The sequence below is a fragment of the Phaethon aethereus genome (assembly GCF_964289735.1).
Source record: "Phaethon aethereus genome assembly, chromosome: 4".
Taxonomy (NCBI): Eukaryota; Metazoa; Chordata; class Aves; order Phaethontiformes; family Phaethontidae; genus Phaethon; species Phaethon aethereus.
This window is the reverse complement of record NC_138578.1, coordinates 82,207,468-82,347,993: the sequence shown is the minus strand read 5'-3', so window position 1 is coordinate 82,347,993 and position 140,526 is coordinate 82,207,468. Positions and strand designations below refer to the sequence as shown.

The following is a 140,526-nucleotide window of genomic DNA, read 5'->3' as shown; positions in this document are numbered from 1 at the left end:
TTTGCAAGGTTAGACACAATGAAATTCCCTCCTCCCTCTCTTACCCAAAAAAGCCACATCCCAAGAGGTGTTCAACGCCGGATTTTAATCCATTCGAAACACATCAGGGTCGAACCTTTTTAATGAAAGAAGGAAAATAAACCCAAAGACAGAAAGCTATTCTGGAGGAGGGGAAGGGAAGGAAGCGACTCCCAAAATATCAAGGACAACCCTTCCTTTAACGCCAGCTGCAGCTGTGGGTTGGGTGTCTCTACACCTAGCAGGACAGGAGATGTGAGCACATCCTTCTGCACCTTTCTTTTGGTGGGAGACAGCTTCAGCGATCAAACTGCAGAGCTTTGGGCAGATTGGGATAGGACCATGAGGATCTGGGTGCTGGAGAGGTGACATCTCTTGGTGGGAAGGGTTGAGCAGCATAGGATGGGTTCCTGCAGGGAGAAGGTAGTTGGCTGGCACCAAATCTCACCAAGCAGTTTGCATCTGGCTTAAATACTATTAAACACAACATGGACCCCCTCCTCTACTCCATCTCCTGCAGCTACCATGTCTGACCAACAGGACCCCATGGCTGTATGGGCTCCCGGTGCCTCCTGGTGGCTTTCAGAGGCTCTGTTGTCCCTGGCTGTGATCCCAGCTGGATGGCCAGAGGCAGCTGGACAGACTCCTGGTCCCCACATCTCCAAAATAATTGGAGTTGTGTCTTCCCTGCCTTTCTGCTTTTTAGCTGGAACCATTAAATGAGGCTTTTTGAGAAGGGACCTTCAAGCCATTTCTGTGTGCGGTTAAAGTGCTGGCACTCAGGAAGAGCTGGGGGAGGACTGCGAGCTGGAAGAAAGGGTGGATTTCAAACCAGAGACAACTGATATCCAATCTGATGGGAACGGGCACACACAGGTTCCTGCTTTCTGCTGGGTGTCTTACTGCAGTGGAGGAGGGCACCCGCAGATATGGAAAACCCCACTGGTAGGGGTGAACCCCAAAAGGACAGTGGGACCCCCGCAAATCCGTAGAGAAGGAGGAGGGAGCGAGGGTGCTCAGCCCATCCTCCTTTCAAGCCCACCTCTGCTGGGATGCTGGCACATCTCCCCCGGTCCCTTTTAGTGCCCTCTCCCACCCCACCATCCCTGCATGCTTGTGAGGAGAGGACTGTCCCTCAGAGGATGACCAAGGATCACTCTGGAGACAAACACATGGTCTGTTTGGAGCAGTGCAGAGAAAGGTGGTCTCCCCGTAGCCCGTGACGTGTCTCAGGAATTTGCGGTCAGGGATGGCTGACTCAATGTGAGCAGGAAAAGTCTGGCTATTTTTAAGACCACTGACATTTGGGGGTGTTTAACCCCTTTCCCTCCTCTCACGGCCGGCACCTCAGCAGTGCCTTGCTTGTGGCGCAGCCACCTCAGACGGGGAGTGAGGTCAAAGGCATAGCTCAACAGCCATCATCACTGCAATGCTGACTTCAGCAACACTGGTTCTTCAGAGATAGTGCCAGCCTAGAAGCAGGCAAAAAAGTCCCTTCCCAAGGCAAACAGCTGCCAGCCTCACAGAGTGGTGCTTCCCAGGATGAGGAGGTGAAGGATGCAGGGTCAGGGTGACTGGGAAGAGAGGACAAAGGAGGCAGGATCGAGGTGACAGGGAAGAGGCTGTTAGGAGCCATGGGGACGAGGCAAGAAGCCGTGCACATATTTTTGCCCCAAGCTCTGCCCGTCTGCTTCTTCAAGTGCTCAGAGGTCTGTCTGCACCAGGGTGATTTCCCGACTAGGAATCCACTTGTATTAAGTTAAAAAGCTCCTCACCAAGTCATGGAGAACTTCTCCAGAGCTTGCACTCCTCCTGGGACTAGGGTCCACTTGGCATCACGGCATAGAGCAGCCGCGTTCGGGTGGCTGTGTTCCCCTCCGAAGCTCAGCGTAGCTGTGCCACCCTGCCCGGTGTCACTCCCAGGTTGGTGTGCTGGTGAGCCGCATTTCTTGGCATCCCCTCTCTGGAAGTCAACACAGCCCGCTGACTCCTCCGGTTTATCTACCTGCGTCACAAGGCTTGTCCAGCTTCCAGCTGGGCTCCGGGACAGCGCTGCCTCCGAGCCAAGCCACTCCTTGTGCTTGCTGCAGGGCAACCACGCTTCGGGTGGCCCATGATCCACCACCCGGTGTTGCACTTGTCCTTACCAGCAGATTCTGGTCTTTAGCTACTCCTCAGGGGCCAAACTGCCTTTCCCCAGGGATGCTCTTCCTTCCCACAGCATGCCCCAAATGGCAACCACCATCTTCCTCTCCCTACCATCCCACCCCGCTGCTGGAGGCGAGTTTCTTGCCCTGTCTTGCTCCCACATCTGCCCAGCCTGCGCTCTCCTTTCCAGAGCTACGTCCCCTCCTTGCTGTCCTGCTCACACCCAGCCCTGGCTGCCCTGGACTGAAACAAGGAGGAGAAGGTTTCTCCGAGTGAAATGTGTTTTCATGGAGACCGCAGGCAGGATGGTCCTACTGAAAAATTCACTCTGTATTTTCAGCGTGTAAGCAATTAAGCCAGGCAAGTGATGCAAATTTAGCTACCTTCATGCCAGGTAATCTATCCTCAGTTCAGAAAATTTCCTGGATTATTTTTCTTTGTCAAAATATTGAGGTGTTTTTAGGGTTTTTTTAGTATCATGCACACAAGACCCTCAGGATTATGGTCATTTGAGTTTTCCTAGATCTTTCTCTACCTGTTGCCTTCCTGGGACATGGCGGGGGCCCTGAGTGTTTTTGGGATGAACAACAGGGAAAATCAATACAAACAAGGCGCAAGGATAGATAGAAAAGGGTTAGTTTGACAGCCTGCTTTATATTCCCTCCATACATTCCCAAATTTGACTTTTGTGCATTTTGACTGGCTCATGATGGATTCTGTGCCCATGAACTTGTCGAATTTCCCCTTGAACCCAGGTAGCCACTGCGCATCAACTGCAACCCATGGCGAAGAGCTCCCCAGGCCAGCTACCACTGCATGAGAAAGGGGTTTCTTCCTTTTCTTCCTGATTTCTTCCTTTACCTGCCTCCTGATGGTTTTAGGCTAAGCGCTCCTCCTTTCCATGCTGAAAAGGAGACAGAGATCAATATCTGTAGGTCATTTGGCCGTGGGTGTAAACTGTCTGAAGCACTGTCTGTCCTGATTTTGGATGGAATACTTATTTTCTTCCTAGTCACTGGTATAGCGCCGTGTTTTGGATTTAGGATGGGAATAATGTTGATAACACACTGATGTTTTAGTTGTTGCTGAGCAGTGCTTACACTGAGTCAAGGACTTTTCAGCTTCTCACACTGCCCTGCCAGTGAGGAGGCTGGGGGTGCACAAGAAGCTGGCAGGGGACACAGCCAGGACAGCTGACCCAAACTGGCCAAAGGAGTATTGCATAGCACGTGATGTCATGCTGAACAATAAAACTGGAGGGAGTTGGCCGGGGAGCCATGGTTGCTGCGCAGGGACTGGCTGGGCACGGGTCAGCGGGTGGTGAGCAACGGCATTGTGCATCGCTTGTTTTGTATATTCTTTTATCAGTTATTATTATTTCCCCTTCCTTTTTTGTCCTTTTAAACGGTCTTTATCTCAACCCACAAGTTTTGCCTTTTTTTTCCAATTCTCTCCCCCATCCCACGGCGGGGGAGTGTGTGAACGGCTGTGTGGTGTTTGGCTGCCTGCTGGGTTCAACCAGAACACTGCCCCAAAGCCACCGACGCTCTCGTAAAGCCTTCTGGGGATGTCTGAGCAATTTGCTAGCACGGATTCATTTAAAAATCTACAGAGGGAAAACATTGAAAATACTTCTGGTATTTGCACAGGCAGATCCCGCGGCAGTCCCTGTCAGCAGCGCAGGTGAGACAAATGGCATGGGATTGCTCACAGCCCAGACAAATTAATAAGGATGCTGTGCCAGGATGAATCCTGCCCCAAATATATGAAGTGCAAGCTTGTAACATGTGCCAAGCTCCTCTGGAGCTTGTTTCACAAGTGCTTCCCATTCCGCATGCACGTCTGAGACATCCTGCCGCCCTGAGCTCAAGGTAGGGCTGAGAAAAATAGAGGAGTGGTAAGACGAGGTGGTCGTTCAGCCCCAGCCAGCTTTCTTCTCCCGCTGCACATCCTTGCCCCGTACCAACCTGGAGCACCGGGAGCCTTTCCCTGGCTTTAGCCCGTAGATGCTAGACTGATTCGAGTTGGATGGACAGCACAAAGCATGGTGGTGGGAGCGGGGGTGGAGGTGTGAGGTTTGGTCAACAAGGTCTTCTCCCCATTCAACAGGGGCTGGATGGATCCTAGACGGATCCCTGACCCGATCTAGGGTGTACTGGCTATTGGCTTACTGCAAGGTGGCCATGTCGAGCTGAGCAATGTATGCAAACCTGCTGGAACGAGGGAAAATGGATGCTCTGAAGGGTTGGTGCATGGTCCATGGTCAGTGAGGAGAGGAGAGAAAGGCTCTCAGCTACGTGGACACAGGCCAGGAACCGAAGGTCATCTCATCCACTTCTCCACATCTCCCTCCCAACCCCACAACCACAAGTCAAGCAAGCTCTTGCTGAAGTAATTTGTCATCTGTAAGGCTTGGACCAGGACAGAAAACAACCCTAAATGCACCAAATGCAGCCCAGGAAGAAATGCGACGCAGGGTTACGGTCGGGGTCTCTCTCAGTGAGGATGAAGAGGCCAGAGGGATGGATAGCTTTTAAGCACGGAGCTGGATGTCCCCACGCGTGGCAGGAGAGGTGTCTGGCTGTGACTTCTTGGAGCAGAGAGCAGCCAGGAGCGCAGCGTCCAACCTCATCCTTGGCCAGCTCCAGAGCCGGCACTGCTACGGGGTGATTTTCATCCCCACCTAGCACGTACCACAAGTCTGCTTAAAACCAGTACCTAGGAGCTTCTCCCTGGCCTCGCATTACTCTTTCAAGACTTCTGGTCATAACATAAAGGACACAACAGGATTGCAAAGGATACAGAGAAAGGGAATGGGTAGGAGTGGGGGTTTATGGAGAACCGCTATCTAGGCTAGAAATCTCCAGCCTGGGAAAGAAATGACTGAGAAGAAGGCCTGTACATAAAGACCTTCTTTAGACAGGTCTTTATATAGTTCTATAAAATCACCACCTTTAGGGGGAATAATTCTCAAATCACAATCTAGAGGTCATTTGCTCTTTGCATTCACTTCCAGGTAGCTTTGTCATTGGTGTGACCTTGGGAGAGGCTGGAGTCTGCTTCAAGGATGCACTTGCTCCAACAGTCCCGGTGCACCACAGGCTGAAGCTCCTCTTGCCTGCGAGCTCTGCCTGGCTCCCTAACACACTCCCCGCGCTGCTGAAGTGTGTCAGTGCCCAGCGCACGCTTGGCTTCACACATGGTGGGAACATCAGCTAGACAGAGGTTGAAGCTCTTTCCTAAAATGTGTATGAAGGTTGGGGACCAGGGGAGGGGGGAGCTGTGCATGGGACATGCACAATTACACACCTCGCTGCTCCAAGAGATGTGGATGGGATGAGGAGAGCAGATAAGCTGGACCTGAGCGCCTGCCTCTGGTGGATTTGCAGCTCTGGAGGAGATGCTCATTAGGTTTGGGCTACAGATGAGAGAGGGGAGCCATGCTATAAATGAAAACCCAGCGTTCAAGCTCCTTCCAAAGGACATGTATGGGTGTCAAGGGCATCACTGAGTTTGGAGAAGGCTTCTTGCTGCTTGGTATGGAGACAAGAGCAGAAGCAGAGGGGTTTGGGACTTGATCCTGGCCGTGAGGAGCTTTACAGTACCTGGCTGAGACCTCCCTACTTCAGCACAAGCCCAGAATAAATCTGGTGACCTCCTGGGTCCTCAGGGGCTGGTTCCTACTGATCTGGCAGTAACTGGTTATCAGCAACCAAAATGAGCCTGAGGTCCAAGAGGTTAAGGAAGAAAAACAGCTTTGTGTGTGGGACGGGAGTCCTTGGCCACACCTCCTCATCCTCTCTAGAGGCTGAACTGGGAATTGCTGCATCCCTTTGAAAACATCCAGGAGCTTGTTTTCTCCTCTGCAAATAATTTACAAAATCGCTTTCCCTTTCTCCCCGCTCCATGCTGTCCTTCTCCACCTTCCTCTCCTTTCCACTTGGAAACACGTACCCATTGCTTTGCGATTGGGGTATCAGTCCCCACCTTCTCCCCGTGACACTGATGCTGGGGGAAGAAGAATTCCTGAGGAAGAGGGCGTTTTTAATGGTCCCTCAGGAGTGCTGGAGTGGAAGCAGTGTCCTGAGAGCCCAATGCCACTCTCCTCTCAGCAGAAGTGGTCTTGGCAGTCCCCAGGTGGAGCATCTCAAGGACTGTTTGCTTAGCAGGTTATCTACATGCTTCATTTACCCCTGCCCTTGAAAAATCATTTGGAGCCTTTTCTCACGGTCATAACCAAAGGCTGCTTTGGCAGCAAGCGAAGAGAAAACCAAACACAAGCAGGGTTAGGGCAGGAGGGCAACGCGAGCAGGTTTTTCTCCCTGGAGGTGCTGGCACAAAACACAACACAACGCCACGTTACGGGGTACCCCAAACGCCATCAGTCCATAAGCTGCTTTGCAAAGCTCAGGTGAAAGCAACAGCAAAACAAAGGCATGAAAACCTGTAATGGGAGGGAAGAAAATCTTCCAGTAAGGACAGGGGCATTGCCCATCAGATTCTGACAGGTGATGGTCATCTTCTGGCTGGTAGGTGCAGTGGAGAGAGGCTTTGCATCGGTGATGGGGTGCTGTAGGGAAAGCACAAGAGGACACCAGGGCATTACAAGCAGGTTTTGGGCTGGAAACAGGCAGCAGAGACAGGGGTATCATGGATTTTTTGGGGGGGTGTCTGACTTGGGTCCTTATGGGTTTTCATTTCTTAGAAAAGTCATCTCTGATCACTAACACCAGAGGTCCTGCAGCCCCTGAGAGTGATTGTGAAGAGGAGCAAAATGGTTTTCCTTCTGGGCAGACCTCCCCTCACATCTGCTGGGTTGTTTATTTAGCCACCACAGGGTGACTTGCAGGGTTTCACTAGATCTGGCACGAATTACAGCTTCTGGCCCTAATTACAGCTCCTCTTCCTCTATCCTCCAGTTTTCTGTACCTTCTAGGTGAAAAAATGCAAACCAGAAAAACAGGGTGGATTTGTCACCCCTTTCTGTGAGTCCAGGATGGAGAGGACATTTTTCCACTTGAGGATGGTTAATCCAAGCTGCACACACACACTCACACCCAGAAACATTTTCTTATCAAGCCCTCAGGAAAGTCGGTGCTCGCTCCCATGCTCCTGGCTGTGCAGAGCCCCACTTTCCAGCAAAGCACCAGCTTGATAGGGTGTCCAAGGCACCACTTTTCTGAGGCTAGGAAGCCTTCCAGATGAGATGCCCTCAGGCAAAACAGACACGTGGTAAACATGGTATTAGTGGTGCATAGGATGGGGCAAGGGGGAGGCAAGGAAATGGTCCCCGTGCTTGACCAAGCGATGCTGGTCCATCAGAGCCCTAAAGGATGATATTGGGAAGACAACTGGGTTAGAGAAACACATCGTGTTGCTGGACGAGCCCCTTTGGGGAAGATTTGGCTGTATCTCCTCACTGTTGCATTTGCAGCAGATCTGCCGACACTTTCCAGTCCCCTCAGGCAAGGAGGAAACCAAAACTCTGCCTCATTTGTCCTCCATCCGTGCCCCAAGGCTTGCTGCTGTGTCCTTTGTGCTGCCAGACCCTGTGAAGAACAACTGCCCTCGGAGAGCAAAGTCTCGTCCCGTGGCCGTCTCCAGCTCCACGAGCAAGAGAGCACATGAAAAGGCCACCATCAAACCGAGTCATTTGCGACCTCTGCATCCATCTCAAAGCATTATTTTCCCTTTGCAGAGGATCTGGAGGGATGGAAGAAGTATTCAAAGCCCAAAGGTGGATCTGAAGTCCAAAGCTGGGCAAGCAAAGGCCAAAGGGTTTGTTTAATATGACAGAGCAGAGAGCCCAGAAAACCCACGAGAGCAACACCTCCCTGCAAACCAGGTCATTTATTTAGCAAGTGGAAAATGGCTTCCCAAGGTTTGCAGCACTGGGGTAGAAGTCAAAGAGCATTTGAAGGAGGAGGCAAAGCCAAGCCCCGGCTTTGCCCTTCCTGCCCTCCTGCCAGACCCCCACCAGCCTGGCAGGCACCGAGGGAGACCGTGAAAATATTTCACTCCTCACACACCACTTCAAAACCTCAGAGCCACCCTTTCCACGGGGACTCGGGTCAGCTGCCACACTAAACTCTAAATATTTTCCTAGCTGGCAAATACAAAAAAATCCGTATAACTGCGTCTAGCTCTATAGCCAATGTATACGAAGTGATAAAGCCCCTGGCACATATCTTGTGAGAGCTAATTGTAGGATTTGGAAGCTAACGTGACAATATTTTCTTTAGATGTGTGGTGCAGATGTAATTACTTCTCCGGAGGTGCCAGCCACAGATGACGCAAGATGCCCTTATGTAATAGGCTTTTATTATGCAGCTATGGAAATCTTCCCTCTCTGGCCCATCCCCACTTTCCCCTCAACTCCTTCTTTTTGTTTTTTACCCTAAACTCTCTATGGCTTATTGGGAATGTGATGGAGTGAGGTCAGTAGGCCAACTAGACAGTGAGCAGAAGGGCTGTTTTGTAGAAACCCCATTCCTGGGTTTCCCCATCCACCTTGTTAATGAAGGAGCAGAAGGAGTTAATGGCTTTGTATCTGCTGCTTTGGCTTCAGCAGGGCCGGGAAAAGGCCCCCGTTCACCTTTCCATCTTATGGACTGGAGAGGGTACACGTTGAAGCCAGGTGTTCCCCCAGCTCCAGCATCTACTATGGCTTGAACGTCGGTGAATGGTGGGCAGCCACCTGCTCCATCCAGCATGTCGTGGAGGAGCACCGGCGCAGAGAGCCCACTGCCTCCTCCGCACGAAGGGGCTGGGGGATGCTGAGGCCATGAGTGAAGCACAGAAGAAAGCCGGTTTGTCGTTGCAGAGATGAAAGCTTGGTGGGACACAAACGCCTCAGTTGCTCCAAAGGCTGCTCCAGGCTGCACGAAGATCTCCCAGGTAACCCAAAAAGCCACTTCTGCCAGGGCTAAATCACAGCGTGATCACAGGTCTCCAGCCAAAAATGCTTCCAAATCAGAGTGATTTTTGCCTGTGGATCCCTTCTGAGATTTTCAGGTTTGTTGCTGCAAATTCTCTCTGTCCCACTGCCTTTCTCCTGCAGCTAGACAGGCAACAGAGGTCAGAGACATGGGTGCCTCCAGGACATAGGCTTTCCTCAGCCACCAGTGCTGGTCAAAGGGGACACAATCCCCTGACATGACCAGTAAACCCTGCCTTGACTGCAAATATTCAGGAGAAAACGTTGATAGACATCCTGGAGGCATCACCCCATACCTGCAACACGTATTATGGCTGTGCACCCTTCTGCTCCTACCCTCTTCCAACCTTTTTGCCTGGCCAAACCTGGGTCCTTTCTTGCTGTGTTTTAGGACTAATACGTGATAGGGAGGTGTGAGTCCTAGCTCTGGGCCATCCTGCCACCAGCTGAGGTTGCAAAGCTGGGTCATGAAGACCTTTCCTTCTCATTTTCTCCACACAGCATCCAAGCCAGTGCATGGCTTGAGGAAGACAAGCCTGGAGATGAGGCAAGGCTGAATCCTTCGGTGGCCGGGAAGCAGACCCCAGGCAGAGTTTAGAGAGCAGAGACAAGGGGAACTGGGCACATGTGGTCTAATGAAAAGGAAGCAAGACAGTTGGGAGTTGAGACAAAACCACTGGTTCACCCAGTGATATCACCCAGTGATACCACTTCAGTTCATAAGTTTTAAATGAAGGTCTTGGCCAGCGTTGACGTGTTTCGAGCTCCTGTGAGAGAAGCGGGCTCGCTCCTCCCCCATGGAGGCTGTGTGGTTTGAAGAGTTGGTGAACAAAACCCCGCTCCACTCATTCCTCCTGTTAGCTGCAGGAAGGAAGGTGGTCATTTAATGTGCATTTCTTCAGTTACGATGAGCGGGCACAGGCCGGGAGTGCCATATGGTTACGACAAGCTTTTACAGAGCACCACATGTTCCCCCCATGCAGCTCAGACCTGACCTACATAGCATGGCCAAGCCACCACACCGCAGCATCGCAGCACACACGCCGGGCTTTCAGCACCCACAGCTGGGCACGCAGGAGCCTCCCTCGATTTATGGGAAGACCTGGGCGATGCACCAGGTTGGGCCTTGCCAGCGCTGCAGAGGTTTTGTTTGCCCTGGGAGGAGACAACTTATAGCAGCGGGGATGTCTTTGCCAGAATAGAAAACCATCTCTCCGGATGACATAAACCAGAGTCTTTTGGCTTGTTCGTGTTGCCTCAAGCTGAGCGGGCAGATGTTGTCGTGGATTGGAGATAGCAAGTGTCTCCCGTCACAGCAGCTGGCATCAACCCAGCTTTGCAGTGCCAGCCCAGCCTTGGGAACCCCCACCGGTCCCCTGCGGTGGCTTGGAGAGGGTTCTTTCCCATCCACACCTCTATGTGGGTATGAAGGGCCCTCACACAGGCTCAAATTATTCCACTTAATGAGCAGGAAGAAGCTCTCTCAGCATTTTAACTTCTAGACCAGTGCAATGGTGGGATCTCATCGCACAAGTACTGGTGCAGGTGAACCTCCAGGTACATAGAAGGCTTTTGCATCACGTAAGCAGCCAACAGTCTCCTCCAGTGTAAATAAATACTGGGTGTTCACGTGACATTTTTTTCGTGGGAGCTCAGCCACAGAGCTTGCCCAGGTTGTGCAGACTGCAATAGGGGTGATTATATCACCTTTCCTACCAGTAAGGATGAATTTTCTGGCATGGCATAGTCATACTCCTCTACCAGTAGCACACTGCCCTATGATCCCTGCAAGACACCCACAAAAAATCACACGAATCAGCATTTCTCCAGAAACATAGGAAAGCCCTTCGTTGTTTGACACCTATTGACTGTCACAGAAAGCAGTCCTTCCTCTGAAGACTGAGCTGGACATCTCTAATAACATATTGTGGGGAACAGCTTCAAGACCAAGGCTCATTTGGAGATATTGCAGGAGATCTGGCTTCAGCATGCAACCTGTTGAATGTCAAGCGCTTACAAGTACAGTCATTTCACAGCTGAGGTCTGAAGCTGGGTTTAAGTTGTTGTGAAGCTGGTTGGAAAGCTCAAGAGGTCTCCAGCCCAACACCACAGTTCGTGTGGGACTATCACCACCACTAGACCAGGTTGGCCTTGGCGCTGCTCAGCCAAGGCATGAAGACATCCCAGGATGGAGACGCCTCCAACTCACTCATGACCTGAAAGTATGCGCAATAGCCAGGAGACCCTCATTTAGGAGGTTTTTCTGCTCCTCAAGGCTTTGAAGATTATAGGAAAATAAGGAGTCTTCCATCTCTACCTCCGCCTTGCCGCGTGCCCGAGTGCATCGACGCTTTCTGCTGCCGTTCCCTAGAGGAAGTCTCAGGCCAGTGACTCTCCTTCAGATCCAACTGCAGCTGACATTTTGCTGCTTCTCTGATGAGTGCAGAAAACACTTAACCAGTTCTGCAGCTGCAGTCCAGGGACCTCAAAGAGTTTTAGGACCTTGAAATGAAATGGCTCCAAGAGGAGGGAAATCACCTTGCCAGGGGAGCTGCTCAGAGCATGTCAATTCTGAAAAAAAAAAAGGGGGGGAAAAAGAAAACAAAAGGATCTGGGGAACAAAGAGTTTGGTTTTTGGTAGAGTTTATTTTTCCTTTCCTGAAGAGGAAGAAGGCTTTGGGGGCTGAATGGAGGGGGGAAGGCAATGTTGTTCTTTTTTAAAAGTGAATTTTCTTTTCTTCAAGGGAAGGAGAGGGCACTGAAAAAAATTTCACTGAAAAAAAAAAACCAAAGAAAAAACCCCCACAACCCAGAACACTACCACAGAAATAATTCTCAAACATAGGAATTTTTCTGCAGAACAGAAGAACTCAACAGGAGCCTCCAGAGCCCCAGCTGACAACCGCCAGTCCAAGGGATCTGTTGAGTAGTGAAAGAGGATCTGCTTGGAAGCTACAGGTGCTTATTTTGTTGTGGCTCCATCCGAAAGCTGCAAACCCCCATAACTTTAACCTGCTCTGCACTGCTAAACACTTCGCAGCCTCAGGATTTGTGCTGGAGATCCACCTTCATGGAGCAGGCGTCGCAGTCATGAACAGCTTTGCCTGGTGGGGAAAGGGAGGTTTGGAGAGGGGCTGCTGCCCCGGTGTGAGCTGCTGGAGCTGGGAAAGTCAGAGCAGAACTTCTTCCCACCAAGGGAAGGGATGTGCATGAAATAGGGGTGCGAGTGGTACCCTCCCCGAGATGGGAGCCTCCGACGTCTGGGGTGCTGCCTGGGCGCTGCTGTGTTTCTCTTCGCTGTTTTGGGGCACAGACTGGCATTGCTGCCCTGGCCCCATGGGTGAAACCGGAGCGGGACGTGCTGCACTTTGCTGGATACAGGGCTGACCCCGAGCCATCTACCAGGGCTGAATGGGGAAAAATACATCCATAGTTTCTCACCTGAAAGGATTAAACTGGGATTCGGGAGCGATGGATGCTGTGCATGCCCTCAACATGAGCCACGCACAACAAGAGCCTTCCCCACTGTTCCACTGAGGGAGAAAGGGGGAAGGATGTAACCAACTTCCAGGGTCCTTTGAGGGACGTAGTTTTGGGTCTGGGTGGATGTTCAAAGCCTCCTCTCCCAGGCAGAAGGTGGCCAGTCCATCATGGCTGGGTAGGGAAAGTTTTTTAGGTGCGTAACCCTTAACCCCATAATACAAAGCTGGAGGTTGTCCTGTTTGAGTGTCTCTGTAGAGCAGTCGCTGTGTTTGAGTCGGAGTTCAGTCTTCAGCTCCCAGCTGGTTTCTGCTTCCCACCCGTTGTCTCCACACAGCCTGAGGCTCCAGACTTCCCTCAAATGGGTGAGATGGACCTCATGCTCTCAGGCAAACTTTCCAGGTCCCCTCCATCTGGACAGCCCCTTTCATGAGGCTCAAAGACCTGCTGTCAGAGATGCTCTGATGGATACGCCACTCCCCGACAGCTGCCCCCGGTCCCCATGAGATATGGGGTGCAGCTCCCCAGGCAGCCAAAGGTTTCTTGGAAAGATAATCTCTTGCAAGTTGTGTTGGTAATGATGATCCTGTCAAATGGCAGTTAAGAACCCATCATGAGACCCGTGGTTCTCCGGCCAGTCTGCCCCGGTGGGGAATGGGGACCACCACCTGGAAGCACCACAGGTGATCAGGTCTCGGTGCACAGTCTGACCATGGCTGCCCAAAAAGGGCAGCGCAGAGATGGATAAAACCCCCAAAAGAGATGAGACCAAGTCTTGGTGGTTCTGTCCCTCGGGGACAGGGAAGCACGATGGCCTGGGTGCAGCTGGCTGCGCAGGAGCACGTGTATGATGGCCTGCTGGCTGTGAACAGGGGGTCTCTGTTGGGTGTGAGAGGTGGTGAAGGGGCTTTGGTGGAGGTGAGCTTGGTGGGTAGAGAGGTTTATCTCTCAGCGACCAGAGACCTGGGTTAGAAATGGGAGCTCAGGGTTCAAAAGTTTATGACTTGCCTGAAAGTGCCAGGAGCACGGATTATCCCAGAGTTTCCATTCTCCAAAGCCTCCTCCATCATGATTTATTCATCTGTGGGAAGCGTTAAAACATAACACAACTCCCAAAGAGAGAATGAGCACAGCCTTAAAACCAGATGTAATGTCAGGAAACTGCTTGTCTCCTGCAAGATCTGCTGAGCCTGGGGGATGCTGCAGTTCCACTCCGTGTGGCCAAGGACTCCTTTGCTTGAGCAGCTTCACCAAATCCCAGTGGTGGGAAAGGTCCATGCCGTGATGAAGCTCTTGCATCAGCTCTGGTTGTTGCGAGAGCCGTCCCTGGGATAGAAAGGGCTTGTTATATGTGTGGCGATTTCCAAGGTGTGTGCCGTGCATTCTGCTGCTGGGAATCTCTTCTAGCAATGTATAAACTGGATTGTTTCTTGGAAGTCTTTGCTTCTGAAGTCAAAGCACAAAATTAAGAGCTTCAGTCTCCGCAGGGATCCATTTTGGTATAATCTATACCTTCCCCATGCACCCCAGCAGTGCATTTTGCTATAGTTTAAATGCACGCACAACCTATATTTGATTATTGTTAGCATTATTGCTATTTTACTGTTCTTGCTGCTGTTAGCCCGCCATTGACGATGCTATGTTTGCGAGGTTGCGACCGGCGACTCCTTTGATACACAAGACATCCTGCCAATAGAAAATTCACTTGAGCAAATAAGTCTAAATTAGCAGCAGCTTTGTGTAGCTTTATTTCCCTTGCTGCGCTCCCTTCACGACTGCAAATAATTGAATACAAGCACGGAGGCCAGCCAGCCTCCGATGGGAAGCCTGATTGCCCTCCCGCCGCAGCGCTGGCAGCCGGGGCGGGAGGAGAAGGAGCCGTGGACCCTCCTGCATCACCAAGGCTCTGCTCTGAAAGATGAGGGGGTTCGGATGGCAAGTACGTGATGGTAAAGGAGGGAAGGCAGGATCCAGGTCCAGCTTCTGGGGTGATGGGCATCACCCCATTTGTCCAAATGGGCTGAAACCGGCCAGAATATGCCAAAGTCAGGGGAGGATGGATGGAGCGTTTAATGCTTCCTTCCTCACCTGCAACACCCAGGGGAGAAAATGACTGCCCCTTCCCCTTTTCTCTGTGCTGAAACTTGTTGATGGGCTACAGCGGGGTCAAATCCCTCTATAACTTCATATTTTTCATTGTTTTTTCATACATGCACAGCTTTATCAGGGAGGCTGGGGTTGAGATGGGTCAGTGTTGGCATATAAAGAAAATGTGGCCTTTCTGGGTGTCAGACTCTTGAGTGCTTTGGGAGAGTTAGGATGCCAGTTAACCCAAACCACCTTGAAAACAAAAGCCGGGGCTGTTTCAAAGTTACTGGACTGGACTTGTGCTCTCTGCCCCTCTCTCGGTGGTGCACGGGCTCTTGGTTCAGTCTGGGAAGCATCCCCATCGGGATGGGAAAGTTCAGGAGACGGGTCCCATGCTGGGAAGACCCCAAAACAAGCATTTGAGCAAAACCAAGCCGTTTGATCCCAAAATCCCCATTTGAAAAAAGCCAGACTGTCAGACCCCAAATCCTCATATGAGCAGAAACAAGCCATCAGACCCCAAATCCCCATTTGCACAAAGAAAAGCCACCAGACCCCAAAATCCCTATTTGAGCAAAACCCAGACATTGGACCCCAAAATCCCTATTTATGCAAAAATCAAGCTGTTGGACCCCAAAATCCCCATTTGAAAAAAAAAAAAAAAAACCAAAAAAACCCCCCCCCAAAAAAAAACCACAGCTGTCAGACCCCCAAAAACCCATTTTTGCGAAGACAAGCCACCGGACTGCAAAATCCCATTTGCAAAAGAACAGGCAGCCAGACCCCAAATTACCCCTTTAAGCAAAAACAAGCTGTCAAATCCCAAAATCCCTATTTGTGCAAAAACATGCCACCGGACCCCAAATTACCCATGGGAGCAAAAACAAGCTTTCAGACCCCAAAATTCCCATTTGAGGAAAACCAAGCCACCAGACACCCCCAAATCCCCACTGGAGCAAAACCAAGCTGTCACACCCCAAAATCCCCATTTGGAAAAAAAAAAACAAACAAGCTGTTGGATCCCCAAATCCCCATTTGCACAAAAACAAGCCACCAGACCCCAACATCCCTACTTGTGCAAAAACAAGCCATCAGGCCCCCAAATCCCTGTTTGAGGGAACACAAGCCACTGGACCCCAAAATCCCCCGTTTGACCAAAAACAAGCCGTCTGACCCCAAAGGCCCCACTTGCAAACCAGCACGCGTGGAGATCACCAAAGCCCCGTTTGAGCCAAACCGAGCCGTCGGACCCCGAAGTCCCCGTGTGGGGACGCGGGGCTCCCGCTCCACCCCGACGGGAAGAAGGAGTTAAGAGGCGGCGGGCGCGGGCCGGCGGTGGCCAATCAGGCCGAGCAAAGTGCGTGGCTCGGCCCCAGCCCAGCAGCAGGTTGCTCCCCGCAGGTATTATTTCGGGGTTTTTCCCGGGGTACCAAGCAGGGAGGCGATGAACGTCGAGCCCCGCGGAGGACGCGGAGCTGGAGGATGCACCCCTGGTAAATCCCAGCGGGTGCTGGCTTTTGGCGCGGGGGGGGGGGGGGGTGTCTTTCCTTTCCTCTCCCTCCCTCTCTCACTGGGTGGCTTTGTTTGAGCCCAGAAAGGGGCCAGGCAGGGGAACGAAGGGGTTTCGGTGGATTAATGCGGGGCTGAGCTGGTGGGACCCGCTGCAGGTGCTTTTTCGGGGCGGGATGTACCCGCCGGGCGGTGTTTCCACTGGGGGTCGTAGCAGAGATGGGGTGCACGGAGGTGGGTTGCTCAGAGTGGGGAGAGCTGCTGTTTCCCCCCTACTATAAACTCACCCTGGACCCAGCGGGCGCCCACCAGCACCGGGACCTTGCACCCCAGTGGGTTTTGGGCCACCCCTCCGGTTAGCGACGCTAGCCCCGGCGGAGGGGACAAGCCTCCACGGGGACAAGCCGCCATGGGGGCTTGCTCCGGGCGCGGTGTCCGGGGAGGAGCAAGCACATCCCGGGCTGGCTCCGCGCCCTTGAAATTCCTCAGGGCGAGTTAATGATAAATCACTGCCTGGTCGGTGGCGTGGGCGGCGGGTGGCAGCCGGTGCTGGGTCCCCTCGTTGTCCTTCCTGCTGAGACGGAGGTTTGGGCAAGGTCTGGGGGCGGCAGAGCCGGGCAGGGGTCGTGGGGACGGCTGCTCGGCACCTCTCAGGGGGTGATAGCTCACCCCGAAGGGCAGGATTAGGCCTCCTCCTGGCAACACAAGGGCCCGGGCAGGGGTCTAAATCGTGCATGATGGGGGTCTGGTGCTGAGGGGGGTCCTCCTGCTCCCACCGCGAGGTGTTCAGGGCCAAGGAGGGGGTTTGTAGCAGGGGATTGCACTGGGATGCCCCGAGATTTGGGATCTGGGGTCAGACGAGGATGCTCAGGCAGGTGCTGGGGTGCCAGGCAAGGTACATAGCTCCCTGCTGGGGGGCTTCGAGGGGACAGCAGGCACCATGCCAGTGCTCTGCGATGGGCCACGAGCTTCCCCGTCCCCCCTGCCGTGATAATCTGCATCAGGCAACACCATGGGCTCAACCAGCAGCAGCTCATCTCCAGCCACCTTGCCGAGGAGGCGGCCCTTTAATAAGGGGAAACTGAGGCACGGAGTGCTGGGATGACTTCAAGGGGTCCAGCCTGTGGCGTGGAGCACCCCAGCCCCGCAGCCAGCACCGAGGCTGCTCCGTCAAACTTCCCTTTCCCTGTACCGAGTGAATTTCTTGTGCCACCAAAACAATTTTGATTTCTTTCCTTACTGGAGTAGTTCAAGATCGGTGCAGCCTGACAGGTGCTTGGCCTTTTATTCCACACCTTTGGCTGCTCTTCTGGATCCAGAAAACCCTGTGGATTAAACCTGGGAACACACCGAGATGAGCTGTTGTAGGACTGGACTTGGGACAGGCAGAGCAATTCGTTCCGGGTGAGCAATAGTATATGCTCAGATTAATGTATAGATTTTTTGCCCTCGATAAAGGGTTTCCAGGTGGCTGCCAGGCTCTCCAAGCCTTGCGCTTGCAGAGGGATGCTCTGGGGCAGTGGCGTTGTCCACAAGCGTGGACCCAGCACAAGCCTCTGGTGCTCTTCATCGTCCTCATCACCCATCACCCCCGGGGAGGAGCGTGGCTGCTGCGGCACAGCGCAGTGAACGCAGACAGGGACTCTCGTGTCACTGCGTGGGACAGAGGCACAGCCCAGCATATGCACAGGGAGGGGGGTGTCCATGCCAGGAGCATCCCTGGGGAGCCGGGGGAGAAGGAGGACAGGCAGGAGGGCACAGGGCCAAGGCCATGTGCTCCATGGTGGAGGTTTTGGCCGTGCTTTGCCGTGATTCCCCCTCCTGACCCTTCCTGGGGGATGGGGAGGGGTGGCAGTGGAGCGTGTCCCTTAGACACAGAGACCAGCCGAGGAGGAAAACTGATAGCAAGCCCGGAGGATTAGCTGGGGGAAGGTGGAGCGGGCTGCACTATTCTGGCTTTGTCGGGGACAAACAATGGGGCCTTTATTGAGGAAGGGAGGCGGCGAGTTGGCAGGCTGGCGGGGACAATCTGGTACGCAGAGTGTCCCTTGGCCAGCCGGGGGACAGGGCAGTGGGATGCGGGACGGGATGGTTTGGTACCCGGTGTCCCCCAGCCAGCTGTGCGGGCAGGGAACGGGGACATGGGATGGGACATGTTGGAACCCAGCATGTCCTTTGTCCAGCAACTGGGATGAGGAACGGGGACAGGGGACATGGGATGGGCCAGGCTGGTGATGGGACCCAGTTGGGTGATGGGAGACTCGTCCCACGGTGTCACTGTGAGCCCCACATACGCTGGCCACCTCAGGGCAGAGCCGACACGGATCTCCCCGCCACACGCACACGGGGTCTCGATCCACGGCCACCCCTCCCAAATCCTTCAGCAACAGCAATCGGGATGGGTGGTTCATGAGAGCGCATCCGGCTGGTTCTGGGGACCCTCACAGTGGAGAGTGAGGAGCATCCCGTGCTGGGGACATCCCGGACCAAGCGCTGCCACTCACTGCAGACCTCGGCAGAGGGACTCGGGATGGAGAAAGCCATCATCCCGCGGGCTCTCCCTCGGCGGCAGCGCAACGCCGGCTCTCCCGAAGAGCCGCCTGGGTCTCTTCATCTCTTCTCTTTTGTTTCAGGCTTATTATGTAAATAGCTGATGCGGCCCCCATAATGAGAAAGTAGTTTCCCAGAATACAAAAGGCTGTAATTATCTCATTAGCAGGCAGAAAGGAAGAGGAAATGTTTCTAAGCCTCTTGCTTTTATTTCCCACAGCAGCCCAGGAAAGCGCAGCCCCTGATACGGGGACGTCCCTGCCCCGAGTCCTGCCACCCCCAGCCCATGCTGCCACATTTGCAGGACAGAAAAGCGAAGCATGGTCCTCACCTCTCAGAAATAACCATGTACTGGGAGGGCTGACGGCTTTCAACTGGGCCCAGTTATTCTGAGGATGCTGTGGGTCCCTGTGCGGCCCCCCCAGTGCTCTCAGCTGCAGGGACAGGAGGTGTCACTGGAAAGAGGCGGGTCATAGAGGGTCAGTATGGTCCCCATCCTCCCAAACCAGGTGTTCCTTGGCTGGAGTCCCAAGCCGGGATCGTAGCACAGAGCTTCAGGACAGATTTCCGTGGCTGCACGCCTGCAACAGGATGGGATAGGGGATAGCCTTAGGACACATGGAGGCTGCTCCCGGGAGAAGGCATCTAGGATGGCTTTGGTGTTGCTCTGCTTTCTGAATTCATGCCTTCCTTGCTACTAGCTAAACACCCGACGCGCGGGGGCAGAGCTACATGGGTCCCCGCGAAGCACCCGGGGCTGCAGGCAGGAGCTGGTCCTTGCTGAGGTCCCCAAAGCCCCTTTCTGGTGGTTTGCTGCTGCCCAACCTCTCTGTTCCTCTACCCTCATCGTGGCCCTGTGGTCTTGGCCGAGACCTCAGCGAACTGGCTGGAAGCTGCGGACGCAGCAGCAAATTGCTCGCTGGTTTGGGCTGACTTTCCGCCAGATTTGTGAGCTGGATCAGGCCATGGAGAGAGCCGATGTGCAGCAGATCTGGATGGGATCCCTGCCATAGCAGGGACTCAGTGGAAAGCTGGTTGCAAGCCATGATTCCTGCAGTTCCCCAGGGGATGTTCCTGGCTCCAAGGGAAAAACTGCAGGGCTCTCTTAAACCACAGGGACTTGGGGAGAGAAAACAACTTTCCACCCATTTTTTGCATGCAAAGCCAGTGCCAGAGCTTAAGTATCATGTAGCTCCGAATCAACACCTCCCTGCAAGCCCTGGGCAGAGATGCAGGACAGCGAAGCAGCACTGACGTATCTCGCTGGAGAACACCTAACGCCCCAAGCAGGACTGCTGCGTTCACTACACGCCATCGCCCTGCTCATCGCAGCCAGGAGCCTCTCTCAGATCCTCCTTACACCCGAACGACGCGACTCCCCCAGCCTGGATGTGTCTTACAGCACAGATGTGCAGTGACTTGGTCCTTTTGCACTTCATGGTGCAAAAAGGACCCAGGCTCAAAGCACAGCTCAGCTGAGCCCCAGGAGATGCTGGGCAATGTCCTGCTGGAGTTCGGAGTCTGCCCTTGCACCAAGGGCTCGCCCATCCCTTTGCAGCCCAGCAGCAATCACAAAGCCTTTGCCCAGGTGGATGCAAGATGTGCAGACATGCAGCAACCCCATGGCCAAAGGCGTATCTGAAGGTGGCTACAAGAACTTTGCACTCCTTGACCCGCCAACCTGCCTCCCCAAATTTGCTTTTTGGCCCCAAATGGGAGGAAGAGCTCCCCATCGCAAAGCTCCCATTTCCTTCAGCAGGGAAAAATGGGAGAAGAGAGGTCTGTGTCCTAGGGAAGCAGTGGGAGTTGTTCATCTGACATCGTCCGGCTTTTGGTTGCGGAAAAGGCTTGTGATTGAAAAGCCCGAGATTTGCACATTTTTGCAGACAGGTTCAAGTGTTTTCGTGCCGTATTTCAGCGGTGGAGGAAAACCTGGCAGCCACAAGCCAGGATGTCGGAGGAGGGGAAAAGCAGTTGGAGGAGGTGCAGAAAAGAGCCACAAGAATTATTTGAGGGCTGGAAAAAATGCCTGTGAGAGATGGGAAAAGCTCCTTCTGTTCCCCTCTTCAGACTGAGGCAACTTGAGAAAGGCGTAGAAGAAAAGGAGGTGCCGACACCCTGGAGCCGGGTGGGAGAGGAGCGGTGGTGTCCATGCCTCTCAAATCAAACCTTGAGGAGGTGTTCTCAGCCAGGTTTGGGTCGTAAGGAGGTAACTTGTGACAGCCCATGACGCACAGGAGGCAGGGCAGTAGCTGAATGGTCTTTCTGGAGGATGGAGAGGCTGAGGGCTGTTTGCTCAGCCTGGAGGAGAAGAGGGATGTGACTGCAAGCTGCATCTGAAACTAACTGGTGGGAAGACTAAAACCTTCTTGGAGGTGCACGGTGGTGCAACTAAGGCAAGCAGCGCATTTTGCAGGGCAAGATGGGAGCACTGAGAAGCGAGGCAGGTCCGTCTGACCTTCTCCAGCACTGCAGCAGTCCTGCCCTGTGCCCATGTCCACGCTCTCCCGCCCAGGCAGGGAGCAGGAGGTGGGCTTCCATCCCACCATCACTGCTGGAGCTGCCTCATGGGAACACAGGGTGTCCACACCAACACAAGCAACAACCTTTGAGGTGCCAGTAGCTTTGCTGAGACCCAGACTCAAACGCCTTCCACAGATATATTGGCTCAGCCTGATTTGCAGGTCTTGGGTTTTAGTGGTGGTTTTTCTCCAAGGCTTGTTAATGCTTCTCTGGATGAAGGTGGTTTTGCTCCCTAGAGCTGTTTTCTCGCTGCTAACTCATACTGGCCTTCCCTTCCCCCTCCATATATCTTTCTTTAAAAAGCTGAAACAATCATAGCAAATTATTTCTCACCCCTTTTACACCGTTCTTTTAACCGTCTCCACCACCACAGGAGGTGATGACTTTTTTCCTCCAGCCATACCAGCTCACTGGCACCACCGCCAACAAACGGGAGAGCCACCAGAGCCCTAAACACAGCACAGGTGTAGGTCCTAACCCCCCCCGCAAAAAACCCCGTGTTTTCATTGTGTCGGTCATTGCACGCATATTAAAACAGACGCAAACAAACCGACTGAAGGTCACGGGCACACCTGTTACCGCAGTTGGTGGCGGGGGGGAATTTTTGACCTTCAGATGCCTTTGCTGCCCGTCCTGCCGTGACCACATGCCTGGGATGGGGCATGTGCCAAGGCATTGCCTTGCTTTGGGGCTGTTTGCTGGAGCTCGCTCTGCCCGAGACCAGTGATTGATTTCCTTCTCCCATGGCACGGTGCCTAGGTATGTCTCCCAAAGGCCTTTGTTACTAGAGTGTTAACAATTAACCTACTCAGGCAGAAACAGAGCCAGGCCTTCATAATCTAGGCTTAGTTAACCATTCAGCTGCTTATCTGAAAGCAATTTTTCTTCTGCCTAACTGGAAGGCATTCGCTAACTGATTTGGGTAAAGCGGGTGCGAAGACACAGGAGTTATTTTACGGGTTATTGTATTTACAATAGCATCTAGGAGTTCCCCGGAGCTGCAGGCGTGGTAGGAAACCTGGGTAAGACGCGGCCATGAAGAGTTCACCCACCACAGCTGGAGAAAAGGAAATTTCACCCCAGATTTTCTGTCAGGCATAAAAATATTGCTGTCTCCAAGGCAGGGCTGCTGGGGAAAAGGCCAAGGGGCCACCGCAGTTGGATGGGACGGGGAGGTCGTACAACATGGAGATGGTGGGGACCTCCACCGTTGCGTGAAGTCCTGGTGTCCCCAGCCTCCAGACGGGAGTCTGGCTGTACTGATGAGACACGACACCCTTCCTAGGTAAGGTGCTGGCATGGAGATGCCTACCAGGAAGGCTGCTTTGAACTGATCCAGGCAGACAAGGAAACCCTTTTCAGCTTTTATTAACAGCTGGGAAGTGGGAAACGAGCTCAGCATTTCTTCTGGAAGGGTTCTCTTCTCCTTTGTGTCTGCAGAAAGTCCGTTCGCTTTGGTTCCTGCCGTAACCAGGGGCTCTGGGAAACCGGGGCGAGAGCAGAGCTCGGCAAGGGCTGAGTGTCAGCTCTTGGAGGTGGTGGCTGCGGTGATGGAGGGACAGAGAGATGTCACCGGGGAGCGATTCGGGTAGAGCTGGTCCTCCTTGGGAGGAGGGATTGGACCCAGCGACTTTTTGAGAGCCTGGTGAGGGTGAAGAATGACGTGGTCCTGGTGCCTCCTCACCATTGCAGATGGGATGTAACATCTGGAAAGACAAAACATCTGGAAAGGGCAGTAGCTGGCAGGTTGCTTAAAACTCCTGCTTTGGTTTTGCGCCTGTCTGGAGCCTCTCCACACCACCACGGGGCAGGGGAAGCCACTTGTGTCCTGCTGCCATGGCTCAGGGGTCTCTTCCAAGTCCAGCTGTCCTCGGAGGTGTCTTCTCCTTCCTTCTAAAGGACGGACTTGGGAGTGAAATGCTGGTAAAGTCGAGCCGGTTCAGCTTCCCTCAGCCCCACTGTGTTCACAGACTGCTAGGCTCAGCATCCTTGTTTCCCTCATTGGGAATCACCCGTAAAACCAATTTTAGTTTGTGTTCCTGTGGGAGGAAGGTGGTCTTGCGATTTAAGGAGGAGAAATGTCCTGGCAAAGTTTTTAATCATGCATTCCTCTAAACCTGGAAGGAGAAAAAAAGATCCTCCGGCTCTACGATGGAGACTGGCAGTGTTGTTCCTTACCTCGCTGTGCTCAAAACTTGATTTCACAGTTCACCTGAGGAACGACCCGGGTAAAATCTGACTGGGAACTGGGGCTGACCAGAAGACACAAAAGCAAGAGCCGTTGTTCTCAAAAAAAATAGCCCTTTTTGGCAAACAAAGCTGTACTGTCAGGGATCTGTTGGCACTTCTGGAATCCCCTTAACAGCATATTTGCAATGCTTTTCCGTATGCTCCGTTTATCAGATCCCAGGTTTACAGTCAACATAAGCTAATAACCATTTTTTTCAGAATATTTTCTTGGATGATTCCCAGTTAAAAGGAAGAAAAAAGAAAACATAGAAAAAAGTCCATTTTCAGAGTCTGGCCCTGTGGTGCAGCTTTGATCCCACATCCCGAGAGGGCAGCTGAAGCCCTCCCTGCTTTTGGGTTGCTGGCACTGAGCGGGAACACCAGCTCAGCATCCCAGTGGGCTTGGGGCACGGCCCTAAGCAGAAGCATTCCTGGTGTGGAAACCACCACCTGGGAGCCAGGAGGTCCCCAAGGGCAGAGAAAGGCTGTGATACTCTGTCGGTGAAGACCAATGATGGAGATGCCACCAGGCTGAGCATACCCTCTGAAGTGTCCTGGAGGGCATTGCCATGTCTCTGCCCAGGCTGTGGCTCTCGCCGGGCTAAGGACACTTGCTTTCCCTGCTTGTTGTTGTGTTGGCTTTTTTTTTTTCTTTTTTTTTTTTTTTTATGCATAAAACTTTCCAGTGACCTCATCCTGCCCTCAGAAAATCAATGTAAATGTGCAAATGTCACTGTGGAATTTACCCAGCGAGGAAAAGCTAACCTGGATTTCTCCTCTGCTGGTCGAGCAGGACTGGGGAGGACTGCATGGAGGCAATGCAGCCGCTGCCTTTCCCTTGTCTAGAGCTGAGACCTTCCAGCACATCCCTCCTGTGGCAGCTGGTGTCCCATAAAAAAAAGACATGGCCTATAAAGATCCCAAAGTCACTGAAAGGCAGGTTATTCCTAAATTAGCAGAACAAAAAGTCTTCCCTTGACTAATAAAATCCAAAGGCACCATGGGTGGAATGTTGCTTCAGGCAGGCAGTCTCCATCCCTCCTCATCGCTCCATAGCTCAACCAAGTTTCCAGGTGCCCAGCAGGCACCTGATTAATCCCTGGGCATCGTGCACTCATGAACTGTCTATGGTGGGGGTTTTGTGGGTGTTTTTGTCTATGGTGTTTTTTCTTTGGAAAGTGCCTTCAGGGTGCAATGAGGTCATGAGCTTTTGAATCCTCCTCAGTGCGTTGGAGTGAGACGTGTCCAAATGTCGCACGCTGGATGCGTGACCAGACCTGGACACTCCTCTCTGCTGGTGAAGGTTTTGCTACTTACGACTGATAAACATTTACATGTTTTGATCGTAGTGAGTCCCCATGCCGCACCATGCGATGCTTGTGTGATATTCGTTTGCTGCTCGGCCTTTAGACCTCAACCAGTGTGTGACACGCTGGCACGTCTGTTGGGGGACGAGGGTGCAAGCTGCAGGAAGGTCATCAGCAGTGGCTACAAAACGTTCACCCAAAGCTCATTGCTTCGTATTGCTGGTGGTTCAGCAGGGCAAGTCCCTTGGGGACCCTCCCTGGGTGGGGTGATGTGCAAGGGGATGGAGAAGGTTACACCACCAGGCACGTCCTCCTCTGCCTCGCAACTGCCTTGTCCCCTGTCCATGATGGGGCACATCTGGCATGTCTCAGACCATGGAGACTCTTTCACACCTGAACAGGAGGTCAGCTGGGATGGCGGCTTTCAGCAGAGCACCTCCTTAACTCACTTTGTCCCTCTGTGACCACCTCCCTACCCTGCTCAGCCCCAGAGGAGCTCTCCCAGCTCGCTGTAGGTATCATCAGCTCTGTGTCCTCGCCCTTCAGCACAGCAGTTTGCCACGTCTGCGTGCCAGCCCCACGACACACGGGCCATATTTTGGACAGAGCAGCTTTCTATGAGAAGGTCAGGACACTGGCAAAAGGGAGGAGGCTACAGGCAGCACGCCTGGCAGAAGCCTCCGGAAACGCAAAGTGAAGTCGAGCAGCACAGACCCTGCTTTAAGCATTTTAATTATTCTTTTCCATGCCATTATTAGTGCAAATAGCAAGACGCCATGAGACACCATGTTGGAGCCGAGCTCTAGACCAAAGCCAGCTCTCCAGGGAAATAAACCCAGCTTTACCTGGGGAGGGCTGATTTAACATCCCTGCCCCAAGAAGAGGGAAAACCCCATTGCAATGGGGATTTTCTGCATCTCCCCTACCTGCTGGCCCTGCCTGAGCCCCCCCATCATTGAACCTCTCTCCGAAGGGCATCACTTTTGTTATCTCTCTTTTATCCAGGGGGAAGCCTGCACTTCCCACTGCCCCTAAATCCTGCTTTAGTCCCCATGTTGCCGGGATGGTTCATCCTGGGAAACCTGGAACTGAGGGCTCCTAGGACAAATAAAAACCAAACAGCCTTTCTGGCCCATGGGGACCAAGCCAAAGAACTCAGTAGGGTTGGGTGGACACCGGTCAGCTAAGGGTCTACAGCTGTCCACATTGCCACCAACCCTGCTCCTCCAGGCTTGGTTCAGCTGTGCCTAGTCTGAAGGTATCAGAGACGTCTGCCCAGATATGAGGCGGGAGTCCAGGGAGACCTGAATCGTTCTGGAGTGGCACTGGGAGGACACAAAGACCTCCCCAGGGGCCTGGACACTTGTGCATCAGTGACTGAATTGAGTTCTGAAAGTCTTTCCTTAAATACAGAGACCCCAGGATTCATTGCAATCACCCAAACTTCGCAATGCCTCTTCTCCCTTCGCTTAGGTAATGAGACACATAGCTGGTATGGGTTCAAATTCTCTGTTATTCAATGAGGCAACCAAAAAAAAATTGTCGTGGGTCTTTTTATTTCCTTAAATAAGATTTTACACCTTTGTGGGGCTGATTGTGTTACAGAGGATCGAGTTAACACCTCACTGGAGGGAAGGAGAATCGTGGGGAACACAGGCACTCTCTGCAAGATCTCCATCTTCTGCTCCAGCTCAGTTCAACATGGAGCAGCTTCCCCAACACTCCCATTTTATGGGTACACCCATCAGGGAAAACCCATGGGTTTCTGTAACTAAAGAAATTCTGTTGAGAGAAATAAATCCATGCTGGGTTTTTTTCCCTAATCCCAGTCCATGCTGCGGCATGACTGCAGAGGCTTTGTCACCCTCAGGGGTGTGGTGGGGCAGTGCAGACCAGATCAATTACGGCTGTGTCCAAGAGTGCAGAAACAGCTTGATTTTCAGCTGGGACTTTCAGAAGGGACTTTCAAAAGGCCTTTTAGGAAGTTATAAATTGTCCTCCTGTGAGACTTGTCATTCCACCAGTAGCTCTGGACCTTGACTGTCTCATCTGATAAATACCAATGCAACCACCACTATCGGGGAATTTCCCCAAAATACAGACACAAATAGGTCTGGTTGCCTATGAAGCCAGAGCTGAAATTGCAGGACTAGGGTTTGTGATGGTGATGGAGCTGAGGAAGAGCATCCAGACATGCGAGAACTGGTCCCAATGTCTTTGATCTGTCTTTAAAACTGTGATCTGCATGTTATCCACTTCCCATGGCTTAGTTTTGGCCAATCCAAGGCACAGCCTAGGTAAGAATAAAATGGAGTAGGGGAATAGAGTTTTAAAAGAAAATTTAGGATGATACCTGGACAAAAGCATCTTTTTTAAAGCACAAGTCCATGGGACAACAGTCCCGAGGAAGAGATGGAAAGTGTGTTGCTTAAGCCCTGTTGAATCATCCCTAAGGGATGCACTGGAGGGAGCAATAGTGTATGAGCCTACAGATGGACGAGGGCTGTAAACCTTCCATCCCCTTGGCCACAGAAACTTGTTCAAACCTAGGAAAAGTGACAGAAATAATTCAAGCTTGGGAACTGCAAATGGTCATGTCCAGCTGATGCTGTAGAGCCGTTCCCACTAAAACCCATGCAACCCCTTCCCCTGGGAGCACCCGAACCTGGGACTGAGAGGCTTAAGAGCAGCTCTTTTGCATAGCAGTGAGTGGGATTTGGGGGAACAGTGCACACTGCTCCTCCAAGGGGGTTGGGGATCACAGAGAGGAGGACAGCCCCATCGTCTGCTCCATACCATATACTGAGACATGACAGCTTCTGTCCTTACATCACCCAGCCCAGAAATTTGCTCATCTCTGCACGATGCTGATCGGCAAAGGGAATAGCAGACAAACAGCATCTCTTTAACAGTTCTTTCCTTTTCCTCCTTCGCCCAGTGCCACTGACCTGTGCCTCCACCTCACTTCTGCGCTGCCATGGCCACGCTAGAGACGCTGCCCATTCTTAGTGATCCAACCTACCCCAGCTCGGAGAACTTCCACAGTTTTGCTCCTCGGCCATCCCAACCCACCTCCCAGACCACCATGGGGAGCGTGGGCAGTGGAGTTGCCAACGACCAAGAATTCGCCATGAAGAGCGTGGGGACCCGGACACAGAGCAGCGGCCGGCAGATGGAGGGGTCTCGCAACGGGTACTCCACGCGGGAGATCTCCAACCGCTACTCGGGCGAGGAGAAGACATACAGGTCGGAGAAGGTCTCTAATTCCCTCTACATCAACGGTGACCTGCGCAAGGGTGAGAAGGTGAAGATGGACATCTGTGGGAACGTGACCACCAACAACGAGAAGAACATGCCGCCTCCTCCCCAATACCGAGAGCCCAGTAACCCACCAAAGATATTGCCAATCTCCGGCAAACTAGACCAGGTGAGAATCCCCACCTCCTGGAGCAGTGTGATCACCGTGGCACACCTCTAAAAACACAGACCAGGAAGCCTTGGGCAATGGTGCAATCCTGACAAATAGTTTAACTCTTACGATATAGATAGCATCATTTTTAGGTACAGATAATGTAATTCCTATTACTTCCAGGCAGTTGAGCAAAGGGGCATGTTAGCTCTTGAGGAACCCACAAGCATGATCACAAGCCTTCCACACCTAAGTTTCCAGCTCATTTAAGCCTGCATTTAAGTCACTGGCTATTCCAACTTACCCGATATGCTGTGCCTAGCTCCCCGATTGATGGGGAGGGAGCTAGAGCTGGCTCTCATTTTGGTAGGTCCAGCACCTGAGTGTCACTCTTATGCTTTGTGCCATTTATAGGCAATCTCCTCATTGCCACCAAGAGGTGCTGCTTGAAAGCAGCTATGAGCATCTGTTCAAAATCCCAGTGCCCCTTACGAGGGACAGACTGACAAGGCTTGAAAACTATCCCTGTAGGCATTACCACCCATCCATGCCCAGTCCTCATGGCTCATATAGGCTTCAGGGAGCAAGCATCTCCCAGGCCTGGAGGAGCAGAGCCCCAGCGCCAGCGACGTTTTATACAGCCTGCTGCTCTGCTCCAGCGACTCCCATAATTTGCGCCCTAGGGACGCTGCCTTGTGCGGCATTATTTCTGCAGCGTTTGGTGGCCTTGTCTCCCGGGTTGTTAATCCACTGGCCCCTGTAGTCCATCTCAGTCCCACATGCCAGGTGCCAGGTTTTTGGTCTCTGACCTTGCCTGCTCACCAGGGCTCGTTCTGTTTCTCCTGGAAGGCATTTTCAAAGCACCTTTGCTAACACAAAGAGGCTGCCACCGGGTTAATTTTCACCTGCAACCCAACCTGCAGCAGGGGAGGCTCAACCCCACTCTGAGGAAAGTTCTGTTTCTGTAGGTGCATTCACGGGGCAAGGAATGTGCAAGGTTTTCAAATCCTTTCCAAATCCTTCACAGCTGCAGTCCATTCTCCCCCCAGCATTGCTTACGGCCACAGGAAACACAAACGTTCAAATGAAGAGCAGCTTCAGCATGTTCCTTGCCCGGTGTCGCTGCCGGAGTCACAGCTCCCACCTATTCCTGTCTGAGCACAAGCAGGACATGATGTCCACACAGGGACTGCTGACAGGAGGGAAACGTGATGCTCCCGTGGCAAAACGGCTGCTAATCCAAAGGTTCAATTCAGTTTTCAGCAAATGGGAAATGCACCCTCAACGCTAGATGTCCTTCAAAATATAATCTGCCAAAATCAAGGAGTTGTTTTGATCAGGTCTGGTAGGCAGGTGGCAGCCCTCCTTCTTGCAAAGGGGACTAACAGGACCCAAGGAGTATTCTAGGGAAAAATCACGCAGATTTGGGGTGAGTCAAGATTTTTTTTTTTTCCAGTTGGGGCAAGAGAAGAGAAAGGGTTGCCCCACGAGTGACTACAGGTCCCTCATGTTAAATCCCAAATGGCCCAGGGTGTAATAAGGCTGAGAAACATGGAGCTAGCCCAAGACGTCCTAGCTCCATCAGCCCCAGCCTGTGCCGATGTATCTCTTTTGTGTGTTTTTACCAAGCTTCCTGCTATGTTTGATGCGTGGTCCTTTTTCCTTTTGCAGAGCAATGAGCCCTTAGTTAGACCCTCAGCCTTTAAACCAGTAGTTCCTAAAAACTTCCATTCCATGCAGAACCTCTGCCCGCCGCAGAGCAACGGGGTGACAGAGAACAGAAAGAGCTTGAACCATGCCAACAGCAATAGCCCGTCCGCACCCAAAAGTGGACTCGACAAGAGCAGCCTTAACAGGACTACAAACCAAGTGGGGGGCCTTTCGGATTCAGGCCGTAACTCGTTAACAAGCCTGCCCACGTACGGGACAGGCTACAGCCAGCACGTGGGTCCGATGAGCGCCTCCACGAGCCACATCAATCGCATCGGTACAACCTACGTGGACAAGAATATCGTGGGATACAACGGGATATCTACCTCAGACAGTGGGCGGTCTTCGAGCAAGAGCACCTCTTCGTTCAACAGACTGAACCATCTCAATGAAACGATGCCTTTCCACTCGCCTTCAACGGACGACATCATCCAAGACCTGGAAGATCGGCTGTGGGAGAAGGAGCAGGAGGTCCTCCAGATGCGAAGGAACTTGGACAAAAGTGAGGCAGCCATCTTCCAAGTGTTTGAGGAGAAGCAGAAGATCTGGGAGAGAGAAATGGAGGATCTGAGGCAAAACTATGCCAACAAATTGCAACAGGTCTCCAAAAAGGCGCAGCGGGCTCAGCAGGCCTTGCAGCTCCAAATCTTCAAGCTCCAGCAAGAGAAAAAAAAACTCCAAGATGATATGGGACAACTCCTCCAGCAACGAGAGGAGCTGGAGAAGAAATTTGTGGCTTTCAAGAAGGAACAGGCTGAGTTTCTCCCAAAGATTGAAGAGACCAAGTGGGAGGTAAGAGCCTTGTCATAACAGACGTTGAGTGAGGTTTTCACTGAGGGCTGTGATAGCCCAAAATACCCCCCTTTGTCATTTGGCCTAAGTGGACCCCACAGACAATGGCTATGGGTTGGTGGCCTCCAGTTAAGACGCGACACTTCAGGTACCTCTTCATTTCACTGAGCCCCAAACTTGGTGTTTTTAATTAAACTAAAATGAGCACCTTTTTTTTGTGCACGCTTCCTGTGCTTGTTAATGATTTGGCTTCACAGTCAGGTCACTCCACCGTATGACATCAGAATCCAGTTTCAGTGAATACAGGTCTTTCCATACGGGTACTTGTGCCTACCAAAATCGGGTTTAAGTCTATTTTAATTAAATTCTTCTAACATCTGTGTTTGGGCAAACCTTGAAACCACTTTTCAAATATTTGATTTTATTTTAATTTAAGATATAAAAGAAGTGAGCTAAGAATGATACTGGTAGCCAAGTCTACCTCATGCTTTCCATTGTAACACGCTGTTTTCAGTTGCTAATAAGTTTATCTCTCTTAAAAGGTTGAAAGGCAAATTTCTCTTTCCAGTTCTCCTTTTCAGCTTTACATATTTGTTCTACTGTTTCTATTTTTAGAACATTTTATCAAAGTCTGTTTGTATAGCCAGTGCTAACGGGTTTTCTTCCAGCTTGATCATGTGAAGAATTTTAATCCTTCCATGGACTGGCTAGAAACATCAAATTTAAGAGTGCAGAGGCAAAACGTAGTTCTAGAATCAAGAAAACCCTATTCTGCTAATCCTGATGGAAAGTCAATGAAGCTGGGATTAATTAGGCTCTGAAATGTGCTATTTGCAGATGTTCAGCAGAGCTTATTACAGGCTTGCCATAAAGTCTCTGCAAGTTACATCCCAGAACAAGCAGGCTGCATTGTCCCACATGATGCCTCCTTCGGCCAGCTGCTCTGCCCTGGTCTTTTGTGTCTTCCAACAAGTTAGGTCTGGAAAGTTCCCTGATTTTGCACCAGTAAAACTGCAGATGGGCTTTTGATTATCTGCTTCATTGCTATAGTTATGTCTGCAACAGCTAACCCAGTGATATCAATGTAAAGATGGGGACTCAGCTTGTGGATCAAGACACCTAAAATTTGTAGACACCTACACTTGCTGACTTGCTCTCCAGGTTCCATGGACTGTACTGCCTGGAACTCCACAGCACCCAAGTAGAGGCCAAAATTTAAGTGTTTTAATCTGTAAGTTGATTCTTATGCAAGCTGTTCTCCATGATTTATTTCTCTGCCTTTCGGGAAGAGCTAGCCCACGGAGAGCACTTTCAGTAAATTGTGTAGTTTTTTTAGCTAGGCAGTAACTACAGCTAAACCATCACGATATGGTTCTGCATCTGCTGCCAGACAAGTGCTGGTATGGATGTGGGCACTCACACAGTTAGGTCTGCATGGGGAACCAACTCAGCTGTCAGGTCCAGGAAAAGCTGCTACCAGTAGGAAGTGACTGGGTACGTCTCTTAGCTCTTCAGCCATTGCTTGTGAGCACTGGACTGTCCCGACAGATGAGCTTTAAGGTCTTGCTCAACATTATGCACCAGGCAAGTCCTCTATAGCAGAGAAAGGTGGAGGCCGCAATGAAGGCAGTGGAGACGAGAGTTTGTCTGAGGAGCATTGACCCAACTGGAGCAGAGCAGCAAGGGACCTTGCAGGCACCGCAAGAGGGAGGAAAGGCCAAGCATTTCACGTGCGACAAGAGACAGGAGCTTCAGGAGGATGGGACACCCTGGTCTGGAGGTGGCTACCAAGTCTATTTTTAATTATGCCTATCCTCTCTGATCACTGATGGTTCCTTGATGTTGCTCCCCAGCCCAGACTCCTGCCAGCACCGGTAGGGACTGTTTGTCTCTGCAGTCATCCACAGCAGACAGATCAGACCTGCCAGTGCAGAGCCCTGAAAACCACAGAGTTCATGGGAAAATGAGGGTTTGGTCATTTTTATGGTTCACTTCCAATACCCAGAACTATTCATGCAGCTGTCACCTTTGGTGGACTACGCAGGCACAGAGGAGTGTCATATGAAGTGGTGACACCTACGTAATGCAAATACGCACTGCAGAAAGGGTATTTCCACTGGGCTTGCGTACCCTTCCACATGGGTGAGACTTGAGCCGGTCAGGATGAGACCTGAAACTCCAGTGCATGGTAGTCCCATTTCAGCAAGGGGGGTTGCAGCTCTCTCCTTGACCTTTCGCAGAGGGGCTGTCACCCTTCTCTCCCCCATAAATGTGGGGACAACCTCTAGGTCTTTGGCATGGTCTGGGTCCTGGTGAAGGCTGGAACTCAGTCCTTGAGGAGCATCGCTGTCCGTCCCCTCTGTTACCTGAGCCTCCTGCCAACACGAGGCCACAGAGGTGTTTCATGGGCAGCGTGAGGGACAAGCAGCGGTGGCAGCTCCTCACTGCCTTCCTCCTGCTTCATGGGTGCTCTCCTCACAGGTGTGCCAGAAGGCAGGTGAGATCTCCCTGCTCAAGCAGCAGCTGAAGGACTCCCAAGCAGATGTCTCCCAGAAGCTGAACGAGATCGTGGGACTGAGGACACAGCTCAAGGAAGGTAAGAACTTCCTACGGGAGAAGGAGGAGCAGATCCTCACCCTGAAGGACTCCTACAGTTCCAAGAGTGTCAACCTGGAGATCTGTGAGAGTGAGCTGCAGCGGAAGATGAGCGAAGTCCAGGTGCTGAGGGAAAAACTGAACCACTGTGAGCTGGAGGTCTCTGGCCTGAAGCGGACACTTGCCAGCATGGGACCTCCAGGGCCTTTTGGTGGGGACCTTGGTGAGAAGCTGCGGGACCCACTGGCCTGCGAGAGCGATGAAGCCAAGATGCAGCGGCAGAGCGAGGACAGCGTCAACACACTGCGGAGGGAGGTGGAGCGGCTCCAGACGGAGCTCAAGCTGGAGCGGCAGCAGCGGGAGCAGCAGGTAATGGACTTCGAGGAGGAGCGGCGCACATGGCAAGAAGAGAAGGAGAAAGTCATCAAGTACCAGAAGCAGCTACAGCTGAACTATGTGGAGATGTACCAGAAGAACCAGCTCCTGGAGCACAAGGTGAACGAGATGAACACAAAGGCCACCAGCCCCCCGCACACTGAGGAGAAAAAACCATGGACTCCCTCCAGACTCGAGCGAATAGAGTCCACCGAGATCTGAGGTGGGACCAAGACAATACAACATAATTTTTTTATTGCTGTGCATGTACTACCTACTCAAGCCAGTGATCTTCCGAAGGATAATACGCTACCGTAGGAGCGGTGTGAGTCTGCTCGCACCAAGCTCCATCACCCTTACTCTATACTTCTGTGCTCTGTAGGTAAAATAACTGTGGATGTTCGTTGTTTTTCTATCGATAATGCGACATCTCTTTTGGGTTTTTTCCTAGTACAGCTGGTGAGGGTCAATTGGCTCTTTTGTATTCTGCCGTGACTGTTACTTTGCTAGAGGCTGCCATCCCCTCTCCTACAATTCACCCCTCTTTGGTTGGTTGTTTTGGAGGGTTGTATTTGGTTTCTTTGGTTTTCCAAGCAGTTATGTGCAGCAAAACAGTTCAAAGTGGCAGGTTTTTTTTTCAGGGCATTTTTAGCCACATTGGCTAATGGAGCAAAGCTCTTGGGATCATGAGAAAACTCACTGTTCTGCATCAAGTATCCTGTCTAGACGGTGGTCTTCGTGAAGTCAGTGGGAGGTTGGCCACTGATTTCAGTGAAACCAGACATATCTCTACCAGATGACTCCCTCTTGCCAGCCCACAGCTACCATGGTTGCAAGAGGTTAGGACATCCTTGAGGAGCAGGATGAGCCTGTCCTGGTAATGTAAGCCAACAAGGAATGATCGCCCAGCAGGAGCCTCTTCGGAGGCTCAGGAGAGCTTGACATATGGTGCGTTTTCATTTCCTTGTGGTTTCCTTCTGCAGTTCCACTTCCCTCCCGGGTTGTGACCAATCCTGGGAGCAGAAATACCCTCCCACCTCTGCCTTGGTCCCCCTATACTTACCATATATTCAAGCTGGCTACATCAAAAAAAACCCCCTTGGAAATCCAAGCTAGTTTCCTTCCCAAGATCCCTCATACTTCCCAAAGTCAACAGAACGAAGGTTTGGGGAAGCCTCCAAACCTGGGGGATGTTTATGCAAACTGAAGCTTTAGCAATTTGCCTCTACAGGGGGCAATTGTGCTACCCCATTCCCAAATGAGTGATGCTTCAGCGCACTCTCTCGGTCCGCGGTCTACTTAAAAAATGGCACCTGAGCCTCACTCAGGAGTTGCAGTGAGCACGTATCAGCGCTGCCGCTCGATTGCAACGGGGCGACCGTTAGCCTTCAGCTGAGCCATTTCAAACAGCACCCACAGCGATCCCACGTGGCATCACATACTCCAGCGCAGAGGTAACGCAGGCCTAGCTTAAGAAAACACTAACTCTGAGCATGAAAGCCGTCACAAGAAGGGAAAATGCTTAAGATCACGCAAGTGCTTATGCCCTGGCAAAATAATAACCAAATCCATTAACCAACCGGTGTGCAGTCACTGAGAATGGTACAGGCATGAAAACCCAGCAGCTTTAAAAGGAGGGCAAGGTGGGTCTGGCTCTCCCTTTCGCACTTTTTTACCATGACCCACAGAAAAGAGTAAAAAATATTGCAAAATGGAGTTTGCACTGACTGGACAGTGGCCTAAGGACCGATGCAAAGTGGGAATTTCGGCTCTTTGCCCTGGGGAACAGCTAGAACAAAACTAGAATTAGCACTGGGACATCTGGGGATGTCTGTGTGAGGTGACTCCAGGGAGAGTTTGGCTAGATCACGTTCCATCTGCGTAGCAAGGAAGAACCTCAGGGTGTTGAGGGGCTGAAGACCTTCCAAACAAAAGCCGTGAAGCTACTCATTTTCCATGTCCCCTTCCGCGAAAGCTCCCCTCTCCCCATCACCAGGTCTGACCTTCAAGTTGGCATCAAACATTGTTGTGGTGAGCTCCAGACTGAGCAAAGAGGCTGAGCAGGAGAGAGGAGACTCCAGTTAGTCCCACCAATGTCCAGCCAACAGACAGTATTACTGGGCAGAAACTGTTGGTGGCTGGCAGCGATCCCTGGAGCTGTACAAAATGGAGATGTATGATGAGACCAGGGGCATTTCAAGACCCCAGTTGAGGGCACCTGGCTTTTCTCACTGCTTCTTCCTGTGCCTTTGTAGATGGAGGAAGACACAACCCATCAGTCTGGAAACACCAGGGCAGCTCAGCCTAAGCCCCTCTCCCAGGACCAGACACAGAAAGGGGGACTAGGTCAGGTCTGACCCCTCAAGGGTGTGGAGATGAGTCTCATTATGAATCCTGCAGATGCTCCAGCACTCCTGGACATCAGCCTGTGCACTCCACCAAGGAAGGAGTGCAGCTGCCTGCCGATGCCACCCAGCAGCAGACTTTACCATGCCAAGGGAGACACCCACAGGTGCTGCGCAAACTTACTCTTGGCCAGGCAAATCCTAGAGCTTCCTCCATTTCTGGGGCTTTTGAGACAGAGTCAAACATCCCACAATGTCAGGGTTGGAGATCTGGTGTCTTGTGTCATCTTGGCTTTCTGTGCCTCTCTTTCCACGTCAGAGAAACCCATGCTGTCTTCCTTCCCAAAGCAGTTGTGAGGCATCTGTGTTTGTGAAAGGCTTTGCAGTCCTTGGGCAAAAGGGCAAAGCACAGAGAAACTGCAAGAGACTTAGTCTCAGACAGTCGTATGGTGTTTTTGAGGCCACCACATGAAAAGCAAACGCAACAGCAAATGCCCTCATCACACGATGTGTCCAATAACCTGGAGGGTCATTTCCACCTTTGCTCCTTCTGGCACCACTGACATTGAGGTTGGTTTCCCACTAACTGTTGCAGAAACCAGCGTTTCAGTCAGTGGCTCAAGAACACCCAGAGTGACTGAGTTTCAAGGATCTGCTGTTGAGAAGACGTACACCGCAATTCCCCACTGCGTTAACACTCAAGAGGAATGGACACCGGCATCACACCGTGGGACACCTTCTCACCAAAGCTCCTTGCTAATCCACAGGGAGGAGAAGCAGGGGCTTGTATGGCCTCGCCACGTACCTGGATCCAGTCAGCAGCAATCAGCCAAGCCCTCCAGCATGACAGCTTTGCTCCGTCATCTTTCTCCTAGACCTTTTTTGCAGTGGTGCCAGGAATGAGTGTATCTTGATGGACCCAGTGAAACCTGGAGGCATACGAGTTTGTCTGACTGCTGGAGGATGCTGGACTGCCCAGGGACTCAATGGCCTCACGGTGCATCCATCAGGGACTGTAGAGCTCCTTGGGATGGAGCAGGAGTGGCAAGGAGAGATTTTTCACCTTGGAGGAGGAAAGTTACACTCCCTTCATCTTCTTCACTGCATCACTTCGATCTAGAATTTTGATCCAGATCTAAGCAACCTTGATTGTGGCTACTCCCTGGATGGCAGAGACACTTATGGACACCCATTCAGATGCTGTGCTGCTGGTGGTGGTTCTCCCTCTCTTGGCATTCACAGTATCCCCCAAGCACTCAGCTGTCCTGCAGAAACCACCTCCCTATGCTATGGTGACATAAAATACAGATGGTTTTGGCAAGTGCCCCAGCCAAACTGCCATGAAGTTTGGCTGAACTCCCCACAACTGGAAGTGCTGCCCCCCATCACGTCCTCTCCCATGTGCTAGCACTGTGTGGCCACATGCTGGTAACCAGCTTCTCTTGGAGATGACTGCCCTTTGCTCAGCACAGATGGAACAAACTGATGGTGGGACACCTGTGTTCCTGTTGTTTGTGCTCAGATCTGGCCCCGATGGGAGCTCACCTAGCTCCTTCCAGACCTTAACACTTTTATCCGCTGATTGGATGAAGTCTCCCATCACAAGCTTGGTCTGTGTTGAAGCCCTGGGATCTTAGCCTTGGAGAAAGAAAGCCAAGGGATGGTAGACTGGCGTCTTGATGACATATCCTGGGAACAGCCAGGGAGGCCGACATCTTGTCTCTTGGAAGCTCAGGCAGGGCTGATAAAATGCTTCTGTTCCATGAAACTCAGTTTAGAGTTTGGGCTTGATTATAACCCAGTTGTCTCCTCCACTTTTGCTCTGCCAGTTCTGGAGGTGATGGGATTCAGTGTGACATAATGGCTCATGTGTAATTCCCCAAGTACTGCCCTCAAATCTTGCATATGGTTGGAGTCTCTACTGAAACAAGAACTCACCTCTAACTTGCCTTTGGCCAACAGGAAAAGCTGTGGTCATGAGGGTCTCAGGTCAATCTGGAGACACTGGAGGTGCTCTAGGATACCTGATACATGGGGCTGGCCAATATGATCCAAGACTTCTGGGAGAGCCAGGCCACTGTGGGAAGACCTGGAGCATCTCTAGTGGCACATCACCCCACGTGGAGGCAACTGAGTCATGCTCCAGATATATCCACTTGGCTGTTACATGAGCAAACACAGGGCACTGATCAGCTCCAGCAGTTTCCATCCATGAAGATTTCACCTAAGCAGGCTATCCTGGTGCCAGGGAAGGTCTAAGCAGCCCCTCTTACCACTTGCTGTGAGTGGGGCTGCTTTGCTGCACCACCATTTCGAGGTTGGTTGCCGTCACTGTACGATGACGGCCCAGCTGGGCTAGCTCCCCATGCACAGCCAGCACTCCTGTCTCACCCTGGGTGCGAACACCGTAACCATCGCGCGTTGCTGGGCTTCACACAGTCCCACCTGGCTTCTGCCACAGTCTCGTGGCAGCCAGCTGCACCGTCCCTGCTGTCGCTGGCATCGTGCCGGAGGGAGATCACCTCCGGGTTTCCGCGCTCAAGATAGGAACCGAGTTGTTGCTCTTGTGCTGCTACGCTATACGGAGACAAGTGTACTTGGATGTAAATAACAGCCCGGCTCTGTATATACAATGATTAAATGAAGAGACGAGAAAGCTCTGTGGCTTCTATATTGGTGAGCGGGATCGACAGTAGCAGCTGATGCTGCATTCGAGCGCTCAGCGCTACGTGGAGGGTGCTCAGCACCCCCTGAGCTTCTGCTGGCTGCAGTGGAAACGGGGGAGGCTCAGCACCTCCTGGGACAGCAATCCGCTTGGGACTGGCTCCGGCAGAGCAGCCTGGTGTCACTCCGTCCTGCTTCAATGCTTGCTGTCATCCTGAGCCAGGATTTGCAACTGTCCCCTGGTTAAGGCTGAAGTCCCTTCTGCCCATCCTCATGTCCCCCCCCAAAATCCCTTGCGGACCATGGCTCCCAGCAGTGTCCCCCTTGATCCCTGCTGCCCATGAGCTCTGCCCATGGAAAGGACCAACCCACCCCTCTCCTGCCCCTCACAGTGGCACTTTATAGCTTGCTCAAGACAGTGAGCTGACACGCAACATGACCAAAGATCTCTGGAGGGTGTTGGACTGCATGCCTGGAGCTGCCTCCCAGTTTTCCTGGGGAAGGATGAGGCTGGTGTGGGCTGGGAAGGAGGAACGAGAGTTGGCAGGGGACAGGAGAGGGCTTGGATTTCCCTGTGTCCCAGCTGAGAACGTCTGCAGGGCCATGAGGGGCCTTTCTTGTCCTAGATAGGAGAGGGTAGAAAGGAGTTCCTGGGTGAGCTGACTGTCCCCAGTTGGTTACACCAGTATCCTCCATGGCCATGCTAACTAGCTCCACGCATTGCCCAGGGAGAGTGTGGACCAGGGGCTTTTCCCAGGAGGCAGAACGGATGGGTGCAACTCCCCTTTTTTCTTGGGGAAAAGAGAGGAAGCATGCCAAGCCATGACACTTGACTTCAGGGCCACAGGTCTCCTCTACTTTAGCAGCACACATTGCTACAGGGTCCATCCAAGGGGTTGTTCTGGCTCAGTGTGAATTGGACAGGAAAATGTGTATCCTGAGAGCTGGTGGTCCTGCTGGCTGCCCCCTTGTTGTCCACCTCACCCCAGAGTGTCCTCAGCACCCTCCTTACCAGGGAACCATCTTCTGAGGTGAAGGCACCATGGTCCTTCCTTCTCCTGCTTGGGGTGCTGATGGCATCTCTGCCTACCTCAGCTCCATGAAGGCTCCTGGTCCTGCTCCCAGCCTTGGCACATAGAGTGTGGGCCACTGAGAGACCTGTGCTCCTCTACCCACAGTGCTTCTGTGGATGAGTTCTCGGGTGGGTCTAGGCCTCGAGCACATGCCTCTTCACTGTCCCTCTGCTCCATGCCCATGCTAAGCCTTCTCTGTCCTGTTCCTACCAAGACCATGAAATCCTGATGATGTGCAGCGACAGCTCTTACTTCTGTCCTGGATGAGAGCAGGTCCAACTTGCCATGTTTCTAACCCAACCCTTCACCCTAAGCCTTGAAGGCCACTTTATGGAGTTACTTTTCATCAAGACCCCTTGCTAAAGATTTGCTCATCACGTTGCCTGTGCCCTGCTACCCCTCTGCCCCAGCTCTCCAGACTCTCCTGCCTCCTTTTAGATCATAACCGTCCCTGTTGTCCCAGGAGCTGTCAGTGCCTCTCCCAGTACTCTCCCAGTTAAGTCTGAACAAACTAGAGCTGAAGCCCAAAGACCCCACTGAGAGTGGCATGTCCTGACCCTGCCCTCAGAGCTTTCTAGACTACTGATCCTCAGCTCTTCTTTCCATCACTCCCACGTCAGCTAGATCAGTCCTGCTTTACCTCCAAGGGCAATCTTGCTTCTTGCTGAAGGACATCCCCATGGCTTGCAATCACTTGACATCACTGCATGGGGTTTCACACCACTGCAACACCACACCCAGCCAGCTCTGGGGCTTCCCCGGTCCTTCCATTCTCTGGAAAAACAGAGGCGTGAGGGGTGTATGAGTGCTCGTGGTCTGTAGGGGCATGCAGCATCCATGCCACCTGGTCCCCAGTGTATCGAAGGACTTGGATCACATCTAGCTGTTTGCGGATGTTGGCTTCCCAATAGGATGTTCCATGCTGGCAGTGCAGCTGCCAGCAACACCAGAAATGAGCCTCTACATTTCCAGGATAAGTCTCCTCTCTGGTTCTCCCAGTGAAGGGGATTGTATTAGATCTGGAGCCTGGGACAACCTCTGACGCACAGGGTTGTGCTTTCACAGTTCTTTTATAGATCCATTTTCTCAGACAGAAAGTCTCTGCTTTCTGTCACAAAGCAATAGGTTTTTCTAGAGAGATTTAAACAGGACTATTCCCAACTCTGATACCTGCAGGCAAGCCAATGTTCCCTTGAATACCTTCATAGCTCCAGCCCTGGGCTCTCCTCCTTCAAAAAGGGATATGAGGTCCAGTCTGGCTCCAAATAATTGCCAACGGTTTGAGCTTGGCGGTCCCCATTACCCAGAGAGCCCAACGCTGCCCAGATCTAGCAGGCCACCAGTCTGGGTCCCCAGGAGGTGTGGTCCAGCCCCCTCTGGTGCCTATCCCATGACTGTTACTGGGTCCCTGCAGCAGGTCTTCTCCATTAGGTCATCCACATGGGAGCCACTGGATCCCCTGGGGTGTCTGATCTCACAGAGTCACGTTCGGTGACAACCAGACACCAGTGGGATACCATGGCGCTGGCTCTGCCATTCCTGAGAGCCAGGCTGTCCTAGGAGCCCTCTTGGAGGAGAAGGTCCCCTTTCCCTCACGGGTGGCATGTGGGTTGCCTTCCAGTGGTCGAAGGGAGCAAAATGTATGCGGGCAGAGCTCCACCACCGGTGCAAAACTGCTCCATCACCGGTGAAAACAAATGCTGCACAACCGGCCAATGTGTCTATGCAGTCCCTTTCCACGCAGCGGCGTCCCCGCAGAGCCCAGCCCAGGGCTGGAGCTCCTCCAAGGTGTCTTCGTTTGCACTCACTCGGACCTGGTAAACGCTGTGAGCCGAGAGGAATCCCTCTTGGTCTTTGCCTCGCACCGGGCAGTACGCTTGTGAGGGTTTCCTCATCCTAAATCGATGCACGTTGCTTAGTTGCCTGTCTTCTCCGTCTGTTCTCCAGCAGATCAATAGATATCCCCCCCAAAAAACAAGCTCCCCGATGGGAGAACGTCAGGTTGGGCCAGCCGGCGCCCCCGAGCAAGCCTGCTGTCTGATCTCACCAGCAATAAAAGCCCCACGGAGGAGCGGCCAGAGCTCTCGCTGCCGCTCCGCCACCGGGTGAGCCGCAGGCTGTGTCTGTGTGTAGGACCTCTGCATTAGACCCTTCGTCCAACATTTCGGACTTACCCAGCTGCAAACTCAATCCCAGCCTTGTGTTTTCTTTCCTCTTGTTCGTTTCTTGACGCCTTGGTCTCTCTCTGCTCTTACTGTGAATTCAAACCAGAAGTGTTCTGAACTCGACTCCGTTACTGTTTTGTTTCTGCGTTGACTGTTGCTGGTTCTCTGAACTGCGTTTAATAGGACTTTGCAAAAAAAAAAAAAAATTAAAAATTATAAATATATATATATACACTTAAAAAATAAAATATTTAAAAAAGAACTCCATAAAGTTGAGTGTCTCTCCTGTCCACTGGTCACTTCCAAACACCGTTGTCTTGACTTTGCCTCTGGTCAGTGTATTTAAAGACAAGAGGTTGAAAAAGAAAGAGATAAAACACAGCATTCTGGGATTTTTGTACAGCAAAGGTGTATCCGTTTCAGAAATTCTTGTTAAAATTATACCGCACTTCCCAATCTACCGCTAGTCTGTTGTATGTTTCCACTGGGTTATCAAGATGTGAAGAGCTACTGCCTTTGCGATTTTCTACAGTGAATATATATATCTGTACAGAGGTATGTATATATATAAATATATATGAAGATCTATATGTATACGTATCTCTCATTCTCCTCTCTCTACCTAACTGTGAAGGATTTTTATTGGGCAAAATAAAATGGAGAAAGGCCCCGTTTTAAAAACCCGACTGTGTGGCTTGTCTGGTTGTGTTGTGGGTGGGAGAAGTGGCAAGAGCCACATGCGATTTCGGGAGGGACCCGCAGCCAGGCTGGGGAACTGCAGGGAGATGGCCCTACGAGGGACGACTGCAGCTCAGACACACCGGCACCCTCCAGTCAGGCGATTCCTCATGCTCCCGTCCTGGATGATGGAGAGCAGCCTGGCACGGTGAAGTGGGAGGGGAGAGGTGGAGGTTTCCGGGAGCAGAGCCAGACATTGCGCATGTCCATGTCCGGATGGGATGTTCCCCAGTCCTGCTTTCCAGGGACACAAGGGCTGCTCTGGCTCTTCAAGCGCTTGAGAAGAAGCACCACAAGGCCACTGTGGTGGCCGCAGAGCTGGACAAGAGTTTTGTGTTTGAGGTCTCACCCCAGTCCGTAGCTTAGATCCCCATGATGTGTCTGGAGCCACTGGGGATGTCCCAGGGCTAACTGAGAAAGACACAGGCTGTACATCGGTCCCATAGCCATGGCATCTCCCAGCCCCATGCAGCTGTCCCAAGATCTCCAAACATTCATGTAGGTGACTGAATTGCTCCCAAGCCCCCCCAACACTGGCTCCCAAGCCAGGCTCAAACCTGAAGGATTTCCAAGTGAGGACACACTGGGGAAGAGAAGACCCAGGTGGAGATGCCAGGCATGCTCCTGCAGCCAGCCGTAGTGGTGGGAACCCAGCACGAGCTAATCCACCTTCCTTCCCGTGCCAAGACCTTGCTCAGAGCGGCCACATGTCCCATTGCAGCATCTTTCTGGGGTTTCCCCAGCTCTGGGGCTCGAAGGCTGCCACCCCCCAAAGAAACCTCCACCGTGCTGAGGCCGTGAGGCTGGGAAGGGAGACGGTTTGAGGGAGTGGCTGTCCGGGCTACAGGGAACGGGGCAGGGAGGTGTAGGATATCCATCGATGGGCATGCCAGCACGGGGTTGGAGAACAGGGCTGCTTCGCTGGCACGAGCCCTTCACGCGGCTGAAGGAGTGGGAAACACAAGCAGTCGAAACACATCAAATTCGTGTTGGATGCCCAGATGGTTGGGGTAGGGAGGCAGATGTTGCCAGGGAGGTGGTTTTGGAGGCTGACCCCCAGCTGAGGTCTGCTTTGCCTTCCCTTGTAACCAGGGAGTTAACATGATTAACATTATTATTTTATTTATTATATATAATTTTAATATTTACAAGTTAACATTCCCTCACAATCATGAGTTGACAAAAACCCCTGCCAATTTCTAGGTTTTTATTCAAATTAATCCCACCCCAGCTGCTTTGTCAGTGTCACATTAAAGCAACAACCAAATCAACATTATTTTTCTAAAAACCCCAACAAATCCAGCACTTTTCCCAGCACCACCTTTGCTAGAGAGGTCTGCTTTCCTCCCATGACAAAGCTCATGTCTCCCAGGGCAAGGCAAACTTGTCCAGGATGCGACGCCTTCTCTCAGATGACGTTTAAGGCCCAAGGTGCCATCAGCAACACAAGGCTTTTGTTGCAGCTCAATGCAACCAGCATGGCTCTCCTCCAACTCCATTTGGAACTCCTAAAGACGTCATTTCCTCAGTTGCCAGAGGATAAAAGGCTGATGTGATGGAAGAGTTGAAAAAGAAATTAACCTAGTAGGAAGATTAAGAAAGGATGCTAAGTGCTAAGTAAGTCTATGTGCCAAGCCTTGCTTAATGCATTTCCATGCTCAAGGCCTTATTTAATTACAGCTTGCCAATGCTTAAAACTTGTAGTGGACTGGAGAGGTGCCTGGGCACACCAGAGCTGTGAGTATCTGAAATATTCCAAAGCTGTCTAGCCACAGCCATGGCCAGCTGGCTCTCGGTAGCCCTGCTTGAGCAGGGGTTTGGACCACATGACCTCTGGAGGCCCCTTCCGACCACAACCACCCCAGTTCTGTCGGTAAGGCTGTGATGAAGAGTGTCTGACGAGACATGCGCCTCCACCACACTCAATTCATCTCCCCAATCCAGACCGGTGCAGAGCAGCCTCTGAGAAGCCACGTTCTGGCCACCAGCCAGGATCCTGTCATTGCCCCCTGCATCCCAGGGCCTGCTCTGCCCCACAGCCCACAACCAGCTCCTTGTGAGGTAAAGCCACCCCAGCACTCCCAGCAGGCCGACGGGGAGACGCGCCCAGCCAGGCCACTGCTGGTGGGGCCCAGGGGTTGGTCCCTGGGTGGAGGGTCCTGCAGGCTGCTGCCCAGCTCCCCGGGGCAGCCATGAGCCTCACGGCGGCTCCCTGGGGCCCGCTCCGGGCCTGCAAACACCGCGGCTCTGGTCGGCTCGCAGGTGAGCGCGCCCCGGAGCGGCATCGACCGGCCGAAGGGCCCCCGGTGGGGCCGGCAGCCACCGCAGCGAACCGACATGGCGGTCCCCCAGGGGCAGTCACGTGAGTCCCATGTCACATGACCCCGCGTCACGTGGAGCCGGGCCGCGCCGCGCGCTGCTGGCGCCACCTGCTGGCCCCACGCCGCTCCTGCCACCGCCACCCTCCGGGCCCCGCTCGGCTCCCGTACGGCCGGAAGTACGTCACCATCAGGTGGCCGGAAGCAGCGGTAGGAGACGGGGGTGGCCGGGCGGCGGGGCTGGCGGGCGGCAGGGCCAGAGCCGGCGGCGGGCGCCGGGCCCCGGTGAGTGTGAGCGGGCAGCGCGGGCCGCCACGTCCTCTTCCCCCATTCCTCCCCCCTTCCCCGTCCCGCCCCCTCAGCAGCACCGCCCCCTCAGCGGGGGGGGGGGGGGGGAGGCGGCACACGCGCATGCGCGCCCCCCCCCCCCGTCCGGGGGTGGCAGCGGTGGGGGCTGCGCTGCCCCACGTGCCTGTATGTGTGTGTGTGTGTATATATATATATTTATATAAAATATATATATGGCTAGGTAGGGCCGTGTGGGTAGCAGGGCTCGGGTTTCCAGCGGCGGCGGCCGCCCGCCGGGGGCCGGGCCTGGCGGCCGCTCTGCCCCAGGGAGAGCCGAGCCCTTCATGGCGCCTGCTGCCTTCTGCTGCCGGCGGGGACTTAAAAGGGAAGGGAAAAAGCGCAAACAAACAAAAAAGTGACGGTTTTGCACTCTGACGTCATATTCTTGTGGCGGAAAAAAAAAGATCCTTTCCTGTTATTTTTCTCTACAGCCCAGGCACAGATGTTAACTGTGGGCTCTTGGCCAAAACGAGCTGGTTTACCCCCAACATTTCACTGCTTGGGTGCGAAGTTGCTCACACGTACTGAGGAGATGCCGTCTCTGCCCCTTTGCTGGCAGTGGTGCTGGGTAGGGGGAAGCACAGGACGGTGTCCTGCAGGGGTGGGTGGGCTCCTAGTGTGCGTCCTGTGAGGGTTTTCCAATGTTAGTGGAAGGCCCTTGGTGTGTTTCAGAGGGACCGAAAGCACAGGCAGCATTTCAGAGCGCACCTATATCCCCTTCCGCAGAGCTGATACTCCGAGGCAGGTGGCATCCCTCCAGGAATGTTGTTTTCCCCGGTGTTCAGCTAACGCTCAGCTGCGCCTTTGCGCTCTTGGCCGAGAGCTCAGCTGTGAGTGTGACACAGACACATACATAAAGTTGTTTCCATCCCAAAGGACCTCCACAAAGTGCATTCACAGCCTGCAGGGCCCAGCTCCAAAACTGTCTTTTTGGAGTCACTGGAAGTGACATTTTTGGAGAGGCTTGCGCAGAGGTGGGAAGGAGTTTGGCTGTATATGAACAAGAAAAGAAGTGCAGTGGGAGGAGGAAGGAAGGATGATTAATTGGGATAAGAGGAAGAGAGGAAAATCAAGCAGAGGTGTAGGTTGACTTGGAAGTGAAATGCTGCAGAAACTTAAAAGATCACAAACATTGAGGCTGGGGGTGGGTGAAAGTCATGGGCAAAAGGCCACTTGGACCCAGCACGTTTCTTTTCAAGGTGCTTGAAGTATCTCGACCCAGCCTGGCCTTGCTCCCCTGCACATGGTCTTCTCATTTTTTGCTGGATTTGGAGCAAAACTGATACTGCATAGCTTCCCAAATGCGTCACAGCTTAATGCTAAACTGCGTGGATGGTATTCTTAGCAGCACGCAACATTTGCCTTTGGAGCCTTCAGTGTGCGAACACTGTGACTTCGATTCTCTGTCTTTGAAGTGGGGTTGTCATTGCTGAGGGGATGTTTCTGTTGACAGCAGAGTGCTGGTTTTCATAGGTAGTATCACCTTGCGACAGCACATAGAGCTTGTTCCAAATAAATGGCATGCCTCTCAGTAGTGCTTGCCCATCTCTCAAAAATAGAAAACATGCAAAATAGAGTCAGACAAGAATCTCTCGGAAAGCCTAGGTCAGGTAAACCTCCTCTTGTCTGAGATCATTTTTGCAGCTTGAACCTGCCCCCCCTGCCCCAGGACAAGTTGTGTGAGGTGCCAGTAGAGGAGATGATGCCAGAGGGGATGGGGTCTCCTTCCCCCGGCGACGGTGCAGATCTGAGCCTTGCCCGCTTCCCAGCTGCCTGTCTCCAGCCACACAAAGACGGCATCGCATCACTTGTGGCTGGTTCAGGCTGGAGATAGCAGCCAGTAGAGCCAGCAATGATATTTTCATCAAATGTTTCTATGTGCTAAATGGAAGAGCTTGAAAATCCAGCTCCTGCTTTTCTGCTGCTGACGGCTTTGTGAGGTCTGGTCTGTCCAGGTTCTGAGAGGGCTTTTCTCTTTCCCCGCTCACCAGACGGTCAGTGATAGGGAAGGGGTAGAGTCTCTCCTGCCTGGCATGATTTGACTTCTCTTGTGGGAAGGGGACATGTATAGTCTTGCGGCTGCCTGGCTGGCAGGGAGTCTCAGAGCTGTAAGGGTCAGCAGTGCCCGGGCTCTGCCTGGAGTCTCTGGGGCATCTGCTTCTGACCTGCACCAAGGAGCTGCCCCGGGGTGTGCCTTGAGATACAAATACAGTGCCTGGCAAGCTTAGCGGCTAATGAGTGTCTCTCAGTATTTATCAGCCATTTACTAGTCATCTTAAGAATGCATTGGCATCTTTCTTGTACCCTCCTCCTTGCGTGGCTGTCTCCAGAAATCTTCATTTCAGCTTGCCTTCCCTCATTTTTTCCCACAGAGCCCCCTGTTCTCCACCCAGGTTGCTTTTTTCACCTCTCCTGCTGGGGTAGCTGAGAGGGTTACTGCTCCAGCACCTTCTTCTCATCCGCCAGCTGGCGGTTTCTGCCCCCAAGCTCTGCCCATGGAGCAGAGGATGCGAGATCTCCTCAACTGCCTCAGTGTCAATTGGGACGTTTGATGCCAGAGAGCTGAATTGAGCCACTTGACTTTGCACTGGAGCAGGTTGGGAGCACTCCCATGCCAACTCTGTGCTGAGATCCTGTCCTTGGGCAGAAGCCGAGCCCCATCAAGGCAGAGGTAAAGCTACCTGGTGAGAGAACGGGCTGCAGAGATCAGCAGGCTGCTTGTGCCTGTGCCAGATCAGAGGTGTCTTGCCTTGCCTCCCTGCTCCTGTTACTGCTTTTGCTGCTGTGGGAAGGTTCAGGGCACACAAGAGACAGCCGAGGCTGCTGCAGGGAGCCATCCCCCAACTGTTTGTGATCCCCCATCCCACTGCAGCTCTCTCCTACCCAGAGAGCCCAAACCCAGAGGGTTCACCCCACCTCTTCTTCCCCCAAGGTATCCATTTTGCTGCTGCAAAGCTGAGTTTGCCTGCACTGATTCAACATTTTGATCTAGCCCTAATCGGGAAGCAGCATGTATAAGCAGAGCTCAGAGGGATGCCCGTAAAGGATTTATTTCCCCCATGTGAGGAGCACAGAAGCTAATACATATCGCTGTTGCAGTGCCTCTGCCAGGCTTTGACTTGCCTGATTACTCACTGTGGTAGTGAGAGCACAAGGGATTTTAAAGAAGCTGAAAACGCCTGGCCTAATGCATCTTTGGGGTGGGCCACATGTGGTGGGATAAGGGTGTGTTGCATAGAGCGCTGGCTTGGTGCTTTTTTTTAATCAGCATCTGAATCATGGTAAACAGGCCTGTTTGGCAGCTTGTGCAGGCTGGCAGCACACGGCTTGACTCCTCACAAATTCCTCATCCTTGCCCTCTGTGCCGTAGCTGGTTTGGGCAGGAGTTAGAAAGGCACCAGGCATTTTTAAGCGTTCTGCACCCTAAAACCGTAGGAAGCTCTCCCAAGTCTGAAGCATAAAGCTCTGTTCTCTCTGGTTCTTGATTCTGGATGTAGCATCTCAAAATGATTTGTGTTACTTCTCCCATGCTCTTCCCCACCTTTGTTCTGGGGTCACATTTCTCCTTTCAATTAATCTTTACCTTCAGGTTATGGGCCAGCTTTCACTCTGTGGACTGGTTTTGCGAAGACTTTGCTCACAGCCTCTGCATACTGTCTCCAGGTGCAAAGAGCAGTGCGGCACCCTTGATATTTTGACAACTTCTTGGGTGGTGGTTGGTGTTTCAGGCTCTGGTGACCTAAGTAGCAGAATGTTCTGTTTGAATACATGAAGTCTCTTGAAGCTACAGCTCTACTGCAAAAATATGTTTTCATTGTTTAGAATGAAAGAAAAACAGTTTGGGTCTCCTAAAAATGACAAAGCGATGACTTTTTTTCTTAACTCCCATAGCCTCTGCCAGGTTACGTGTAGCTGCTGAGTAGCAGGTCATACCCGACCGCATGTACCCCGACTTGGCGTCTGTCAGGTCACCTGGGTGCTTGTCTTGAGCTGCCTTTGCATGAGGCAACGTTCAATAGTGGCTGCCTTACGGCTTTCCAGGGAAATGCCCCCCCTGGCTAGGGGAAACAGTGGCGTCACCTCACTTTCGGTAGCATAAAGGATAGATTAAAACATGCTTCGTGTTAGGTGGAGGCCACTCATTCTTCGTCTGCCCTTTTTTCAGTACCTGGAAGCAATTCTGACCCCAGTAAATTGTGATCCATGGCTACAGTGCTAATATGCCGAAGATTTCCAAGACTGAGCAGGGGGACTACATTTTCGACTACAGCTGAGTGCAATGCTGAGAGTGGAAGCAGCAAAAGTAAGCAGAAAAAGGAAGGGAACTCGGACACAGCCACCACCAGAACCGAATCTGCGGCTAGGATCCAGTTGCTGAATCCACTGGGCTACAGAGTATTGTATAATCCATCTGCCTACGCCAAAAGTGGAGCTGCCTCCCAGCAGCACTCTGCTAGGAACAGCAGCCAGACTCTCGGTGACACTTTCACGAGCCCTGGTACCGCACGGGTTCAGCATACATTTGGTGCTGCCACTTCTCAAGCTTTGCCACCCCTCAGAAATGCCCTGCCAAAGCACAAGGCCAAACCGCTCCTCGAGCAGTCCATCTTGGCATGTCTCTCTGCGGCACAAACCAGGGAGGAGGCACAAAAGGAGAAAAGGGAGATGCATGACTCCAAGGAGGACCCTCGTGTGTTTCAGAAGGGGAGGCCTGAATACACATCTCTCAGCTATGACAAGTCTGAGCTGATAAAGACCCTCCCTTTAGAAGAAGGTGACTTGATTTTACACAGTGTGGCCATATGCAAGGGCAGGCAGAGCCCAGGAACTATCACAGATCATTTTCGCAATCTGAGTTGTTTGCCAGCGGAGCAACACGCAGCGTTGTTGTCCAAACCCAGGTTTAATACGCTGTGTCGCTGTGCTATCGAAAACATTGGGTTGTTCAGTACTTCAGATCTCATCGATATATTAAAAGCTTGCATTCGTTTGGTTGTTCCACCCACCCACCCTCTGCTGAATGCGTGCGAGAACGAATTCTGCCGGCGGGTGTGGGACATGAACCTGGACCAGCTGCTGCTGGTGGCTGACTGCTGGCGCTGTCTGGAGCGCAGCGTGCCTTCCTACCTGAGCATTTTGTTCAGCTATGCCAACATGCACTGGAAAGACGTCACTTTGCCCCAGTTTGTTCAGTTTGTTTATATTGTAGGTGAAGGCCGGAGGTCACCTGTGGACTTGGCACAGAAGGTGGAGAGCATGATTTTGAAGTACTTTGACTCCTTCACCTTGGAGGAGGTGGGTGCTATCTGCTTAGGGCTCTTCAAATCCCTCAGTGGTATCTCTGACCACGTCATGAGAAAAATTGCAGACAGAGTCTCCCTGCAGATGGAAGACATGAGCACCTACGCTTTGGTGAATGTGCTTAAAATGCTTCGCTACTCTCGCGTGGACCACTTACCCATCTTGAAGGAACTTGGGAAGATTATTCCCGCTCGGATTCCTACAATAAACATCCAGGGTATCATGCACATCACTCTTACCTGTTCATCTTTACACTACTTTGACGAAGGCATTATGGCTGCTGTAGCCATGTCTTTGCCTTCTAAGGTGACTTACTGCCGAAGCAAAGATGCTGCCAAGTTCTTGTGGTCGTTTGGATGCCTGGACTATGAACCTCCAAATGAAGAAGAGTTTTACTCCAGCCTGATAGAGCAGATGCATAGAAAACTCCATGAATTTAGGAAGTTTCCAGAGCATCTCCTTACTGCTTTGCTTGGCCTGGCATTTGTCAAACGCTTCCCAGAGGAACTGATAGACTATGCTTTAAGGGATGAGTTTGTACAGAAAACAAGAGGTAGTAAGTACGAGCTCAAAAAGGACCTGTTCACCCTCAGCAAGAGTGTTGAAATTGAGTGCCCAAGCTACCAAGGCAGCCGCCTTCCACCTCAGCTTTATGAAGAGATTACCGAGATGGTTTTGAATTTTGCAGAGCAGGAAATCTATGTCAGGCCTGAAATTGTGGAAGCTGCGTCTCTTCTCGAGAGCATGTTAGGTGGCCCCGAGTATGTGAAAAAACACATGATCCTGCCTCACACAAGATCGAGTGATCTGGAGGTTCATTTGGCCATGGATGGACATCCCATCCCTTTCAATTTAAAAGACCCTATTGCAGCTAAGAAACTAAAAGACATTGGAGTTAGACTAACAGATGACTTAATGACTCAGCTTATAACAGGGAGATCTAACAGCCAGTCTCCTGTGGAAGTGGAAAATGAAGCAAGGACTCCTGGTCAGGAAGGAGGGGAAGAAGCACGAACACCCTGCGCTGGGGACTGTGCTGCACTTTCAGGTGGAGCTCTTACCACGGATGCCGGACTGCAAGTTGAGCCTAAATTGAGGCGCTCTCTTGAAGTCCCCCCCTCTCTTGCTTTGAATCAGCCTCCTTGGGAGGTGAAACTGGCTATTCAGGTGTCCAACCGAAACCACTACTGCTACTGCTCCAAGCGGCTTCTGGGGCTGCACTGCTTGAAACGGCGGCAGCTGCGGCAGCTGGGTTACGTGGTGGTTGAGCTTCCCTTCTGGGAATGGTTCCCTCTGCTCAAACGGACACGTTCGGAGAAACTCAGCTACCTCCACTACAAAGTGTTCGACCCAGCGCTGCTTAGCAGGGATGGCTAGTCTGGTGTACTGCTTGCTCAGAGGCTGACACAGCCTCCCAGGTGCATCTCTCTGATTACTGATTAAAATGGTCTCTGAGTCTTGGTTAAGTTTTTGATAGGTGCTCTGTGTGCTCAGGCTGCCTTGCTATGTTAGCCAATTCTGCTCTGCTGACAGTCATATGTCCTGCGCACTCCTTTTGTACATAGATACTCAAATGCTTCCATGACAAATAAAAACTACTATCCTATTTGCTTTTCTCCGTGATTACTTTTTTTCTCTGCCCTAAATGAAAGTGGATGGATTTGGTGACTCTGTGAGAGCCGAACAGTGATATTTGGGAGAGAATTGGGATGATTTTTAGCCATGAAGTTGACCTGGGTGCCAGGAACACACATAGGTATTTCCTTAGTGTTTCTGTCACCATTGAGCTGGCGCTGGTGGGCACGCTGGGTTTCTCCTTTAGGAGCTGTGCATGAGCAGGACAGAGTGTGGAACCTGAGTGGTGAGGTGGAAGCTGGGGCTGAGAGTTGGGCTGCTCTGACCCTGAGACATTCATTTCACGCTCAGCTCTTGACAATGCCTGGCAGAGAGGATTTGCATCCTGTTCACCCTGTTGCTATGTCTGCCGCCAAATGGGGTCAACAAATCCGCCTTGAGATGATTCCCCTGCCTGGGTGACAATGAGTCCTGTGCAAACTAGAGCGCAGACTCTAGCTGTGTGGAGCATCTGCCCTGGAGGCAGCTGGTTTCACCCTTCATCACATGGTTCATCATGTTATTTCCTTGCTCAGGATGGGGCCCGGTGTCCAGGTTCTGCACGCTATTGTGAGGACAGAGTTGCCAGCTTCTTCCTGAGCTTTCAGGTGGCGTTTGAGAGGAGGGACATTTCCTGAGGTGCACAGGGCCGGCTGTGCATCTGACCAGAGCTGTAGGGATTATTTCACGTGGAGCAGCAGGGGAAACTCCCATTCCCACCGCAAAGGCAGCCAAGCTGTTCTGGCTGCTTTGCAGTGCGGCATGTCAAGGCATACTGAGGTGGAGGATGGGGAAGAGAGGTGGCTGTAAGCAGGTTGCTGTCCCAAGATAGATCTTGTATATTAGCTCATTTTGGCTGCCTGGTTTAAAAGATCTGGGCTGGGTTTTTTCCTCTCCCTCAAATACTAGGCATTATGGAGCACCTTAGTTCAATGACCACTGTCCACGCTCCTTACTGCAGCAGCTCTCTAGTCTTACATAGGACCAGGAAGGCACTTGGTGACTAGCTCCAAAACGCCTGGTTTTAAATGACTTGTCCCAGACCACAGAGGATCTTGCTGGCGTAGAAAAGGACATAGTGCAGTCCTTCAGGTCTGTGTTTCACCACCTCAGTAGAAAGATCTTCGTTCACCTTAGGGAAGGCACACACCCAAGAGAGATGGGACAGTTGTGTGACATCCTGGTGGCACTTTGTAGTCTTCAAGTCCTTCATGATCTTCGAGTCATTTGTTTTGCCAAGTAATGACTTCAGTAATGCAGTTTTCTGCGTGTTGTATTTTTAAAGTGTTCATAAATTCAGAACCTCCATGTTCACAACTGCCTGGGTTGCCACTAGCACAGGAGACCTCCACACAAGTTTGGGGCATAATGACACCAGTGGCTGTGGGAAGCCACATCTGCTGCCCCATCCCATTCTTTTTTCAGAGCTTCTGCATTTCCCCAGCTCTTGCTTCAGCCCAGGCTCTTTGCCAGATGTCCTGGACTCACTGTCCCCATCTGATCCTGGCTGCTCCTCTGATCTGTTCCTCTCACCTGCTTTTGCCTGTCCCTGCTGATTCTTGTTCCCAGCCTGCTTCTCTGGCCTCAGCCAGCCCCTTGACCTTCCTATCACCATGTGTCCAGCCAGTTCTCGCTTTCCTTCATTACACGGAAGCTTGCTTAGTCCTAATCTCATTCCATTTAATTTTTATTTAATCTGTCTCTTCATCCCCGCTGTTTGTCTTCTGAGTTGCGTTTTCATGGAAGAGTAAAAAAAAAAAATATATCCGTGGCTAAAAGCAACTCAGTGACCAAGTTTTGCCGTGAAGCAAGAGTGTAGCAGAGCTTTTCAGAAGAAGGGAGACTTGGTCATGCAGAATAATGCATTTTGTTACTGAGATGCTGAATCTGGAAAAATTAGCCTGAGTTGTTTCAGTCTGTCAGGGTCACAAACAGGTAGGAGAGAATCCTATAAACTCTACCTATATATACATACATGGCTCCCCGTGCTGAAGAACAGGGAGCGAATGAATTGAAAGTCAGGATGTTTAGTGAGAGAATAAATTATAATTAACCAGAGCTGACTGGCATAGATTATTAAGAGTGTGGTAGAACAGGATGAAGATTTAGGACACAACATCAGTAACAGCCTTCAGCTTGGAAGAAGACATGAGTCTGTCCTGAGGAATAGCTTGCACCCATCCATAGTTTTCCTGGCATGAGACAGCACTGCAAAGAGGAGGTTGCATGACTGCAAGATCAGTTCCAGTTGCATGACTGCAAGGAGAGTTTGGCATTCACCACAGGCAGGATCTTAGTAGACAGTGGCTCACAAGAAGTGAGTTCATGAAGTGATGAGTTTGCAGGGATGCAGAGGTGAAGGTGTCTCTCCTTGACCACCTTCATTTGGGGGAGGTTTCACGGTGATATTCCAAATGTTAATTCACCTGTCTGGTCAGGCTGGAAGGGATATAGAGAAGTCTTCAGCCCAGGAAAAGGAGAAGTGAGGAGAAATAGGAGAGAGGACAAATCTTGAGTCATTCCAAGAAAGGGAGCAAAAAGAGTTGATTTGCCATTTTTCATAATACCAGCACTAAGAGGGACAAGCTGATTTACCAGGCAGCAGGTTCAAAATGAACCAAAAGCTGTGGCTTTGTCACACAACCTGTAGTTAAACGGGCAATCTTACTCCCACAAGATGAGGGTGCCAAAAGTCAGACCAGTTCAAAAGCGTGTTTGAACAATTCCTCACTGGCAGCCCTGTACTGGAAGCCTCTCAGGCTTAGAAAGTAATATTGGAGGAGCGTTTGTTTGTGCTTGCCCCATTCCTGTGTGCCCTCTTGAGGAGCAGGAATTGCTTCTGACAGCTGTCAGACCAAGTATCTGGCCCACTACAGCTCTTCTTAGGTTCACACCTGCTTCGGTCAAGCGTTGGCATTGCAACCGTCAAGCTCTGCTTTCTGTAAGGCTTGGCTTCTGTTGTGTTGATTCTTATACGTGGGGTTTGTCCCTCGGATACCACATTTCTCATTTCAGCCTCTTGCGCTCGATGGCGCGCAGACCGGGCTGCACCCGCACGCTTAGCAGGCAGGCAGAGCGAGCTTGTTAACGCTCTGCATTTCAGCGCCTGGCTCGACGTGCCCCCAGAAGGCCAATTTCAATTTGGCTGAACTAACAGCTTCAGTTGAAAATCATTAAAGTTCTGCTTGTTCTTGAAGGAAGCAGTGGGTTCCTGATTTGCAAGGTTGCCCAAGGTGATGACATGTTAAAACTAAGGTTAACGTAAGGTTAAAACTCTTACCTCGCAGATAATTTCATTCTTAAAAGGGATCTGATATAACCAATTTGAGTCACTTTTTTTTCAATGGAAAAGGTGGTGAGTTCACTTGAGTTTTCTTTAATGAACATTGTCAGAAGAATCAGCCAGGTCAGCGGTCAGAACAGCAATAATCTCCCTTAGGGCTATTAAATGCCCTCTGCTCCCCTGGAGCTACTAAATACCGATTATTAATATTTGTGTTTAATCTTAGCGTATATCTGAGGCTCCCGGAGCCCTCGAGAAACATTTCTCTTTGCGGCAGCGCTGTGTTAGTGCTGGCTGGTGTTACCCTCGTCCCGGGAGGCCCCGTCCGAGCTTGTCATGTCGAGCATTGTCCAAGAGCACAGGCAGGTCCTGCTTCAAACTGCTGAAGGCAGCAGATAGACGTGGTGTGCCAGGGGAACCGGCAGCGGAGGCAAAACGGGCAGTTCAAGGCCACACAGTGGGAATGGACGCCGGCTCTTTCTGCCTCACAGCGGTGAGGGGCTTGCGATGCTGAACGCACTGGTCAGAGCCCAGGGCACCCCGAGTCCTCCAGGTCCGACTGAGGCTGCTGAGAGCTCACACCGATGCCTTTGACAGCCTCCTGTGATATTCTGATGCTTTACTGTATCTGCAAAACCTCCTGCATCTTTGATAAACTTTCAGATCTAATTGCTAGTCTATCCATAGGTAAGACATTTTTAATTAAAGTAGCCATTTTCTCTGTGGTGTTTCTCCAGGGGGTCACTAATTAATATTAACGCCATTTTTATCTTGATCCTGTCTCTCCACCACAGTCATTTGGGTTTATATTGGCTTCACCTCCGGGATTCAGATCTGAGCTGCATTTTAGGAACTCCTCAGCTTGTAATTCATACAGGCTTCAAAACACGAGATCCTTTCAATGTTCACTGATGTTCACTTTCTTTATTTTGCTGTCTTGTTTTTTTTTAAAGCTGAATCTGATGCTCAGAAAGTGAGGTCTCTCCAACTGCCAAGATGGTAATAAACGTCTGTCTCCCACAGTTCAAGCCAAGAATTCACTGCAACAAGGTAAAATAATAATGTGTGGCATTTTAGGGAGCTGGTGGGCTAGAGGGGGTAGCTGGAAGTGGCATGCTAGACTGGTTGGGGCTGGGGAGTGCTTGTTTGCTGCTCATCTGTGATAATTAGCAGTGTTTCTGGAAGGCTCATTTTTGGCTGGCCATGCCAGGCTTTCCTGAGAAAACAAAGCAAAGGCAACTCACAGCAAACTCCCATCATTTTGTGTGGTCTGGCTGGTTCAGGGGGGGATTTTAACATGGGAGGCTGTGTATGTCCACTGGCAAGAGCAGCGTTGCGGACAGATGCAGTCCCAACCTAGGTAAGGTGTCGGCTCTTTAGTCTGCAGAGCTGAGAGCATTTTTGTCAATTAAAATAATTTTCTGGTGATGTGGGAGGGTTGTGATCTGGGTGGTTTTGCTCACAGCTTTCTCTTCCAAGCTCACCAGTCTCCTGTCATTCCAAGCAAAGAGGTTTAGTGTTGGGAATCTGGGCTTCTGGATCACTTTCCTGTTTTGTGCTTCGGTCTTGAGAGAGTCACTGGTGTGTGAGAACTAAGAGAACCCGTGTCTGGGTGCTTGGGATCTGCAGCTCATGTGAAGATAAAGTGGCTCAGTACTTTGAAAAATCAGTATTGAGAGATTTACCATAAGTTACTCTTCAAAATTTGGTTTGTCCTGTTTATGCCAGCTAGTGTTAGAACACTGTATAGCCTCCTGTGGCTGCTCTGATGTGGCACACACTAATTCTTGGAGGGAAAAAGCCCTAATTTTGCAGGATCTCATAGCAAGACAATGTTATGTGCTTACAGGTACTTGTGCTTTGACTTGGGATACCTTTTTCCCTGCAATATTACAGCTTTCCCTTTGTCCACTATGCAGCTCCTGACAAGGTTTGCTGAAGTTACATTTTCACTCAGCATCATCAGAATCCTTTAGTTACTAATTGGTTTTTAATTCAAGGCCGTTTTTTAATGGTAGGTCTCCCCACCAACTCCTAGCCTTGGATTTGTAATTACTGTGCTGTAAAAACAGCAGTACCAAGTGTAACTATCCCTCCGGGTGGTGTGTTGAGAAACCCAGCCGTGCTACTGAGGTTTGGTGTGATTGTTGTAATTAGGAGGGTGTAGAGTGACCATATTAAGCAGGTGGAATAAATAGATATTCCTTGCTGTTATTTGTTCATTTAGCAAGTGTTGCAAACTTTTTAGGCTGTAGCTGGGTGATTCGGAGTATGTTTCCACGTGGCAGGGCAGGCTGACATAAAGTTTCACCGCTGTTGAAAGAGAGGAGACTCCCATCTCCCCCACGCACACGTGCTCTGCTCCCAGCCACACTCTCCCACTTGATTTAGTTTCCCGACCCAGCCAAAGCCGCAAACTGTCCATAATTTCCCGCTTTTTTAGCAGTTAAATCAGCTTTGCAAATGGCTGGGCAGGTAACAGAGGGTGCAGAGAAGAGTGGATAGGACCATGTGGCTGGAGGAGGGTGGGGGTGGGTCTGCTCAGCCCTAACATCAAGGATCTCCTGTGTTGTCTCAGCTGCACGTGAAACCACAGCCTTGGTTCCTAGTTGATGTCATCTTGAGAATCCACATAAGTGCTTGTGAAACTAGTTTCCTTTCCTTTTCTTGCTTCAAATTAAATCCAGTTTTCTCTTGAAACGCAGATTTCTGCTGATGGTTACGAAGTGGAGAATCTGATCTCCGAAGACCTTGCCAGGAGAAATCGTGGTTTCCGCAGCGAATACTTTATCAAACCTCCGGTCCACGTCACAATCTCTTTTCCCTTCAACATTGAGATCTGTAGGATTAATATCGACATCTCATCCGGGGGGTACCAAACCTTCTCCGGGCTCGAAGTTTACACCTCTACCTCATGCAATAAAACCTCTTGGCAGAGCCCTGAGGGTCAGTTCTCAGGTCTGGCCGGTCAGCCTGTGTCAGACAAAGACACTTTCACACTGGTGGGAAAAGCAGTCTTAAAAAATCAAAGCAAAGTGACATTCGGCCACAGAGGCTTCAAGCCGAGGCCTCCCTTCCATCAGATGGAAAATGTCTTCTCCTACCCTGGCTCCGTATCTCAAGACCTCTGGAACAAAGGGCCCGCCTCGCTGAGCAACGTGTCGCACTTAAAAATCTGCATCACCCATGTAGCCGGAGGCGGCCTGCCTTGCGTTAAGAGGCTGGAGGTGTGGGGACAACCTGCCAAATCGTGCCCGCAGGAGGTGATTGAGGGTGTCTTTCAGGTGGCCTCCCAGTTCTTTGCCCAGGAGGTCAGCAGCCTCAAGCCAGAGCTCTGGACACCAATGGAGAGCGACTGCGTGCCCTTCAGCGCCAACGACAGCGAGCAGCAGACCCTCCGCAAGCTGGTGGACATCGTCCAAGACATCCCCGAAGAATTCCTGGACCCCATCACTCTGGAGATCATGACCTTCCCCATGCTCCTGCCCTCCGGGAAGGTGATTGACCAGACCACCCTGGAAAAATGCAACCGGAGTGAGGCATCTTGGGGCAGGGTACCCAGCGATCCTTTCACTGGGGTGGCCTTCAGCCAGCACTCGCAGCCCCTACCTCACCCGACCCTCAAGGCCAGGATAGACCACTTCCTCTTACAGCACAGCATCCCTGGCACCAACCTGCTCGGGAGGGCTCACGCCTCGGAAATGCTTGTACCTTCTTCCATAACAATGTCTTCTCTGAAAAGGAAAATGGACTGTATGGATCAGAGCTCCGTGCAGCCACCCTATTTTTCTTCTACAAACTTTCTTGTCACGTCTACCTCAGAGAACAGTGCTAAAAAAATGAAAACTGACAGTGACTCACATTTGATCCAAATGGACTGTTCGACAGGTATCGTGGCTCCCTAAGTCACTTGTGTTCCTTGAGTGTCTTGACAGCCCGGGGCCAGGTTTTCAAGTCAGGAGCCTCCAGTACAGATTTCCATCCAGCTTCTAGAAAGCTTTAAGGCCGTTGTATTTTGCTGTTGATAGATGTTGTGGAAGTCAGGTCGTCGTCTCATTCACCTCCCCTCTCATCAGCACAACCTGCCATCCCTGGATGGTGTTTGGTTCCATTCTGTTTCACTTTTTCCCATCTCTAGGCACGTTGTTCTCGTTACCTGTGCAGCCTGTTTCACAGCCCTTTTCTTTGCTCAGGTTGCCGCGGTTCCCTTTTAGTTTGTGTTTCCTTTCTCCTCCTTGCTTTCAAGCCACTGTCCCTGAGGAGACAACATCTTTCTCACAGTGTGCTGGTTTGAAGTTTCTATATCGTGGGCAATTTATTACCCCAGACATCCAATATATTCTTTCAGAAGCAGGAAAATATGCAACAGCAGGAAAAGAAACAGCTGGTGGTGCAGTGGTGATGGCACAGGGAGTCCTGGCTGGTGTAGATCTTCTCATGAGGAGTGAGATGGGGAGGAAGGTGGGAATGGGGCACTAATCCTGCTCCTGGATTTCTCTAGCCAGGCACTGCCAGCCTGGGCTCTTGGCGCAGCCGGTTCCCTGCACACTCAGCGTTGCTGCACAGATTGTGTCCCCGGGACAGACTGGCTCCTTACCTTCTCACGGGGCTGCTCTTGCTGTGGCAGAGGCTGAGCTTGGGGAGCGTGTCGCTGCACGACCTCCGGTCCACGCTAATCTTAGTGCGGCAGGGCTTGGAACAAACGGCAGCGGGAGAATGGCAGGCAGTGCTGCCTTTGGAGCAGGGAGGAGGGGAGAGCAGATGACAGCACAGACTGGGAGAGACTTGCCTAAAGTTTGCAGCGAGTTAAAGCAAAAAAACCAGGTAGAGACATTAGAAAGGGATGTGACTTGTGTTTAAAAGGGAAGGAAATGGGCACTGGTTTCCTTTTATCCTTGTTTTTCTCAGTGATCTGGTAGTGGCACTGCTGGGCATAAGCTCCAGGAGGCAGAAAAACAGTCCAGACCTGCAGCCCTGAGATAATTCCCTGAAAAGCTGAGTGCTTTCACCCACCTCGGTCCCCCGCCATGCCACAGCTTCTCACCAGGCAGCGTTGTGGCAGCGCGGTCAGACCTTTGGATCCACCGAGCGCTGGGCACGGGAGTGTAGGATACTCTTTGTCGGTCCAGCAGCATTCAAGTGCTGGGGCGGGCTGGACTGGTGAGGAGGTGACAGTCTTTAGAAAGCAAAGGTGATCTATGCTTTAAATACCAAGGAGTTTCATGGTTCTCTCCCCAAAATCTGTTTGCTCTTTGTGGTTTATTCTCTGATGACTAGTACCTTCAGCTTCCAGTCCGCAGTGAAGAGCTTGGCTCACAGGCAATTGCTCCTCTTGACTTTCTCCTCTTAGATCTTTCGCCCGAATCCACATCTATTTTGCCACGTTTGCTTTCTTCTGTGTTGGCATGGGGATTCCTGAAACGTATTGGAGTTGCTCTCAGTGCATTTGTTACATGGATATAACTGTACTTCATACAGCAACACTTATGTTTTCTGTCGTTAAACTGACTTGCTGCCTTAGGTAACAATCCCACTGGAGCAGGAGGGTCTTAAGGAACTTAAGCTGGGAGGAAGGAGAGAGACGTCTTTAGCAATCTCCTCTTTAGATGAGCTTGAAGAGAGCAGCAGTGTCTGTGAGGCCGTCTGTTGCAAGCGGGCTGGTCTGAGTAGGAGGGTATAAATACGTGGTGCACGGGTGTCTTCTGGTCATGTAAGGGCTGTCTCTCTAGGCAGGTAAGTTGAGTTTTCATGTGTTTTCTCAAAACCAGTGGTCTGTAACACATGAAAATATGGCCCAGAGCTTTTGATTGCCTGCTGGTACCCGTCTCTCCCATCGGCTTTATCACAAAATGGCTCAAAAATGTTTTGAGGAAGAAGCGTAGGTGGTCCTTTGATTTTAAACAAATTCTTTAAAGACTTGGTTGAAAATAATTCATGTTTGGTGGTATCAGGAAGAGTAGGAAGATGTCAGAAATGCACATTTCTGCTCTGATCTCTCAGCCTAGAGCTCATTCCATGTTTTAGGAGGAATCATGAGTTATTTGTGTTGCAGAGGCGTGTAACAGCTCCCGCTGGGGATGTGCCCCGATCTCGCAGGAGCAGGGGCTGCGCCGGGGGGTCCTGGGGCTCCCGGGGGAGCTGTGCCCATACATAAATAAAAGCACAGTGCTCGGCCCAGGGAGCTTCAGTATTTCATCAGCCTTGATTGCTGTAGCAAATGTGCAGCACTAATTCAAAGATCTTCCTTTGGGAGATGCATTTAACAGAATTAGTGATGCAGACACCATTCTCTTGATGCACAGTCTTAATTAACACCTTCGGTACTGCACAGGACAAAACGCTGCTATACACTGCAGAGAAGTGTCCAACCCTGTACCTTTGGCTTTATCCCTTCCCTCAGAACCGGGACAGAGCCGGGGGGGAAGAGTCCCTCAGATTTTGTTAGTGGCTTAAATATTCCCAGCTGGCTGCACGAAGCAAGCCTGAGAGCACTGGGCTGGGAGCAGGCTGAGGGAGCTGCCTGGGTTTCGGAGGGAAATGGGTTTCTGGATCATTTGGCATTTTGGCCTTGTTCAGACCTGCAGATATAAGCCAACACCTTGAATGTTCGCTGACATGGCATGTCATGAATGTCTGACAGTAATCCGTAGGACTTCTCATCTTTAGGACCCAAGGGAGATGAGGCACTACATCCCCATCCTGGCACCATGGTGGGGAAAAGAGACCTCTCAAGAAAGCAGGTGGCAGAGCTCCTAAAATCCCAAGTGTTGTCCCAAAGGTTCAGAGGCAAAGCAGCATTTCTGTCACGCATTGACAGCTTGCTTTTTCCCGGCATCCACTTCTCGAGCTTGTGCTTCTCTTTGCAGATCTGGTCTCTCACGAACAAAAACTGTCGGAGAGTTTGGACACTGCCTTGAACTCGGCGCTCAGCTCAATGCCCTCCTTTACGGCCAAGCTGATGAAAAGCCAGCAGCAGGCGCAGAGCGAGGGAGGCTGCAGCAGTTCGTGGAGTGCAGGCACCGTCCTCGGTAAGCAACAGGTTCACCTTCGGGAGCAAGAGAGGAGACCAGACCTGGGACCGGGTTAACAGGGAGGGTTCTGCTGCTGCTCAGCGTCTTTCTATGCCTCTTCAGACCCAAAAATACTATGTATTCAATATAAAAATATTACGTGGTCTCCCAGCAAGCTTTACTTAACAATCCCTAACTAAACTACTGCTTTTGTTTCTCAGCAGTTTTAATGGTTTGTTCTCCCAGTGAGGCAGGTTAGACCTTGTTGACCCCCAGAAAGTGAGGTAGGTTGTCCATGTCTGCAGTCAGAGCAGGCTTCAGCATGAGTCCTGCGGTTCGCCCGGGTTGTTGGCTGTCACTTGCCCGCGCTGCCCAAGGACGATCCTGGATGCGCTGCGCTGAGCCGTGGTGCTCAGCCCAGCCTGCGCCAGGTTAGTTCAGAGGGAGAGCTCGCCCCGCGTCGAGGCTTTGGCTGTTCCCAGAGCTCTGCGATCTGGGCCGAGTGGTTTAAACATTGCCCGTTAGCTGCACAGAGCAAGCTGGGGAGTTGCCGCGTGGTTGGGGAATGAGTCTGTTGAGTCCTCACAGTTTTCATTGCACCTGCTGGTTAGAGATGCTAATCCAGCTGTGTATGCATACCCAAAATTATTTCTTTGGGATGCAGGGAAGCATTGAACCTTCACCTGTCCCTCCGCAAGCCGATGCCCCAACTGCTGGCTTGTCTTTCCTTGAGCAAGGATCTGCCTGCTCGTGGCAGAGAAGAGGGTTCAGAGGGACCAGGTGACCCAGAGAAAGGGATGGGGCTGTGCAGCTCCCAGTGGCTGTCTCTCTCTCTGAATAGCTTTTGCTGTTTTGCAGTGACATTAAGCTATTAAGCTTTTTCCTGTCCCCTTTAAAATTGCTGCTGTTTAAGAGCTGACTGAGTAGCCCTTGATAAGGCAGCATGTGACAGGAATGCCAAAAAGCATTGATACCTAAAGCCTTTCACTGGGGAATCGGTGTTTTTAATTCATTGGAAAAGTGGAAAGGAGGCTGATTTAGTCTCAGTAAAAGTGAAAAGCCCTTTTACAGTCATCTGTCCTCAATTAAAAGCCTGATGGTGCAAATGCTGACGTGACCCAGCCCCTTCTGAGCACAACCTGCCCCAGAAGCTAGACCTTTCCTTATGGTAGTGATAGAGGAAACGGGCCACGGCCCCGAGCCATGAGCTGTGCTGTGTGCCCACAGAAAGCAGGGTGCCCGGCTTGTAGGCAAGATTGGGCACCTAAGGGGTGGCACAGCGTGGATTTGTCACTCCCCCGTGACTGAGCCGCTTCTCCCATCACCTTTGCAGAGCATGGCAGGAGCAGCCAGACCCAAGGATGTGCTTCCTGCAGCAAAACCTTCTCCTCTTACTTCAAAACGGAGCCTGTTTACCAGCTTCCCTGCGGCCACCTCATGTGTCGCCCGTGCTTGGCCGAGAAGCAGAAGTCTCTCTCCTCGATACTGTGCGGGAGTTGTAAAAGGTCGGCTGCCACGCACGACGTCCGGAGGGTTCACTTCTGAGTCCTCGGCTGCCAGAGCCCGCCGGGAGGACGCAAACACGGAGCCGCTGCTGTTCCCTGTGTCCGTATTGATCTGTAGGAGGACGAAGGCTTTCGGAGAGCTTGCCAGAGGAGCACCCGTAATGGCGGAGAAGACTTGGTCTTCTTGTGCTTACAGAGTAGTGGGGGGTGGGGGGTTAGAGCATCGCGCCAGAGCAAAGCGATCTGACGATAATAAAAGCCATAGCTTCTTTAACAAGGAATATGTATTTATACGGAACTGATGTCCACCTGTTGCACCCGCCCTCTTACCACCATCCCAGTGGCTCAGTGGTTTAGCATAGGTGCCTTTTGGACCATGAGTTTAGCTTCCCTGTGAGTTAAAACCATTTACATATTTGACGAGCAGCCATTCGGTCATGGACCAGGCAGAGTCCTCGTGATTGACACCACGCAAGCTACCTGACTTCTCCCCTTCCCCGCCTCACTCCCCTCCTGCCGGCGGTGCCCTCGCTGCGCTGCAGGAGCATGTCGTTCATCCTGGAGTCCAGCGAGCCACGAAAAGAGGCCGTGGTTGATGCGTGAGTAACCGGCAGCGATCTCGTCCTGCTTGTACGAACTCCTGTAGAAAAGCCATCGCATTACACCAAACGTCACTCTCGGTTTATGTCGTGTGACTGGACCAGCTCCCGTCTGGCTGATAGACATTTAAGCCTTAATAAAATTATGGTTAAAATCAGGTTCTCTGACTCGTAATTGGTCTCATTGTGCGTCTTAAATGATTTCGTGGCGTGAATCTCTTTGCAGACTACTGAATAAATGGGCTGGAAGAAGCTAAGTCAGTCAACATAAAAGGATCTGCAGACCCGTGGCTTTTGGGGGGTTGTCACAGTAGCTGCGTGGACCAGCACAGGGTTGAGATGTGGATACCTAAGCCCGTGGAGGTCTGGTCTTCAAAGAGCTGTTCGAAAAAAAGCCTGAAGGAAGATCACTCAGCCATGTTCCGGCCTGGATGTATTGAGGGCGAGGTGACAGCAGAGGGTTTTGTCACCTGCATAACCCCCTGCTGTTGCCACTTAATTGGTAGTTTCTCTCTGCGGAGCAGACATTCCTCACTGGTGTTCCGCGCCAGATTCTCCGGGGTAACGAGCCTCCAGCTGACTCAACTCACCTTTGCATCTCATACCTTTATTCTCTTAAAAGGCACCTACTTGTGGAGTGACCCGTAATGTTCGTGGCTGGCTGGTCACGGGAAATAGCAGTCTCGTCGAGCGACTGAAGGCACCGAACTGATCCTGCTCTTTGTGTCCGTGGGACTTCATAATCCATCTCCATTTGTAGCAAAAATAGGGAAGGGTCCCATCTTTAAATAATAAACGTTTAGAAAATAGGCCCAAAAAATCCTAAAACTCCCACGATTCAGAGGCAGCAAAAATCCTCTTAATGCTGTAGTGGTGTTGTGTTTACAGTGAACCATCCTGGCATGATTCAGCTCTCACACCTCCTCCGCCCCACATCTCTGGGGAGCGATCGCTGCTGCAGGAGCTCCCCGTCCGCACAGCCATCTCGTTCTTCCCTGGCGCTAACGAAGCCCGGTCGCCTCCAATGAAGCCCAAAGCTGCCGGTTCAGCCAAGCGTCAGTCAATCCTGCCCAAAAGTCACTTGCGATACCCCGCCGGGGCAGCGGCTGGGGCCGGGAGCCAGCTCGCTGGGGGTGAAGGCGAGCTGGCTCTCGAGGGTCCGTCCTTCTCCAGGGAGCGAGCACGGAGCCTGACGGAGCAGAGGTCGGAAGGGATGGGGTGCAGGAGGCCAGGTGCTCAGAGGAGAGCTCGGCCCCACGTTACATCAGGTGTCTCACGGCCTTCATCCACCCAATCGCTCTTCCTCCTTAACCCTGTGGGACCCTTTGGCAAAAAGTTTCAACCCCCACGTCCCCTCTTGCTGATACAGGGAGGGAGAAGGGACGACGTCCCCTCTGCGCCCACCTCTCACTGCTTAGGGAGGGACCACGTACCCCCAGCTGGGTGCGAGTCCTCCTGGTGGCTCCCCTTGCAAAGGAGCGGGGCACCAAAACCTCTGTGGGCAGCAGAGACCCTCTCTGCACCCCAAGAAGATGGGCTTGGTGGTGGGCGACACGTAGCCAGGGCTTTCTATGGGGTTTTCTGCCAGGACCCGCAGCGATTCCCCTTAAGCTCCCACGCAGAATGGGCCGATGCCACCTGCAAATTGACTTCCCGGCACTGAGCCCGTCTCCTCTTGGAGAGGTGGGGAACAGCCTGTGATCGAAGGCCTGAGCAATTTCCTCCAACGCTTTCCTTCCAATGCTTTTAAGAGGACAAATCCATCCCTTGGCGGTCAGTGACCTCCCGGCGTGACGCCTGCGTCCCAGCGGGATGGATTTGGACGGGCGAGCGATAAAGGCAGCGCCCCGGCAAATCTTGACATTGGCTGCTCTTCCTTCTTTAAACGAGCATCAAAGCTTTTTTCCATCATGTCTTGGACGCAGAGGAGCGTCTTCAGCCACGAAAAGGGAAAAGAAGGTGCTGTGCTCAGCCAGGAGGTACAGGATCCCCCCCTCCCCATCAGCCTCCAGCCATTAACCCCCCGTCAGCCGCGGGTTTGCGGCGACCCGGCTGAAAGGCTGGTGACAGGCTGGGGGAGAAGCGGTCGCCGCTAAATGCGGTGAAGACAGGCCCATTTGAGGAGCATTAGCTCAGCCGGGCGGGAGATGGGAGCGCTCCTTTGCCAGCCTGACCTGCTTCCTACCGCCAACGTGCCTTCACGAGCAGCGTGTTCAAAGGAAGTTGCTCCTTCTCTGTTGTGAGCCGCATCCCCCTCCAGCAAAGGCAGAAAAAGGCACAAATTGATGAAAATCCAGTTTTCCTCGAATTTATTCTGATTAAACTGTGTTGCTCTGACCTCTGCGTCGGGCAGCACGGGCTGCGGCGGAGCACCGTGACCTCCGTCCTCTCTCCTGCCTCCGGAGGGGCTCTTAAAAACCTCGGTGGAGGCTTCAAAGCTAACGAAGCTCCAGCCATTAATGAAGGATGGGGGTGGAATAGACTTGCGGTTTGCCCTGACCGTGTGCGAGGCTGTGATCACTCAAGGGTTGGAAGACGATCATCACTTCTGTGCATCAATGACGCTTCAGAGCCGCGGGGGTAGCCGGAGGGTGTCCTACGTGCGAAGCAGTGCAGGAGTCGCCGGACGCCCCGTTTCCCACCATCCCGGTTATTCCCCGAAGTGAAAAGCGATTGGGAAGGGCACAAGCGGCGAAGCTCCGCGGCTGAGCCTCTCCGGCAGCCCCCAGCCCCTCGGCTGATGTCTGGGAAGAGCTGGGGCCATGTTACGGCTGGGCAGGAGGGCTGGGGGTGGACGTGAGGATGCTGCTCACCCCGTGGCAGGCCTTTGGGGCTTTCCTTCGCCAGCCGAGGCAAGCTGGGTTATAGATAGCAGGCAGCTAACGCCGACGATTAATGCCGCGGCGCCCGCCTCGCCCGCCTCGCATGTCGTTAGGAGATCAGCGCTAACGAAGGGGGCTCCTCTGGGGCCCCGGGGAAGAGCCTGGGGGAGAGCAGGGACGTGGCAGAGCAAATCCGGCGTCGGGGACGCAGAGAGGGGACCCCAGGGGTGATGTCGGGGGATTTGGGGCACGGCTTCGAGTAGTCCCAAGGCATCAAGCAGGAGGTGGGTGCGGGTTGGGGGCTCCAGCATCACCCCGGGGCCGCGGCCGGGTGCCGGCCGGGTACCAGTGAGCATCACGGCCCGGCAAGATGCTCCCGGCTGACTCTGCCCATGAATCCCCATCATGCTGAGATCACTTCCCCCACGACTCACCCCAGGTGACCCCAATATTTTCATCCCCCAAGCCCCCTTTTTCTGTTTTCTACACATATTTTGCCTCCCCCTGCCTCCTCCTTCCCACCTCATCCTCCCCTTGATTCCCATAAGTGATTCTGTGTTGCGGCTGTGGAGCCTCTGCAACTTGGAAAAACATTTTATTAACCTTCCTTGACTTTAAAGAGCATAATTACATTTTAATCTCATATTCCCACGTTATCATTCCAGACACAGAGTCATTTGAATGCAGATCGTTCCCGGCTAATGTAATTTTACGATACAGTAATGAAGAGACGGAGCAGGAGCGTGTAACACCCAATTTAGAGCTGACATTTGGGTTTCTTTTAAAGAAAAGTTTTCCCAGCCGAGGGCTTTTGCGTCCTCCTCGGTCCTGCAACGCAAGTGGGTTTCAGCTCCCACTGCGAAGGGATGGGTTTGGATGGCGAAACGTGGCCGCTGCTAATGAACTTGGTCATTAAAGCTGCCCACGGCTGCCCCACATGGGTGATTCAGCGTCTCTGGTGGGGGGCACGGGGAAAATTTGGGAACTCGCTGCTTCTCAGGGACACCTGAGTCAGGGGCTGCAGTTACCTTCACCACTCTTGGGGTGGGCAATCACCCTCACTTTACCCATCCAAAAGCCCAGGACCCCCCCAGAAACCAGGACCGTCACCCCCCAGGTTGATGCATCCCTCCAAAATCACAGGGCAGGAGATGGGAGCAGGCTGGGACCCCCAGCACCATGAGCATCGCCCCGAAAGAGATGCCTGCCCTTACCCCTGCGTGCCTCAGTTTCCCCCGACGGGATCCCGCCCTCCAGCACCGCCCGCTCTGCTTTTCAAAGCGTTTGATGTGGCCGGGGCAGGCAGCAGCTGGACCACGGCTGCCCCGCGGGATGCTGGAGCGGAGCGGCAGCACCTTCCCCACCCAGGGTACCACCGGCCCCCTCGCTGCGACAGGGGCTGAGCCAGCCTGGGCCGCTGATCCGGCGGAAAAGGGATGTGAACGGGGGTGAGAAAGCGAGGGATGCTGACGGGGGTGGGGAAGAGCCACGCTCCAGCCACCCCAAGGGGTCCCCAGGCTGATCTGTGTGGTTCTCTGCCTCAATTCCCCATCCTCAATGAAGACTCAGTTCAGGGTGGGCTGAAGGGTAGAAAATCGACCCACCCCTGCGTTGCCCACCGCCATCCCTCCCAGCACCCCCAGACGAGCCCCTTCTAATTGCCCCAATGCTTTGGGGGTGGTGGCGGGTGCTCGTTAGGTGCCCGATTCCCCTCTCCATACTAATTTCACGTTGCTGAGGTCACCCTCGGCATTGCTGGAAAGGGGATCTGGGACCGGCAGGAATATTCATGGCTGGCTGGTGCAGGGAGGGATTTTTGCTGCCGTTTGCCCCGTACCGATGTTTCTGACAGCCCATCAGTGACACGAGCGTGCCGGGCCTCAGCGCAGGTGGGACGCACTGGTTGCCAACAGGAGGGTCGATGCCAGCCCCGAAGCTGCGGGTTTTCTTTTCCTCTCTCCCTCTGCCGTTGGTCTCTCTGCCGCCTTGTTTCTCGCAGAAGAAGAGGCGGGTGAGCCGTGGGTGGCCATGACCCCCCTGTGGGCCCGGGGTGGGGCAGGGTCCTGCCCTACGCCCCGGCTCGGTGCTCCGGTGCTGCAGCTGAGCCCCTGGGTTTCGCTGCTGCTTTGCACAGCCCGGAGTCCTCCCACAGCCCGGACCCCATCGTTCTCCTCCAGCATCCCCTTCCAGACCAGCATCCTCCAAACCAGCACCCCTCCCCGAACCGGCACCCCTCCCCGAACCGGCACCTTCTGAAGGAGCACCCCTCCCCAAAACCTGCTCCCCCCCATCCAGCACCCCTCCCCAGGAGGTGGCCATCCCTGGGGGGGCCCGTGCCCCTCGGAGTAGCCACGGCTCGGGGCGGGGGGGGATTCGCCAGCCCGGAGCGCTGCCGCTTGCGCTCCTGCGCTGAATCACCTCAATTACAGAACCCGTTTGGATGCGATTTGGGAAAAAAAAAAAGAAGGAGGGGGGGAATAAATAAACCAACAAAAAAACCAACCCATCCCTCTTCTTCTTCCTCCTCCTCCTCCTCCTCCCCTGGGAAGGGGAGACAGCAGCATAAATAGCGGCTGGCACAGCTCGGGGCCAGACGCACAGCGAGCGGCCGGCTTCCCCTGGCACGTGTGGCACGGCTGCAGGCACCCTCCACCATGGCAGAGCCTTCGCTGCCCCTCTCCTTCCTCTGCCTCCTCGCCTTGTCCTCTGCCTGCTACATCCAGAACTGCCCCCGGGGCGGCAAGCGGGCCCTGGCCGACACAGCCCTCCGACAGGTACGGGATGGGGATTTGGGGGTCAGGATGGGGCTTCTGGGGGGACATCGTGGCTCCATGGGGTGCAGAGGCTCCCCGTCACCTGCGGGCACCCTTGGTTGTGCCACGCTGCCCTGAGCAGCGCACTGCACCCCATTTTTTGGGAGGGCTGGGGGACATGCCCAAGGCCATGCAGTGGGGTGGTGGTGGAGGAACGAGCAACCCCCGATATGCTGTTGTCACCTCAGGGAGGGGATGGGGCTCAGCCACAGACCAGCCTCCTCGGGGGGGCACAGGGCACCCCCACAGAGCAGAGACGGGAGGGGTTTGGGGGGCAGCAGGGAGCCCCCAAAGCGGGACTGGCACCGCGGCACAAGGCCACGCTGCTGCAGATGGGGACATGACAGGTCACCCCATGCCGGTGTGGCACCCCGAGGGCTGACAAAGTAGGTTTGGGGGTGCAAGCAGGGCATACCCCGCTTTTTTTGGGGGTACAAGAGACTCAGGTGGCTCCTTCCCCCAGTGCATGCCCTGCGGCCCCGGGAACAGAGGCAACTGCTTCGGCCCCGGCATCTGCTGCGGCGCCGAGCTGGGCTGTTACCTGGGCACGGCGGAGACGCGGCGCTGCGCCGAGGAAGACTACCTGCCTTCGCCCTGCCAGGCCGGCGGGCAGCCCTGCGGCTCCGGTGGCCGCTGCGCCGCGCCCGGCATCTGCTGCACCGCCGGTAATATGGGGGCGTTTGGGGTGGGCGGGATGGGGGCCGGGGGAGCAGAGTTTGGGGTGTCTTGGGACCATGGGGGTGGGTGGCAATGGCATGGGTCAGTCCGCCAGTTTGTTAGACCTCACCTTCCAAAGGGGAAACGGAGGCGCAGAGCAGCAGAAGTGCTGTCCCCGTTTTGGGATAATTTTGGGATAGTCACATTCAGACTAGACGTAAGGAAGACGTTTTTCACGAGGAGGGTGGTGAACCCCTGGCCCAGGTTGCCCAAAGGGGTGCGAGATGCCCCATCCCTGGAAACATCCCAGGTCAGGCTGGACGGGGCTCTGAGCAACCTGCTCGAGTTGAAGATGTCCCTGCTCATGGCAGGGGTTGGACTGGGTGGCCTTTAGAGGTCCCTTCCCACTCAAACCATGCCGTGATTTTATGGGATTGGGCTTGGAGCTCCTTCTCGAGCCACCTCCAGGAGATGTTTCCCGGCTAGGCACACGCAACCACCCCGATGTGCTGGGAAGAGCCCAGACAGCCCCGCTCCCGGGCGAACGGGAGGGACAAAGCTGCCACCAACCTCTTCCCCACCTGAAAATAAAACACTCGTGGTGCTAAATAACCCACCCCATCCTGACGTTTTGCTTTCTGTTGAAGAAACCTGTGCGATGGATGCTGGCTGCCTGGACGAGGGCAGCGACGGGGCTCAGGAGGCAGCAGAGAAGAACCTGACAGTGCTGGACGGTTCGGCTGGAGACCTGCTGCTCAAGCTGATGCACTTGGCAAACCGGCAGCAGCAGCAGCAGGGCAAGCACCCCCTCCTCTGAGGTGGGGCGCCGGGTGTCCCCCCCACCATTGCCGATCCCCCCACCCCAGTCTTGTAAATACGAGACCCAATAAAAGTCCTCATGCACTGTGGTGGCTTCGTCCGGGGTGCTGGGGACGGGTCATGGGGGCCCTGGGGGACCCCTCTGGGGCAGGTGGGGTGCAGGGTTTGGAGGTTGCTGGGTCTTTATTTCCCCCCTCCCCAAAATCCCCGTCCAGCTCCCTGCTGTTCGGCTCCCATCCACAGCAGTTTTGCTGGGCTGGGTGCAGGATTTGGCCCCGTCCTTGCGGTGCTGAGGGAAGGAAGCCCAGGCAGAGCTGGCCTTCGGGAGCTGGCCATCGAGTCCTACCCCAGGAGCCACGGCAGCACCCATGGGCGCTGAGCCTCCCAGTACCCCCAGCCCCTGGAGATTGGGGCATCATGCCCCAGGAGGTGCCACCATCTTGACCAGGACCCCTCTTCAGGGCAGATTTGGGGCCTCATTGCCTTCAGTAACCAGCACAACAGGCAGCTTCAAGCCACATCTACTAAAATGATAAAAAGTACAGAAAACCACCAAAAAACCCCCAAGAGCGGAAAGGTTTGGGTTCCCAGCTTCATACAACCCCCTGGGGCTGGTCTCATCTTTCCCCACCATCGCTCGCCAAATTGGTCCCCTCCAGACACCGGTGGGCAGGATCAGCCCCCTGAGTTGTTCCACCATCACCCCCCAAATCTGAGGTACCGATACCCCAACCCTCTTCCCTACCCCCTCCCCAGGTCTCTCACCCTGGCAGGGTCCCTGCTCCGGGCTGGGCTCTGGCCGCGGCACGGGGGACACCTCGTCCTTTATAATGTCCCCCAGGGAGGTGGCACCTCGGGGGAGGTGGAGCTCCTCCACGCCAGCGGGACCCATCCTGCCCACGTCAGCTCCCCGCACCTCAAAGGGGGTGCAGGATTAACCCAGTGCCTGGTCGCCGCAACGAGCATCTTATCCCAGCCCTGGGGAGGTGGGGGACCCAAAATCACCGGGAAAGTGGCAGTGCAGATGGGTGACCCCGAGCTGGATGCCCATGGGATGTCCCAGGGCCTGGGACACCCCAGCCTGTCCCAGGACGTGAACCACAACGATGCTCCAGGCTGACGGGAGCCTCGGCATCAGGGTGTCAAGGTCCCCAAAAAGCACCAGGAGCTGGTAACTGGGGTTTCATTTCCACACTTGTCTCCCCAAGACACATCCCAACCCTGCCCATGGGGGTCCGGGCACACCCAGACCGGCCATAGGGGCTCCTGGGGGGCTGGTTTGGGAGATGGCAGCCAGGGCTGAGCCACTCGGACACCCCACAGCAGATGCTGAGCCCCATTTCCAACCCATTAAGATGGACCCCGGTGCCTGGCTTGTCCCTGGGGACCAGGACTCACCGGCTGCCTGACCCCGGGCGGGTGACGAGGACCCGGCCGCCCCCGCCGCCGCCATGCTAAGTGGCAGATTTCGAAGCGAGCCGTAGGGGACGATGCGAGGTCACGGCTCTCGGGCGCCGGGCTGCCTAATTCCCAATTAAGCAAGCGCAGGGAGGGACTGGCATAATGGTTTCGATAGATGTTAAGATTTGTCCGCAGCAGAGGAATTTATTCAAGGCGGGAGCTCTTAATTGCGGTAACGAAGGCGAGGGGTCGGGGTGAGCAGGACCCTGCGTGACTGCATCAGCCTTCAGCCCCATCCTCGGTGCCGTTTTGCCGGGGGGTCCTTTGCCTGCTGATGACATGGTCCAGTGCATCACCTTCAAGCCCCGCGTGCAGCCCCAGGGCAGAAGCAATGGGGAAATTTGGGTTTTCGGGCCTTTGCCGATGAGGTTTGGAGTTTTCAGGCTGCCTCAGTGCCGGGAGGTGAAAGCAGGAGGGGATGGGCTCGGTGTCACCGCCATCCCAGAGCGGGACAAGCCCGGCGTTGAGCTTCTCCAAAAGGCCAAGCAGAGATGGGTGGAAAGGACCAACGCCGCATTTCCCACCCCAGGGGCTCCCGGAGAAGGATACGGGTTTGCTTTTCCCCCCACTAGAAGGGATGCGAGGCCAAGGGAAGCACAACATCCCTCTCACCCCACTCCTGGTGGATGCATCCCACCGGGCTATGGCGACGCCGTCCTTCATCCCTGCGCAAGCCAGAGGGGTCCCCAACGGGCCACAGGGTGACAAGACACAGCTCAGCAGCCCTGAGAGGTTGGCAGAGAAGGGACCTGAGCCCCAAACAGCATCCGCAGCCTCCACACGTTCCCCCCGCTGCGGTGGGAGTCATCACCAAGGAGAAAACCAACACCTTGGCCTTGACCTCACGTCCTCGACCTCCGGCTATTAGCAGAGCCCTTCGGTGTGGAAAGCAATGCCTTGTGGTTTTTAAGGGAAACGGGTGACGCCGGTGCCAGCATGTGTAACTAGGAGCTGGCCCTATATATACACGACTGCTCGCCGGGTTGAGAAGCCAAAAAGCTTCCCCACCCTGCAGCCATGCCCTGCAAGGTGCTCGCCATCTGCCTTCTGGGGCTTCTGGCTCTCTCTTCCGCTTGCTACATCCAGAACTGCCCCATCGGGGGCAAACGCGCTGTCCTGGACATGGACATCAGGAAGGTATGTCCCAGGGGGCCAGGAGACTTCCTAACCCCCTCCTTTCCTTCTCCCAACCCTCCCCGGGGCTGCTGCGGGGAAGATGCTGGCAGGAGGGAGGAAAGGACTGGGGGAAAGGCTCAACAGGACCCCAGATGCTTTCCCTACTGACTGTCCCCCGCTTTTCTTCCCCCCCTTCCCTGAGCAGTGCATGCCCTGCGGTCCCAGGAACAGGGGCCGCTGCTTCGGTCCCAACATCTGCTGTGGAGAAGAGCTGGGTTGTTACATGGGCACCTCCGAAACCCTGCGGTGCCAGGAAGAAAACTTCTTGCCGACACCCTGTGAGTCAGGACACAAACCCTGCGGCGGCGGCAGTGGAGGGAGCTGTGCGGCCCCCGGCATCTGCTGCAGCAGCGGTGAGGGCAGCACTGGCGCCCGTGTCCCCTCCAGGACCCTCAGCACAGGGGTCCCTGCACATGAGAGGTTACTGTGTAGAAGGGGGAGAGGGGATGTTACCCAAAGGATCATCTTTGTCCTGTCCATCTGCCCATCCATCTCCCCAGCAGCCAGGGCAGACTTGATCCCAACCCCAGGGAAGGCAACAAGCCTGGAGATTTCGGGGAAGGAGGAAAAGCAGACGGCAACCAAATTTACAGGGCTGAGCAAGCGGAAGGAGCCCCGTGGTGCACAGCAGCCGTGCACAGCAGCCCATACCCCACCCTGCTGTCATTATGGTTTTCCAAAAATCCCAGCCTCCTCCCCAAGTCAGCCACTAGCAGGGATCCTGCTACAAATCCTGGGGAGTGAAGCAAACGTGATCTTGACTGGCGTTATAAAAACGGGCACCTGGGGGGTCTCTGAGGGATGGTTCCTGCATGCTGGTTCACATGCTCTCCCCTTTCTCTCCCCGCGCAGACGGCTGCATGCTTGACTCATCCTGCGACCAAGAAATGCCGTTTGCATAGACCACCCAGGAGAGAAGAACCTGCAGGATCCCTCATCTATAGAGCTGTCCCAGCCCCGCATCAGGCCAAGGTCCGTGACTCAGATTTAAGTGATGATCTTAATTAGAAAATAAAGCTTGTACAGAAAAAAAAAAGTCTGGTTTTCGTGTGCTTGTCCGGTTTAGGTGGAGACTGAGGGGGCTGGCTAGAGAGAAAAAGCCATTTTTAGGAAAGTGTAGATAAAAAGCACCCTAAAATTTAGGGTCAATTCCTGCAGTTGGTGTCTTGTCCGAGCAAGGAGGGTGGAGGGACCTGCAGTCAGTCTGCCCGGGCTCCGGCTGAACCGCAGCAAACTCCAGGCTGGTGTTGGGCAGCCCAAAACCAGCGGGGGAGTGCAGCTCGGTCTGCAAGGCCACACAGAGTAATCACAGTATTACCTACAACTTAAGGCCCAGTAAGTTGATGAGTAAGATAAGGCTGAAGGGAGGGGGGGAAAGAGAAAAGGAGACACAGAAAAGCCAGTGTCATTTAGACGTCCTCTGCACAATTTTCTCATTTAGCCACATCAACAGATGTGCAAAGGAGGGTTTAAAGGATGAGCAGGAACGACAGGTCCTTCCACCGCAGCAGAAACCAGAGAAACAATTAATCCTTCCCCCAACAACAAAAAAACACGGAGTCAGTGTTTCCTACAAAGCCATTTTGACCTCATTTTCTTTCAAAAAGCATCTAGAGGGGTCGACGCGCCAACAGTTCCAGGGCTATAACGGGGGGCTCAGAGCCAGGATTGGCCTCGGGACCGTTCCTGCTCTTCCCCACACACACTTTGTGCAAAAGCGGGAGGCGGAATCGCAGAGAGTCAGAGCGACAGGCGCACGAACACCAGCAGCTTCTCCACCCCCTCACAGGGCCCAGACAGATGCCGTGCTGCTTGTCCCAAGCCCAAATTTCTCCCTCCCCCTCCTTCCCGTAGGCGTTAACCCTTCAGAAGAACCACAGCCAGGCCCGCAGGCTTTCTCCCACAATTCTGCGGTCAATTTATAGGTTAAAAGGAAGAAACCTGCTCGCAAGCAGAGCCTCTAGACAGAAGGCAGGCCGGGGCCACTAAGACAACACCGTCCGTTTGACGATCCGCCCATCCTTGTCAATGGCAAAGTTGTAGTTGCGAGGGTTGTCCAGGCACTCCTCGATCCGCGCGTCCAGGTTCTCAGGGGTGATGAACGTTTTGGCTTCCTCCTGAAGGAAGGACAAGTACCGGCTCTTAACACACATTAACAGAGGAGTTGCACCAAGGGCAGTGCAGGAGCTGCTGTGCCACAGAGCTCGTGGATCTCTGAGAGACCCCGAGGCGCCACCAGCATCGCCAGGACCTCAGCAGGAGCCCGCTCCAGAACGAGGAAACCTTTATTCTCTCCCTCAGGATTATTCCACTCTGTTTTCAGAGCTCTCACTCAACCTCTATCCCATCCACACGCTGTCAACACTCCTGGAAGGTGCTAACACTTGTGTTGTCACCTACCGACACAAAAATCTCTGGAAAATAAGCCTACAGCTTCCACATCACTCCCACAGCTGCCACCAAATCCTTCACAGGGACTGCTGGCAGCAATCTCCCCAGCAGGCACCAGCTGCTCTCACCTGCAGCTGGAGAACCTCCTTCTCCTTCTCCTTCAGGAAAGCCTCCATTATTCTGGCCTGGTTCTCCACAGCTTGTAACTTCTTCCTCTTCTGTTCTTCCTCTTCTTTCCTAATTCTTTCCTCCCTGCCATAAGGAAAGGAAAAAAAAACAAGGTGCTGCTGGACGCTCACGCCCTGCAAGGACGGCACTTTGGTGAGACACGCTAATTCCTTGGGGTGCAGAGCCACCAAGTTTGAGCGCAGCCAGAACAAAGGGAAGGACTAAGGCAGCTGTGCCAGGGAAGAGAGCCCATGCTGTCCCCAGCGTGGGGACGAAGAGAATTCCCTTCCTCCTCTGCAAGAAAAATTAATGTAAAATCTTAATGCAAAAGCTTCCAAACAGAGTTACACGTGTGGAGACGACTTGACACCCAGTGGGGTCTGGCTCCGTCTGGGAGCACGCGATTCTTCTGGCAGGACCCGGATGGGGAAGCCGGTGTGCTTTGTGATGGGCTAAGGGACAGCCCATGGGGACGGGACAGACTGGCTTTTCTCTTTAACCTTCTCCTGCTTTTGGGACTCAGCAGATGCCGAATGACACACACACTCAAAATCAACACAATGACCCATTCAATGGGTTGAATTTAGTTCCGCATGAGCAAAAGTCAAAGCCGTGAAAGGAAGCGGCCTCCCAGCTTCGCGCTGGCCAGCCTGACCTGCGCTCCCGCTGCCGGGCGTTCTCCGCCTCGTTCCAGGCCATCAGGCGCTGGTGCTCCTCCGCCAGCTTCGCCGAGTCCTCCTGGGATTGCCGTACCTCCCGCTTCCTCTGCAGCACCTCAGCCCGGAACTCAGCTCTGAAGGGGAGGGGAGGCCACTCAGCTCCTGCCCAGGCCTGAGCGCCTGGGGGTTCTCCCAAACCTCCCTCATAGCAGAGCCTGCCCCACTATACCGATGCTCCCCTGCCCCACAGCGGTCCCAGCCCCACCACCCTGGCCCTTCCCTACCCCACACTAACCAGGGGTCTAGCCACCTCTGCTCCAAAGTGAGTCCAGACCCCCCAACTCTCCCCTGCCCCACAGCCCCATAACCAGCCCTCTCCCCCACAGCAGCCTCATAAACCCACACCCAGCCCTACAACCAGTCTCCCAACCCAATTCAGCACAAAGCCCAACCCTCCCTCTGCCCCACAGAGCTCCATAGCTCTATATCCAACACCATGCCCCGTAACCAGCCCACTGCTCCACAGCCCCACACCCAGCCCCACAGCAGCCCAATACTCAGCGCCACAGCCAGCCCAACCCTCCCCTGCCCCACAGCAGCCCCACAGCCCATTACAGAGCCCCGTGACTCACAGCAGCCCCATGCCCGGCCTGGTAACCCTCTCTCAGCCCACCCCACTCCACAACCGCCGCGCTCGCCCCACAGCGAGCCCCAGCCGGCGAGCGGGTACCGCAGGGCGCCGAGGATCAGACGGTGCTGCCGGTACCGCTCGAGGACCACCAGCAGCTCCTCGGGGTCGACGGGCGGCGGCACCTTCAGCCGCGACGCCTTGGACTTAGCGGGGGGATCGTGCCGCGTCTTGCGGCCCCGCACCGGGAGCAGCCGCGGCCCCCAGGTGGGCCCGGGGCCCGGGCGGGCGGCGGGCCCGAGCGCGGCCCCCAACGCCAGCGCCGGGCGGCAGCGCGCCAGCGCCGGCAGCATGGCGGCGCGGCCCGCGGGACCGGACGTGACGTATCGGAAGCGCTCGCCCGGCCGCCCGCGAGGCACCATGGGACAGGGAGCGCGGGAGCGGGGCCTGGCGGGAAATGTAGTGCGGGGCACGGCACCCCACGGGGCACGGCACCGCCTCACGGGACGTGGCACTGCCCCATGGGACACGACACCGCCCCGTGCGACTTGGCACCCCACGGGACGTGGCGCTGCCCTGCGAGACACAGCCCTCTCCGTGGAACACAGCACCCCACGCACGCGGCCCCACAGGACACAGCCCCACGAGACGCAGACCCCCAGAGGAAACACACCTCCCCGCACGGGACACAGCCGCCCATGAAACACAGCACCCCATGGCACAAAGCCCTCCTCCCCGGGACACAGTCCTGTGGAACATGGCACCTTCCCGGGACGCAGCACCCCACGGGACGCGGCACCCCACGAGATACGACCCCTTCTCATCGGACACCCCCCGCCCGGGACACAGCCGCCCACGGGCTACAGCCCTCCCCCGCGGGACACAGCCCCACGGCACACAGCCCCACCTCTGGGCACACAGACAGCCTCCCCGGCGGGACACAGACCCCACGGACACTTGCATCCCCCATGGGACACGCCAACCCCCAGAACACATCCACGCGGGACACCCTCCACGAGACCCCCCCCGGCAGCCACCACCACTCAGGACAGGATCTGTCCCGATGCCCTTTATTGCCCGTGGGTATGTCCGTCGGTCTCGGGTGGGGTCGGTGGCTGCCGCTCACCGGCGGCGCGGCGCAGCCCCCTGCAGGAGCGGGGCTGGGGTCGGTGGGGGCCGGGACTGGTCCCCCACGGGACCCCCCACGTCCCCGTCCCCACTCACCAGCCGCGGCTCCTCCCGCCATGGGGCCGACAGCTGCTGGGAGGGACACGAGTGGGGGCGGCAGCGCCAGAGCGGGGCCGGGACCTGCGGGAGAGCAGCCGCCGTGGGGAGCGGGGGGGATAAACCGCGGGGGGGAGGTCCGGGGAGGGTCATTGGGGCGGGGTAGAAGGGGGGGGGTGCAGGGTGGGGACACGCGTGGCGGGGAATAATCGCGAGGGGATATTTTGGGGAAGTGTAAAAAACGGGGCGGGGGGCATGAATCCGGGGGCGTGACTGGGGGCGGGAGATGACGGCGGGGGGGGTAAGCGGGGTGGGGGTAATTTCGGGTGGGGTAATCCGGGGGGGATGTCACCCTGAGGGGAGATAATCCGAGGGGGGTGTCATCACGCTGGGGGGTCACCCCGGGGGGTCGTGGGGCCCTACCTGCAGGGCCGGGGGGGGCCCGAGGTCCCGCTTGCCCCCCGGGTACCAGCCGTGGGACCAGTGCTGGCCCGGGCAGTGGGGCACGGCAGCCAACAGCAGCAGCAGCAGCAGCAGCAGGAGGGACCCACGCGGTGCCATGGCCGGCGTGGGGGGCTGCAGGGGGCAGGGAGGCTCCCTGTCTCACCGGCACCCACCCCAGCGGGCACCCCCGAGGGGGCTGCTGGGGGTTGGGGGGTGGAGGTGTTGGAGGGATGAATGCCCATGGGTGCTGGTTTGGGGCCGGCAGAGACAGAGACCTCGGGGTGCTCCTTGGGGTGGGTTTGGGGGTGGGGTTGTGGTGGATATGAGCACCCATGGGTGCTCGCTGGAGTGGGTTTGGGGACAGGGATGCCGAGGGGCTGAGCACCCATGGGTGCTGCTGGGGTCCAGCAAGGACACACACCCCAGGGTGCCATTAGGGTCTGATTCAGGGTGAGCAGGGTCCCCCACCCCAGGGTCCCCGCGTGGCGCCAGCACCCACCTACCCCCCCAGCACCCCGCCACCGGGGCAGCCTCACCTGGCCGGGTGGGTGACGGTGGTCGGTGGCCGGTGGCTGGCTGGAGTGGTGGCCAGTGGCTGGCTGGAGCAGTGGCCGGGCCGGGCTGGGCACCGCTATTTGTAGGGCTGGGTGATGGTGACGTCGGCCCCGCCGCCGCTCCCACGGGGGACCGTGACCTTGCCGATGGCGTCGGCCTCCCTGTGCCAGCGCCTGTCGCCTCCTTCCCCCCAAATCCCCTTGGCACTGTGGGACAGCGCCCTGGAACCCTTTTTTTTTGAGGGGGGGGTGTCCCACCCTGCTCACCCCACACAGGCTTATTTCTGACGTGCTGGGAAGGGGCCGGATCCAGCCCAGAGGGTCCCCAGCCCCGTGGCCAGCATTGCCACAGGAGCTGCTTTGCAGCCCCCCGGGGTTGCTCAAATCCTCCGTGCCTCAGTTTCCCCACCCAGCCCCAACCCCAATGTCACCAGTTTTTCCCCCATTTCAGGTTCATCGCCCCCGCAGCCCAGAGCCCCCGGCTTGGAGGGATGCGACAGAGCTCGGGAAGGGGATTTAGGCAGGATCCAGCCCTGGATTATGTCCGGCAGCTGATCGTGTCTTTGTTGTTTGCGGATGGATTTGGCGGCAGGATGGGGCCACGGCAGACGCCGCGGAGAAAGGTCGGGGCAGCTCCCCACATCCCGAAATTCTGCCAATTCCGGGAAAGAAGGCAAAAAAAAGGGGGGGGAAAAACCTCATTAGTATCACTGGGGGAGCACCGACCCATCCCAGGAGAGGTCCTCGTTTCTTTTGGGGTGAGGACATTTATTTCTGAGTGTGACTCACAGCTTTTGGCCAAAAGCCACCCAAAATTCAGGAGTTACGGGCTGTTAACGGGAGCAATGATGTTGGGGTTCCTGAGGGGCGAGGTGGTTTTTGGGGGTGGGGGATTTGTGCTGCTGGGGGTCCCCTAGCCTGGGCACGAGAAGCTACGCTGGAAAACTCAGATACCCTGAGTATTGTGGTTTTTCCATGATTTCCCAGGTTTTGACCCCAGGTCCCCCCAGTCATCCCTTGGCTGGGCAGCGCCATCGCCGTCCCAGGGTGCCCAGCCAAATCCTGGGGGGTGAAAGCTCCACTCCGAACCCGGCTCTCCCAGTGCCTGCGGTGCGGGATGGAGCTCCAGCAGTAAACCAGGGCACGGTCGCCCCAACTGCAGGAGGAAGAAGGAGGGCATTTCATCAGATACCTCTTTATAACAAAAAAACCACATTAAAATCAACCATATTAACCTTTTCTTTTTTTTAATACAGAAGTGCTGCACCCCTGGGTCCTCGTCTTGACCCTCTGGACTCCTCACGTGCCCTGGCGCATCACCAGCAGTAGGATTTCCTTACACTCTTCTTCTTCTGGGAGGGGAACGATAAAAAACAGCATTTTTTTTTTTGCCTCCTGCTCTGATAACCCCACTTCATCTCCACGATGGAGCCTCCATTGGAAAAAAAGAAAAGGAAAACCTCCTAAGCTTATCTGGAGGGCGGCAAGGGCATCCCCCAGGCTGGAGAAGGGTCTCCCTCAGCTTTAAAAACTTGCGAATGCTTTAGCAGCGACCGTCTGGAGACCTTCTCAGGGTTTTAAGATGCAAGAGGGTAGGCTGAGATTGGATGTAAGGAAGAAATTCTTTACTGTGAGGGTGGTGAAACCCTGGCCCGGGTTGCCCGGAGAGGTGGTAGATGCCCCATCCCTGGAAACATCCCAGGTCAGTTTGGACAGGGCTCTGAGCAACCTGCTCTGGTTGGAGATGTCCCTGCTCACTGCAGGGGGTTGGACTAGATGGCCTTTGGAGGTCTCTTCCCACCCAAACCATTCTGTGATTCTATGATCTCTTGAGATGTGAGAAGTAATGTGACATCTCCATCATCCAGGGATGGAGGTCCCCTGGGCCAAGGAGGGAAGCAAAAACCAGCAGCACGTTGTCCATTGGAGACGGTTCCAAAATTTCTCTTTCGCTGCTGTTGTAGACCAAGAAGAGGGAAGGTTCTGGATGGCGCTTGGGAAGAGACATGACGGGTGAGACCACGGAGCTCGGGCCATGCGTGGAGCTGCGTTCTCCTCCAGCTGGAGCCCCCAGGTCCCAGACAGCAGCAGCCCTCGCTGCCGGGAGCCCGCGGGTAACGTCCCTCCTGGAAGGGACCAGCGGGGATGGCAGGGCCACGGCCAGCACCCTCGGCTCAGGGCCGCAGGGGTCCCGCCCCGCCCCTGGTCCCTGCCGCAGGTCTGAAATCCGGCACCAAGCACACGGACGTTTCCTTCAGGGAGCAAAAACCCTTTTGGTTTTCTGGGGTTTGGGGTTTTTTTGGGTTGAAATCCCAACGGTCGCCGCTATGGTCATCACGGTTTCCAAACCAGCAGCACGTGGTGGCCTGACCCTGAAGGAGGAAACTTTTTTGCTTTTGATAGAAAAATTAGGATATTTATATATATACACACACACAGAATAAACTTTTTTTTTTCTCCTTTTGTTTTTTTTAAAGAGCTGACCAGCAGAAAAATGTGAAACCATTTCCCTGCAGGTTCGGAAAAGTTTGTGCTTGTGGGGTTGTGGTTGGATTTTTTTTTTTTTCAGATGAGATGCAGGATATCTTTTTCTTCTTTTTTTTTTTTAAAAAAGGCTTTACTCCCTCAAGAAAAAAAAAAAAAAAGATTTACAAACAAAATAACAGCCTGTATCAACTCTCCAGAAGAGAGATGGTGTGACAATATTAATCCAAACATCACGCTATTTAATTCCCCAATAAAACATTGGAAAAAAAGGAGCCAACAGTATCTGCACTAACACTTTGCTACATATAAAATCTCCAGCTAATATGAAGCTTATGGTACCAACCTCTAAAACAGTTAAGATATATACACATATTTTTTGGGGGGGTATATTAACAAACAGAATATTACAAAATATTAAAGAAGGCAACTCTTCTGTCATTTGTTTCAGGGCGTGGATTATTTTTTTTTTCTTCACTTGAAGTTGGCATAGTCTGAGAAGGCGTCGATATATTCCTGCACCACCTTGTAGCAGAATTCGTACTGTTCCTGCAGGGTTCGAGGAGAGCACAGCATTAGACCAAGAAAATTCACACCCAAGACCTAATTTGATGCCTCGTGGTCTGCGGCAAGCTGGGACCAAGCATGGTCAGGTGTCCTCAGCCCAGACCGATGGCAGGAGCTGGATTCCCACCCGTGAGCAGGTCCCACCTCCCTTGCGCCCCCAAAAACCGGGCTGCCCACCCTCCTAGCTGGGTTGCCATCAGTGAACGACACGCTGCATGCCCAAGCCCGTGCCGCAGCCGCTCCAGGCCGTTTCCAGGCTCCTGGAGCCCACAGATACGCAGGCTGTGGCTGAGGATGTCTCCAAGGAGGCTCCAACAGCTTGTGCCAGCACTCAAAAGGGGCTCGATGCCTTCAGCCAGCCAAGCTCCACTCTTCCAGATGTCCTAGCAAGAGGAAGGGGAGATACCTCCTGACCCACCTCCATCCTTACGCTTTCACGGAGAGAGAAAACCTTCAACCGAGGAGTTTTTGCCCAACATCGAGTCCACAGCCCAGTCTCGCTGAGGTCTGGGGTGGCAGGAGGAGCGTGGGGTGTGCTCAGCTGCGCTTACCAGTGTCTGCACCATATGCGGCCTCTGTAGTCTTAAACTCTTCACTGTCTGAAAGACGTCGAGAATCCCTTCTGCCTTCACCCTTTCCAGGACAGTGCTCAGCGCGCAGAAGGTGCCTGTTCTTCCTGCTCCGGCACTGGCAAAGAGAAACCAGAAGGTAAAGAAAACCATCTGTCCTGACCGTGTTGGCTTTGCTCAGGAGACAATCTGCAGGGGAACCACCAGAGAACTGGAGGAGCCAAGGGCCCTGCCCCAGCCTCTCCAGTTTAGCTAGGACATGCTCCACAAGCCTGAAGCCTCCTTGCTTAGCTGAGCAGGAAAACCTCGTACCACGTCTGCCTGGCCTGCTCCTGCACAGCCCAAGGGACCTTTGATCGTCTCCCAAGCTCCTTGTAGAGCAGGTCCCCTTGGATGTGTGGCCAACCCCTGATCCACCCGGGCTTTACCTGCAGTGCACAGTGATCGGGTGGTTGCCAGACTGCTGCTGCTGCTTCTGCACAGCCGCGATGATGTTGATCATTCCCTTCCCATCCCCGGGGATCCCAACTTCTGGCCAGCCGTGGAAATGAAACTGCCGAATCTGTCGGCTCTTGTTTTCCTGGTGGAAGAGCACAGCTCGAGGTCAGTAAGTTGGTGGGAGACCCGTACCAAGACACCCACCAGCTCAGGGCTTTGGGAAAACCACCCGCTTAGGAAAGGTGTCTGCTTGTGGAGGGGAGGCGTTCCCGTGGCAGGGGAGCAGGAGGGAGGCTGCGTGGTGTGCACGGGGAGACAAGGGATGTTTGGGATGATGGGGAGACGATGGAGCTGAGGATGCCAGAGGGAAGAAGGTTCAGCACTTGCAAGAGGAATGGCAAAGCACCATAAACATCAGCGTGGGTTAATGACAGCCAAGCCCAAGAGCACCCCAAAGTCCCCGCAGGGAGGAAGCCAGACTCTTACCCTGGTGTTCGTTACCAGCAGGTCCCGCACTGTATAGCTCTCGCACTCCTCCTCTTTTTTCAGCTCCACAGTGATGTCTCCATAGGACACGGAGCCGTCAGATGGCCAGTACTGGGCACACTTCTCCTGAGGAAGCATTACAGGAGGAGACAGGGTGAACACCCCATATTTTTCCCATGGGCTTGAATAGAAGAAGCCTTCTCCTGCGGCTGGAAGCTGCCTAAAACCGGGTGGGATCCCACGGGCTTGCTTCGGAGAGGAGCTGCCTGCTGCACCCACGGGTGCTTTGAGAACTGAGGGTCCAGAGTTGGTTTATCGAACATCTTCCTACCCTGGGTCTACAAACAACTGGATTCTTTGCATTCGAAGTAGAGGCTGAAATATATTTCCTGCCAGAGAAGGAGTGAAATAGCACCCAACGCGGGTGGCGCTGGCAGTGGCAGGCCCATTGGGAGATTTTTAAGGGGTCACACTGATTTATTTTGCTGGTGCCTAAATGCAGCTATCCCCGAGGACTTACCTGGCCTCTCTCCTCCAGCTCTGTTAGCATCACTATGGAGCAGGATTTCCACTCCCAGATCATCCTCCAGAAATCCTCTATCGTGTGCTGCAGCGGTCCTTGGCTGGCGATATAGGAGTCCTTCTGGCGATAACCCTGCAGATTGAAAACAGGGATAGTGGTGAATGGGCAGAGCCTGGATGCTGGGAGCAGCAGGAAGAAGTCTCTTGGACACAGTCGGGTTACTAGGGTCAGTTAAATTTTGGGAGCATCATGCCTGCCTGTGTGAATGAGAATAGCCTGGGCAGAGAAACCCGCTCTGACGGTGGGCTACGTCCCCACGCGCGGGCATTGCCACACGGCTGCTGAGCAACTCAGGTGCCATCAGCCAGCACTTTATCGTGGTAAGACCTTTGTTTTTAAAGAAATGCAGCTGGAGGAGGATCATATCCCCTACACACGCACACCCCTATCCACTTGCTGAAGAAAGATTTGGGTTTCCAGCACTCCTAAGTGATGTTGCAAAGTCTGAGTGCTAGAGCAGAGCCTTGCCTAAGCTCCAAGTACTTCAGATATGATTTTTACTGAGGATTTTTGGAAGAAGTAAGCAAAACTTGATGCAACTAGATGATCTTTAAGGTCCTTTCCAATCCAAACCATTCTATGATCTATGAAAACCAGTAAGTAAGTCTGGGTAACTGGCTCTTCCACAACCACAAAGTGCTTCCGTTTCCAAAAACCTCCGACGTTCCTCTGTGCCCTTGCTGCAGACTGTGACTAAAGAGGCTTCGTCATTTGGAGCTCGTCATTTAAGCAAAGTTCAGCGGAGGCAGGAAATTGAACCCTCAACAGAAATTGCTTACGTGACATTTAAGCTTTCTAATCTCGATGCAGAACAAGGCGGCTGCTCCGGGCTGCGTTGTGTCGGATGCTCACGCAGCCAGAGCAACCGGCGGGGACCCAGCAAAGATTTCAGGGAGCAATTAATTTTGGATGCTATAACTGGGAATAAGCTGATTTTACTGGTTCAACCAATGGCAGTAATTGCCCTTAGAGAAAAAAAAAAACCCACCTGCCATTAGGAGATGAAAATAGAAATTGGGCTAGAAAAGAGCAGGGCTCTGTCACTTAGCCAGCGCTGGCATCACCGCATGAAGATAAATACTCATACGAGATGTCCCCCTGAAGTCAACAGGATTACTCAGGAGAAAAGGATGTGCAATCACTTACCTCCTCCTTGGAGTGAGGAAAGCACTTAACCTCTCTGCCTCGCCTCCTCCCGTCACCCAGACAGGTATAATGGGATTGACCTGTTTTTTCTCAAGGGTTTTGGGATCCGTGTATTGCTCCATTACCTAATCTAGTGGATGTTTTCTGACCAAATGAACAGTGCCGTGTAGCAATCATTTCCACAGCTACGGGCATCTGCTTCTCCAAAGCCATCACCAGAGCCTGGAGTTGCAGAAGCGAGACCAGGATTTAGAGGCTCAGCTCAAGCTCCGGCTTTCCTCTCCCACCGTCTGTGGGTCACAAGGAAACTGTATATACAGAGGGGTTTCTTGGAGAAAGAAACTAGCACCATCTGGTGACACAAAGCAAAATCAAGTGGAAAGAGCCTCACAAAAACCAGAGAAGAAGTGTTTTGGGACAAATCCTTTCCATAGGAAGCAGTGTGAGGTAAAGAGTTTCCACTGGGAGAAAATGGAAAGAAGATTAAAGGAGACTCACGTCAATGAAGGAAGCATTTACGTAGTCTGTGTTCTCTTCACCTCTCTTCACTGGAATGATGACTCGGTTGAACTCATCTGAAAAAGAAGCAAAATGATCTGAGTTTTGGGGAACACCTTCAAAGCATGACTCCTTGATAACCATGCATGGCCTTTAGCTGGGAAGTCACCAAGCCCTAGGTGAGAGGACAGAGGTATGGGAAGGGGAGTCCTGCATTTATGGCACCCAGCTAGGACAAGGAGACTCAGTTCTGCCTTCTGCCATGCCCTGGTTTGGGGAAGGAGAAAGGGATGCTGAGGACTCCAGGAACAGACCTGCCCAAAACAAGGCTTTCTTCCGTCGAGGCAGAAAGCCTTGGCAGCATAAACCTGCTGAGAAAAAGGTCATGGCAGGGACAGGGCAGGATGAAAGCAAGAAAGCCCTGGGGGCCATGTAGTATTGGGCCATGAAAAATCACCTTGACTCTTGAGCCATGCCTGCTTGAGCAGGGGCTTGGACCAGATGATTTCCAGACGTCCCTTCCAACCTCAGGCAGTCTGTGACTCCACTACTGTGGGCACAAATGCCTCTGTCTTGACAGCTCCTGAGCACTCACAGAATCACAGAGTGGTTCAGGTTGGAAGGGGCCTTTGGAGGTCATTTGGTCCAACCTTCTGCTCCAGCAGGGCCACCTACAGCTGGTTGCCCAGGACCATGTCCGGGCAGCTTCTGAATATGTCCAGGAATGGAGACTCCACAACCTCCCTGGGCAACCTGTGCCACTGCTCAGTTACCCTCACAGTCAAAAAGTGTTTCCTGACATTCTGAGGGACCCTCCTGGCCTTCAGTTTGTGCCCATTGCCTCTGGTCCTGTCACCAGGCACCACTGGAAAGAGCCTCCATCCTCTTTGCACCCTCCCGTCAGGTATTTATAGACATTGACGAGGACTCTCTGAGCCTCCTCTTCTCCAGGCTGAACAGTCCCAGCTCACTCAGCCTTTCCTCACAGCAGAGATGCTCCCAGTCCCTTCACTGGGCTCTCTCCAGTATCTCCATGTCTCTCTTGTACTGGGGAGCCCAGCACTGGACACAGTGCTCCAGGCGTGGCCTCCCCAGCTCTGAGTAGAGGGGAAGGATCACCTCCCTTGACCTGCTGGCAACGCTTTGTCTATTGTGGTCCAGGACACCACTGTCCCTCGCTGTGGCAGGGGCATGTTACTGTCTCATGGTCAACTTGGTGCCCACCAGGACCCCCAGGTCCTTCTCTGCCAAGCTGCTTTCCAGCTGGGTGGCCCCCAGCACATACTGGTGCTGAGGTTGCTCCTCCCCAGAGGCAGGACTTTGCACTTCTTGTTGCACATCCTCAGGTTCCTGTTGTCCCATTTCTCCAGCCTGACTCCTGTCTGTACAATCACCCAAATGGTCCCCACACCCACCAGGCGTGCTTGCCCCAGGCATACAAAGAAGCCTTACATGGAATTATCTGAAGCACCCTGTTCTTCTTCATGTTTGCCGGCAAGTTGCCTGTTCTCATCTTGTCATTCTGAATTTTGATTGAAGTGAGCTTCTGCAGAGGAAGTAATGAAAGCAGGGACAGCTTTCAGAGCCACTCCGTGCCAGGCAAGCTCATGGTGGTCCCCGCAGCCCAGCACCATCCGAGTGGATCCACCAGGACAAGAACCACACTCACCTTGAACTCCTCTTCCAGCCCATTGCTGCTGGTCCCTGGCACTTTGTTGTAGATCTTCTGAAGGTGGATCTCTAACGAGGTCACCTCCAGCTCTGTGTCACCGTAGAGATAGTGCTCCAGAAGTGCTTGATATATAAACACATACTGCATCTGCAAGGGTTGCAGGGAGGAGCCATCAGCCTCCGCTCCACACTCAGTGAGCGCATCCCCGTGCCTGCGCACACACTGGCTGCAAACCCACCGCCCCACTGCCCACCCATGCTTCCTGGGCTCATGGCACCCTTCCGAAACCCCAGAAAAGTGGGTAACAACCTTCCTGCCACTGTACGGGACCGGGACCTTATTTGCTACATGACACAAAGCTGACACAACACAAAACTTTCTCCAAGTCTGGAGAAGAGGAGGCTGAGGGGAAACCTCATCGCTCTCTACAGCTACCTGAAAGGGGGTTGTGGTGAGGTGGGGGTTGGTCTCCTCTCCCAAGTAACCAGCGATAGGACGAGAGGAAATGGCCTCAAATTGTGCCAGGGGAGGTTTAGACTGGATATTAGGAAAAATTTGTTCACCGAAAAGGTTGTCAAGCACTGGAACAGGCTGCCCAGGGGAAGTGGTGGGGTATATGTCCTTTAAATATCATCCCTGGAGGTATTTAAAAGATGTGTAGATGTGCTGCTTAGGGACATGGTGTAGTGGTGGACTTGGCAGTGCTGGGTTAACAGAATCACAGAATCATTAAGGTTGGAAAAGACCTTTAAGATCATCAAGTCCAACCGTTAACCCAACACCACCATGCCCACTAAACCATGTCCTGAAGTGCCACATCCACACATTTTTTGAACACTTCCAGTGATGGTGACTCCACCACCTCCCTGGGCAGCCTGTTCCAATGCTTGACCATTCTCCTGGTGAAGAAATTTCTCCTAATAGCCAGTCTAAACCTCCCCTGGTGCAACTTGAGGCCATTTCCTCTCATCCTATCACTAGTTACTTGGGAGAGGAGACGAACCCCCGCCTCACCACAGTCCCCTTCGGGTAGTTGTAGACAGCAATAAGGTCTCCCCTCAGCCTCCTCAGTCTCCAGACTGAACAATTCCAGTTCCCTCAGCCGCTCCTCATAAGACTTGTGCTCCAGACCCCTCACCAGCTTCGTTGCCCTTCTCTGGACACGCTCCAGCACCTCAATGTCCTTCTTGTCGTGAGGAGCTGGTGAGGGGTCTGGAGCACAAGTCTGATGAGGGATGGCTGAGGGAGCTGGGGGTGTTCAGTCTGGAGAAGAGGAGGCGGAGGGGAGACCTTCTTGCTCTCTACAACTACCTGAAAGGGGGTTGTGGTGACGAGGGTGTTGGTCTCTTCTCTCAACTAACTAGTGATAGAACAAGAGGAAACGGCCTCAAGTTGCGCCAGGCGAGGTTTAGATTGGATATTAGGAAAAATTTCTTTACCAAGAGGGTGGTCAGGCATTGGAACAGGCTGCCCAGGGAGGTGGTGGAGTCGCCATCTCTGGAAGTGTTCAAAAAACGTGTGGGTGTGGCGCTTCAGGACATGGTTTAGGGGACATGGTGGCACTGGATTAATGGTTGGACTTGATGATCTTGAAGGTCCTTTCCAACCTTAGTGATTCTGTGATTCTGTGATCTTCAACTCAATCAGGTTGCTCAGGGCCCCGACCAACCTGGCCTGGGATGTTGCCAGGGATGGGGCATCTACCATCTCTCTGGACAACCTGGGCCAGGGTATCACCACCCTCATTGGGAAACATTTCTTCCTTACATCTAGTCTGAATCTGCCCTCTTTTAGTTTAAAACCATCACCCCTTGTCCTGTTGCAACAGGCCCTGCTAAAAAGTCTGTCCCCATCTTTCTCATCAGCCCCTCTCAGCCCTGGCAGCTGCAGGAAGGTCTCCCTGGAGCCTTCTCTGCTCCAGGCTGAGCCCCCCCAGCTCTCCCAGCCTGTCCTCCCAGCAGAGCTGTTCCAGCCCTCGGAGCATTTTTGTGGCTCCTCTGGACCTGCTCCAAGAGGCCCACGTCTTTATTGTGCTAGGGGTTCCAGATCTATGGTTCCATGAAGGGGATTAAAAAGAGCAGGACCCAGCGAAAGGCTCACTTGGTGCAGCATCCTTCCAAAATGAGGGATGATACTCAACCCTCACGTAGGCTTTGCTGCCGGCTGGGACCTACTGCATGATGGAAATCTAACTCCAGCGAGCAAAAGCCAAAAGGAACTGCAGCAGCTCACTTACATCTGTCTGTACCATCTGGCAGCGCTGAGCCCGGATCCGGCTCACGAAGCCGTAAACATCCACCTTCCTCTCTGCGTGCATCATGTCCAGCATGGCATCGATGACGATAAAAGTGCCCGTGCGTCCTACCCCGGCGCTGAAAGAGCAGAGGGGACAAGTGGTCAGTGCAGCAGTGTTGGCATTGGGGTCCCTGGCAGAGCAGTTGGGAGCGAGCCAGACGCTTCCCAGCAGCGAGCAAATAGCAACATCTATTTTGCAGCTGAGAGAGGTCCTCAGCCTGGTGTTCAGTGTCACCTGGGTTTTGCAGAGACGCACACAGCATCTCCAGCAACTGCCATGACAGGAGTGCATGAAGGCACAGAGCAGGGTGAGCCAAAGCAAAGCCTAAGCCAGCTATGGCTTCCAGAGTCCTTACGGGCTGCCTGTTCCTACCAGCTGCCTGCTGCTCCTTCCAGCCAACCTCCATCACATGAAGGTGACCCCAGGGGAAGCCTGGTTTCTGTGCTGGTAACTCAACCATTATGGAGAAGAAGAAAGAGAAGGCCAGCAGATGCTATGGAAAGACAAAGCTCTTTTGTCAGCTCCTTCCCTTACTGAAACGTGGACAGCTTCCCGTGGCTCCCCCAGGCTTGCTGCTGTGCCTGAAACCACTCCACGTGAGGTCAAACACCATGGTGCCTGCTCCCAGGCATGCCGTCAGCTGAGTACTGCCTTCCCGCAACAAGGGATCTTGCCCTCTCATGTCCAGGGCAGTGGAGAGCCAAGGGGGATGCCACTGATGCCCAGTGTTAAGCTTGGCTCACCCGGCATCCAGCTAACCCAAACGAAGACCACTCAACATGAGTTGTAACACCATCACATCGCTGATTCCAAGAAGTTCCTTCAATTCAGATGCATTTTTTTGAATGTCCTCATGTGGAACATTCCCATTTAACATGGGAAACTTAAATAAAAGTAATAAAAAAAGCCTGACTGAAAAAAAAATCCTTTTAGTATTAAATAGGAGACACTTTCCAAGTGATCCAGGAGAGGCAGAGGTCAGCCATGACCAGGACGTACCTGCAGTGCACAACTATTGCTCCTGCGTATTGGGGATTACACGTCTTCACCTTCTTCAGAAACTTCAGCATCCCGATGGGGGTGAAGGGGACCCCGAAGTCAGGCCAGCTGGTGAAGTGGAACTGAGTCACTAGGCGCTGAGGCTTCTTGTTCGTGACGTCGCCGACCTGAAGGGGAAAAGCGTATGCAGGTTAATGATAAATACTCAGATTTCCCTTCTTTCCCCAAAAGCAAGGGCAGAAAGGGAGCTACAGCCCCAAGATTGAGCTGAGGGGCTTAAGAAGCAGTAGCATCCATAAGCTGAAAGGGCACAGACTCAGGCTCCGGCGCCAAATTAGTCTCTAAAAGCATGACAATTTCATCACCCAGCATCACATCCCGCATCCTAGGGGTGAGAGATGCCAGCCTGGCCTCGGCTGTGGCTCCAACCTGGCAGAAGCTACCGTATTTCAGTCCCAGTGGGCTCAAACAGAAGCTGCTGCTCCATCCTTTCCCACACCTCTGCCCACAGCATCCTCAGTTGAAGGCAGGGGAGGAAATCACCCACATCCAGGCCACTGGAGTGAAGGGTGAGGCTCAGGAGAACCCTGCTCAGGGTCCAGACAGTTTTTCAACTGCCAGCTCTTCCTTGCCTGCCTCTGAGAGCAGCAGGAAAACAAGCAGAGTGACTAAAGCATCCAGAGCCTGCTTGGAGGATGAGAAAACGTAGCTACAGATGGGAAAGCTATCAAAACCAATGCATACGGCGCTAGATTTTGTCTCGGCTCATGGGATAAATGTGATTATTTGCAGGCATTAAGTATCTGTGGGTGACAGCAGGAACCAATACCGGTAACAGCAAGTACTGGAGTATTACAGGACTGAATTTCAGCCTTGGCATCCATCAGCTTCCCTGCTCCCAGTACAGCCGTGCTGGTACCTGCTGGGAACGGGCTCCCAGGTGTTTAATTAAAAATGGATGCCAGGGTCATTTCATCCCAACTCTGCTCTCACAGTGCCTCGGAGGACTCAAAGAGCATGCCAGTGCCTGTTGGATGCCCAGCACGGAGAGGGGAGGGATGGGATGGGAGATGCGAGCCCCAGCACCTGCTGGATGCAGAACTTCCGCACGGTGTAATCCACCAGGACAGTCACGTCTTCCACGGACACTCGGATGTTCCCGTACGTCCAGCAGCCCTGATCCGGCCAGTACTGAGCACACTTACACTGTGGGGAGACAAAACGGGCACAGGTGAGCTCTGGTCCCTCCCTCGCAAGCCTGGGACTGGCGGCAAGACGTGCCCATGGGCATGAGATGTGCCAGATTCAGATGAAGTTGGGTTAGATACCAGCCCATCAAGCCTTCTGGCACCCACCTCCTTCCTCTCTTTCAGGTTGGTCACCATGACAATTGTCGCGGTGTTTTGCTCCCAAATCATCCTCCAAAAATCATTCACGGTTTCTTCCTTTGGTCCTATGGGGAAGGTAAAAAGAAATGTTGCTTTGGGATCAACCCCTCAAGTGTTGGGACTGAAACCCATCATGTGAAGTCACACATCGTGGATGATGCAACACATGTTTTGCCAACAGATGTCAGTACAGGAGATGCTTTAGTGTCTGGGCACGTTGTCTAACCCAAGGAACAATCTTGTTACAAACTAGCTGGGCTTTTTGGATATGTTTTATGATCAGGAATTCCATTTTTAGCCCAAGAAGGGGAAATCAGACAAACGGAGCATGGAAACTACTTGCCCAAAGTCACCGAAGGGAAATTGTGGCCACCTCAAACAGTCCACAGAAGTCCTACCCTGGAGACTTGGGATTTAACCAAAGGATCCCATTTCAATGTGGCACAAGAATAGTTACCTGCTGCCCACCAGACAAGGAGCTAACTCAACCTAGACCTCCCTTGCCAAGCCTGAGGCTAAAGGCGAGCCAAGAGAATATCAGAGCCAAAGCTCTACCCCAGCCTGGTAGCACTGACGGACCTGATCCAGCCTTCTTTCTCCGGCAAGAGCCAGGCAAACTGACAGGAGATGCCCTAAACCACTTGCAAGCCAAGAGTGGAAATGCGAAACAGCTCCCACAGCAGGTAATCCCCTTTTGCTGACAGCAACCCCTCTGCGAGTGAGCATCTTGGTTTTAGGGACGTGTTTGGACCAGTCCAAGGAAAGCAAGCGAGTCAGAGGGCTATGGACGGTGACACACTCGTGTGGGCAATTGAGCTTGGGAAGATTCATGATGCTTGTAGTTCTCAGTAGCTAAATAGTCCTGTCTACCTTCTGAAGACCACAGTGAAATTTCTCTCCAAGGGCACAAGCCTATGTTATTGTCTGCTGAGGTTTAAAAAGGAGCAGAAATTAAACCAGGTCAACATGGTGCTCCCCGTAACTACAGATTTGGGGAATTTAATTAAGCAGCTCACTGGCAATATTTCCAGATATCATGACCACCTGCAGCTGTGGGCCAGGATGGAAGGACAAGGCTCAGGGCAGAAACACTTTGACATCCTCCAGCAATCAGTATTGCACAGGTAAAGCTTCTCTTCCTCCCTCAACACATCCAGCACTGATCTTTGATCAGGAAAGCCATTTTGGGAACAAACTGTGGAGCAGCCAAGCCTCCTTTTGACCAGGGGAGCTCTGCAAGGCGCTGTGCTGTGGTTAGACTGGCACAGCTCTGCAGAGCAGAAGGACCCCAGCCCGACTGCCACCAGACAGAGCTAGAGGAATAACAGAGCATTTACCTTGTGCAGCAATGAACTTGTTTTTCTCTTGGTACCCCTGCAGAGAAAAGGAGAAAAAGAAGACAAATGAAAGACCTGTAGCTTTCTAACACAAGAGTCATGAAGTGCAGCTACATCGTTAATAAACAGAGACATCACCCCTCTCCGAGGGGAGAAACAGCTCCGACAGCAGGGCAGAAATGATGGAAAAGGCCTGTGCAAAAGGCCCTTGCCCCACAGCAACACACCCCACGCTCACATAATGCAAGAACGACCCCACTTGTTGGCACAAAGCACTAACAAAGTGGTATCCAACAGCCCTTCTGCTGGGATCAGACCCTGCATCCAGACCGTTACGTGAAAATCAGCATTAATTTTTGGGAGATGGGGCTGTTGAACTCACGGGGATTGATTCTGTGTATTTCCTAATAGATATTTATTTATGGGTGAAGAAAGGAGAAAGCTCTTTTAGGTCTTGTTTTTCTTCATAAGCCTCCATCTCTCTCAAAGTCTACTTCCTCACATTACCCTTTGAACTTATTTGAGCTATATGGTGATAACCATATAGGACCCATCTCCTCCTAGGAGCAGAGGAGGGCAATGCTGCTTCTATTTTAGCTGGGTTCCTCAATTTCTTTTTCATCCCCTTCCCATGTCCAGCCTTGCAAGCTGGGAAGTACCGATGATTAACCAGCCACACCATTCATCAGCCATTAATCAGCAATTCCCAATTCCTAGAGGTAATGGTTCCCAAACCCCTTCCAAACCAGCTGGCTCGCCCTTGCAGCACCCTGAGGAGTGCAAGTGGTTCTCATTATTTCAGAAGTGGGGAAAGAGAGGTGAGAAGAGATGGGACTATGGCAAAGCAGCTGAGCAAGGGCAGAGCTACCGCTAGAATTTGAGTTCCAGCTCTCAGCCTCTTCCTCCAGCCATGCTTGTCTGGGCTCAAGGTGCGGAGCAAAGCATGGTGAGCTCTACCACGGCCACACAAAGGTTACGAGATCAAAACCCAGTATAATTTATTGCTTCAGAGGAGCTGGGGAGATGTTAACGCAGGAGATAGTCTCTTAACCACCCTCTCCCAGGCACAAGTCACACCCCATAAAGGCCCCACGCTCCTGGTAGGACCAGGCACTGCCGGCTGGGGTGTCACTGGTGGGGATTTGCCCTTCAAATCACAAAACTCACATTAATGAAGGAGGCATTGATGTAGTCGGAGTCAGGAACTCCCTCGACAGGAGTCAGGTGAACCCTGGAATGATCATCTGGAGGAAAATTAAAACTCTGCATTAAAAACAAACCCCTCCACATAGCTGAAATCTGGCAGAGCGAGAAAGCCGGGCGCTGGAGCGGAGCCTGGGCTTCCTGGCTCCCCTGCACACACAAACGCCTTTATGCCCCCTAATTCTTCTTGCTTAAGCCTGGAGAGGTGCTAGACCTCACCCAAGGAAGCTTTTCTTCTGAAGAGCGTGCACATTTGAGGAAGCCCCCGAGCTAGCCCACCACCCCACGCCACTTGGCAAGAGCTGGCCATTTCGGCATTTCCCAGCCGTTTCACTTTCCACAGTCCTCCTGGCCGCTGACAGATCCTCCTCATAGGTATCTAAAGCTAAAGCGGATGCAGCCACGCTTCTGGGAGGTGAAATGACCTCGACCATGTCCTTGCCCATCCCAAAAACAGGAACAGGGAGCCCCGACAGCAGCGCTGGCCATGCCCCGCCCAAGCAGCTCTGATACCTACAGGGCAAAATGTTCACGTATCTGTTCTTCTCCTTGTTCTCCTCCTTGGAAGCAGCTTCGCACGTGGCCTGTATGGGACACGCTGGGAGAGCCTGCGATGGCAGAAAAGGGTGTTTTCCATGATGTTCTTATTTATCAGCAGTAACCACAACACAACTGGTGTGTCGGCGCACGCCGCACCCGAGCATCCTGTCCCTTCGGACATGTTCCCACCACCCACACCCCTCACCTCCACCCCAGCACCAGCTCCTCCTCCACACAGAAGTCAGGGTGACCATTTAAACAGCCTGGGCCAGACCAGAGAGTGCAAATCCCTTCTGAAAAGTGGTATCTGGAATCTCAGGACACATGAACACGAGGTGGCAGCAAAGGCTCCGACACCAAACCCACCAGCCCAGCGATCAAGGAGCTCATTTCTGCTCAGGGAGGCTCCTGCTGATATTTCCTCTGTTAATAGTGATGCTAATGGTGACCTGATTAAAGCCCCCATGGCCCGAGCACACCCAGTGATGGGAAGGAGCACCCATACAGGGACTATTCTTCATCCAGCAGCGCCGGGGACCTTTGGGTTGGGGGGTGCTGGGGTCACAGGTGATCCCGTCGTGGTCACAGCAGCCGGGTTTCATGCCTGAGCAGAGGAGGTGCTTCCCCAGCACTGCTATTCCACATCCTCTTTGAACAGTGAAGAGGATGAGAACATACTGGAGGTATTCACCATTCCTTCCTCCAGACGTGTTTCGGCAACGGAAGTCTCCAGGGCAATCGAGTATTTATAACCCGAAAGATCCCCCTCCCTGGGTATTCATTGCGCCTACTTAGTTTCATTGCAGCACGGCCAGGAAGGGTATCAAGTTGTGCAACAGCTGGAGAAAGTTGAGTAGCTTTTTATTTATCTTCTCATCATCCTCATATTGCCATATCGTGCCTGGGACCCAAGGCTTAATGTATTTGCAGTGTGGACAACCAGATCAATAGTGGGTTTTCTTTCGTTAATTAGGCTGACAGAGAGTCCGGGTAGTCCAGCAGCTCCTACGTTACATGCTGGGATACTCCAGCCAGTTATTTAACGTCGTCCCCTACCTCATCACTGCAATGCCTATTTTTGTATTGCCAAGGTGAAACAGGTTTATCGTCACCAGAAGATGCAGAGCTCAGCAACATCAGGAAGAGGTTGTAGTCATCTCAGAAGAGATGCTCTGGCATCGTGGGATAAGCACAATACCAGAATTATTACTCACTGCTGAAGGTCAACTGCTATCCTATAAACTGCCATCATTCTGTTTCAGGGTTAACAGCTAATCAGCTAACAGTTAACAGGGTATTTTCTATTTCTCTGTCAGAGCTCTTGTTTTGGCTGTTTGTGGGTTTAAGACAATGACACGGCACACCATCATTCCCTCCGTGAAGCTCCCAGATAAGCTCTTCTGAAGCACGGCATCCAGTACCGGCCCCTTTATTAACTCAGCTACCCCCGGGTTGATGTGCTGTCCCCAGGCTGGGTACCATGGCACACTACGGCTCCTCTCTGATGCACCAGCCATTTTGCCGCCGCTCTACGAAGTGCGACCAGATTTTTTCCTGCTGTGCGTCGTTAGCCTAACTCCGAAAGCAGCCTGCAGGATTTAAGGGCAAGAAGCAAAGGCACTCACGTTGAACTCCTCCCGAAAGAGCTTGTTGTCATCTGCCATCCGGCGGTTGATCTCCTCTTCCAGCTTATCGACGGGCAGAGGCGGGTATTTACGGTTGGTGCTGGGGGACCGGGCGAGCAGCGGCATGCTCTGAGGCTCTGCAACGACACCCATGCATCAGAGGTGCCCACCCAGCCGCTCCCCATGCCCATCACTCGTCCATGCCTGCGTGGCCACAGGGACCTCACATGCCCTGGGCTGTCCACTTTTAGGGCCACCTCGTATCCTCACTGTCCCGTATTTTCACAGAATCATGGAATGGTTTAGGTTGGAAGAGGCCTTAAAGATCATCTAGTTCCAACCTCCCTTCCCTGGGCAGGGACCTCTTCCACTAGATCTGGTTCCTCAACGCCCTGTCCAACCTGGCCTTGAGCACTTCCTGGCCTTTTGTTCTTCCTATGGACAGTGCACAAAATTTTGGCGTTGCTACAGTAACACAAAACTCTTCCAGCACCCTGTGGTTGAGCACTATGCTGTCGTAGAGGCAGGATAGGAAAATGAGAACCATGTCTAACAACCCCACGCAACGCTACAGGCTTGGGGAGGAGCGGCTGGAGAGCTGCCCGGCGGAAAGGGACCTGGGGGTGCTGGTTGACAGCCGGCTGAACATGAGCCAGCAGTGTGCCCGGGTGGCCAAGAAGGCCAACAGTGTCCTGGCCTGTATCAGCACTAGTGTGGCCAGCAGGAGCAGGGCAGGGATCGTGCCCCTGTGCTGGGCACTGGTGAGGCTGCACCTTGAATCCTGTGTTCAGTGTTGGGCCCCTCACTACAAGAAGGACGTTGAGGTGCTGGAGCGTGTCCAGAGAAGGGCAATGGAGCTGGGGAGGGGTCTGGAGCACAAGTCTGATGAGGAGCGGCTGAGGGAGCTGAGGGTGTTCAGTCTGGAGAAGAGGAGGCTGAGGGGAGCCCTCATCGCTCTCTACAACTACTTGAAAGGGGGTTGTGGTGAGGTGCGTGTCAGTCTCTTCTCCCAAGTAACTAGTGATAGGAGGAGAGGAAATGGCCTCAAGTTGCACCGGGGAGGTTTACATTGGATATTAGGAAAAATTTCTTCACTAAAAGCATTGTCAAGCCTTGGAACAGGCTGCCCAGGGCAGTGGTGGAGTCACCATCCCTGGAGGTGGTTAAAAGATATGTAGATGTGGCACTTAGGGACATGGTGTAGTGGTGAACTTGGCAGTGCTGGGTTAATGGTTGGACTCGATCATCTTAAAGGTCTAAGGGTCTTTTCCAACCTGAATGATTCTGTGATTCTGTGTCATCAATATTGAGGGATGAAGACCCCCTCGCTTTGAATTCAGCCTTTACTCTCACTCACATGGAGGTTTTGGCACCATCACTGTGACATAACTCCCAGGTGGACACAGCAAAGGTAGCTGTTACTTGTGGTTCCTCAGCGAAGCCATGAAAGCCATGCAAGGGTTATACCAACACAACCAACAGTTTATGAAGTTCACAGCTTTGCTTATAGCAATGTAAAACTTGGGTAGGGAAGGTCTTAGCTGCCAATGTAAAAAAAAAGGTGCTGATTTTAAGTTAGCGCTTGCTCCGAAGGTGTTTGGTTTATGTGGAGAGAGCTCAGAAAAAGGATCTGAACCGAGTATAAGAGGTGCTGGTGCCTCTTCAGCTGTTACTTCAGTGCCTACATACGGACAGAGATGTCCAACTTCAGATCCTTAATGGGCAGCTCTGGCTCAAAGCCAGAAAATGAGACAAGCTCATGGACAGAAGAGTTTACACGTTACAGCAGGCTTGCACAAGACTTTAAAATTGTATCTATGCATCTTTTAGACATCTAAAAAAGTTTTTATGAAGAAAAAACAATGTATTCCCTGCTTTCTCTCAGAAACGTTAGTTCAGTGCCTACAGTTGCATGAAGATTTGCACAAGAGTTTTAATCAGCCATCATTCTAACTTGAAAGGGTAGAAGGATATTTAATTATTCCCCAAAGATGTGTATTTTCAAAAAAGGTGCTTATTTCAGTCAAAGACTTATTGTGAAAATTGAAGAGGAATGTGAGTAGTTCAGTGTTGGAAGTGATTGCACATTCTAATATTAACCACTTGAGGGCAAACATTTTGTCGCTGGAATGAAAGTTGGGAAATAAATTTTCATTCTATAAGAGCTTGCCAAAATCATGAAAAACAGAGAACGTTTAGAACAAGAAACAAATAAAAACATTGATGAAAAAATACTTTTCCACAAAAATATGAGGTGGGAGAACAAAGCTGTGGCATCCAGCCCACCAAGCCCTCAGGCACCGTCATTGCACTGCGCTCAGACTTCTACAGTACTGCATCCACAGGCTTTCCTGGACTTTTACAGAGGTTTATGTTCTGACGTATCATATTTATATTATTCTGGCGCATTTGTATTTATTCTGGTGTATAAAAGAGGCCACTGGGTATGACGTTGACCACAGGCCCAACAAGTTGCATGTGTCTTACTGCTGTAGTGGAAGGGGAAAGGCACTGCCTGGTCAGCAGACCAACCCGGGCAGTTCTGCGCTGCCCAGAGAGCTGCCCTGGAGGGCACAAACTAAACCTGCTTTTGCCACTTCAAGGGTGTTATGACATTTTTGGAATTTTTACGATTTTTAGAAGAATTGATGGTTATTTCACTAGCTAACTTTGGCTGGTTCCAAGCGGTGGAAAAAAACAACCCTGAAATATTCCACTGTTACTCCGAAGAACGTTTGCATTGACCCGTTTTGATCTGAACAGAGCTTACTGCTTCTGTGAGATGCATTTTTGCTCCCCGTGTCGCACCGATGCGGGCCTCACCTGCATCATCCGTCCGGCCATTGGACAAGCGAAAGGAGTTGGAGTGACTCCCTGCTTGCTTGTATTTCTTGAACCTACCGAAGACAAAGGAATGGAGAACATCAGTAGATACCCACCAAAAAGCCCAGGTTACCTTCTGGATGAGAGGTGCAGCCACAAAGGGCTTTCCTCACTTTCTTATGGCTTGATGAACTAGCTGGTGGGTCCAAGAGGTTATAGGACCTCTAAAATCCTGCCTATGGGCATAACTTCTAACTGACCATGTCTGGAAAGGCAGCAGACCAGAGCCAGGTGAAAGCCAGAAGGAGAAGCTTTAAGGCTGCTTTTTATGGAGGACACACCAAGGAGTTCCTGCTCCACCGGCTGATTCACCAAAGCACATAAACCCCAGGGTGATCCGTCCTGCAGCAAAGCCCTTCTCCATGTGCTTTTAACTTGAAGCAGATGCTTACGCTCCGTTTGCCTGAAGTTAAGGGTTTTGCTGAATCACTGGGCAGGCGGCAGCAGACAGAAACCCTTTTTTTAAGGGCTGCAAGCCAGGTGAGGAGGACTCAAACTGCTGCTGCCGAACTCCCGAGGCAAAACTCTCATCAGGTTCACTGCTGCGTGGACAGGCCCGGAGCCAAGAGACCAAGGGAATTTTTCCACCACTAAGGAAATAGCTTTTTCTTTTTTCTTTTTTTCTTATTTATTTAATTACCAAAATATTGAGTAAATAAAAATGCAGGTGATTAAACACCCTCTTCTAACGGAGCAGATATGCACTGAGGAGCTGGGAATGCTACATTCTGAGCAGCTCAGATGCTTGGATTTTTAAAAAATGGATCTAAGAAGGCTTCGCTATGCCATAGTTCCAGCTACAGCATCACCTAACGCTCCTAACAAGCTCCAGTCGTATGCCACCTGGCAGCGGAAGATGCACAGGCACGACGTACGGCTTTGGTACCCAAGGCACAGCTTGGCTCTGCCTGTTGGATCATGTTCGGTATCAACGTGGGAATCAAGGAATAACACACCCCGTTACACACGCAAAGGAGTTCTGGCTCAGGGTTCGGCTTCCCTGGATTACTCAATCTGAGACCCTTAGCCTTGCAAGGAAACCTCACCCGCAGTGACAGAGCTTTTTAACTGCACTGATAGGACTTCAGTTTAATCTATCCTACTAAATAGGACATTTTCAGTAGCAGAATAGGCATTACCCACAGGAGGATCAGCTTTATAGAGACAGGAATAAGCATCACTTACTAGATAACCCAAATCATCATTTTCATTCTCCTTACATGTTTCTTTTTAAACCACTGGCTGTGTCAGCCTTTAGCTTAGGAAACAGCACAAAAGGCTTATTCCTGTTCATTCAGTAATGAATTTCTGTCAAATAAGGGAAGTCACCATTAAAGTACTTCTTACCTTAACATGTACAGCACAATAATAATAAATACTATGACTAGAAGGGAAGACAGGGCCACCATCACAGCTATAATTGGAGTCTCATCTGCAATAGAAAAAGAAAGATGCGGTTATCAACAGCTGTCAAAAAACATCCAGCGCCACCATTTAACGCGGCAGAGCTCTACAATTCTCCTTGCATCATCATCATCATCATCATCATCATAATAATCATCATCATCATCATCATCACCATCATCATCATCATCATGATGATGATGATGTATTGAGTAAGGTTACGTTTGTCCAGTCTGACAGTGAAGACAGATACACAAGCTGAGCGAGCACCAGGTATCTGAGATAGATTAAAACCTGTAACCACTATTCAAAGCACCTCAGTCTTCTCTAAGAGTTATGAAATTGTGACCTTGGAGATGAAAATAACGATTGAGAAAGTTGTGAGTGGGCTATTTTAGGGGTTTCTTCTGCACAACGTGCCCATGGTGGCCCACCAGTAGAAGTTTGCTCTATCACCTGGGGACCTGCAAAGTCTTCTGCCTGAAGAAGTTTCTGAACAGGTCCATGAGTTTGGTACAGTATGATAAGGAACCTTATATTAAAACAGGTGAAAACTGTGGCCTTTGTAAGATCCCACAGATAACTCCCATTTGTAAGATTGTCACAATTTTGCTTCTGGTTCCTTGTCAAATAGGACAAGAGGGCAATGCTTCACGCTTCACCTGAACACCTTTAGGCTGAGGTTTGCTGGAGAGACTCAGGGCTACTGGGCTACTTATCATCTGCCTGGCTCATCGCAAAGAGGTGGCTCCTGCTGGGATTTCTTTCCTCCCTGGAAATACTGAGTTTAGAGAGGAGGGTTAGACAACCCATCGTGCATGCTCTGCACCGCAAAGCCACCAAGTATGAACTAATTTGGCTTGCTTCGTTGTTTGCTCCCTCACAGACACTTCTCAAGGGCAGGCACCGCACAATTCCCTTGCAAACACACTTAGATTAGGCACATCTGAAACATTCCCATCCTCTGGGACCCACAACAGATTTTTTTAAAAAATAAGCTATTTGTAACTTGGCCTGGAGGTCAGTGAAACAGTGGTCGGCGCAAGCAAATTACCCAGATGGGCTTGGAAGCCAAGCGGCGCTAACCAGATAGGAAAGTGGCCCTGAAGGGCATTTTTTCAGATAAATGTGGATGCCAGCGACGCCGGCTGGGGCCATTTTCATCTTCCATCAGCTCGCTCAATCTGTATGGGCCACCGCACTGTGGCTACATGCCTTGGCCCCGCGAGACTGCAGGGCATGACCCCCCTTTCCACCTTCTGTGCATCCATTTCCCTGCTCGGGCAGATTCCTGCTCCATGTCTCAGCAATCTGAGCCAGCAGATTTTCTTAGGTGGGATTTATTTTGTCCATCTTTGACTGCTGAGCTACCAAGGTGTTATATTTCTGCATTTGTCCCTCTGTGGTTGTGAGGTCTAGAAATGTTATTCCAACCAAAGGATAGGAGTTTTGTGTAATGATTTGAAGGCAATGACCTGGTATGGCAAATAAAAACACGAAATCCTCCCAGCCTTGCATGTCTCTCTTCTTTCCATCTACCGTCCTCGTGTGTCAGCGTCTCCCCCAGCCCAGCAGCAAGAAGCCATGGAATTTATTGGGAGGCATTTCTACCCCCTGCACGCTTGGTAGCTGCTTGAGCCTTAGCATTACCCACGACGAGGCTTTCCAAATGCAAGCCCAGGAAGGCAAAGCAACCACGGAGCCTCTTAGCCCAACCACAGCCAGCCCCTGCCTCTCCTCTAACGTGCTTCTCGTTGAGACCTCCAGCTGTAACCACCGCCGCCCTCCCGGCTGCAGGAGAGGAAGGTGAGCTGCTTCGCCAAAGCCCGCGGCGCTATGCCCCCACTACGCATCGTTGGGCCGTTTCTCCTGCGTTGGACGGAGCTAAGCCCAGCCTAACCGGTGCTGAGCCAGGCAGGGGCCGCTGCGGCGGCGCTGGTTGGCAGGAGACCTGATTTACGGGCAGGGGTTTCGGCGGGGGTGCCTCTGGCAGCAGGATGCAGGGAGCCCAGGGGGTTGTTTGGGGTTTTTTTTTTTGCAGCCGTTCTTTTGACACATCTGGCTGGATGAGTTAGAGCTTTTCCACGGCGGCGGCTAACCGCCAGCGTGCTGCCCGGCCCACCCAGCGAAGCCCAGGCAGGAAACAAGCTGGAGGGTCCCCAGCCAGTCCCTCCTTCCCCACCCAGCCACGGTGAGCGGTGCCACCCCCCTCCCAGCTCCCGTCCCGCTCGGGCCTCGGCACTGGGGCTTTCACGCTTGCAGTTCGCCTGCAGAGGGGACAGGGACTTCAACCCTCCGCTGCCACAGACTTGTGGTGCTGGAGCACCCACCTTGGTCCAGAGCCCGGAAGGCATCGGGATGCTTAATTCTTGTCCTAGCACCTCTGAGGAGGCAGCAAATCATCTTCCCATGCTTGAGATCATGTCTCCAACTGTAGGCACAGGTGCTATATAGCAGTCTATAGGCTGTCCCCTATACATCACACAGACCTGCGTGCAGGCACCTGGCAGAGAGGCACAGGGCTGAGCAGCCCTCCTTGCTCATTGCTGTCAATGCCCACCCTCAAAACATGAGTCAAATCGAGCAGACAAGAAACCGTGGGATTACAAGCAAACAAAATGGGGGTAACAGAAACGGAATCAAAGATGTAGGATCAGTATTCCTTAAACAAAATCCTCAGCATACAAGATGCAGAGCTCCTGGAAAAGCAAATCCTGCAAAATGGTCGCAGAGGGGGAGCAGGGCAGAAGCAAGACTTTAAATCCTGTCTCTGAGATCCCAGACAGGGCTTAAAGCACAGGGCAGCGACGTTCGCTGCGAACGTCGTAAAGAGGCTGCAGGAGAGCATCCGTGATGCAACCTCTATTTGTTTTCCCGCAGTACTTCCTTCTTGGTTGTCTTTGGGAGATGGAAGAAGAAGCCACACCAGACACCGTGGCTCAGGATAAACCAGTGAGTGTATTCACAAAATGCCTTAAATTACTCCCTTGGGATGCATTGCACACGTGCACATGCTTTGCTTGGGATAAGGCCAGACTCCTTTGATGCCGCTCGGCACAGTGGTCCTCCGGCCCCGTCTCCTACAAGGTGCTATCATGGCAGTGAGGAGCATGGGGAGAGGTATGCAACAAGCAGAGCGATGCTTCAAAGCCAGAGAATCCTCCTGAGCTCCAGGTCTCTCTGGAGAGACCTCTCTGCTACTTTCTGTCCATCCTGGTGGGATATGGATCTATTATTTCAACATGTCCGTAGGAAAACAGGAGAGAGTTCATTGCCTTCTTTCTTCAAAACATGCCTAGATGCCTTTCTGTAAGGTAGGCACAGCCCTTTCGGTGCCCATCGGAATGTCATGAGGTTCAACAAGGTCAAGTGCACCTGGGTTGGGGCACCCCAGTATCAGCACAGGCTGGGGATGAAGGGATGGAGAGCATGGAGTCCATGGAGAAGGACTTGGGACGAAAACCTGGATATGAGGCGGCAATGTGCACTTGCAGCCCCGAAGCCAACCATCTCCTGGGCTACATCCAAAGCCGCGTGGCCAGCGGGGCGAGGGAGGGGGTTCTGCCCCTCTGCCCCGCGCTGGGGAGACCCCCCTGCAGTGCTGCATCCAGCTCCGGAGCCCTCGGCACAGGAGAGACACGGACCTGCTGGAGCGGGGCCAGAGGAGGCCCCAGCAATGCTCCGAGGGCTGGAACAGCTCTGCTGGGAGGACAGGCTGGGAGAGCTGGGGGGGCTCAGCCTGGAGCAGAGAAGGCTCCGGGGAGACCTTCCTGCAGCTGCCAGGGCTGAGAGGGGCTTAGAAGAAAGATGGGGACAGACTTTTTAGCAGGGCCTGTTGTGATAAGACAAAGAGCAATGGTTTTAAACTAAAAGAGGGCAGATTTAGGCTAGGTATGAGGAAGAAATTTTTCACAATGAGGGTGGCGAAACCCTGGCCCAGGTTGCCCAGAGAGGTGGTAGATGCCCCATCCCTGGAAACATCCCAGGTCAGGTTGGTCGGGGCTCTGAGCAACCTGCTCAAGCTGAAGGTGTCCCTGCTCATGGCAGGGGTGATGACTAGATGATCTTTGAAGGTCCTTTCCAATCCAAACCATTCTGTGATTCTATAGTGCAACCACTGGGTGATCCCTTCAGGAGGCAGCACACCAGGAGGCATTAGCATCTCTCCAGCCAAGGACCAGGATTTTCTGCTTACTGAAATGACCGCTTTATCCATCGTACCCATTCTAGGCACGAGCAGGAGAAGGCAGGGCAGTTCTCATCCACACTGCCCCACCAGGAAGGGATCTGTCTTGCTGATACATCCCCATGGCTGTCTCAGACGTGGAGCTTGAGCCTTGAGGCATCACCCCTTGAAGAGGTAAAGTCATAAGTATTTGTGCAGCGTTGTTCTCTTCCCTCTGGGCAAAGCAGACAGGACTTTTCAGCGAGCCTGCCAAGGACGCCTGAGTGAGCCTCTCGCTTCCAGACTTGTGAAGGATTAAACGCCCTCGTTAGCAGCCGTAGCACAAAAAGACCTTAAGGATGCCCTAAAAGGCCACGGTTGCTAAAAGGGGATGGAGAAGGACTTGCAGACGTTGCGAGAGTTGGGCACTGCTGGGAAAGGCGAACCATGAATTGCCATCACTCTCACTTCAGGAAAAATCCCCTTCTGACCCCAAATCAGAAGACCGAGGTGAGCAGAGCCACCTGCACACATCTTTCCATGCAGCCCCACTCAGCACCGACGCTCCAGCATGGGCAGCTCCATCACCCAACAGCTCCAAAACTTGCAGAGATCTCTTCTGCCGACGCCGATTTGGGAGCGTTTGGAAATGAAAGGGCTACTTGTTTCCTGCCAGAGTCGTAAGTAATCAGTTGTCAAAGTGTACTTGGTGGTTGAGATACACCATGGTGGGTGGTTTCACATGGTAGTACGAGTGCCAGCAATAAAAGGCATAAGATTCTCACCAGTTTGGATAAAAAGTAGTTTTCTGCTCCTCATCTTCAAAATAACTCTTAATCAACATTGTGTTAGGAAAGCTTTAAATTTTGCAATATCATTGCAAATATCATCCCAGAATAATCCTCCAAGTCACAGGACTTGGAAAATATTAATTACTTGATTAATATTAATGGTAATATTAATATTAGCAATATCATTAGGAAGACAGTATTCCCCCCATTTTTCATTTCTGTGTTCTCAGAAATAGGAATGAACAATGGCAGAGATAGCACAAAACAACACCTAAGCCATGCCAGATCCAAGGAAATTATGCAGAATATTTCTACAACACCTTAACCATTATTTTAAATGGATTCCCTCGGACCTGCACCCCTTTTATTTCCTCTCTGCAAACATCTACTGACAGTGCCTAGCACAGAGCATCTGCCTTTTCCTTTGTACCATCAGCAGGACGGTGCAGGTTTGGCACACCAAGCAGCGCAAAGCGGACTGCCGTGGAGTTTACAAAGCTGAAACACCCATCAGAGCAATGATGAAAACACAGGAAGCGTGTTTCTATAGGTAGCCACCAGACCTCTGCTTCACCTGCTCCTATACTGCTAAAGCGATGAGTAATTGCAAATATTCTGGTAGTGATGCCAGTTCTCAGAACTAAGAGACGGAAAAATGTGCCTAAGTGCTATTATATTACAAGAAATGGATTCGTGCTACTGCTTGCCAGCAGAATTAAGGAGAATAATTATTATTCACATCATTTGCAGAATGGGTCCGGATCGAATAGGGTAAGTCACAGTCAATAAAGACAATTCATATGCAAAAAAAGAAGAAATTTCTTGAATGGCTTCTTAGATCTTGGTCATCCAACTCTAGGGACAGTAATGTTGATATTTTCAGAGCGTTCAGCAGGAATTCGTCATATCTAATAGGACATGTACAAATTGGTACGGAATTATTTATTTCTGAAAAGAAGAGCCCAACACAAATTAAGATATCAGTGTGTCACCAGCCCTTCCGAAGAGCTTGGATAGGCTTTGTAAAAGCAAGTTTGGTAGTGTGTCCTAAGGAGAGCTATCTAACAGCAGAGTACTTCTGGAAATGTTTTTACTGAGGGCTTGACTAAAGAGCAATGAAATATAAAATTCTTACCTCTTCTGTCAGAGTTACCTGCAAAAAGAAGAAAACAAAAGTCCTTTAGCAACAAAGAAATCTACATTTTAATATGTCAGGAAGGATCAAAGACCAAGACAGTTACAAATTTAGTAACTCTCATCATCCTCTTGTAAATCTTTCCTTTAAAAAAACAGCTACAAAGCCAGGATGTTAAAATGAGTTTCAGCCTTCACTTAGTAACAAGGAAAAAGGAACAAACCCCAATGTTTTATCAGCAGAGCAGGGAGCTGAAGCCAAGCTGTAACATCGATACAGACAACACTCTTAATCGATAACACAGTCTGTTTAACCCTCTAACCAGCAAGTCACTGGTGTAATTGATTTGCACTTAAATATTAAGAGATAACACTCGTGCATAATTTTAAAAGAGTGGCTGAGCCAAGAGTTCAGTTAAGAGCAGCTGGGCTCAGGGATGGGGACGATGAGCATCCAAGGAAAGCCTCTACCCTCTGTTTTGGATGTCTCATCTAGAGGAAACCGGAACAAACCTGTGCTGATGAGAGCACAGCCCAGCTCTCCTGCTGCAACGCTGCTGGCACAGGCAGCCCCCACCACGCTTTTACGTGTTTAGAGCTTCAGGGGCTGAGGACAATCTTGGAGGAGCTGGAACTGCCTGTACAACGTGTGATTCATGCGGTGCCTTCTGCCCCGTCCATCAAGCACCACTTAATTCCTTCACAACTGATATCCAAATTTCCCATTAAGACTAATGGCAAGGGCAGCCCTAAAACTAATTTTGCTCCTTGACAAATTACTTGAAATAAAGAAAGAATCAGGTTTGGTCATTTTTCTCAGGACTGACATCAAGTAAGAAGCCACATCTGGCCTTGATGGTGCAATGGCCAACGTGTCATAGCGTACACCAAGGGATTTCACCAAGAACAGTAACCCAAGTCATAAAAAAAGTAGCAAAGACACCAAAACGATAAATTCAGTCCCCCGCTAGCAGACATCATATTACAAAATCCAGATCTCAGCAGTACTTAAGGCTTTTGCCTCCATCACTCCCATTTGAAGGCTACGTTTATCCTAAACTTACACCACGCGTGTATCTAAGGTTTCTCTCGACTCCTTCACCTTGCAAAAAAGCCGTGAGAATTTGTGTTTGAAAGGAAGCTGGATGAGCTCAGGGATGACAGGACACTATGAAAGCTGGGTTGCAAACTTCCTTCAGCCACATCCCTTCCTATGTTGCGAGCAAAGACAACTTCTCTGCAGCTTCATGGGCTGCAGTTGCCAAAGATGCACAGAGGAAGAGGGCACATACATCCCACTGATGTGAAGAGGGGTTCAGATACCCAACACCCAATATCCCTTGAGAAATTTATTCTTAAGGAATGCACGCTTGATGTGTCCCTGCATTAACTCCAGTACTATCTCCTCTCAGGCTCTTCTACCGCACCACGAAGTTACCCATCCTGTTTTTCCACTACATCTGATACTGGTCTGTATCAGCAATAGTGTGTGTGGCCAGCAGGGCAGGGATCGTGCCCCTGGACTCGGCACTGGTGAGGCCGTAGCTTGAATCCTGTGTTCAGTTTTGGGCCCCTCACTACAAGAAGGATGTTGAGGTGCTGGAGCGTGTCCAGAGAAGGGCAACGGAGCTGGGGAGGGGTCTGGAGAGCAAGACTTATGAGGAGCGGCTGAGGGAACCTGGGCGTGTTCAGTCTGGAGAAGAGGAGGCTGAGGGGAAACCTCATCGCTCTCTACAGCTACCTGAAAGGGGGTTGTGGTGAGGTGGGGATTGGTCTCTTCTCCCAAGTAACTAGTGATAGAACAAGAGGAAATGGCTTCAAGTTGCGCCAGGCGAGGTTTAGACTGGATATTAGGAAAAATTTCTTTACTGAGAGAGTGGTCAAGCATTGGCACAGGCTGCCCAGGGAGGTGGTGGAGTCGCCATCCCTGGAAGTGTTCAAAAAACGTGTGGATGTGGCACTTCAGGACATGGTTTAGTGGGCTTGGTGGTGCTGGGTTGGTGATTGGACTTGATGATCTTGAAGGTCTTTTCCAACCTTAATGATTCTGTGATCCTGTGATGCTGTGATCCTGCACTGCCAAGGCTATGTATGTATATAACCTATAGCACTATAACCTCTAGCAGGCACTGCTATGTAACTGTTGCAACTCAGAGGCACATAGTATCAAAGCTGGGTCTGAAACTATGCAGCAATGGGCAAACGGTGGCTGAAGAGTCACAAATCAGCTAAGATTTCTGGTCACCTCAGCCTCTTTTGGCCTGATTTTTGCTCTTAACCTACATTGAGCGGCCAAACTCTACATTCTTAGGGGCCACTTTTATGATGTGCCAAGAGGGGAGTGACAGCAGGATGGCAATAGAGAGAACTCTTGCTTATCTAGACCTTTCAAAGATTAAAGTTGGAAGGGACTTCAAAGATCATCTAGTCCAGGGGACATCAGTCACTAGATCAGGTTCCTCAAAGCCCTGTCTGACCTGACCTTGAGCACTTCCAGGGATGGGGCATCCACCTCATCATCGGATGTGCCAGCAAATGCAAAACTGAGACATCCAGCGCATGGAATACTCCGCTCAATAAGGTCTCACTGTGTTGCTCCTGGCGTTCATCACAGTGGAGAGAACACCTTCAGATGGTTTATCAGATCATGTGTACCTCCTGTCTGCAAGCAGTTTATCAAACATCGGGTGGAGCATACAGATTTATCTACCAGTTGGGCCAGCACCATCCTACCACATCATTCTTTATCCCCAGCTTGGCTAATTTTGGATAATGAGCCAACTTACCAACTTTCCCCAGGAGCTAGATCTCACCCCTGGTTGGCCACCTTGATTCTAAGCCTTAAATTCTTTGGGATAGGGACTGCCCTGTTGTGTGTGTGCTTGTACAATGCCAAAAAGCATGGCCTCAGCCCATGGTGGCTACCAAAATACAAATAAATGCAGAAATGCTCTGGATAACCCAGGGTCTGCAGCTGAGTGGCAACTCGGAGTGATTTATTGCTATTGCCTACACAGACCCGTTATGGATCAACTTTTCAGCCAGCACCTGGGAGCTGTGCAGCCCTTGCCCCGTTCCACACTCCGGAAACCACAAAAAGTGATGAAATTCATCAAAATGACAAAAGTGGAATGAGATCCTAGGGTTGCTGGTGCCCCTTGCCTTGGCAAGAAGCCCAAACTTTCTGTAGGGTAAATCTCTTCTGATCTGGTCATTTCAGGGAGTTGTATTATTTCTATCACTGTGGAATTTGCCCCGAAGTGTCTTCTCATTCTCTTTTGTTCAGCAAAACAAAAGAAGAGCAAAGAAACAAACCCAGAAGCAGAGTGGCCTGGAGAAGAAGAGGTGAAGGAGATGCCTACCATTGTGGGCAGCGGAAGAGGTCTCTTGCGTTGTCACCATCGCACTGAAATTCCTCTCCGTCGCCTCTGCTTCTGTGCTGGGGAGAGCAGTGCGCGGAGCAGACGGCGTCACGCTGGGTAGCAGGGAGGTGGCTGGAGGCATGGGCACAGTTGTCCCCAGGGTGGAGGTGTTGAGGCTGGCAGCGGTGGTGTTGGGGGAGATCCTGGTGGCTGTGGTTGTAGGTGGCTTTGACACCATGGTAGAAACAGTCACTGGAGTGCTAATGTTGAGGCTGTTTGCGCTCGTCGTAGTCCCATCTTCAGGACGTGCTGTAGAAGCTTTGGTGGGGCTCCTGGGAGAGGTGGGCACTGTCGTGGGTGGCTCTGTGAGAGGAGAAAGCGCGAGGGAACCTCCATGAGATACCTTTCTGCAACACTGGAGGGTTTAGATGCTGCAGATTTGCACAAGTATAACTTCAAGGATAAAACAGCCAAAAAATCCCAAGTCCAAGACAGGGAATGCTTTGTACAGCACAGTTATTCACACCTTATAAAAGCAGGTAACTTGGATACGTATTATGATATCGAGGAGGTACAAAGGTTAGATCGCCTGTAAGAGAAGATCAATATTTGCTAGAGGTAAAACCTGTAGGTCCCATTTATGAGCACCTGCAGCCCTTCACCCTCTTTTGGACAATTCTTATTAGCTAAGTGGAGGGCAGAAGGGCTAAGTCACCGAGCACGTGAGCACTTACTCCTTTGGTCCTAAAGACGGTTTAGGGACAAAAGAGAGGAGACAACGAGCACGGTTTACCTGTCGTAACGTTGTTAGCACCTACGCTTATCAGGCCACTTCCGAGCAAAAGGAGAAAGAACCACAAATCCATGTTGACCTGGGGAAGAGAGCAAAGAACCGTTATTTAAACCTTCATGCAACATCATCCCAAAGTAATTCAAACCGGGGACACCACCGTGCATCTTACGTGCATAGGGCTGGAAGGGAGGAGTGAACGTGTGGCTGGAGTCCCTGCAGGCATGCGGATGGGAAGGATTTATTGGTATGTTCAAACGTGCCCAACTGCAGGGCGTATGGAGAGATCCTAGTCTGGTGGAGCAGCAAAAGTGACCAGAGGTGAAGCAGGGAATGGGTGAATTGTGGGAGAGCACTAATGAAATGAGCTATGAAGCTGAGCACCAAAGAGAAGTACCTGGTCTTAAAGAAAATTAATAATGTGTTCATGTAACGGTCTGCGAATGAGTGTATTTTGAGCAAACTGAAAGGCAATACACCTGAAGACCACAGCAAGGAGCCTTGATCCAAAATGCCCAGGAACTGGAGGCAGGGAAGGAGGAGAGGGCAGCTCCTCCGGCGGGCAGTGCCCAGCGGATCCCCGCCAGCTCACTGAAGCCCCTGCCTGTTACTGGCACGGGCAGAACGCCCGCACAAGGCCAGGCTCAGCTCCATTCCAACCCCCTCAGACTGGCTCCATGTGCAAGCAAAACAAATACCCGTAAATAATAATCCAAGATCATCTGCAAGCGCGGGCTGCACACTGACTGCACTGTACGCTTCTTCCCAGGAAACAGCCTGCAAAATTATGGCACGGTGACATCAGCTGAGCTGTTTCCCCCAGGCTTTCTCCCCCCGGCCCTTTTAAATATGAGGGTTTTACGGTGATTTCTCTCCTCTGTACACCTCAAAAAGCTCCTGAGAGATGGGTATCGTTATCTCCTCCCAAACAGACACGGGTCTAGAGGCTGAGGCAAACGACAGTGAGATGTGAGACGTCATCATCCTGGCCAGAAGAAAGCCCAAAACTGCCAAGGCCCAGACCCCAGGGCCTCCCAAGGACGGGTCAGCATCTCACAATCTGCTACGAGCCCTGAGAGGGCTCACAAGACAGCTCTGCTACGTGCCATGGACCGGCAGCTGCCGTACGACTCTCTCCCGTCCTTCAGGCTTCTGTCACAAGGCCCGTCGCATCTTCAGCATCTCCTGGGAGAAGGCTGCGAAACCTCGCTGCCAAGACAACTCGTCACGCTGCCAGTAAAGGGTTTTATTCCCGATACACGGTCTAAGCCTCCCGCTCTTAAATACATCTCGTGTTGTTTGTTCTCACTGTATTTATTTAAATTTGCTTCACCCTAGACCCATCCCGAACTCTGGGCAAAAGGACAACACTGAAGTCATCAAAGCTCTGGAAACAATATCAGAAATACAAGATCCTCCCCACCCGGGAGTATCCTCTCACCAGCACCACCCACTTACATGTTTTTCCTCCCCCCCGAAAGAAAACCTGGCAAAAATCGAACTTACTCAGTGACCAAAAGGTCAGACAAACCCTGAACCAGAAGGAAACCAAGCTCCAGAGATAAGAGCTTTCCCTCGGCTCCCTCTGCAGCCAGCCCTGCTGCTGCAAGCAGGACAGGGCTTTCTCCAAGGGGTCCCACTGGTGTCGAGCGGCGAACTTTCCCGAGGGTTTTATCACCGGTTAAAATATCTGTCTGGATGCATTTGAACTGATTTGGTCCTTCTGCTGCTGGTGAGAGGGGGGCTGGTCCTGCAATGCCTCCCTGAGGCTCTGCTCCAGGGTGGGACGTCTGGAAAACCCACAACCAGTAGGGTTTCCATGGCACGCTCCACTCCTGGTGCTTGTTGAGGCCAGTCAACATGCAGCCACACTCTGGAGCCGAGATCGTCTTAAGCCAAAGAGGTTTTCCACCCTCACAGTGTAGGAAAGGGAGCTCATGTCCCCGCCATGTTTAATGGCAACCGGGAAGCATGGGAAGCTGCGCCGCCAGCGAGAGCGAGGGCAGCTCACTGCGGGAGGCAGAGCCCCCGAGCATCCCACTGCGGGAACCCACAGAAACAGGGCGCTCATCGCGCCGGGACCCACGTGCAAAGGCAGAAGGACCCTGAGCCCACGCTGAATGTCCGGCAGATGTAACGGCGGTGCTGAGGTGCTCCTGAAGCCTCGCAGGGGCTGACACCAGCACCGAGCTCTCACCATCGCAACCGCTTCCCTTGCCTGCAACCCATCACCGCCAGCAAGAAAACAAAAACAAGGTAGACCTGGCTCTTCTGCAAACACTACTAGGAAAAAAAAGCGACTGTTCACTGTGTTTTGATAAATATTTGCATAGAAATGCCAGTCTTGCAGGTTGGTGTGGCTCCTTCCCTCTTCCCCCAACTCATTTCTCAAAATGGGAATTCCCATTCATTTGGGATCCTGTTCATTTGGGATTCCCGTTCTTTCAGGATTCCTGTTCATTTGGGATCCTATTCATTTGGGATTCCCACAGCTATGCCAGAGCTAGCTCCGCAGCAGCAGTTTGCCCCAAGAGCAGACAAATGAGTCGCTAATAGGGATGCTCCCACCATGCTGGCATCCTACCGGCTCCTCACACGGAGATCTTCCACCTCATTGCATGGCCCATCATTAACTGACCACTGGAAAACCATATAGGTCTTAATCTCTTCCAAGCCTTTCTTAATGGCCTCAAGGGTCTTTTGAGCTGGCTGTTTCAGCTCTTGCAGCACACCTCAAATACCAGGGGAATGAACTTGTTCATGGTCACTCAGCAAAGGGCTGGCAGAGCTGGGACTGGACCCCAGGGGACCCGGTTCCTCTCCCGTCTGTGGTCCCTGCAGTCCTTTCAAGAAAGTTAAGGAAGGAAAGACTGATGGGTTAGCTCATACAGACCCCACACCCCTTCCCTAAGGCCAACAGCTGAAGGTCCCCTTGACCCCTGAAGCTCTTCTCCCCATCCTAAACATACTTTCCCTTGGTATTAAAAGCAGGACATGGAGGGTGGGTGGAAAGAAGTGAAAGCTGTGAACCCCCTCGTCTTTCTGCCCTCCATCATGGGGAAGTAACCCACATAGAAGAAAAGAGCTTGGCTTTATCTCCATGACCATGATTGCTATATGGATGCAAGCTGAAGGTGATTCCTGGACCAGCCACGGGTACCAGTTTACAAAACCCCTTTGGGGCGGTGAGATGATCACAGAATAATTTAGGTTGGAAAAGACCCTTAAGATCACCAAGTCCGACCGCTGATGCAGGTCCCTCCTTCTCTGAACTGGCAGCACAGCTCTGATGCCCTGGGATTACATCAGGAGGCAGGCAGCTGCCTGCCTTTACAGCCCCTTTGGTATTATGTTTAATGAGTTCATTGATCCTTGAGTGGATTGCATTAGGAGGATACAGCTGGCCAGGGGTGAGAATACCGAATTTCCCCAAGCTTTGCCCTGTTTTCATCAAGAAAGCCGGTGCAGGCTGTCTGTGTGGATGCTGGATAAGCTCGACGCAGTTTTTCCGGCTCGAGGACTGTGAATGTCAAAAGAAACAGGACGCCGGGCAGCCCCCAGAGCACCGCGGCTTGCTGGGCAGCTCGTTACACAGAAACCCCGGGAGCTGCTCCCGGCGACCGGCAGTCGGCTGCCAGTGCCGCTGCCACCTTAAAACCGGAGCAGAGAGCAAGCGAAAGAGCCCTGCGCAAGGGGAGGGCTGTGCCAGCCCGGCTCCCGGCTCCCAGCCCCTGCTGTTAAACACTATTCCCTATTCCCAAACGCAGTATAAATAAATGCCAGCGGTACGCCGTTACCCGCTTCTTAACATAAAAGGCCTCGAGAGTCCTACCCCAAAGCTGGAGAAACCCGAGGCTCCCTTCCCCCTCGGCTCCCTCCCTGCTGGTTTCGGAAACGGAGAGGAAATACTTGTAATGTTATCAACATAAACACAGCTCTTGGCCGGCTGCAACATCCTGCGAGCTCTGCAGAAAAACACCCTGACGTCACGGCGCCGGCTCTGCCGAGGAGAAAGAAGCCGGCTTCGGCACCGCTGCGCCGGCGGGTTGGGATGCTCGGCGTCGCCTCTTCGTTTTAAACCTTCCCTTTTAAAAAATCAGGGTTAGAAACCTGAATAATTGCTACTGGCATTTTCAGCAATATTACCTATTTATCTTTATATATATATATCTCTCGTTATATATTTTTTTATATATATATATAGGTATAGTGTATATGCACTGAGCTCTCCCGTACGCTGCTCGGGATCTTCCTATAGGAGAGGCTGGGTTTTAGGCTGCAGGACGTATGGTTTAGAATAAACAGATCTTGACAAGACGATTAATGCAGAAGGGGGGAAAAAAGGGAAATAATTTCTGTATAAAGGAGTAAGTGGCTTAAAAATGGTACTTGTGTGTGTTGCTACTATAGGGGAGTTTGACTGCACCTCCGCATGCTTCCAGAAAGAAAAGAATTAGGGTTTAGTGCTGCAGAAACTGCCCAGATCCTACCCAGATACAGCCATCCACAACCAAAGGCAGGATTTACCCCCACCTCTGACATATCCCTAATTCCTGGCAAATGAGGCAATCTTTTTCTATGTGCGAGGAGGAAATACAACCCGAATTCTACCTGGCTTTCCGAGACCCCAGAAACTACTGCTGCTGTCAGTAGGATGCTAAAATATAATGGCTCAACCGAGACCACCCGACTGCCTTGTGCTGGCCTCAACCGCAGTGAAAAATAAAAAATTGTTCCGTTTTCTTCTTCTTTTTTTTTGTTTTTTTTAATTTTTGGCAGGGAAGAGAGCAACTAGGAGCAAGGTTAGCATTTGCACCGGTTAGCTCTTTGAAGCAGCCCACAGTAGGACGAGAGCAAGCGTGAGCATAAAGTCAGGGGAAAAAGGTCTTTTTTTTTTTTTTTTTTTCTTTTTGGTGGCAGCGAGCCATCAGCATGGCTCAGCCGCCCTGGAAAACAAACCTGCCGTTCCCTCTCCCCCTCCCTGCTCCTTTTAAATCCCGTTTGTGGTTTTGCAGCCTCTCGCTGGAGCTGTGATCTGCGGCAGAGAAGAGCTGCCCGTGGGCTCGTCTGATGGCAGAATGATTTCACCGGCTCCGGGCTTCCTTCCCCAAACCTCTCCTTTCGGGTGAGATGAAAAGGATGTAAAAGTAAGAATCAGGATGATCCCCGCTGCTGGGAGCTCTTCACCAAAAAGCAAAGCCTGGTCCCCTGTGAGAAATGACCCGGGCGCCAAGCGTCTTGCAGGGGGGCTCCTTACGCCGTGCGTTGATGGCTCCTCTTCGTTAACACCACCCAACGAGCCGCTTCAGCTCCGAACCGCGGTGCTATGGCTAAGGGCTGCGGCCAGCGGGCCGTCGCACGGAAAGGAGCCGTTGAGTTTAGGGAGGAAAAAGGGTTTTGTTTCACCAAGGCGCAGTGACTAATTCCCCGCATGTGTCTCCGAAGCTGAAACGAGGCCTTTGATGTGTCACTGAACATTATTCCCCCACCCCACCCGCTGCTTTTCCACTCTTCAACAGAAAAGATGAATCACAGCAACCATTCACCCTTTCTGAAAATCCACTTCATTTTCTTTTTTTTTTTTTTTTTTTTTTTTGCTTTTAAATAAACAGGCGGCTTCCACACGAGCGACAGCCTCTGTAATGAACGGCGCACGAGGAGGAGGACGAGCCTGCAGTAAGGGCTTGTGGTTTTGCTTTCTCCACCTGCCCAACCTTCAACAGATCACCTGCACCTGATTTCCTGCACCTCAGTATTTACTCAGGCATGGTTTGGGTTGGAAGGGACCTTCAAAGATCATCCAGTCCAACCCCCTGCAGTGAGCAGGGACATCCCCAACTGGATCAGGTAGCTCAGAGCCCCGTCCAACCTGACCTGGGATGTTTCCAGGGATGGGGCATCCACCACCTCTCTGGGCAACCTGGGCCAGGGTTACATCACCTTCATTGGGAAACATTTCTTCCTTACATCCAACGTCAACCCTACCCTCTTGCAGTCTAAAACCCTTGCCCCTCATTCTGTCACTACAGGCCCTGCTAAAAAGTCTGTCCCCATCTTTCTTCTAAGCCCCTTTCAGCCCTGGCAGCTGCAGTAAGGTCTCCCCGGAGCCTTCTCCGCTCCAGGCTGAATCCCCCCGGCTCTCTTGGCCTTTCTCCATAGCAGAGGCGTTCCAGCCCTCTGACCATTTTCGTGGCCCTCAGTCCAACTGGTGAACACAGAGTCCTCTTTCAAAAAGCAACATCATCATACGTGCATGGAGGGAACCTGACCCTACTCCCACCTGGCTTTCCGGGCATCCAGAAATAGCTGGCACTGTTACGATGATGTTAAAAACTGATGGCCTGAACCAGGATCAGTTTTCCTCATTGAGGTGAGCTTTAGCGAGGTGTTAGTCTATCCCATGCTGATCACACAGGCTCTCAAAGCACGCACTGGCAGCAGCAATGTGTGTGAAACCATCGTGGGTGGATCTAGAGAGGATCAAGTGTTCACCAGCCAGATCTTGGAGGGAGGTTCCCCGTGTTCCCTTCCTATCTCTGCCACCAAAACCTGCAAAACCCTGTGCTTCAGCATGACCTACCATAAAAAGGCTCCCAAATTGTTTTTTTTACTCCCTAAGTGAATGATGCAGGTTTAATTCATTCAGAAATATTTGCAAAGACCTTTGAGACCACAGTTAAGAATAACTTACTGGGTCCAGTCCTATTTAACATAGAATCATAAAATTTTGGAATCATTAAGGTTGGAAAAGACCTTTAAGATCATCAAGTTCAACCTTCAATCCAATACCACCATCCCCAGTAAACCATGTCCCAACACCTTCATTAATGGTCTGGAAGATGGGGCTGAGTGCATTCTCAGCAAGTTTGCTGATGACACCAAACTGGGAGGAGTGGTTGAGATACCAGGGGCTCATGCTGCCATCCAGAGGGATCTCAACAAGTTGGAGAAATGGGCCAACAGGAACCTCATGAAGTTCAACAAGGAAAAGGGCAAAGTGCTACCCCTGGGGAAGAACAACCCCAGCGCCCATCTGGAAAGCAGCTTGGTGGAGAAGGACCTCGGGGTCCTGGTGGGCACCAAGTTGACCACAAGCCATCAACGTGCCCTTGTGGCAAAGGCGGCCAGTGGTGTCCTGGGCTGTGACAGACAAAGTGTTACCAGCAGGTTGACAATAGATAGAAAAAGGTGATCCTTCCCCTCTACTCAGTGCTGGTGAGGCCACGCCTGGAGCACTGTGTCCAGTGCTGGGTACCCCTGTACAAGAGAGACATGGACTTAACTGGAGAGAATCCAACGAAGGGCCACGAAGATGATTAAGGGACTGGAGCATCTCTGCTATGAGGAGAGGCTGAGAGAGCTGGGACTGTTCAGCTTGGAGAAGAGGGTGCTCAGGGGGGTCTCGTCAATCATAGAATTATTTCAGTTGGAAATGACCTTTAAGACCATTGAGTCCAACTGTAAACCTAGCACCGCCAAGTCCACCACTACATGTCTATAAATACCTGAAGGGAGGGTGCAAAGAGGATGGAGGCTCTTTCCAGTGGTGCTCAGTGACAGGACCAGAGGCAATGGGCACAAACTGAACCCCAGGAGGGTCCCTCGAAACATTGTGAAACACTTTTTGACTGTGAGGGTGACCGAGCACTGGCACAGGTTGCCCAGGGAGGTTGTGGAGTCTCCATCCCTGGAGATATTCTAAAGCTGCCTGGACACGGTCCTGGGCAATCAGCTGTAGCTGGCCCTGCTGGAGCAGAAGGTTGGACCAGATGACCTCCAGAGGTCCTTTCCAACCTCAACCACTGTGATTCTGTGCTTCTGTAACTTGCTGTCCTGCAAACTTTTTGGAAGGGAAACCTGCCAAGTTTTAAGCTCACACTGGGGTAAGATAACATCCATCACTGAGAACTAGACCCCTACACTGTGCAGGACATACACCGGGGTCCCACTGTTCCTCCAGCTCTACGCTGGCACTTAGTAGGCAAGCACCAGTTACTGCACACTGTGACAGCCCTTTGCTGTGTACGAGACAACCCTCATGTCCTAGGAGCCTCTAACGAAGAGCCACGAAACTGCTAAGAGAACCTGAACCCATGATGGACTCCTCCAAAGGAGCTTGGAGCATCTCAAGACTGATAAGCAAGCCTCCTAGAAGGCCCCAAGACTAAGGAGTTATTATCTCAGTTAGAAGGTAGGAAAAATAAACTGATGAGGCTTTAAGCAAAAAAAACCCAGAAAAAAACACCAGTGAATGTGGGTGCTTAAATAATCCGGACATGAAATAATTCAGGCTCCTAAAGAGACGCAGAAATGTTGACTGTGGATATCTGTCCTCGTAGCGGCGTCATGCCAGTTCTTAGTTTTCTGTATTGCCTTGCTTTTAGGAAAAAAATCAAGACTTGATGGTCCCATGCTAAAAATACAGCAGTAAAAGCCAGGAGATGTAGGCTCCATCCCCAGCTATGCCAGGGGCAGACCGGTGGCATGTGTAAGACCAAGTTGCTCAATCTCCAGTCCTTGCCTGTTGAGCTGCATGGACGGGCACTCCTGGCCACATCGCTGGCACAATGAGCCTGAAAGCCACCTGAGTGCCTCGGAGGGGAAGAGCTACAAATACGTCCAATTATTTTCCTAACAATAATTTTCCTAATACCTCTTATAATTAGGATGGGTTTAATTCGCCCTCAGACACTCTTTTCTGCTGGCGCCGCTGCTATCTGATCACAGGAGCATGTGCCAGTCGCCTTGCAGCTCTTGCAGAATAAAAGAGGATGGGTTGGGGAATAACTTGTGGAGGGAGACAGAAGGGGATGAAGAGCTTCTTGGACCTGTAGCAATGGAGAACGACCAGCTGGAGAGGGTTTCCTAAAGGACACGGCATCAAGGAGCACCAAGGTGGGACAGGTAAAAGCCGAGAAAAGGTGAAGTTCTAAGAAGGAGGAGAGCAGTGAGCTAAGCCCAAGGGAGCTGCCAGGTCGGGGAGAATGAAGATGAAGGACTGACTCTGAGCCTCGACCAGAAGGAAGGCGCTGGGGATGGAGGGTTTTGCTGCAGGCAAGTCTGGTGAGGGTCGGTGGGGTGGCAGGAGTTTATGTTGCAAAGGGGAGAGGAAGGTGAGACCTCCTTTGGGGGTAATTAAAACAGATCTGCTGAAGCAACACCCCTAGAGCTTGTAAAAACCCCTGGCTAGTGAGACCAAAAATCACGTTCTCCTGGTGTACCTTCCCTCGTGGGATGGGCATGGCAGCCGCAACGCGGCTCTGGGAAGCGGAGGGCAATCGCCTGAGAGGCACAAGACAAGCTGGTTCAAATCAATATTCAAAATAATGAATTAATGATTTTTTTTAAAAAAAAAAGTCAAATTATACGTTTCTTTAAATTACATTTTAGGGCATCCCCTTTGTCTCAGGCACTGTTTGTAACATGTACAAAGAAAACATGAGTGCGGTTCATGTACCAGCTATGAAAAGGACCGGTCGCTTTTGATTGAGGCGTCAGGATGAAGCACGGCCATTACTTAGCCTAACGCCACCCCAACTAGCAAGACACCTTGCGGAGAGTGAGTGAATGGTACGTGGGGAGGAGAAACAAGGTTTAAAAAAATAAAAAGAACACATTGAAAAAAATAAAGCCCAGCTTTTGGGATCATCCCCTTCTGCAGGATCAGCTCCAAGCTGAGACCAAGCCAGGAGCCGGAGCGTTCGGGCAGCGAGCGGTCTGAGCACCCTACTTAAAACAAAGGTGTCAGAGGGGTTCATTCGCCTGACAGCCTTAAAATCTCATTACGGAGGCTAAGCCCCAATTAAAACGCATGCGTTTGGTCATGCAGCTTAATCGCTGGTTGTGCTTACCCTGAAATCCACCCCGGACACCTGTAGGGTGCGGGGAGCGGCCAGCCCGTCCCACGGAGCAGCCCCTGGTCTAAGAAAGTGCTGTGGATCCGTAAAATCACCAATTTACCTGCGGTAATTCTGCACCGCTGCTCGGTTCAGCCCTGTTGCCACAGTAACACTTCTGGTGTAGCCGAGATCACTGATTATGAAACTAGAAAAAAAATCAGAGGCTGCTAATTAGGATACACTCCAGTTTTTAAAAAGCTCCATATTAATGACATTATGATTGTGAGCGCAGGGAAAAATAAAGATGTCAGACAGCAACGCCTCAGTCAGCATCGGCGACCACTGCCAGCTGCTTTTTGGGTCTTTTTATATATGGGTCTTAAAATTCAGCTTGCAAATTCCCTGTAAATTTGGCTTGTTTTCCTTCTCTTTAAACAAATGTGCAAGACTCGGTGGAACAGTCTTTACTCTTTACGTATATTTGCATGTATTGGAATGGAAAAAAAGGGTCAAGGATGATGTACAAATGGCGATAGACGGAGCGGGGCCAGGCGCGCATGCCTTGCATCTTGCACGAGCTGTGTTTCTGTTGCAGTTTGCCAGAGAAAGAAACCAAAATCACAATTCTACCAGTGGCTGCAAGGGTCTGTAAATGAGGTTTGCAAACGAGGGGGACCAGAGTTGCAAGCGTTTCCCTCTCTGACTCTGCTACCCAAGCGCCAGAAACATTTTGAGGCACGTCTTCTGCCGAAGGCTTCAAGCTGAAAAGTCTGACTGGGAGCAGTTTTGCTGCCAGACACAAGCATTTTTCAACACAACCTATAAATAAGATATTAGAGCATATTTCCAGGCGAAAGGAAAATGGCCTGACAGGTATTTCTGGAGCCGCAAACCCAGAGCGATGCTGCTTTAAAAAGTCAGCTCATCAAAACACCTTAATTTTTCCATTCTCACTGGATGATGAACCTACTGGGAGGATGAAATGGTGATAAACACACAGGGCCAAGGACCAAATCTGTGTTAACAGCTAATAATATTCATTACATCAATGGCAGACTCTGCGTTTCGCCATCATCCAGGGCTATGCATCACTTCAGCCCGCTCCACCCGTGAGCACCAGGAGCCACCACCTCCGGAGGGGATGCAGACACTAAAAACCAAATTTCTGGTGAAAGCCGTGCCCTGAGCTCGGGTTTGTCCTGGGCAAGGGCAGGAGTCGAGTGGTGCCAGCATCTTCCAGTCCAAGACTGTTGGGCTGTGATGCCCTGACCCAGACACGCAGCAGAGCTTCTGGGCTGCGACTTCACATCTCTCCGTGTCAGCATACGGGATTTCAGAAACTTGAGCTAAAACTCAAAAAAACTCCAGATAAAACTCAAGCTTCTTGGTCCAAGAAAGGGAGAGAAAAGCGCTCTCCCCTGCAAGCAGCACGGGAGCTTTAGGCAAGTAAAATGTAAATGTCCAAAGTGGGAAACTCTTTGGTGTGACCTAGAGACTTCAGCTACCACCTGGCTGACAGCAAGGGTGCTGTTTTTATCTTTTACCTTTTTTTATCTTTATCTACCCATCTTTTTACCCAGCCAAAGGCCGTCATGAAAACAAGCTGCGGCTTATTTTTAAAGCAATGCAAAAATGCTGAAGCTCCCATCCAGGTTGCAGGTGCAATTTGTCTTCGGATACAACACTGCGAGCTCTGACGTAGCTATTGGAGGTATTAAAAGCTGGAGCAATGGTGGATCATAAGTGACCCACCGGAAAATAAAAAAAGAAACAACCACTCATTGGCCATCCCAATTTATAGAAAGTATCCCAGTCCCTACTTCTTCAATTAGTAGAAATAACTAGAGAACAACAAAAAAAAAAAAATAAAAAGCCTCTGAATGCTGCAGGGCTTTGCCTTCCCTGTAGCACAGGCAACGGGGACTTCACATCCACAGCAAGAGCCGGTGGCACCCGCCAGCAAAGGACATCCCAAAAAGCACTGAGGGGCTTTCCAGAAGGCAACGCTACCCCAACTGCTGGACGGAGCACCTAGCAATTACCCTCCCACAGCCTAATTACACCTGATCGGGAATTTGTGATGTGTGGTGTTAATTGCTAAAAATATGATTTGTTAGCTGGAAACAAGGCAAAGGGCTGGTCTCATACACGAAGACATCCACTGACCACAACAGAAAAGCAACTGGCCAAGCACAGGCCATCCCAGTCCTGAGCAGACAGGGATTGCCACGTTACAAATAGCAAATTAATAAAACCAGTGGGATTCAGCTGCCATTGACAGTTTAGTTGGCGGCATTATTTCTAACCTTCTAATAGGCTTATTTACAGGAATTAGTCCTTTAATGCTGTGTTCTCATGTATATAGTAGAGTATAAGACGGTTTGATGTGACCACAGAGAGAACATTTGCTTTTGTGAGCAATTAGGGAAATTATTGCCAATTCCAGGGACTGCAGCTAAGAGCAGCTGGGGAGAGGAAGAGGAGGGATGTGAAGCTTTTCAAGATGCCGATGTGAGCGGGGAGTTCACCGGGAACCTAAATATCCCAACAGAAAGGAGCTTGCTCCCAGAAAGCAGCCGAAATATCCTCAGCAAGGAAAGGATTACGGGGCCAGCAGAGTTTTGGGGCAGATCCCTGTTATCATTCATGCTGTCGGCATTTTGAGCAGGTCAGTCTCCCAAACATTTCTTCTCATCAGCCCAACGCTCCTGAAAAAGGACCAAACTCTGTTTGCCTCCAGTGGCTCTATTTCCACATTCCATGTTTTTTTTTCCCATCTATTTTCCATCTACTTTTTTCCATCCATCTTTTTTTCCATCTATTTTCCTTTCCATCTTCCATGCCCAGGAGGGGTGTCCTCGTTCAAGATGAAGCGATGCTGTAGGCACAAGTTTTAGAGCCACACCAATGAGCTGCGCATCTTCTATCGTTGCTACTATTTTATATATATATATATTTTATGTATATATAGCTACAAATCTATTAGAAGCCTAATATCATAAAACTATTATATATTATATATCGCAATAAACCTATCGCGGGCCTAATATTGTTGCTATAAACCTATTTCCTGCTGACACAAGGTTATGCAAACTGAGCTGATCCCAGCCTTAAAAAACGGTGTGGGTACAAGCCCCGGCAGCCGCCGCAGATACCAACACAAAACCTAATGCTCAGTAGTTCTGAAAATAAAATGCAGTTTCTTATCCTTAAGGTGATTAAACAACAGCCTGGGAGGACTAACTTTTAGCCCTCCCATGTTATTCACAATTCATTCTCTATTTTAATCTCCCCAACAAAAGTCTTAACTCAACTGTATTATTGTCAGCGAGGGCTTTTATCATCAGCCTTCGAAACGGTCAAGGCATGGGAGAGAACAATGACTCTCACAGGAGAATAAATACAATCTAAACAAAAATACCCTGTTGCTAAGGTTTAAATCAGACTTTTTTTTTTTGGGCACAGACAGGTAGTTGGGAATCCCGGTGCCGCCCTATATAAAACAGCAGGGGAGAATTAGGACTTGGATATGGTAAAATAACTTGACACTCAGCCCCGTTGTGTTTTTCACTCCAGGATGGCATTTAAAATATGAGTATCATGTAGGGGACTTTAAATTTCCTATGAGGACAGGCTGGGAGAGCTGGGGGGGCTCAGCCTGGAGCAGAGAAGGCTCCGGGGAGACCTTCCTGCAGCTGCCAGGGCTGAGAGGGGCTGAGGAGAGAGATGGGGACAGGCTTTTTAGCAGGGCCTGTAGCGACAGGACAAGGGGAGATGGTTTTAAACTGAAAGAGGGGAGATTTAGACTAGACAGAAGGAAGAAGTTTTTCCCAATGAAGGTGATGTAACCCTGGCCCAGGTTGCCCAGAGAGGTGGTGGATGCCCCATCCCTGGAAACATCCCAGGTCAGGTTGGACGGGGCTCTGAGCTACCTGATCCAGTTGGGGATGTCCCTGCTCACTGCAGGGGGGTTGGACTAGATGGCCTTTGAAGGTCCCTTCCGACCCAAACTATTCTATGATTCTATGGCAAATGGAAGCCAATGGCCGGGACACGCTGGTGTTTGCAGCAGGTGATGCTCTAGCTAAGCACATGCATCGCTCCAACCTCTGCGGTCCTGGGCTTCACATCTTGCTCCAGCAAGGGCAGGAACATGAGCAAAGACCTCCATGGTGAAACCTTGAGGCTACTGCAGCACTGATGGCTAAGGTGTTCATAAGCTGAGCAGATGGCTGCTGGGAATGATCTGTGCCACAGGGCTGGACGTCGCCGTTGTCAGCACGGCAAGAGGAAAGCTGGAGAATATGAGGGAGCAAGCTCTGCCGGAGCAAAGAGGTCCATGGAGATGCTGGCCACCTTGCCCACACAGCCACAGTGCAGATGTTGGGAACGTCCCGCTGGGGTATCCTCTCAAGGAAATCCCCAGCCCAAACCGCAACGATTTCTCTTGTGAAAGGAACTGCAGAGCACTGTGTGGTTTCTACAATCTTAGTCGAGGGAGCAGCACCTGCTTTTGGGGTTCAGTAGAGAAATCCCCTTCCCCAGTGGTGGTATGGAGAGGAACTGGGTTTGGCCATGGTGTCCTTGCCGCTAAACACAGCTGCTGGCTTTGCAGCAAGGGTTTCTATCAGCAAAGTGGCTCTAGGGTCTAGAGTGACCACAAGGCCAGGAAAGCCACAGCTGACAGCCCTCGCAAGGTCCCGCAGGATAGAAGGTCAGGTAAAGGGACACCAGAGCTATGGTGGCCCAGAGAGGCCACTAGCCTCCACGATCAGCCATCCTCCATCTTCCTCCCCTCTAGATGGAGCTCCAGGAAAAGTCTGAGATCCCTCCTCAAAGTGGAGGCGGACGCATCCCATCATCTCCAAGCATCCTCTCCTGACCTGCAGCTTGGTGCTAGAAAGGACAACTAGTTTGCCATGGCAATTTCATCAAATCCAACAAATGGTCAGATTAATTATTCCCTCCTGAAATACAGCACGAAAACAGCCTGGATGCCTGTCATGGCAAATCCCACTCAAGGAACAGAGCCCCCCAAAATAATTTTCCTCTTCTTTGGGGGGTCAATTTTCAGCCCCAAAACCGCTCAAAAGCCTGGCAGGGCTGCTGTGATCAGCACAACGGGACACCGCAGCAGCGGTGGTGGCCAGAAGGAATGACTTCTCCGAAACGTTCAGAGATTTTATTTGCACTGGGACCATAAATATTTTTGCATGCATATAAGCAGCGGATAAGCGGCATATGTTGGCCATTTCGTGTGAATAAAGAAAGGCACGAAGAGGGAATTTCAAGTTTCCTTGATGACAGCAGTCTGGACATGTATGAAAGCGAGAACAGAGTCAAGGTAATGCTGGAATTCAGTTTTTATGGCCCATTCCGTTTGTTTGCCAATAAACAAGGTCTCCCTGAGCAGGCATTAACTATCACCTTGTGTCACTTAGATTTTAGTGATATTCAAATAAACATTAAGACGCTACGGCAAAGCTCAAATCCCCACATGAGGCACTTAGGCCAAAAAGCCATCAAAACTATGCTAAATTAAATTCATTTCAAACACATCTGAAACAATGGAGCACTCTGCTCAGGTTAAATATTTTAATTTCAATAGCAATGCACTGGATAGCAATAGAGATAGCCTCATCTTTGAAAGTCTTTGCTGTCCCAGCCTTTTCAAAAGGCTTTGAAAAGCAGCTTTCCCACAAAAACACCCATTTCCATCGCGCCCTGGCTAGGAGCATAATACACAGAAGGCTCCTCAGTATTGCTGTTAAATAAGAGACCCCCTAACCAGGCATTAAATGGTACAGGAGCTCGCACAACAACACAGAGCGCTTTCTGTAGCAGCTTCTCGCTGCACAAATACAAGACAAGTCTGTTGCTGAAGCCCAAGACTCTATTTTGGTGCTGCAGTAGCCCAGCCTAACAAACTCATCCCGCTATCATAGAATCATGGTGTAGTTTGTGTCGGAAGGGACCTTCAAAGATCTAGTCCAACCCCCCTGCAGTGAGCAGGGACATCTTTCACTACATCAGGTTGCTCAGAGCCCCGTCCAACCTGACCTGGAACATTTTCAGTGATGGGGCATCTACAACTTCTCTGGGCAACCAGCATCTCACCACCCTCATCATAAAACGTTTCTTCCTTACGTCCAATCTCAATCTTTCCTCTTTTAGTTTAAAACCATCACCCCTTGTCCTACAAGCTACATCACTACATCACAACAGGCCCTGCTAAACAGTCTGTCCCCATCTTTCTCCTCAGCCCCTCTCAGCCCTGGCAGCTGCAGGAAGGTCTCCCCGGAGCCTTCTCTGCTCCAGGCTGAGCCCCCCCAGCTCTCCCAGCCTGTCCTCCCAGCAGAGCCCTCGGAGCGTTGCTGGGGCCTCCTCTGGCCCCGCTCCAGCAGGTCCATGTCTCTCCTTTGCCGAGGGCTCCAGAGCTGGACGCAGCACTGCAGGGGGGTCTCCCCAGAGCGGGGCAGAGGGGCAGAACCCCCTCCCTCGCCCCGCTGGCCACGCGGCTTTGGGGGCAGCCCAGGACACGGTTGGCTTCTGGGCTGCAAGCGCACATGGCCAGCTCATGTCCAGCTTTTCATCTCCCAGTACCCCCAAGTCCTTCTCCATGGGGCTGCTCTCCATCCCTTCACCCCCAGTCTGTGCTGATACTGGGGGTTGCCCTGACCCAGGTGTAGGACCCTGCACTTGGCCTTGTTGAACCTCATGAGGTACACGGGCCTAGTCCTCAAGCCTGTCAAGGTCCCTCAGGATGGCATCCCTTCCCTCAAGTGAATCACCTGCACCACTCAGCTTGGTGTCATCAGTTTTGACTCCATGAAATGCAGCCTGCTGAAGACCAGGGTCCAACCTGGCTCAAATCCCCACCTTGCTCCTCCTTGTCCAAACCAAATCCAGTCCAATCAAGTTCAATCCTTCAGTGATACACATCCATCTCTGAGCTGTGCCCTGCCTGAAATCAGACGTTCATCATTTCTAGATGGTTTATCTATGCGTTTGGTTTATCCCAAGTGATTGACATTGTGTCCCAAACCATCCCGTGCTTATACAGCAGTGGGGTAAGAGGAGGAGAAGACCACTCTTTTGAAGACCCCCTTGCAAATGTTGCTGTAACCGAATGCAAGGATGCACCAAACAGGAGGGAGACGAGTAGGAGATGTCATTTTGGGAGGTGCACAAGGGTTGAAAACAGAGTCCTACAGATGGAAAATGGGCAACATCCAACACATACACAAAAGCAAGAGGGATGTTATGAGTAGTCAGTTGATTACAGGGCTATTTTTGTTAATTTTTACCTTAATAATATGTTCACATTAGGGCATCAATCTCCAAATAATGTTTCCAAATAACTTCAGTGATCTAGACGTCACTTCCAGAAGTGTCTTAATGTAAATATCAACTGCATGATGGAGTGCTTGCAGTGGGTCCCCAACCAGCCTCTACTCCTCTCCCCCCACAGCTTTACAGGTATCCCATGGGTTCTGCGTATGATTTAGCTGGCTTTAAAAAACAAGTTCTCCAGATGTTATGGGATTCTTTTATACCCTCTTTATATCCCTGGCGCTCCGATGTATGGATGTTTGTACAGTTATAAGGTTGGATGCTGACCTTGTACTCTCCTCCCCATCTTCGACTCTGGTGTAGAGCACAAGCTATAGGAAAGGCAGACTTGGAGGCTTTGGAAAATGTGGTGGCATCTTCATTCTCAATTAATTAATTATCCAGTGAGCAGCACAAGAAAGGGATCCAGCTCTGAAGTGCCTGCTGGTTGCTTAGCTGAAGGAAAATCCCTGTATCTCAACCACCACGTTGCAGACGCTGCCAGCACAGTCATGAGTGCAGTTTTGACCACCTCCCTGCTCCAACGCTGGTGGTGAAGACAACATGCACAGCTTGACCTCTGAAGCAGATTTCGCAGCATTTATAAAGACATGCTCCGCAAAGGGAGAGCACGGGCAAAAGCAGGGCTGGCCTTGCTCTTTCCAGGTGGCCTTTCTTAGCAGCAGAAGGGCATTTCAGGTGTGGGATGCTCTTAAACCAGCCGGAGGAACCAGTTATAAATGGCAGATGCTAAATACTTATTAAGAGTCAAGCAAGAAACATCAGCAGTGGGGTGACTTGTAATCCTTGCTGGTGTGGACTAGAATTAAAATTAATGAGTTAGAAATAAATCGTTAGCTATCCTGACTTGCACCCCAACGCATCTCTGACTATGAGATTTATGTGTAGACAGAATTAATCCAATACCATTTTCCCCCTGACCTATTGGGGATGGAGATAAGACCCATGAAAACCATTTCCCAAGATCTGACACGGTGCCACTGCCTTCAGCTGGTTTACATCCCCACTACTGCTTCTCCCCCTGCCCCAGAGGACATTTTGAGGGACAGAAGAAGCAGTAACATCTCTGAAAGCTGCTTTAGTACAAAGGGAAAGACCCTTTCACCTGGAGGGAAGGGAAGTTTCGGGTGACCCAGTTCAAGGATTGCTGAGCAGCTTTAACTCCTCTCATCCCAGATTAGCTCCTCTGAACTCACCAAAGCTGTTTCACTTGCTGGAAAGATGCCATGTTTGTGTGTCGGACTAAACATCTGTGCTTTTAAGCCCTGGATTTTCAGATCAGACCTACGTGTTTGGATGGGGAAAAAACAACACAAACTGTCTGTTAAGGGAGTTTCATTAAACAGAGACACCATTATTTCTTCCTCCCCATCCCCCATATCACCCTTCTTCTTCTCCCTCTACAGGCAAAGCGGTTCAACAGATTTCAGGAAAATGCAGAGAAAAAAAAAAAATTGTACATTTTCTGTGGTCAGTGGTTTCTTATTAAGTCAGAGAGGAGCTACCAGAAACAGTGTGCAGTTGGCATCTCCCCCTCCTGCTTCACCATTGCAGGGAAGTATCCAACTCGGGATCTTGTGTTTGAGGACCAGGTGGAGGACCTCACCCCCAAGCAGCTTTCTGGGACAGGTTCCTGTGCAGCCAGCCCTGGGACCAACCATCATCCTTCAACCGCATCAAACACGGTGCCAAAAACACTCCAATCCAACTGGACCTTTACTGCCAACCAAGGACACACTCAGCCTTGGAGAGCTGGATCCCTCATTGGGAAGGTCAGTAGAAAGGCTGAAGACAAAAAGGTGATCTCCAGCAAAGACCCCAGAGGCTTTTGTTGTTGTCAGTAAGGTGTGGAGCAAACAGATGGAGCCATTCGACAAGATGGCTTGGTGGTCCAAGACAATTTCATTTTTTGAGCTCTGGCTGATTAGCTTATTGTCGTGGTTTAGCCCCAGCCGGCAACCAAGCCCCACGCGGCCGCTCGCTCACTCCCCCACAGTGGACTGGGGAGAGAATCGGAAGAGTAGAAGTGAGGAAACTCATGGTTTGAGATAAAGACAGTTTAATAGGTAAAGCAAAAGCCGCGCACGCAAGCAGAGCAAAACAACGAATCCATTCCCCACTCCCCATGGGCAGGCGGGGGTTCAGCCATCTCCAGGGCAGCCGGGCTGCATCACGCGTAATGGTTTCTTGGGAAGACAAATGCCATCACTCCGAACATCCCTCTGCTCCTTCCTTCTTCTTTGTCTCAGCTTTATATACTGAGCATGATGTCATATGGTATGGAATACCCCTTTGGGAAGCCTGGGTCAGCTGTCCTGGCTGTTTCCCCTCCCAGCTCCCCAGGCACCCCAGCCTGCTCGCTGGCAGCCCAGCATGAGAAGCTGGACTGTCCTTGAGTACTTAGCAACAGCTCAAAACATCAGCACGTTATCAACATTTTCTCATCCCAAACCCAAAACACAGCCTCACACTAGCTTCTGTGAAGAAAATTAACTCTATCCTGGCTGAAACCAGGACATTTATCTCACCAGCAGAAAACTCTCTGAGAAAGTGGCAAAGAAATCCCCCAAAGCCACAAGTGTCCTCACAGTGTTAACTGCTGTCTTGGCATTGTATGGAAAGAAGGGAACATTTCTGCATCAGATTTACTCCATCACACCAGAGGACGCTGCTCCTTCAGTAGGTTCAGGCATGACCTGGTGGAACCAGCTCAGTGGCGAAGAAGGACTTGCGGGGACCTCCCATCTAGGTGTGCCCAACCCTAACACCACAGCCAGGACATCCCACCATCGCCCCGGCACACACCACGCAAAGGCAGCTGTGGCCTTCCTTCCACCATGGTAAAATACAGATGGTTTCCCTCAGCAAATCTCCACATGCACCACAGCCTTTCCCACATCCTGCCGTCCTACACTGCTCCCCTCCCCATCGTTCTCCTTCATCTGCAAATCTCTGCATGAGAGAAGTAGCCACTATAAAATAAAAACAAGTGATGGTTCACTAACGAAGGGATGCGCTGATCCTACTCCCTCCCACGTTCATGGCACCGTGCAACGGGCAACGGGACTACTTTGTACATATCAGCTCCTCGGGGCAGGGGCCGTACTTCCGTTCAGCATGTGCTGCGGTAGTTCTCCATGCAGGACCTGGCTCCATGGGACCTCTATGTGGTATCACAAATAAGAGATGAATCACACTTAATGAATGCAATGTTCCCCACCTCCGTCAAAATGGGAATGCTTTAGGTACAAGGTATACAAGGAGACCCCACCATAAGAGATAACAGGATCTCTCTGGTTTGGTTTCTTGGGGCTCCACCAGTCTACACGAGCTCCACATCATCCCTTTCACCACGCTCCAAGCTCTCCATCAGCCCTCGTTGCTGTAACAGACTTTTGCCCTTTGTTGATGCTTGTCCCCACCCTCACTCTGAAAACAAGAGTTAAATATTTATTTTTTGACAGCCAGGTCTAATGCATCTCAAGCGATCAGTGAAACCACAGGGATCATAGTCTGTGCTTCTGGCCTGATTCTCCACCAAAGGGCACGCAAACGTCGCATCATCAGGGTTATCTCATGTGCCTCAGCATCTTTGTTCTCTCTCTTCTCATTTAGTTTTCCTGCTCATGTCTCACTGCAGTGGTGGGGCTGTTTTAACGTAGACGGAAGCCATGGAATGAGTCTCCATCCGTGGAGATCTTCAAAAGCCATCTGGACATGGTCCTGGGCAACTGGGTCTAGGTGGCCCTGCTTAAGCAAGGGGGTTGGACTAGAAGTCCCTTCCCACCTCAACCACTCTGGGATTCTGTGAATTTGCACCACAAAACCTTCATGCTGCTTTTCTAGTGTATAGCCTCTCCAACATGACCTTCACTGGCTCCAACATCAAGCAGCAGAAATTTGCTGTAAGGCTGGTGGTGGGCTTAGGCACCATTTCCAGCTATTTTGGATCTCTCCGATGAAGGTGAGGTCAACGATCAATACTTGCAATCCAAGTAGAGAAGGTAAGTCAAATCGTCGCTATCTTCCTTTACAGATGGCACACTCAGCTACAAAAACATTAACCAACTTGTCAAGAGGTCCTGCTATATCTGCCCAACAAAGGCAGCCCCTTGAAGCAACCCCACTGCTCAGGATCAGCCCACCTGGAGCAGGCTCTGTCCTTGCTGCCCAGCACCGTGCCTGGCTTGTCTCTGGGTCCCACAAAGTCCTCATGGCCCAACAGCATCTTTGTGTGGGGCATTTTTTGCTTCTTTTCCATTTCAAAAGACCTGAGATATTACAAGAGCTGTGATGCAGCACACCAAAATTGGGGGTTTAACAGCTTGGCGGGTAAAAAGATGAGTCACAGAAGCACAGGAGCACATGGGGACATTTCATTGCACAAGCCCTGAGGTAACCAAAGGACTTGGCGGGGCAGGAGAAGGGAAATCTGGCGTCTCTTGTTCACACTGAGTGGGTCCCTGGAGCAAAGTATTCCCCGAACCACACCTACGGAATGAGGAACTGCTCGCTTGCCGTGATGGGGAGCCAGGGAGCCAACCTGGAAGTAGGTGACAAGCTGGGTAGCCAAGGACAGTGAGGCAACCCAAGTCCCAGCCTTTGGTCTTTACCATCATCTACATCCTTCCTCGCTGCACAGCAACTTCAGCTTCAGGCAGCCAGCTATTGTTGCCAGCATTCAAGAACAACGGCACCACTTTTTTTTTTGGTGTCTTGCTGCGTACCCACCTTCCCTCTCCTGGCCCAAGGGAGTTGCCATTCAGACTCTTTCCACCCATTTTATAGAGGAAACCAGTGTGCAAGGATCAAAGGAGGCTCCTGGGCAGGAGCGGCGAGCGTCTGACGTGAAAGGGCAGTAACTGGAGAGGTGGCAGCAAGGAGGCACGTTAACAGGTCCAAGGGCTGAGCAAATCGAGGGGTCGCTCCTTTGTGCTGGAGCCTGTGGCCATGTAACCTGAGTGCCAGCACGGAAGACGCTGAGAAGCAGAGGAAGGAGAGCAAAAAAGACCTAAGTTTGGATTAGCGAAAGAACTGGGGGACAAAATAAAAGAGTGAGCTCCTTCTACTTGCGTCCTTGCACTGGGTCATCCTCAAATGACCCTTCAGGTTTTACTGGAAGAGGAAAATTTGATTTAAAGTCTTACCCTGGAAGTCCTTCGGTTGCACCAGATGAAAGAAGTTCTACTCAGGAAGTGAAGCAACCACAACGAGGAGCTAAGTGCCTGCTGATCTGAGCCCCGGCATTCCCACAAAATGGACTAACAGAAGTGGCTTTTTTCCTTCCTTTTCCCCAGCAAGACTGCAAAATGAAAAGCATCTTTGGCATTTGGCTATCCCATGACCACCAGCAACGTTTGTGGTTTGGGTGGAAGAAGAACTAAAGGTTTCCAACGCAACTTCTTACCCTCCCCACATGTCCATCTATCTCCTATGTGGGTTTTGGAGCAAAATCCACATTAAGGCAGACAGAAGTGGAATTTTTTTTTTTTAATGGATCCTTTGTAGTGCTCTGATCCTCAGTGCTCTTTAGCAGCTTTGGAAGGACAGGTCCCAGCCTGCTGCTTGCTCATATACCGAGGGAGAGAAGAATGCTCCCAGGGTTTTGCATCGCTCACTCGTGGATGTTCAAAGCTGCCTGTTAACCTTGGGCCGTATCACCCCAGCTGTTTTCAAGCAGGACTCCTTGTGTAATTATGATGGCCTTGAGTCGGTTAAAGGCAGGGCCCAGGCTATACTTACCTTGGCATCTGATTGCCAAGGCTCTGCCTTCCAGAGTCCTCCTATTTCCTCCTTGAGTAATGAGTAGCCTGTCAGCGGGGAGAGGAGGAATGAGGAACTTCACCCCATTATTGCCGTGTCTTTTGCTGCTGTAGCCAAGCCCTTGACAGCGGCCAACAGCTTTGCCGCTTTATTGGAAAATACAAAAATTGTCAAAGAAAACTGAGATCCTTCTTTTCAGATGTCACAGGGATTAAGCTGTTTCCAAAGATGAGATCCAAGGTCACCCAGAAGTGTTTGAGCCAATGAATAGCCCCACGATTGGTTTATAATCCATGCCAAACAAGCCCCATATATTGGAATACTGTTCAGAAAGGTGAAACATCTGCTATATATTATTTCAGAAGTTCCTGTTGGGCAAAAAAGGACATCACTCCTTGCTGCTGCTGAAGAAAGCATTAATCCCAGGCTCCGTGAACTCTCCCATCCCGAATGCAGCACACCGTAACACGCTGCTGGCACAAGCAGTTGTCCAACTGACCCATTTATTTTTTTTTTTTACAAACTGGCCATCTTATTTTCTTTGAGAAAAAATAATCCAAATTAATCAAGGTACATCTCTGGTATCGCTCTCAACACTGTACGACACACGGTCCTCTCTTGACCTATTTACGGAAGTGCTGCAGCGAGTGTTCCTGCAGCGGGGACGGTGTTATCCGCCGTGTAAAAGCCTAAAATTACACTGTCCTACAAAGAGCTGGGATAAATTGACCCCTCTAAGCAAATGGGTTGCCAAGCTTTTATCTCCTCTTCATTGTTAACTTACACTGAAGCGGAATAATTAGACGATACGGGGCTATACAAGGCACTATTGGAAAGCCCTGCCGTAGCAACTCAATTGTATCTGTAATGCCCGCGTTGACTATTATATATACCTACCGGTTTGGAAAGCTGCTTCTGATTTCACAGTCATTCAATATAGGTACATTTATGACTTTTGTCCAATTACCGCTACCTAATATTATGGTGAAGGGAATGAGCTGTGAATTTTGGATTAGGAAAGCAAAGTGACGGTAAGAAAGGCTGGTGGGTGATTGCTCTGGCCGCGTTTTCTTGCCCTTCATCCAGTCTAGACGTAAAAGTCTCAGGATGCAGATGATTTCCTCTGCTCTGCAGAGGTTCTGCCACAGTATTAAAAAAGCGCAATGAAGGGAACAATAAGAATCAAGATGTGTCTAAAATTAGTGGTTTACAAAACAATCTAAGTTTATAATATCCCGACTACAATAAAAGGGCAAACTGGCCAATTATTTAAAAGTTGCAGGATAAAAGGAAACCTTGGTCAAAACTGTTATCGGGGGGGAAAAAGCTATCTTTATTGTGTTGCAGTTTTGATACTAACCGAAATAACTTTCACGAAATTACCATCATGCTGCTAAGAATTAGCTAAATTGAAGCAACACACCAAAATCACACTGCCTTGCCCAAGCGATCAATGTGAGAGCAGCCCTCAACTGCTTAATTATTTTCTGCCAAGTGTTAACTTCCAGCATATTTGCCAATGGTTTTCCCTTTGTACACCTCTCCTCACACAGGAGAGTCAGAAAATGGGTGTATTTATTTCCACGGGATCTTCACTTTCACATTTTGGGTCTCAAGTAGTAACAAAGCTGTAGGTCCTGGACTGGAAGTGAATGCGTCATGTTAAGAGGAAATCACCCAAGCTGCATTTCTATTGGTTTTATTATTATTTTTAATATAAATCTTAAACAAGGAGCAAAATTTGATACAACAGTATCCCAGAAAAATACTCCTTCTTCTGCCAGAGAAGATAAAAATGTCCTTTAAAATACTGGGGGGAAATAATACTTACAAATCACTGCTGAGAGGAGGGATGCAAAACTGGCAAGGGATCGGAGATTATGCACCATCCAACTTCTGCTGTCCCTCCCAACTGGGAGAATTTAGAAGGAATTAAAGTTGTCAGGGGGATAAAATCGCTGTCAAGGAGAACAGACTTTTCCTCCTGCAAAGCCATCTCCTCTTCCAAGGGGAAAAATAGATCCATCAGAAACCTGACCTTGCCCTTGTGTAAGAGCACAGACACGCTCTGAGCGCATCCTGCTCACAAGCATGGATCCAGGGGAGGTCTCTGAAGGCTTTTGCCTAGGAGAGGTCACCAGAGATGGACATGCCCACTATCTGTGGTTCAATTTCTCACACCTGAAATAATGAAATATGAGCCCTATAGCATAGAACGAAATAAAGATGGACATTGCAGTTCACCTGGCCTCAAAAATAGACACGTATAAACTGTATTTACATGCACTGATGTTTCAAGGACAAATATACCCATGAAGACAGCAACTGCAGAGAGCTACTGCTACTCTTCAGAGATGTAATGAGTAATCTTTCTTCTGCTGGGGATAAAATGCAAGGTTTCCTTGTGCAGGTTTTCCACATGAGCCCTGCTGGGCTTAGGCTGAAGGCCCAAATCCAGCATCCTCCTGCTCGACTGCACCACAGACCTAAGTTACTTAAGTTGCTCCTTCATCCGATGCTCTGCAATCCTCATCTTCCCTGCCCCAACCTTCACTAAGCCAAATTTCAATCCATCATCTTCCTAAATACTGCACACAGCCCACTCTCCCATCTTTTCCTTCTCTCAGGTCCTATAACCATTTCCTCCATCATGAAATTTCTAGCTTGGCTGCAAAGCCACCCTTCCTAGGTAAGAAATAATTCTCAGATCTCTCTGTTCCTCCTTGGAAATTCATGCTATGTCATATATCCTTGCTTTTCCTCCTGTCAACAGAAACGGCAATCAATCACCTTGGTAGACGAATAAGGCTGGTGGTAGACCACTTGCAACCTTCAAGCCATGATTCAGCCACAACACCATCAAGAGCCGTTAGCCATGTAATTTAGCGTTACGAGCAGGTCAAATCCTAACATGCTTCAAAAGATTATCTCAACACCAACCTGCATGGACAACCAAGGTTAGAAGAGAGAGGAAATAAAATGTTCATGGCCAGCTGTGTTCTGACCCATTCTCAGAGCTCTGTACCATGGAGCAAAGAGGAAACGGTTTCTTCAAAAAAACCTATTCAAACCTCAGTGGAACTGTATTCAGTTACTAAGCTCCGGAGCTGACACTCAACTGACACAAGACAGTTTTGGGTGATGCCTCAGCTGTGGCTTCAGGAAAGTTGAAGAGCAATCATTGCTAAGACGGTTACACCCTTCTACATCTAGAAATAGTCAAAGCACGGGCTAAAAAATCCTTTTTAATTTAAAATATTTTAGAGTAGCAGAATCACAGCCCAGAAAAACATTAACCTTGTAACAAATGACCAATCCCTAATACCACCAGGCTCCTCACCAGTCCACCTCCCTTCCCCACCTCTCAGCAGAAGGAAATGAAAACCATATGAACTGGACAGGGAAGAGATTGATTAGATCATCTTGTCCTATCCACCACGCAGCAAAAGACTGTTCCCTACAAGAAACTTCCCAGATTACTCCATTCAGTCTCACTTATAAAAGTCCAAAGCGATGGAGTTTCCACCTCTTCTCTTGGGATGTTATTTCTCCCTGCAGCCTAAAATCTCACTGCCAGGAAGTTTCTCCTATCAGACTTTCCTTATTTCTTTATTTCTTTATTTCAATTTGCAGCCCCTCTCTCTTCGTTGCATATGTTAATTTATGAACTACACTAATTAAACAAATTAATACCAAAAAGGAATTATAATTTAGGAATAAATTAGTTTATTTTCCTTTCATCCTCTACGAAAAAGCCCAACATGTCAAAGAAAGCCTGAGTCTCTCTGAAATCTTCCATTTTTAAATTGGTCCCACTGCTCATAATTACATCTCCCCTCTATCCATACAAGTTACTTTGCTTTCCTTTCCCCTCTCCTTTTTTGGGGGAGGAGGGAAGGAAGGCAGAGAAAAAAAATGAGAAAGGGTGGCATAAGGGGAGAGACAAGTGGGACCCATCCCATCAGACCAGTCTAATTGCTTGCAACGCTCCCCAGGCATATGAAAATGCAGGTTACGATACCGGCTTTGCCTGATGAATATTCCTAACTCTGCTTCAGATGCAGGATTTGGGTTTATCCGATGGTGGCTTTTCTGCAGTGGGCAATAGCTCCCCCTTCACGTAAATACCAAGGAAGAGAAAGGCTGACTTCTGGCCAAATTGCGGGCAGCAGCTTGGAAAAAGAAGGACCAAGGTCTGAAATGCTGCTTCAAAAAAATTATATTTTTTCACAAAAATTGGACCAGCTGCAAGAGACAAACAAAGCCTCAAATATCCATCAGGCTGTTGGTTACAGCATTTATTGGTAATGGGTGTCACAAATGCCATGGCTTCGACTGAAAACATCCCAAAGGAAGCCTTGATCAGAAAAGTCCACTCCAATTTGCCAGTGCCTTTCCCCAGCAATTTTCAATATAGAATTTTACACCCAGATCCGCCTATTTGATGGCCTGCTGTTGGTACTAACTATTCTAAGTTATTAAAAAAGATGGTTATTTTGGGCTTAATCCTAATGGAAATTCCCACACTTCAACAAAATAATTACCCATTCAATCTAAAAGCCCTCCTGATACTTCAGGGTCCTGCCAACTAACACAAAAATGAAAGAAAATGGCAATTAAGACTTTATACTTTATACTTTCTCAGCCTACATTTTTAAGGTTTCTTTCCACTATCAACTTGAACTTAAACGCAAGTTCTCCATTTCCAGGTACGGCTGGAAAGCATATAAAGAAGAAGTTATGCGGAAAGATGATGGCAAAT

At 51.8% G+C, this 140,526-nt stretch overlaps 8 protein-coding genes across 9 annotated transcripts; 5 read left to right on the top strand and 3 right to left on the bottom strand.

The window, feature by feature from the left end:
• Positions 1–27,766: 27,766 nt before the first annotated feature.
• Positions 27,767–33,892, top strand: LZTS3 (leucine zipper tumor suppressor family member 3; the record flags this gene model as incomplete). Its single annotated transcript, XM_081999634.1, has 3 exons — positions 27,767–28,216; positions 29,870–30,700; positions 33,182–33,892. 3 exons carry the CDS (start codon positions 27,767–27,769, stop codon positions 33,890–33,892), a joined length of 1,992 nt encoding a protein of 663 aa, XP_081855760.1.
• Positions 33,893–49,524: 15,632 nt separating this feature from the next.
• FASTKD5 (FAST kinase domains 5) lies at positions 49,525–51,999 on the top strand (the record flags this gene model as incomplete). Its single annotated transcript, XM_081999698.1, has 1 exon — positions 49,525–51,999. The coding sequence occupies one exon, from the start codon at positions 49,525–49,527 to the stop codon at positions 51,997–51,999; it is 2,475 nt and encodes an 824-aa protein (XP_081855824.1).
• A 4,507-nt stretch (positions 52,000–56,506) lies between these two features.
• Positions 56,507–64,181, top strand: UBOX5 (U-box domain containing 5). The gene is made up of 4 exons (XM_081999184.1): positions 56,507–56,569; positions 58,225–59,407; positions 62,386–62,547; positions 63,863–64,181. The coding sequence occupies exons 1-4, from the start codon at positions 56,516–56,518 to the stop codon at positions 64,072–64,074; spliced, it is 1,611 nt and encodes a 536-aa protein (XP_081855310.1). The 5' UTR covers positions 56,507–56,515; the 3' UTR covers positions 64,075–64,181.
• Positions 64,182–69,521: 5,340 nt separating this feature from the next.
• On the top strand, positions 69,522–71,742 carry LOC309404706 (vasotocin-neurophysin VT; the record flags this gene model as incomplete). Its single annotated transcript, XM_081999250.1, has 3 exons — positions 69,522–70,229; positions 70,732–70,933; positions 71,573–71,742. The coding sequence occupies exons 1-3, from the start codon at positions 70,110–70,112 to the stop codon at positions 71,740–71,742; spliced, it is 492 nt and encodes a 163-aa protein (XP_081855376.1). The 5' UTR covers positions 69,522–70,109.
• Positions 71,743–74,222: 2,480 nt separating this feature from the next.
• Positions 74,223–75,283, top strand: LOC309404546 (neurophysin 1-like; the record flags this gene model as incomplete). Its single annotated transcript, XM_081999041.1, has 3 exons — positions 74,223–74,342; positions 74,527–74,734; positions 75,234–75,283. 3 exons carry the CDS (start codon positions 74,223–74,225, stop codon positions 75,281–75,283), a joined length of 378 nt encoding a protein of 125 aa, XP_081855167.1.
• Positions 75,284–76,005: 722 nt separating this feature from the next.
• MRPS26 (mitochondrial ribosomal protein S26) lies at positions 76,006–78,580 on the bottom strand (the record flags this gene model as incomplete). The annotated part of the gene is made up of 4 exons (XM_081998988.1): positions 76,006–76,498; positions 76,901–77,024; positions 77,596–77,733; positions 78,330–78,580. 4 exons carry the CDS (start codon positions 78,578–78,580, stop codon positions 76,367–76,369), a joined length of 645 nt encoding a protein of 214 aa, XP_081855114.1. The 3' UTR covers positions 76,006–76,366.
• Positions 78,581–78,726: 146 nt separating this feature from the next.
• LOC309404460 (uncharacterized protein) lies at positions 78,727–80,101 on the bottom strand (the record flags this gene model as incomplete). The annotated part of the gene is given in 4 exon segments (XM_081998931.1): positions 78,727–78,741; positions 79,354–79,437; positions 79,440–79,535; positions 79,875–80,101. Coding segments are annotated over 4 exon segments (333 nt in total). The 5' UTR covers positions 80,013–80,101.
• Positions 80,102–82,333: 2,232 nt separating this feature from the next.
• Positions 82,334–112,891, bottom strand: PTPRA (protein tyrosine phosphatase receptor type A; the record flags this gene model as incomplete). Of its 2 annotated transcripts, XM_081999801.1 has the most annotated exons (21): positions 82,334–83,482; positions 84,052–84,187; positions 84,498–84,649; positions 84,994–85,119; positions 85,514–85,648; positions 87,221–87,297; positions 88,673–88,766; positions 88,890–89,039; positions 91,129–91,264; positions 92,188–92,354; positions 93,274–93,393; positions 93,543–93,640; positions 94,913–94,949; positions 96,080–96,156; positions 96,633–96,723; positions 98,281–98,417; positions 101,104–101,177; positions 102,511–102,595; positions 108,659–108,676; positions 112,020–112,382; positions 112,813–112,891. In XM_081999801.1, 21 exons carry the CDS (start codon positions 112,883–112,885, stop codon positions 83,408–83,410), a joined length of 2,421 nt encoding a protein of 806 aa, XP_081855927.1. In that variant the 3' UTR covers positions 82,334–83,407. The 2 variants fall into 2 exon arrangements, with proteins under 2 accessions (XP_081855927.1, XP_081855928.1); XM_081999802.1 differs by lacking the exons at positions 108,659–108,676; positions 112,020–112,382 and having other exon boundaries at positions 112,813–112,885.
• Positions 112,892–140,526: the final 27,635 nt, after the last annotated feature.

Coding starts and splice junctions, on each gene's coding strand:
- UBOX5 (XM_081999184.1), top strand. CDS start 56,516: ATGGTAATAAACGTCTGTCTCCCACAGTTCAAGCCAAGAATTCACTGC. Junction 56,570..58,224: donor CAAGAATTCACTGCAACAAG/GTAAAATAATAA, acceptor CTTGAAACGCAG/ATTTCTGCTGATGGTTACGA. Junction 59,408..62,385: donor CCAAATGGACTGTTCGACAG/GTATCGTGGCTC, acceptor TTCTCTTTGCAG/ATCTGGTCTCTCACGAACAA.